We start from the raw sequence: 144,179 nt of genomic DNA on the forward strand, positions 1-144,179 counted from the left end.
TTCGGGGAAATGTGATGCTCAAGCCGGAAGGACAGCGGTCTCAAATGAACACGCAATTGTTAACACGCTCCACAGCTGTCCCTGGACATCCAGCGCATCCCGTCCACCAGACAGCCACATTACACGAAGACACCGTCGCGTAAAAGCCTGTTGAGGCCACATCTTTGTGGTGAGAAGGCCTACTAACGTGATTTCAGCTGTCCACCCTTAAACTGAAAGGGTTACGCCTACGTTTATACCGAGGGAGCTGTGAATGATTTTAGGGAGATACATTGGAAAATAAATTCAAACAAACAACGTTTTACGACACATGTTTTGTTCTTAGACATATTGTTATGTTTAGTGAAATGTTGCGTATTGTGAAACGTTCTTGTGTTTTGACCCTCAGGGCCACCATTGTTTCGGGTATATACTCTGTTTTGTAACTCTTTTGATTTTCTTAGCTGTGTGGCATATAACGATTTTTTTTATTTTCCGTTTTTTGATGTTATATGACAGTGTCTCGCTCTTGCCGTCAGATGGCGCTGGTGCACAACACATCTTTCGCCCCCCGTTGGATTTCTAGTAACTCTAATGGGGCAAAGCGGGGGGGGGGCTGTGTTGGTGCAAGATTTGCCCCGCATGTTTGGTTCAGCGCGGGTTTACGGGTGAGACTGAACGCACCATCCGGCGTTTCATTCAACCGCAAAGCGCCGCTCAACGCAGGTCGCCGAGGGGCTTCCGTCCCACCGTTGGATGAGTTTACGGAACGTCGCCGACGCGCTGCTACCTGTAGGATTCGCACGTTCGTCGAAAGCCGCGGTGGAAAACAGGGCGTCTGTCTGGGCGGCGTTGACGCTAATTCCTATGGATCGGAAAGCTCCTCTCGACCGAGTCAAAGATTGCGCAGGACAAACACGGAGGGATCACTCTTGCCTGGTTTTTCGTGGTGGCTTTATCTGACACCAAGTGATATCCAGGGCCACAATCACCATAAGTGACACTGACACTGTATTATTCACTATACTGTCATGTTGGGGAGAGCCTGGATACATGACTTTGGAGTTCACTGCATCTTTTATAGGCTACTTCTACTACCTTTTCATTACCACTGCCGGGCATTTCTTTTCTTTTTTTTTTTTTTTACCATTCATTGTAATCTACTTATAAGGTGCATCGTAAAACGCAACACAATTTTTGATGTCATAAAAATGTTTGTGGTATTAGAAGCAGAATAGAGGCAAAAAACACGCACACAATAAAACGTGTTAATGTGCACAGAACCTGGTCTAATGTCAGACGGATCCATTTCAACCTATTGATGCTATTATCGATAGTAAAAAAGCAACAAAAAACAACCCACAACCAAGTAGTGGGGCCGTTGATACTTGAGGTATTGACGGTTTTTTGATTAATTTCAGTCAAGTAAATTAGCAAACAGGCATAAAGTTTTTATTAATCAAATGAAATAATTTGTGGTTCAGAGCAGATGAAGTGAAGTTACGGCAATTTTATTTATGCAGCAAAAAATTACAAATAAAAAATTTCCCCCAAAGGGCTTTACAATCTGCACAGCCTCATACTTAGATATTGGATTCGAATAAACAAAAAACTCCCCCCACAGGAGGTTGGCCAGATTCTTTTTCACATGTGGATAAAAAGCGTAGAAGCATAAAGAAAGATTATAGTTTTATAATATATATGATATAGAGAGTCTTACCCCACAAAGTTTGCCTTTGAACACATCAAGCCTCATGTTGGGTTTGTCCCAGAAACCAAAACAAAAAGGACTAAATTTATTTTTAATTGCATTTCTTATGTTATTTTATGTATTCAGTTAAATGTTCAGTGACTCAGACTTTAACGTAAAACATAATACCATACAAATACTTAACAAAAATATGTTAACATACGAGAACATACACTAAAGTCCACCTCAAAAGCTCACATAAAGCAACGTAGCCCACATCAGTGATAAAACCCTGAGTACGTCCAGCAGTCAGCATCAAATCCAGTCATCAGTGCTTCAAACAACATCACCATCCTCATAAACTTTTGGGAAAGACTAAACACCAAAACGTATATATTCATCTAAAAGTATATTTAAAAGTAGGATATCTGGACCAAGATCAATTTGGTCAGCTTAATAACATTTAGCATTTACAGCTGATGGTCTAGAGAAACCCCTTTACCCTTTTTTAAAGATTTACTAACTGCAGACTTGATGGATTAGAGAAGTCTAGTCTAATGAATTTAAATGCTAGTAAAGTGTTATACTAGAGGATGATTTTCCTCGACCTGGCAACCCAAAAGTTTTTGTCATTAATGGCTTAGAGCTGATCTGTAAAGCATTAGTATGGAATAATGATAGTAATATTAATAATAATCATTTATAAAGCCATTAATTAGAGCTTATAAAGCCTTAATAAATGACGCCTTATCAGAAGTTTTTTTGTCTCCCAGAGCACTTCATTAAAACATGTATTGCAGGTATAGGACTAACTAAATAACCGAGGGACTAACATAGTGAAAGAAGAGAAAGAAAAATAAATAGCATAAAAACCCTGTAAAGCTTACACGTGTTCTATGTTTTCGTTACTACATTCAGCTACAGATGAAATGTATTGTTTGACACAGACGCTCAGCGCAGAGACATTTGGCTTTTTGCCGGTAAATTTCGATTTTAGGAACATAAAACTTGGACATAAGAAAAAAAAATGAATTAAATAAAAATAAAAGGAAGAATTCCAGTGTCATAATCAGGTAAACAAAACCATACATTTTTCCATAGTAATGTAAATGGAGTATGTCTATGTTGTTAATAAATCGTGAGCCTTATCAGAAGATGATAAGACAAAACTTTTTTTTTTTTTTAACTGGTTTCGTAAATGACTCATCATTTCCACAAGCTCGCAGAACCGGGGCAGGATGCGCTCTGGACGGTGATCCCTCCTCCCGGTATAGACGATCTCTGTATCTGTAGTGCGTGCGGCGAAGGAAAAAAAGCTCCACTCTCCCACTGGCTGCTATGACCTAACCAGCAACCGGACGACCCTCTCTCGTTTTCGCCGCTGACCGCCGCGTCCGAAATAGTTTGCCCAGTGCGTCCCTGGCACTCACACATTCAGCATTACGGTCGTTTATGGTTGCACCGCCGCGACTTTTTACTCGTAGCTGCTGGCCCCTCGGAGGCTAGCTGGCTAGCAGTGCGGTGACAGAGTGGAGCCAGCTGGTCGGACTGAGGCAACCGCAACGTTAGCAAACAAGCTAATTAGCCAGAAGGACTCAGCCTGGATTATTGTCTTTAATAGGAGAGAGAGCGACACAGAGACAGAGACAGAGACAGAGAGAAGAGAGAGAGAGAGAGATAGAGAGCAAGTGCAAGTCTGCGGGGCCACTCACTGCGGCAAAATGAAGATAACTGTGGATTTCGAGGAGTGTTTGAAGGACTCCCCACGGTTCAGGTGAGTGCTGACAGCCAGGCTTTTGTCCCCCTTTAGTGGTTATTCGTTTATCATCGGGGGGTCCAGCTAGCTGCTTTAGGCTAATCAGCAGTAACTAGCTAGCTGTTTGCCGCCTGCTACTTTTCTATATTTGTAAGAAAGCTGGGGCCAGCAGGGGAGGCTGCCTGATGGGGGGGCAAGGAAAACAAACATTAACCCGCTGACCGGTGTGGTGGGCACGTATGTGCGGTGTCAGGCTGTTCCGGTGCCTGTGTTCTGTTTATAAATTATGTAAGGATGGAAATATGTTAAATATGAAAGCGGGAAGTCACGGCTTGTGCCAGTAGCCTTCACTGGCCGTTGTTTAAAATTTCAAGCATACAGAGGGACACTCATGGACAATTTACGCCCTGGTCCAGTGGCTCCGTCATCACGTCCGCAGTGTTTTCAAACTCTCCTGCTTTAATTCTTATAGTGTTTCATACACCAACCTACAATATACTTGCTTAAATAACTGGAATTATGGAGTCTTGTAGGTATTTCTATTGACAACACAGGGAACTCACTTCTCTCCCACCAGCCACAGTAGCTGTCAAAATAAAATTGTGAAGTGACCTATAGAGTAAGTATGTCACCTACCAGCATTCATTCAGATGAGGGGAGCACCTCTCAGGACTACAGCGAGCTATTATTTTCATGTCGATGAATCTGTCAGTTATTCTCTGATTTAACCGATTGATTGTTTGGGCTGTAAAATGGTTAATAATGGCCATCGTAATTTCCCAAAGCACAAGTTGACATTTTCAAATTGTTCTTATTGCCCGAGAGGGCTACAACTAACGATTATTTTCATTATCGATTAGCCTGCCGATTAATTTTTCGATCAACTGTCAAAAATGGTTTTAAAAAATGGCCATCACAACCTTGCGGAACGTGGCATCTTCAAATGTCATATTTCATACGCTCAAAAATCCAATTACCCAAAGATACTCATTTTAGGGGCTGGAATCAGAGAATATTTGTTTAGAGTTTTGTTTAATATTACTTAAGACGAACAAAACTCCTAGCCTTTTAAATGTGAAAGTTATTCTCGCTGAAGAAGCTGAAACCAATGAACAGTGGGTATTATTGGTTTGATGATTAGTTGATTATCAAAATAGTTGCTGATTAATTTTTTGTCGATCGACTGATTGTCTGATTGTTTCAGCTTTGCAGGGACCAGCCACAGTAGGTAGTACGTCCGAAAATGAAAACTTTCTATTCTCATAATTTCATTAGTAGTGTTTAGTAAGTATTTAGCTGCTGGTAGGACCTCTGAGTAATGGCTGGATCCACTCCAAAGTGAAAATGAGCTCTTCAGCAGTTCGGTCAGGTGGTGGCTGCTCTTGCAATGCATTCCAGGCAGCAGTGTCACTTCACAACATTTTTTTCTTCTGCCACTTCTTCAAGCTGTAGAAGCTGTGTAAAATGGGATGTTTGCTCTCAACTTCCTCCTCACTCAGTTTGCGTTTTCCAGAGATATGAGAAAGCGCCTCCCTCCTTCCTCCCTCAGCCCACGCTCCCTCTGCTGCTGCAACATCCTCTCTCACAAAAACGAGGAACAGATGTTAGAAAGTTGTTTGCAGAAGAATGAAACCTTTTTTTCTTTCTTTTTTTTTTTTTTTTTTTTTTTTTTTAAAGCCGAGCATTTCCTTTAGGACCACAGTCAGGGGTTTGAATAAAGGAAAACTTCTCAGTCAGCTGTATTACTTGAAGTTGGCTGGTTCAACACTCTGGTGATAAACACCCTTGTGTATTACCAGGATGACTGGGGTATGAGGACCTCAGCAGTTATATCACCGTTATAAAATGTGTACATTTAGCTGAACAATCTAATTGGTCTATTACTTATAAGTATTTCTTAAAAGCATGGCAGCTGACTGGTACACTTGCTGCTGTTTCAACTAGGGCTGCAACTAACGATTATTTTCACTATTGTATTAATCGCTGGGCGTATGAAATGTCAATAATAGTGCAAAAAAACCCAAGGTGACTGAGGTGACCTATTCAAATGTCTTCTTTTGTTCAACAGACAGTCCAAAACCCAAAGATATTCAGATTAGAAAGAAAGGCAGTAAATCTTGCCATTTGGGTACTAAGAACGGGAGATTATTTCGCATTTTGTCATGGTTTGTGCTTGAAAAATTAAAGAAGTTATTAATCAATTATCAAAATAGCTGCAGATTTTATTTTATTATTTTGTGGATCAATTAATCAATTAATGGACTAATCATTTCAGCTATAGTTGCAGCGTTATACGCAGTCTTTGAAGTTTGTGGTGAACAGACATTGTCTGTCTGAAAATGACACGTTTAGCCAGTGACTTTCGCTCCATAAATAATACCACTTTCCCATAGACTTCGAATGATACCTCTCCCCTGTTGATAGTCGGTCATTTATGTATGAAGTTTCATCCCTGATTATTAATAAATAAATAAATGGTAAATCAACAATGGCCAGCTCCAAAGTCTTTATTGAATTCAGGAAACTTCCAAACATCAACACCAGCATTTTAGGCTGGATGGCTCAGTGAGCTATTTGATTTCTGCAACAATACCGCAACACTGTTAAGAGGCCCTGCTTTACGCACAGAGCTGTTTTCACTTATTTTGCCTAATCAGACCTCTTCTGAGGACTCTGGCTGTGTACAAACAATGCTTGATTTACATTTCCCTGACCTTCCTGTAACTTCAATGCACCTGTTATTGGTCGAGAAGTTACACCTTCATCATTGTTATTGGCTCATAAAGTTTGTTGACCTGGCATAACTCCAGCATAGCTCCACCAATTCAACCCAGGCAGAGGATCTAGGTAGCTTCAATAAATAAAGACAGTACATGTAAAAACACACTTATGAAACATATTCGTCAGAATATTGTAAACAACTTGGAGCTAAAATGATTGGACGATTTATCACTTCAGTAATTTTACAAGCAAAAATCCCAAACATCATCTAGTTCCAGCTTCTAAACTGTGAGGATTTGATGCTTTTCTTTGTCTGGCGTGATATTAAACTGAATATCTTTGGGTTTTGAACTGTTGACAAAAAAGCAAATTGAAGACGTCACTTAAAATTTAAGGAGATTGTCATTGGTATATTTTCACTATTTTCTGACATGTATAGATTAGCGATTTATTGATTAATGGGAAAATAATCTGCAGATTAATCCATAATGAAAGTAATCCTTAATTGCAACCCGAAAGCAAATTATACAGTAGCTCACCTTTTGTTTCTGTAAAAGTAAAACCTCTGCCTCTCCTTTCTGTTCTTACTGTCTACCAATGTCACCCATCAAATATTGTCTGCACTGTTGTAAGATTTGAAAATTAATGAGACAAAAATACTGCTAACCGAGTCAACATTTGCTGTCTCATCACATGTATTCTGGTATACATGGTCAGTTCAAACTTTTCCGCCATAGCATGCCTAAAGTTTTACTACTCTCCAGCAGAAATATACAGTATATGTCAAAGGTGCTATATTTATAACTGAATTTTCCTCAGAAACCTTTTCCTTGGAGGTAGACGATTTTCTTATCAAGCTGTTTTTGTGCTGTACAGTATGTCGAACTTACTGTACATATCAAGTTGTATGTGAGAGAAACATGTAATTTGATTCAGTTCTGGGCAAACAATACTGGTGTGTGTTATTTTTGTCACTGTTTTGCTCTGTGCCTGTGTAGTTTTATGGACAACAAACATTAGATTTTTGCACCACATGAATATCAACATTATGAACACTCTCCGATCTCCTTTTAATCACTTTAGTCTAATTGGAAGCTGCTTCCCATGATCCTCTGCAGTAAGGTGTCAAAGCTAAACACATAGCCCCATCTCTATCCATATTATTATTGACCTTTGTCCTTCGGGAGAGTCATCTGTCAATGTTTCCTGACTTTTAAGTCTGCTGTGGGTTCATCCTGACGGGTTGGGACGGATTTGAGATTTTCACAGCACAGTTTTCCACTTTGACCACCATCGTTTTACTGTCATTTTTCCAACCCCCACTGGTTATGTTTAGCCAGAGAGGAGCGGGAGAGAAAGAGAGGCTGGATGAAAACATGGAATATACACCAGCGTGGAGCAGCTCTTAGTCGCTCAACATCTGTTTCCATTTTGGTGTTTGCTTTCAAGTATGTGCCAGAGAATATGGAGCCCCCAAATGTGGAGAGGGTTGTTTTCAAGTGGTAATTTGGCACACCCGTTTTTTTTATTTTTTTTAAACCCTCTCTCATCCTCATTTTAGTTGAGAAGCTGTCTTTGGTCATAAACCATGCTTTCAGCCCCGAGGAGAGATGCACTAGTGCAGAAATTATGTATTTTTGGCAGTAAACACTAGTAGCCTAGTTTTCCACTTGAGAGTAGACATTAGACTATTCTCGAGAGCTTTACTGGCTCCTCTTCAACTATGAGAGTTGAAAATTCCCTTCACAGGACTGTGGTTTTTCTCCCCACATGTACCATATATAAGAACAAATGCTGTTTGCTAATATCTGCTGTATATTTTTAATATTAAAAGTAGCAAATGTGATGTTTGTATTGCTAGTTTTAAAAACAATAATAATGACAATTTGTTTGGCCTAATTTCTGTCCAGTTGACGAAAAGTTTGAACATCTGTGGAGCTTAGATGTTATGATATTCTATTCTAAATAGGCCGTGCAAGAAAGCATAACATCAAGAGACTAAAAAATAAAACGACACAAAAGATAATGTTTAATACCTAGTAGAAATGAACTGCCCAGAAGTGAGCATATTTATGTGATTAGGAGCAACATTCCTGTCTTAATTCTCATCTTCATCTTTATTACATGATTGCTCGCTCCTGATTGGTTTTGCTGATTGTGAGCTTGGCTGAGCACCATGATGTGACGTCATTGGTCGAACACCCCCGGCTACAGTTTACCCTGAGTCACTTACAGCAGCTGTAGAGCCAGCAGATTACTGACAGTCTCTGCTAATACAGAACCCAGGGCCTGCTGAGGAGTGCTCTTACTGCGATACACCCTGATTAGTTTCCCATGGGAGTCCTGCTGCAGGCTTTTTAGCATGCTGGGGTTTGTTGCAGTTTGATTTAATTGAGCTGCAGTCAATTTCCTTTTAATGGTTATTTATAAAGGAAATAAACAGCTAATGAAATGTGAGGACTAACACTGGCCCATTTGAAATGCTACTGTGGGACACAGTTGTATTTCAGTTAGTGTATGGCAGCGCAGTTTAAAATAAATTAAAATAAATTAAAACGTGTATCAATATTTTATCAGAGCTGTGGCATCTCAAAGAAACTGTAATTTATTTTCCTGTTGAAGTTGTTCAAAGCAGAACTGAAACACCTAGTCGATTATAGTTGATTAGTTGACTGACAGAAAATGAATCATAAACTATTTTGATGATATGTTAATCACGTAAGTTATTTTTCAAGCAAATACAATCTTTGATTCGGCTTCTCAAATATGAGGAATTTTCTGTTTTTATCTTTTTAATAGGATTGTAAATTAATTATATTTAAGTTTTAAACTGTTGGTCAGACAAAACACGACATTTGAAGGTGTCCTCTTGAACCCCTGGAAATTGTGAGGGGAGTTTTTCACCAATTTATGAAATTTATAGCCAAACGATGAATCAATTAATTGAGGAAATATTCGGCAGATTAATCAGCAATGAAAATGATTGTTATTTCCAGTTGTCAGAGTATTTACTCCTGTTTAACACTGTCAATAATGTGTAAAGTTTTCTGTCATGCAGAAAAAAAATTGTTAACACATTAACCTGTTAGCCTGTTGCTCACAATCACTCCTCGGTTTTTACTGCAGATATCGAAAAATAGTTGTGACCCCCACCCTCTCCTCAGTTTGTGTTTCCTTCCTACAGCTTGTGTATGACGTAGGGAGGCTGAGGATGTACACTAAGTGCCAAATTGATGTTAATGTTCATTCATTACAACACCAGGCAGAATTTCCCAAAGCCCGTGTAAGTGTTTATCTTTAAGAAATGACCTCATCTTGTTGATGTTGTTGAAGCTTGTGCGTCTAATGGTGGGTTTTACCACAGTGGGACCCCCACCCCACTCCCCTCCCTATCACCCCTGCTCTGTTCTCTAACAATTACAGGATCTACGTCACAGCACTGAAGCTCACCCCATTCTTCATGTTTCCATCCACAGTAACAGATTCAAAGTGTTCAATTGTTTGCAACGACCACCGCTGTCATTTCAGCACAGTTGAATAAAGCTGCTTAATTTCTGATGTTAAGCTTTCATGGCAGGCTTTAGACTGTAAATTAAAAACTTCAAAGCAAACACCATCACCTTCCTAAGTATCGGGACATTACTGACAGTAAAAGCACAGGAGGGAAGAATAAATGACAAAACACTGCTGGACACTATTCAAAATCTAATTAGAAAACATTAAAGGAAAGTTATACAGCAGAGCCATTTAGCTGTCAGGCATCTAAACTGGATTAGTTATATTCATTTTGAGGTAAGCCTGCTTTGGGCAGAGTTTGGAGTTTGAAGCTGTATTATACAGGAAAATATAAATATGGGAATGGTATCAGTTCCAACAGATACTCAACATGAATCAGTTTGGGGCTGGGAAAAACAAACTGGATTATGACATAATGGCTGCAACAATTATTTTCATTACTAATTAATCTTCCAGTTATTTTCTTGATGATTTGATGAATCATTTTATTTCTCAAATGACACAATGTTGTGAAAAATGACCATTAAAATTTCCTCAAGCCCAACATGACGTCCGGACAACCCTTCATAACCCAAAGATATTGAGTTAAGCATCATGTAAAACAAATAAAAACAGCACTATTAAGGGGTTGTGACTAGATTATGTTAGGCATTTTTGCTTGAAAAAAGCAGATTAGCTTTCTGTCTGATCCACCGATCAATTAATTGACTAATCATTACAGCCCTATATGAGATTCCTCATAGATAGCAGTTCAGATAATGTACAGTGGAAACAGATTTCCATTCATACCAGCCAATGCAGAACATCTGTATTAGAAAACATCTTCCATTGAGGAGGAAAGTGAAAATATGTAAGGAGCAAGTGGTCTTTGAGTGTGGGCATATGTCTTTGAAGTGCTAAGGTCTGTGCCACATGCCCTACAGAAGACCGTATTGTGTTGGCAGCGTGAATGACAGACGTGCTCAACTACTTCACTCCTGCATGCAGAGTACACAGAGCCAGCTGGCCTGCTGCCAACAGCCACAAGGAGCCAGAGAGGTCGTAGTCTTTGTTTTGGATTATGGTCCGTGAATCACTGCAAAAGAATTAGGTGTCTCAGTTTTTATAGAAGACATTACTCTATAGTCATGGCTCTGACTAACAGCTGGGGGGCAACAAGCGCAGAAAAAATCCAGAGCTTTGTCCGTTTCTGTTGTTAATGATGGGTGGTTTGTTGGCAGTTTAAGAATATTAGTCCCCCACTGTGAAAATAACACAATTTTTTTATGCGGATGTTTACTCAAGGTAACTACAATAACACACGTTTTCATTTCTGTGAATTTAATCAGTAATTTTTTTTGATCAGTTAAGTTATTCATCAAGCAAAAAAGGCAAAACATTTGCAAATGTTTGAATTTGCTGCTTGCTGCCCCATTGTAAACAGAATATTTTGGAGTTTTTGACTGTTGGTTGAACATAAAAAGTTATTTCAGGATGCCATCTTGGACTCTGAGAAATTGTGAAGGTCATTTTTCACTAATTTTGTGATGTTTAAAATAATATTATTTTATATTATTATATAATTACATAAAAAATAAACACATAAATCTATAATGAAAACAAACATTATTTGGAGTTCTAATTTTTACTACATTGAATCATGGTGGATTCAAATATATCTATTTTTAAAAAAAAATACACATTCAAATAAAATCTCTACAAATGGACCTAAATTAAGGCAACACTAGCAGGTTGACTCCAACTTGCACTGCATTTTGCGAGTGATGGGAACAGTGTGTCATTCCCTATGGACTGTCTAGAGATGATTGGAAGCTAAGTCAGACACCCAAAGTCAATAGATTTCAAAGTAGAAAATTTCAGTGGAAAAGTTTCAGTGTGGCAGTTAGTTTGTTTAGCTTATCTTGTGGCTGTTGACAGATTGCTAGCTTACAGGTATAACTAGAATGACTGCCTCGCAGTTGTAAGCCTCCATCAACCAGTCAAGTTGCAGGAAATATGATCATAATCTCCCCTTACGTTCCTGAGCTATAGTGTTAAATAGTGGCCAGAAAAGTGTATTTGCAGAACGATATGATGTCACATTGAAGTTGACCTTTGACCTTTTGAATATACCTTTGACCACCAAATTCTAATCAGTTCATCCTTTAGTCCAAGTGAAATTTTGTGCCTGATGTAATGAAACTCCCTCCCAGCGTTCCTGATAAATCGCATTCACAGGCATGGGACGGACGTGAGGTCACAGTGACCGTGATCTTTGACCACAAAACATGTTTTTGGCCATAACTCAAGAATTCATACGCTAATTATAATAAAAAAGCACTTAATAGCTTTTTATTAAAGTCCCTCCAAGTCTTCACTACATATATTACGTCAGTCTGTACAGACATGGATGTAAACTGCAACTTAATTCTCGTAATTATTTCTAGTGTTATTTGCCAGACCAGTATAATCCAAGCAGGTGACTGTGCTCTCAGACATTCAGTACTTTTGACCTCTGTCTGGCATATACTGTCGATCAGTGTCCCTTTGCGTGATGTTGGTCGACTGAAAGAGAACTAGGACCCAGACTTTCCCTCAGTGATGCTGAGTTAGCCTCTTTCTCACTGATGTGGTTCACAAGTCAGGCTTTTTTTTTCTTCTTCTTCATGGGTTGTAGTCTGGTTCATACCACACATCTCTATTTATTTAGGACCAGTTTCACCCTCACACCCAAATAGCACTCAAAACATTATGTTTTAGTTTCCTAATTTATATGGTTCCGTGTAGTGAAAAAGCTAGTAATCACATGTTTCTGTTTTCTTTTACTTTTCTGCTGGAATTGACTCCAACCAGCCCAGCTTTGTCCCAGAGAGTCCTCTGTTAGCTGTAAAGGTCAACAAATGAGGTTGGATATGATTTCTCTTTGGTGTTGAATGACTAAAACCAAAAACTGTCTAGTCACAGCAAATGTACTTGGAGCTGCTCACACGAAGTCTGGAGCATTTACTTCTTTAATACAGTTTTCTTTGACAGTTACTTTGTTAGGAGCTGGAATAGAATGAACCCCAAAAAGCAAGGTTTAATGACACATATATGAGATTAAGGCTGAACCAATTAGTTGACTAAATCAACAAAAAAAAAGGTCAACAACTATTCTGATAATTAGTTTGTTTTTTTTAAGCAATAATGCCAAAAGTCCGTTAGCACTGATTTTAAATTTTAAATGTGAATATTTGCTGGTTTCATTACTCCTCTTTTATAGTAAATTGAGTATTTTTGAGACTCGGACTGCTGCATGGACAAAAGAAGCTATTTGAAGTAGGGCTGCAACTAACAAATATTTTTATTATTGATTAATCTTCCAAATATTTTCTTGATTAAACATTTAGTCTAGAAAATATTAAAAACTGTGAACAAATGGCAGTCACAGTTTCTCAGAGATTTGCTTGTTTTGTCTGACCAAAATTCCAAAAACTGAAAATATTCAATTAACTTTTATATATGACAAAGAAAAGCAGTAAATCCTCTCATTTGAGAAGCTGTAACCAAAGAATGTTTGGCTTTAAAAAAAAAAAAAAAAAAACTGAAACAATTAATACATTCTTAAAAATTATCCAATTAATTAATTGATTAATCACTGCAGCACAAAACTGAACAGCCTAAATTAATGAAATACAAAATCCTCAAAGAGAGTGAACTAAACTATAAGATGTGTGTGTTTATTACACCTTAATCCTGCCGGGGTTCGGGGCTCCATTCCATGCTGCAGTAATGATGCTGTTTAAAAACACCTGAAATGAAAGGGGGGCAGAAATGGCGTATCGTGACTGTTGTTTGGTCTAATGGACGGGAGTTCAGTGTGACGAGATTGTCCACGGACTACATCACGTCCGATGTTCGGCCAGAATCCCCTTATTCACAGAGCAGAATATCTGCATCATCCCGGATGTATGCTTATCATCTAGTCTATGTTATCGCATCACGTGGGCTGTTTAGAGATTGACGCCATAATGCAGTGTTTCGATGACATTGTATCACTATATTGAGGGTGTGTGAGGATGTGTGTGAAGTATTTCTGAGTGTTGTAGGAAAACATGAGCCCTCCTATTCACCGTTCGCTTTGTTAAGTGGAAGTAGAAGAAAATGGTTGCCTTAAAGTTTGGAGAAATATACGTCGGCTAAGCTTCTTATTTTCTAGTTTTCAGTTTTCTGGGAGTGTTCAGATAATCTCTGCCCTCACTGACAAAGAGCATGAGAACGATTTCTCATGGCCATCAGCACACGCTTTGATTTCTTCACACTAAAAAGATTCAGTGACTTAATGCTCAGCTCTTACTCTAGTTTTCTACACTGTTGACCAAAAACCCACTTCACTATGTTGTATCAACATAGATATAAACTGTATCTCCACGGATTATGTAGGTGAAGTATCTTGTGCTCAAATCTATACAACATAAACCATTTCTTCGCAACCTTCTTGAAAGCTCCTTATAAACTGACAACAAACCTCCGTTCTATAGCTTACACTCTTCATTATCATGTTTTGAAAACTTAGGATAAAGAGCTTTAAATGTTGTTTATCTCAAAGTTCGCGTAAACCATGTGATTTCCTTTTACATGAGCTCCATTGTGCAACGACTGAAGGACCTTGCAGTGTAAATACTGATGCAAGAGCACTCTTGTTTGACCTGCAGAATCCCAACGAGCTCAGTTGGTAGTTTAACTTTTTCATCAAGAGTGAAGATAAACAGTCAGCAGACAGCTATGGAAAGAGTGTTGGTTCAGCAGCGGTTTATCAATATCAGTTGAATTGCCAGTTTGAGTACTGCCAGTGTTTCTCCTATGTTCCCTCTCTTTTTTTTCTATTTGCAATGTATTTTTGTCTTGTATTAGTGCCATGTATGCATCACCACATATTTTCCTGTGAAAAAGAGTAATGTGTGACTGTTTCTCTCATTCTCTCATTCTCTCCCGCTTTCCTCTTCTGCTCATTATCTAGACTCAGGCAGGCTGGACATGCTCCAAGGTCAGAGCTGTGAGGCAATGGCCCAGATTTTCATTTTGCCAGGGCCCCTCCTTTTCTTATCCTCTGTCAGCACTTTCACAAGTTCACTCTGCAGCCTCAGATTTCGAGATTAGAGGGAAATAGTCATGATCATGTGGTTGCTTAAAAAGCCTGAGAGTGACTGACTGACTGACAAAGAATTCAGTTAAGCTTCCAAGGCTAATTTTTCGAAAACCATTTAATTTTTCGGGGAAAGCTGGCTGGAAGTGCCTGACCTTTTCTCGACCATCTGAGAGCTGCAACCACAGCAGGTGTTCTGCTGTTTGCTCCCGAGCAGCTACACTGATTCAGGTTGGGTAGGGTGCTTTTATCAAGGACAGAGCGACAGGTGTTTTTGAGTGTATGAAAAATACTTCCCGTGGATTGCTTCCCTCTCGTACAAACTTTAACCCAGTAGTGTGGAAAACAAGTGAGGAAGCCAGTGTGTACCTAGATGATCCCGCAGATCTGGTTACAGCGTGTATTTCAAATAATTAGATGATATTCATAGAAGAATTAGCGTGCCCCATGCTCCACTTGCTCTATCGGACAGCTTTTATTTGATTGATTTGCTATTATTTAGTTGCCGTTTGTGCAGGTTATCTGATGTCAATGTAAATACCCAATCCCTTTATTTTTTTTGGCTGAGCCAGTAATTTGGGGTTTGTACTCACCAGTGTTGTAGTCACTGCACTTATACCAGCCAAATGTCCAGTGTATGAATGTAGAAAAAAACAACAACAGGCCAAATCCTCTTGAAGTCAGAAGCTAGGACCTTTCAGCAAAACAGTCATGATCATGGGGGATTAATCAAAGAAATGGAGTTGCCTGTAGCAACTGACAAAGGCAAACTGGGCTTGTAACATGCTCTTCCACTTTTGACCAGGCTTAATGTCTGTGTGAGAGAATCAGGCTCTTACTCTTTATCCTGCTTCTGCCCTCCTTGTCTACTTAAGTCCTCAGTTCATTCTGCTGTGTTTGGGTTGCTAACAAAATCTCATAAAAACGAACAATACAGTGTTTCAACTCTGTGACACTGTTCCCATGTTGCAAGCCTTTCTCTTTCTCTCTTCTCTGTTTTTGAATTATAGAGTACAGAACATATAGAAAAATCAGTGAAGTTGATGCCAGTACACGCTCTTCAAGTTTAGGTTCATATGTATTAATCAAAACTCACAAAATGAGTAAAGTTACCTTTGCCATACAACACATCATTTAGGCAGTGTGGGTTTAGCCCCTTAGGCTGGCACCCGACATATTTGGCTAAATTAGGCTCATGTTAGTTTCTGCAGGCTCAACAGTGTGGTTTTGGCATCCACACAATTCAACCTGCTGAATGATGGAGTTGCTGCCTGTGCATTCTTTTCTGGTTAATTACACTTAGCTGCAACACCAGGTTATTTAATTCTCCTGGTAGCATAGCCAGCAACTGAACATCATAGATACATTTCATCCATGGCAAAAACTAACCAGCCCAGCTAGCTTTGAGCTCCGCTTCAGCAGTGGAGCACCACTCCCGAAGATAGCGACGACTTTGTGACTCAGTCACGCACTTAAGGAGGGCAGATTCTTGGCAGCACTGGGGCTGTCATGCAGCCAGACGGTTTGTCCCCAATTTGCATTCTGCTACTTGAGATTTCGGTACAAATATTGCAGTTCCTAAGAATAGAATACCTATAGTACCTCTAACTCAGTTAATCACTTATTTTCTGTTGCAGGAGTAATTTAAAGGTGTACAGGTTGCGTTTAGGTCAGCGTTGTATCTTGCTGATGAAGCACGACTGTAAAAGCTTATGTAAATAAGACAAATGCAATTGAACATGTAGATTTCATCAGATTACAGAGTAGAAGAATTTGTTAGTCTAAAACTACCGACCACAGACAGTACTTTACAATACAACCCTCTTCACATAAAATCCAACACATCTCAAGCTGTCCTCGACTCTCAAGGAATGTGTTCATAAAATAAACAAAATTATTTAGGTGTGTTTACTGTAGGTGGAGTAAGAACAGAACTCAGATCAAATTTTATGATCGAAGCTTTTAGTCTTGTGCATTTTGTTAAATGAATGTAGGTGACATCATAATATTATTTCTGTTGCTTAGTATACAATAAAATAAATAATAAAGTCATAGTATACTAACAGATAGTAAGTAAATAAGACTAAGAAATTGACAAAACACTTTTGATGCTCAATTTTAAGGACATAGTTTGCAAAGTACTTGAAACAGACTGGGTTTTTAGAGAGTAGACATAACCATGTTCTATAAATCTCTTCTCTATATGCAGTAAAAGCTTTCTCTACATGTATGTGGCAATTCCTCATTCCGACATCCATTATTGAAAGTGCACATCTAGTTCAATCAGCCTCCTGTTTTTCCCTGACAGTGACCAGATGTTGGCAGCTGTCAGTGTGATACCATACTCAAGAAGAAACAGCTGTAGGGGATCGGGTGAATGCCATCCACTGCTACTGCGGGCTGTCTGCCTTAATCCCTTTGCTCTATAAAGACACATGACACACACGCTGCCACACTCACAGTTCTGCATGATATCTTGTCAGTTTTCCCTTGACTGGAAATAGTGACATTTACGTTCAGGCTTTAAACTAATGTTCTTATCTTCAGTGATTTACACTGAGGGCAACAGCATAACAAGCCTAAAATCTGGATGATCAGTTTTACCAGAAACAAACAGAAAGGGAGTGCTCCAGCTGCACCACTAGATGTAAACCTTTCCAATGTTCCCATTGTGTAAACTTGCATTTCTACAAATTATTACGGCTAAACTGTTTTAAATGTGGAACACGCATCAGCTTAGAGCCACAAGTAGCTGTATGATAAAACTGTGTGACACAGCACTGCTTTTCTCTGCTCTTTACTGTTGTATCTTCAGTCATTTTTTATAATATATGAAGTCCAACAAACATTTTCTTTCCTGGCTCTGTCCTCCACTGTTCATCTCCAAATGGTGTCTTTTGCTGCTGTTTTTCACAAATAGGACATGATCAGTGCTTACACAGCAAAACATCAGCTCAGAGAAGAAGAAATACCTCCATATAACATTATTAGTAGTGGTTGCATTTGTCTTATTTATTGCCTTTTTGCTCCCTTAAATGTTAGGTGTCTTATGAAAATCTTTCTAATACTCTATCTACCTTTCCTAGATTGAAGTAAGGCCACAGTAACCTGTTAAAACGGTACAATTTATTACAAAGATGAGTGGAGATTAGTTCACCAAGCCAGCACTGGGATCAGGTGTTTGAGCTTCTTCTTCTCCTGTCGTGGCACTGTGAAGCTCGTAGGCTGTTGATCCTGTGGAGAACCAAGCTGTGCTTTGTCACGTTTTAAAGGGCACAATGCCAGACCTGACTCCAGCCCTGTGCCATTACCCAAAATGGCAGCTCTCAGTTGGGCTGCGTCTAATGGAGCTTTTGACAGTACTTCACAAATACACTGATCAGCCACAACATTAAAACCAGTCACCGGTTTTAATGTTGTGGCTGAATGGTGAACATATGTGTGTGTGTCTGCGTATATATAAACATAAATAATATGCACCATTCTGATCGGTGTATATACTATCATGTATCAGAAAGAGGCTATAATGTAGAATATCGGCATGTCGTGGAGCAGAATTGTTACGCTTCACTTGAAGTAACTCCTGTATTTAAAAATGGTCAAGATGTTGATTTAGATGTGACAGTTGGGCAAATAGGAGTCCCATAATCATAGAGCATGATCAAAAAAATCTGGTAAAATAATCAAGATAATGTCAGTAATAACTGTGCTGCTCTTATACTATACAGTATATGCATACACTGCTTATTGCTTCTTTTCTACTTAAGGTCAAAATAGTGATTGTCTTAGAGTAATTGTCTTAGCTAGTGCAGGAAGTGTAATATAGAGTAAGCAGATATATTTTCGATTTATTTTAAACATTCTTATCTGATTAGTCAGTAACTGGTGGACACGGGACACGCAGGACAGATGGTAAAAAGGGAAATGGTTATAAATTGACAAAGATTATAAACCATATTGGCACAGAGGGAGTACATGTTATTTACATAATGATTCCCCTGCGTTGTGTCTTTTATCTCTGTTTTTCATGTCGCATATGAACGCCTCTCAGTGTCGGTGAAGTTGACAGTATTGAGTCATGGTTACACTTGATTTCAATTGGTTTTTTTTTTTTTTCTATCCCCACAGAGCCACCATAGAGGAAGTGGAGGGGGATGTGTGTGAGTTGGAATCCAAGCTCGACAAAGTGAGTACCACCCTTGAAAAACATTGGTTAATTGTTCATTTGTTCTGCTGTGTGAACTGGCAGCTACAGGCCATCCTGTGAATGGAAAGTTGCAGGTTTGTCTCTGACCTTGTCCCCATTATATCCTCTGGCTGATTGCCTTTGAGTAAGACTTTAATATAGACACTGTGCATCTGGCTCACACTTTGATTAAATATGTGGGTGTGTATGTGTTTCAAAAGTACTGTACATGAAGAAAAATCCATTACACTGTAATTTGTACTGTAATCGGACAGTTTACCTCTATAATCCCTAGAAGTCATGAATCACTACAGTGTTTAACAAGGTTAGACAGATTCTAGTCCTTGTAACTTACAGTAAGCTAAAACTGATTTTTTTTGTTTTTTTGTTTTGTTTTTTGTTTTTTTGTCATAGTTTGCTGTATCTTAGTGTGATTTTCATTTTACTCAAATGAACTAGATCAAAGCAGTAAACCAACCACACAATCTAGTGTTAACCAATAGCAGTACCCTGCTTTGACTGCAAACAAATTCCTCCGAACAATAGTTGTTCACTGGCTGAGGACAAGGCCTCGAGCTTGGAAGATCCCAGGTCATTGTTCCTGGACTCACAGTCTTACAGAGTCCCACCCTCCTCCTCGCCCCACCTCTGGCACTCAGCTCCGGCCCCACTTTTCCTTTTGCTCCATAGAAGACTGATCTGCTGAAGAATGGTTGTGTTTGTGTGCATGAGTATGGCTGTTATATTGTGTGTGTGTGAGTGTGTGAGTGTGTGAGTGTGTGAGTGAGTGAGTGAGTGAGTGAGTGAGTGAGAACCGTGTCAATATTAAATCTGCTCTTAAAGAGGATATTTTCCTAAGAGGGTTTGTAAACAGACTGGAGACTGTAACATTGGCTCTCTGGTGTGTTATGGCTGTGTTAAGAATTCCTCGCCCGGTATTCATGCTAGCTTCTATTTTGAAAATTTTCTAATTTCTGGACTACATTTTAATAAGAAATTATGTAATCAAAGAAGCAAAATTATAGAAATATCAACAAGCTTATGCTAAAATATGATATACTATAAATAAATCTGCATGCATTAGAGTAATGGTGTAGTGGAGAAAAGTACTGACTTGCATAGTCTAAACTAAAAGTTTATAAAAATGTGTTGCTGCATACTATACTAACAAGCAAACAAAATGTGGTGCTCCAACAACAGAATGTGTGTGACCACAAGTGTTGCAGGAACAGAAACAAAAATAAAAATATTTTATGCAAATGAAATCACAGAGGAAATGCAGATTATGATGGTGTGTGGGTGTTTACATGTGCCAGGGTATTCGAATAAAGGGTCATCATCCACCTTGTCTTGTAAGACCCGCTCATATGTATTAATGATTTACATAAAGACAAAAACACGAAGGGTCACTTTTAAAGTTACCTTTTACCTTTTAAACCTTAGCTACTAAGACAGTTATATATTTGAGACTAAATTCATTTTTTTTTTTAAATATGAAAAATTGATATTATATAACAAGTATTATTTACATGAACATATCACTTGTTAATTTGACTTTTTAGTTTTTCAGTTTTTATTTATTAATTGAATGTTCATCATTTACTAATCAGTTAAGGAAATTGCTTAAAATGAACATTTTTAGTTGAGTATATAGCTGCTTTTACTGTAGAGGCACATGACGCTGTCTCATCTCCTGTGTGGGAGTGGATGGAGAACGGCCAGAGTTTGTTGTGAGTTTACGTAACCTGGAATCATTTTTGCCCCCGATGAGTCAGAAGGGAAAGAAGGGCCTGTTGTTAATTACAAAGAAGCTGTCTAAGCATCTTGTTTTTCAATGTTATTCTTATGTTCTGCAGATCCACCGACGACCACGACTCCTGAATCTATTTGTAGCAGGAAACTTCAAGTGTTTTTGATAAGAATGAATGCCCTGAAGAAACGACCAGCACTGTTTTCAGTTTCTCTTCCCTCAAGTGTTATCATCTTATCTCCGCTTCTGTCTATTATTGCATTTCTACATTTCTCTCTCTTTTTGCCCACCTAAGTATTTGCCTCTTTGTCTTTTTCTCTCTAGTTGGTGAAGCTGTGCATTGGGATGATTGATGCTGGGAAAGCCTACAACGCAGCCAACAAGCAGTTCGTTAATGGGATCCGGGAGTTAGCCCTGCAGTCCACCAGAGATGAGGTCATCGAGGTAAACAGAAAAACAATCTGGCTTGATCTCAGATAGAAAGTCGCCAGCATTAGTGCTATTGCAGTGTGGGGGTTTTTTCTTATTTTCTTTTTATTTTTTTGGATGGGAGGACGCCCCTTTTTAAATTTTATATAATGGTGAAATATTTAATATCATTTTAAGTTATTAAACAATAGTAAAATTTAAAAAAAACATCAGTTTGAATCAGTACAGTGTAAAACCATAACTGACTTCCTCCTAGTTCCCAGATGTGAAGAGGCCTGCACTTCCTCTCCATTTACATGCACTACCTTAATTTCTCTCTTGAGTAATGTGTTTTCATCCTTGATGACATTACCAGATTAAATCTAAATTTTAAAAAATGAGGCCTGATAAAATCCTGTACTGTCCACTGGGTCTTGCCGGGGTCAGATGTTTTGTTTTGTTTTGTTTTGTTCTCTAACATGAATTTTGCATGGCAAGGCAAGCACTTCCTCTCTGTCTTTGTGTACTTCTTTCAATGCCTCTCCCTTGGGTTTGAACTTCAGCCATTTCATGTATTTGGAGAGAGTAACTTAGCCAAAAGAATTTTTTCCCAAGTTCTCATTTGTCTCCGAAAAGACCATGGTTTCCATGTAGCCATACCTGTCTGACAGAAGAGTTTGTGTCTGTGCAGGCGTGTCTGTGGTGCAGCACTCGGCAGAAATTTGTATTTCATCCCGTTTATTATTTGTGCAGCCTTGTTTTCATACAGGCCTACTTTTTATTGTTTGCCCTGTGCAGTTATTTCTGTTTTATTGTTATATTCTTAAACGTCATGGGCTAAGAATATATGGTGACATTCTCCCTCTGCCTCTTTCATGGATGTCCTTCTTTTCTCTCTACAGTCCAGTCTCACAAAGTTTGCTGAGAGCCTGCAGGAGATGATCAACTATCACACGGTATGCTGTCACTGTCATGTGAAACCGGATGTATTATTATCATTTTTTTCCCCCCTGGCAGCTGGGTGATTTAAAAAAAAAAAAAAAAAAAATGCTGGGCTGACAGTCTGGAAGAGCTCTTTAACTGTCAGAGTTTTATTTACCGCTGGGAAGGACAGAAGAAGACTACGAAACGGAGAAAATTGGTCTGTGAATGTAGGGCCACTGATTTGAGGAAGGGAAGCAGAAAGTGTCCAAGAGCCACTCTTTAAAGGATTAGCAATACATTTAGCCTTCGGCTGCTTTCGTGGGGCTATGCCGAAGTACAAAAACTTGGCTATAACAATCAGCCTCCTGGTGGGATTTCATATTACTGTAAAAATGCGAAGCAGGGTGTTGCTCAAAATGTGTGTGTATGAACAGCAAACACTGCCCGCCATAAAAAGTGGTTGAAATAAAGCCCTTTGGGTCAGATGAAACAAAACAAAACAAAACAGAACACATTTTTTCTTTAACCTTGACTCAGATATCAAAATAGCTTTGTGAATTTTTTTTGTCACTTAAGAAAAAAAACCCCAAACCTACTTCCCCCATCATGTAAAGTCAGTGTCTCCTAAAATCTATGCCTCCCATAGTGTGTTTATCTACTGAAAAAAAATAATGCATTACAAAAGTAAACATGGTCGTGTTCAACGTTTTATAATGTGGTTGTCATCTTGAAGAAAGCTGAAATACAAGAAAAAATATTTGAGGCTTCAATCAGAGTAATATAGGTATCCTGCTGGCCTATGGGTTTTATTGCTTGGTCTTCGAATGCATGCAACTTCCAGCCACTAAATCTTGAACAATAAATAAACATGAGACCTTATCCCTGACCCCCCCCCACACCAAACTCTCTAGGAGGCTAGTAGGAGAGATCTGATTATTTGGCTCTTCTTTCCCAGAATCCCCTTGTTAGTCTAATCAGTTGTCAGTCTCGGGCATGACATTGACATTTAAAAATGGAGACACGACTCTTCTCTGTTTGTCCTCTCATTAAGACAACCTTAAACAAAGATAGGAGGCACGGAGTGAGCTGGAGGCGCCTACACCACACTGAAAATTTTTCTCTTGATCTCCCTTGTCATGTCTTGTTTTCATTTGCTCTGCATAACATGTTCAGAGGGAGTTTTCCAGCCAGCCTCAAACTATCTGACATATATGTAAGAGTAACGTAAGTCTTGCTCTACCTACTTGACCCTAAAATGATCTGTTTAGATCATGAACTTAAACTTGATGGTGAATGATAATCAGGCAACCAGTGATTTAATAGGCTTTATATACGGAAGATGTGCAGTAAGTAATAACATTAATGAAGCCACTGTTCCATTTAAGTGTCCCAAAAGGCACAACACAAGGTACCTGTTACTGGCACAGCTACATTGGACATTATTGTTACCAATTACACCTGTAGTTTTACACCTGTAAAAAGACCTGTTCTGTACATCTGTAAATGATATTACTACCACTTTAGTGGAGCAAGAAAAAATATGTTGAAGACACTTTTATTCAGGTTTATTTAATTTATTCATCAATTAGTAGATTAGTATATTTGATTAATCGGCTGCTATTTTGATAATTAATTAGTGGATTGATTAGTATTTTTTTTAAGCAAAATGCCAAATATAGTTATGAAAAATGTCACCTTGGACTCAATTTTCAGATGTCTTATAGACTAAGCAATTCATTGATTAATTAAAACAAAAGGAAAAAAGACCACAAAAAAAAGCAGATTACTTAATAATTAAAACAATTGTTAGTTGCTGTCCTAATTATTTTATTCATACTTTTCTCATGAACTTAATGTTTTAAAAGTGCTAAATTTAGCATTATTAATTTAGCTGTTTAAGCTGAGTGCAGCATTAAGCTTCTTCCTTGAGACAGGCAGTTTATACTGACTCATGGCAGAGTCTTTCTTCACCAAGTCCTCTTATCAGCTACCTTGACTAGTCCCCTAAAAGCCTTGAGGAGCTACAGTGACTGGGACTGTGACTCAACAACGGAGACTCTGGTCATGTCAGCTGACTATCCGCTAGGTTTTTGCCACTCAGCGATCTTTGAGCACATGATCCACTCAAATACAGTGCTCAATCTGTTAGTCACTGGTAGCTTCTTCCAGCCACACTGCTCATATTGTCTTGTCAAACCATGAAATGGCACTGACGCCCTGTTTAGAGAGAAGCGTTTGTCCGGCCTTTTGCCTGGTATCTAATTTTTAAGGAAGCATGCAGGTTAATGAGGATATGACTCGCAGCCAAGAGTAAACAAATCACGTCATTTCTCGTGTTTATTTCTTTATGAGGGGAGTTTACAAAGTCAGCTTGTTTGTGTAAATGTAGTTGCTTAATTGCACCCTGTAATGTTAACACAAATCCTCCTAAACAGAGTTGCTGAATGCTGACTTGCTAAACATTGTGTGGTCTAGAAAGAGAATACACTTATTAGCTTTTTTGTTGTTTTCATAGAGAAGTGATGTTTAATCCCTGAATTATTCAGATAACTATAGAGAATTTTTTTTTCTTCCAAAAACAGAAAGGAGCATTTACACTTTTCTTTCCTTCTTCACAGATATTATTCGATCAGGCCCAGAGATCAATCAAGACCCAGCTTCAAACATTTGTCAAAGAGTGAGTATTAATTGAAGACGCTGAAAAAAGCTGGTTATTTCTCTAAGCAGTCAGAGCTTTTGAAGAATGACCTAAATTTACAAGGCACAGTACATAAAAATTTAGGGATTGGACAAATTTGAGGCAAAATTATGTACCTCCACTTAGAAAAATCATGTTGGCCGAATTGTGTGATTAGATGTGGAACAGAGAAAGGCTTCTTGTGAAATAATGAATATGCAGAAGAGGCTAGAGGGATGTCTCATATCTGATGTGCACAGGATCTGGACAGGGCATGTTATTATATTACATCACTAAATTATAAAATTATATTACTATATATAATAATATCTTCACATCTACTGTAGACCTCATTTCGCCTCCTAATACAGCACTGAATTCCAGACTGCTTGTATAAGTGCAGGAAGCAGTGGAGGCTTCTCTTTTATTTCATTATAAGGATTAGCAGTTTTTGCCCCTGGCAGAGCAGGGCTAAACACCCACATCAGCAGCACACTTCCTTCCCGCACAAATATTCATGAGCTTGCACCACTATGTGAATTAATCTCACTCAGGCAAAACATAACAAAGAATTAATTTGGGACACACAGTTTAAGGACTTGTATTTTGTCCTCTTCCTCAAAAGTCACTTGCACACACACAGCAGCTTTGCATTCACAGGAGCCAGGTCAAGTAGTTTCACCAAATAATTTTGATTTGTTTTAACCTTCTTGGATTTCCAGCTGACCAAGATTAGGGAAATCACCATTGACCTTGGTTATGTTGCTTCATATTCAGAGATAACTTCCTGTAACACTTCACCTTTCCCCTTATAAGATTTTGAAAAACGAAGGGAAATGTCTTATTTCACCTTGGTCATAGAGTTTGTGAAAACCCATGAAAGTTTACCCCTAAATTATGTAAAAATTTCATTGTACTCCTGTATGTATTTTGGCATTATTCTAGGTTAGTTCCACCCAACTCAGGTAACAGGATTAGAACAAGTTGTACTGAAATCAACTGTTACTGAACAAACTGAATTTATAAAACCTTTATCCTCACACCCTACTGAATAAACTTCTAACTTAATTTCCCATTTACACTCCCATGCAATTAAAAATGTTACTAATATACCTCTTTTCCTTTTTGCCAGTGACCTCCGTAAGTTTAAAGAGGCCAAGAAGCAATTTGATAAAGTGAGTGAGGAGAAGGACGCAGCACTGATCAAGAACGCCCAGGCACCCCGCAACAAGCAACATGAGGTGGAGGAGGCCACCAACATCCTCACTGCCACACGCAAGTGCTTCCGACACATCGTCCTCGACTACGTCTTACAGGTAGAGCAGGGCAATGTGGCCAAAAATCTTAACATAATGTCTTCTTTTTTTTCCCGTATTGATCAATATCGATCAATAATGTATTTATTATATTAATTTAATATTAATTAATACTATTAATGAGGAATGAAACACATTCAACACATTTGTTAGACCTCTCGGATACACGCAGTGTGTTTCGGTGAGTAAAACTGAATGTAAACATAACTTTGTTTACAAGGAATCTCTACAGGTTACCTTGATTTGTAAAGTTCAAGGGGTATATTCAGATTAGGGTTTAATCCTGAATAAATCAGATACATTTTTTATGGTTCTCAGTTATGATTTATTTTTGAGATAGTAACTTGATCTCTCTCAGTACATGCAGTCTTCATGAAATTCCTTTTAAAGTAGAGCCTCATTTAAGTCCATTTCTTGCAGCCCAACAAACAATACATTGCATTCTCTAAAGTGATACAAATTTTATAATGGGTCTATATTTAGCAATAGATTGCTGACATGCAGTTTTTAACATAGAAACTTTAAAAAGCTGAGCTACACACTTCCGCAGATAATATTTCTGTGTGCACCCTAGCCAACATGGATTTGGATATAAAACTTAATATGCTGAGTCAGGTAAAAGATGCTGATGTGGCACAGACAAGGATGAGCAACAGCTGCAGTTTGATTCTTTTACATACGAAAGGAAATGCCCAAGCTCATCCACCTGTCATGGTCCGCAAATCAGATTGGATTTAGCTCAAAAACATGGCAGCAGTAGCTTCAACAGGACACAGAGAGTAGCAGTTGCTTTAGTTTCAGTTGTGTCAGCAGGACTAGTATTAGTAAAAGTAGGTAGAAGTAGTTTTTGATTTTTCCTTGGAAAAAGTAACAATGACATGATAATAAATAGTGACATACTACATCTGTATGCACTTGCATAGATAGATTTGTAAACACACAGCCCATTAATAGTGTATATAAATGGATTAAATGCTGCGGTCTTCTCATATTTAGAACTAAACCTTTTAAAAAGTTCCTCTTAATTTTCACATTAGGATTCAAATTTTAATAAGATCATTTGAGAACAAGCAGCAGAAGAAGAAAACAGAGAGAGAATAGCTGAAAAGTTTTTATTATTATTCATTATAAAAAAAATTATAAAAAAAGTTAAGATTTATCATTTCATTAATGAGATACCGTAACATATTTGGTTGCAAAACAGTTGCTTTTTTTGAGGTTGAATAATCTATACAGTGGGAAATGACTTTCAGGTGACAAAATCAAATATCGCACATATCTTTTTGCATAAATATGTTCCTCCTTCTTGTACTCTTTGTCAGTCTGCTTAGATCTGTTGGAGCTTTTTCTGTCAAAGCTGCAAAGATGTCTTTCGCAATGAAAAGTGCTCATGTATCATTGAACACATCAGCTGAGCCCTCAGTCTCTCCTCTTAGCCACAGCAGCACTGATGAATGCTTCGTGCTTTCTTATCTTATAAAGCAGCTGCCAGCCCTGTTATTGAATCTCCCTCCAAAGAACAGACAATGCTGCATGTGCACAGTTAGCTCCAAAATTAGATGGTGAAAAGAAACCCAAAAGCAGGTTTCAAAATAGGTTTGGCAGTGTACTCCAGCGGCCCACTACGTAATCACTGACTCATAAAATGAAGCCTCGCTTACAGAAATTAGTTGCCTGTTAGTGGTGTTATAGGAAATCTATAGGCCTACATGCTAGCACAGCTGATTTAAATGGGTCTCCTTTAAATTTTCACATTTGTGTAGTGTTGTCATCACTTCTAAAATGCAGCTAACTTCTGCAATTTAGAGGATACATTTGAAATAGATTTCAGCTTCATTTTTTTTGTGTTTTTTTTGTTCTTTTTAGATTGTTTTTGTGGCATTTTTGCATAATTACACAGTGCACAGTTTACAGTGACATGCAAGATGGTAGAGGGAGAGGAAAATATATGACAGGGGTTTTAAGCCAGGCTTGCATTCATGACATTTTAAGAATGGAGCATGTCTCTTTTTTTTCTTCTGTGCCACGTAGAGCTAGATCGTGAAATGCTAAAATTTGAACTTTGGAGTTGTTATCAAGCCTAAAAAAAAAACGGATGTAAAGATAATGAGATGAACGGGTAATACAACCATCTGATTTCACCCTGAAAAATGTGTGATCACCACTGACATACAAACTAGTGCCTAAAATTTAAATACAAACAATGCAGGAAGAGCAGAAGCACAGTTACTAAATATAAACAGGTGTTGTATGTCTACAAAACTTAAAAAACCTGAAATTTCCCACGCCTTAATAGGGACTAGTTCAAGCCTAAATTTTACCCAAACATTGTGTCTTCATAGTCCTACAAATAGGGAATTACCGCAATTTACCAACCAATTACCAATCAAATGCTCATAACTTTTGCCTGTGGCTGTTGTGTTTGTTGACACCATATGGCACTTTGCCAGTTTAACAACCATCGTTTACAGATGCTGCTCCAGTCAAAACTACTAATTGACTGTAATCAAGAGAAGTAGGGGGCTTGTAAAAGTTGTGATGCATCAGACACTGTGGCTAGCAGATGGAAAAATAAGGTTCCTTCCCTGAGTGGGTGTTTCATCTCTGTATAAACACAAATGTGGTTAGTGTTGCTAGGGAAAAGGGCCTTACAACCTCCAGACAAACAAAAAGTAAGGTTGTGAACTTTTATTCAGTGGATCAAAGTGTTTTGTCCCTGATTTACCAAACACTTTTTTGTGTTTGGTAAATCAGGGACAAAACACTTCGAAACCAATGGGCCCATGTTAACCCACAGGCATGAGGCATAGTGATAAATTCATTCAGAAGCTGCCCTGCTTTTCATAGTAGCCATATGCATCTACCACTGCCCAGTCAGTGACTCTGCTACTGTAATTAGTTCCTGTCTGTCAAAATAAAGTCAGCTAGCATGAGTCTGCATTCACAACCAGCCATAAGTTATCCCTAGTGTGCAACATTAGCCTAAGATAACCTTAAGCAGCACAATGGTGAGAAGCTCTGGAGGAGAAGCCACACACACACACACACACACACACACACACACACACACACACACACACACACACACACACAAAAGGGGGGGGGGTGCAGGACATTGATGATAGGTGAGAAGGGCTACAGTAGCATAGTTGGGTCAAACATGAGACGTAGGGCTCCCCCTGGTGCCAGCTTCCTTTAGGACTACTGTCCAGTACTGCTTGGGGTGATGGTGTCATTATTCAACTTCCGTACGACTCATTTCACGCTTGTATGCTTTCTTTCATTTGCCTTTTTCTTAAGAGGTACTTTTTTTCTTTTAATCTCTCAGTATCTTACCTCATTTCCCCTTTTCTTCCCCTCACTTTCTCTCTGTGCATCTGTCCCTCAGATGTGATATTGTCACTGTAGATTTTCTTTATTGTAAATCTGTAAAAAAAAAAATTTTTTAATCTTATCAACATGCAGAGTATGATCAAGCAGCATCAAAGGTAAAAAATCCCCCCCTCACTCTTTTATTTTTGTTCATTACAGATCAATGTGCTACAATCCAAGAGAAGATCAGAAATCCTGAAATCGGTAAGTATACTTCTATACCACATCGAATGACCTATACATCATTCCTTTTTACTCTTTGAGTAATTGCTATCTTCTCTACAGATGCTGTCCTTCATGTACGCCCACTTGACCTTCTTTCATCAAGGATATGACCTCTTCAGTGAACTACAACCTCTTATGAAACAGCTTGGAGGACAGGTGCAGGCTGCAGCATAAACACATGCACAAACATGCCAGTCACTTAAACCCACAGCCTCAGCAGCTGTCCTCAGAAAGGACACAAAAAAAAAAAAAAAAATATATATATATATTTGAACATTGGGTTTGAAATCTTAATGACATTATGTCCCTGGCCTGAATGCAAATATTTGGTTTTGACTGAAGTCCCAGATATCCCAGTATACACACACAGAGATGAACAAAAGCAACCAGCCAAATTTAAATTCTTTGCGCTGTATGCATAAATAGCTGTATCCCCACTCAAAATGCAATATGTCAAACTTGTTATATAGTTAGTATTACTTCATAAGGGTTATGTCATATTTTTTGATTTATGTTATAATACTGATGATGTAAAAGTTACATTTTTCTTATTCATACAAGTTATTCCTTAACCAGCACTGTTAAAAAAAACTAAAATCACTGCAATGTAATGCAATGTAATTGAGTTAAAATATCATGTTATCATATCATATATAGTAAAACTGATTTTATTACATTACACAACTCTACCGAGAGATGTTATACAGTTTGTCAAGGTATTAGAAAAATTTGCTTTCACGTTCAGTTGTTGTCAGAAGTTGATGAAATTGTCCCCTGGGAAAGTAATTCAGTTGGCTTAAAATTCAAGTGTCACTTCCTCCTTTTAGTTTTAATGCTTCTTGTAAAAATACACACTACACTGGTCCCGGACAGCATGTGCAACGTTGTAACAAACATACAGCATAAACTCACGCAACATAAGCAAACATCAAGCTATTTTTAGTAGTGTAGCAGAATAACTGTTTGCTATGTTTACATACCAGTGCAATGTCATATGTAAACAAATTTTATTTATTATGTTGGCAAGGAAAATATTATTTAAGCGTTTCTGTTCAGAGCCTCATCTAAAGTTAGAGGAATTGTTGCAGGTGAGACCCCTATTTACAGCTGCAGCATTAAGGAAAAGTACAATTGCACTTTGACCTTTAGCCTCTTGACAACCTCTCTCTTGTTTGTGTGTTCCTGCCTTTTGTGTGTGTGTGTGTGTGTGTGTGTGTGTGTGTGTGTGTGTGTGTGTGTGTGTGTGTGTGTGTGTGCGTGTGTGCGTGTGTGCGTGTGTGTGTGCGTGTGTGTGTGCGTGTGTGCGTGCGTGCGTGCGTGCGTGTGTGTGTGTGTGTGTGTGTGCTTGTGTGTGTGTGGACTGCTATGTTTTCATCAACTGATGTTTAAGCCCTGTGTGTGTCTGTGTGCATCCTCTGATAAACCTTCCCTCTGAACCAGAGGGTGGGCCAAATGTGACTTTAAGATGATTATCACAGAGGAGCTGCTGTTACAGTGAGACGGAATGAGGAAGAAAGCGGGCCAGGGGGCTGGAAATGGGTTTTCCCGCAGTCAGACGCACAGGGCTGACAGTCAGCTGAGCCAACAGCAAAGAAACCAGGGTTTCATACTGAAGGTTGTGGAATATAAACTGGTGGCGCTGAAGCTGGAGCAGTAGTAGCCCAATGAGAAGATGGCATTTCTTAAAAGTGGGTGCAAGACCAAGGAAGGAAGTCCAGCTACACAGTGAGGAGTCAAGGAGGAGCTTAGTGTAGCTCGTAAACATGTTTTTATGATGTTTGAACCAACAACAAAAAAAGACAAAAAGGAACTAATAAGTGTTTTTTATTTGAGAAAGAGTAAAATGGACCACTTTGGAAGCCAGATCTGAAGACTCGAGACAGTGGTCCTCTAAATTGGATTAAAGAAAGGAGTGTGGTTTCTAACCCTCATGCTCTGAAGTTGGAACCATCAGACGTTGACACTATCAAGAAATTGACAGAAAGAACCAAAGAGTGCCAGGAACAAAGAAGGGGGAAGACAGGACCCACATCAAAAAGCAGATTTTAGGAAGCAATAAGAGGCATAATGTAATCTTTTCAAAGCAAAAAGTGATTGAAGTAGAATGGAAAGGCATGGACTCTAAGTCTGAGGCTTCAACACTCAAAAGACTGAAGAAAAGAAAAGCAAGGATTGTGTGACGAAAAAGGAAGAAAAGTGAAAAAGACCCTGAAGACGGGGGGAGAGGGAGATAGAGGGTTGGTTTTAAGCCTGATGAGTAACTAGAGTATAACTGCAGTGTGTGAATTGTAAGCTTGTCGCATTGAATTTGGAGCAGTACGAAACCAAAAGGAAAGGAGGAACAGAAACTGAACTGTTGGAAGCAGCGACAAGAAGATTCTGGATTATTTCTTTTCTCCATCATGAAGTTGAAGAAGGTGGAGAGGCTATGCAGGGAGGTGTGGAGGAGCTGTCAACAGGTCTGATAATATGACTTGATGCCTCTAACCAATGAGGAAGTGATCAAGGGTGGGAAAACTAGCCACCAACAGTAAAGTAGTACATGTTCTCCTAAACCAAGTCAGGAAAAATGTGGCATCCAAAGTATAAAAGTGATGTGTGCTGTTGCTTCCTATGAAAATGCTAGTACATTCTGGTCTATATCTATTGTATAATTTGGGGTTGGTTACAAGAAATGATAGAAGTGGGAGGTAGATGAATAGAGCTGGTTTCTTACCCTGGCCTGGAGTAAAAAAGATGTACAGTGAAGAGCACAGGGGTGTCAGTTGGTCTTGCACGATAATGTCAGCAGTGCGGTTGGTTTTGCTCGGGAACAGAAGACAGAACATTAAAATTTCCCAGCAACCTCTAGAAACATAAATGATGAAGAAAAAAAGAAAAAAAAGGGTGGTCAGAAAAAAACAGGAACTTGGGTTATACTCAGTAGATGCAGAAAACCAGCGACTTTTACGATACTGTTTCTGTGGTTGTTTGAGAATGAGTTACTGAGCTAGTATGTAGCTGCAGCTGTAACTGATACAGAAAGTCACAGCAGGGCTGACGGCAAGTCACTTAAACAGGGAAATATTATCAAATGTTTTGTAAAACCACAATCAACCAAGATAAGCTGAGATTTCTGAAATTCCATTTTGAATGTATTTGCACGAATTATGATTCATGTCAAATATGCTACTTTTTCCATCCTTGCTGTTGGAAACAGCTAGACTGCTACTAAATATAAAATACTCTGCTGAATGCATCTTTCCATGACACAGAGCCTCAGGGCTGAGCACGTGTTGAATGAATATATTCATTCAGCGGGATGTTTTGTATCTTGACCATGAATCACGATGCTTGTCATCATAGTTACGTGTCGAGACAGATCTGAGCGGAAGGCCGAGTGATTGACTGAAAGGCTTCACTGTGGTGCTGTGGTCTGTAGGTGACAAACTGAGGCAGAAATGAAACATTTGAGACGATTTTCTATGCTGACGATGCCAGCGGTGGCTGCACAGTAAGATAGATAAGATGTTAAAGGTAAGGTGAGTCACTGACACAAAATATGTGAAGAGCTACACACAAACACAATCCTGCCTTTACAGATACAGATAGAAGCAGATAGACGGCACGGACTGGACTGGACTAGTTCTTATGGTGCGACAAGGCAAAACATTTCCCATCTGATGTTATCGGCCTGCCTCTTTGCCGTCCACCCATTTCCTCTAAACAAAACAAAAGACCCGGGTCCCTCCAATGCTGTCTTCTCTGAATATATCAGATAGCAGCATTTTCATGTTCATATTTATTTTGTGAAAGAGAGCACAGTGTCTTTGATGTTCAAAAAAGCAGAATGTAATTTTGCTAAAAATCTTGGCTGTTAAAAGCTACAATGCAAAACGTTCTGCGCCATCAGAAAGGAAGTAAAATGCTGGTTCCGCCCTCCTCTGTGTCACTTTGTACTGTGGCTTTTCTGTTACCCATTAGTATGAATTGCCCTCTAGCTTGAAACTGTGGTTACTGGTGCCTGTAAAGCCACCACAACATATGTTAATAAAAAAAGCATATGATGAATACAGCTAATCCTTAGAAAATGTGCAACCCTCATGTTTAATAAGCCTTTACTGTCACTTTTTTTTTTTTTTTTTGGTACTGATTTCCTTTTCTTTCATTTTTGTCGTTTCTATAAATTCCCTGTACGTGATCGCCCCAAGTTACAGGGGGCAATGCTCATTCTGCAGAAACCCACATCAAATGTTTGTGGACAGACAGCTAATACTACGCATGCCAATTTTTTTTTTTTAGTCATTGATTTCGAGGTATGTCTTGCCTACACAGGATCGCAAAGAGACTGATAATGATTGTAGCTTAAAGTTGCATTGGAGTCCTAGGTTGGTTCAGTGACAACTACCGGTCTTCTTATTTTCTTGAAAAATCTCTTATCAAGCTACATTGCCTTAAATGAAGTGTAATGAAAAGAAACTGGTTGATCATATTTGATTTGTGGGCGGCTGGTAAAGCATCAGTTCCTGGCAGATAAATCTGTTACATACTCCAAAGTACAGCACTTAACAGTAGCTTCTAGCTACAGTTTGCTGACTGAAATTTTGAACCCCACTCATCCCTTATTCACGTGTAATTCTACATTCCCCCCTCAATCACTGACCTATAATCAGATACTGATCCTTTTGTGTTTGAAGCTCCAGACACGCTGATTTAGGTCACACTGCAGCAACAGACTATCAAGAGGCACAGAGTAGAATTTAACTGCTCTGAGGCAAACTGGCACATTTTCTGCATCCCCCTTTATCCTCCACAACCTCACTGAAATCCTTTTTTTTTTTTTTTTTTTTTTTAAATTGCTGCTTTCCTCTCTTCTCAAAAGACCCTTTGTCTTCCTCTCTGCACGCAGTCGTTACTCCTGGAGACGAGGAGAATCGATCACCCCCCATCCAATTTTACACATGATGAAGCCTCTGTAGCTCAGTCCATTTTTTTTTAAAGGAGAAAGTGTGTCTTGTCTTGATGTGGCCTGTGGAAAAGGTGTTTAATTGGCGGAATCATTTTTGCTCTCAAGATTGGAAAGGGAATAAGAAGCATCAGTGCACACACACTTAAGTATACTATCAAATTCAGTTGAAGAGAAACCTTTGATTTAAATGGACCATCATTAGATTGTGTTACTTACATCACTCTCTTCTCATCACCTTTTTCTGCAATTGTATGGTGAGATAAATCAACATAAAGAATCTGATGAGTACATATTTTGCCTTGAATAAGAGCTTAAATGTTTGTGTGTGCTGTTTCTGAATGAAATGTGTGTGACCAGGTGGTTTGGTAAGCTTGACTAATCGGTTGTTCTGTCTCTTGCAGTTGGACCAGCTGGTGGTGGATGCTGCCAAAGAGAAGAGAGACATGGAGCAGAAACACTCCACCATCCAGCAAAAGGTGCACACACACACTCACGCAATATGGTCCCATCTTCCCTCAGTTTTAAACACAAATGTACAAAACACATCAAACAAACTAATGTAGAATTAACCTCATTATTTTAGTACTTGTCTTCGCTTCTGCCCAGCAACCTGAAAAACACAGAAACATAAACACTTACTCAGTGTGTGTTTAGTAACTATATGGCAGTTACATCCTCTTGCCTTTGGCCACAAAGCCTTTCTTATTACACTCGGGCCTCCTCCCATTACAACTGAACCCCAGCAGAGTGCTGTGGGTTCTCGCAGGGGTCCCGTGGGTTCTTGCAGGACTTACCTTTTACCCCACAGCCACGTGCTCTTAGCCCCCTGATCACAACCTCCCTCACAACCACCACTGCTCACCTTCACTGAACTTTCTCCGGATGCTAAAATGCTCCATGCTAAAATATTACAAGCTTGTGCTATAAAGCACAAGCACTTGTAATCTTTATTTGTTAGTATGTTTAAATACTAAGGTCAACAAATCAATTATGTCCAATTGACACAATATTGCATAAAAAATAATATGCTCAAGGGAGTATTCATATACTAAAGCTACTGATTCCAGCAATTTAATATACATTTGTCATTTGAGGGAATGGAGGTAGTTCTCCGCTATCAGGTGTAAGGAACACCAGCTAACCATAATATCCCTAATGAGTTATACTTTTTAAAAAACACCTGCCACAAGGGTACACCAGAAGTTTTGGCAAGAAAAAACAAACAGACAATACAAGAAATAGGAAACCCAAAACTGTCAGAGCATTTTTGCCCCTACAGTTTTTTAATTTCGCTGACATTTCCTAGTTATTTGTTTGTTTGTTTTTGTCATAAGCGTCTTTTAATTTTGGAAACTGATCTCTTTGTAGCTTTATGATACCACAACAGTAAAGAGTTAAGAAGGATATGGACTGTTATGTTACAATATGTAGTGGTGGTGAATTGCCCTTACCTTTAATTGTACATCACACAACATCATTAACTTTAGACAACATCTGCCGGAAGCCCAGCTGTGGTCTGCTGGACGTCTGTTAATCTGTCTGCCTTGTCAGTGACGTTCAGTTCAGTCTCTAACTGTGTGCAAGTAGTACTTCTTCTGACGTGACTTTCTTTTTATGGACCGTCTGTCCTTTCTCTAAATTTTTTATCCCCATCTCATTCCCCTATATATTTCTTTTGCCCTTTCCTCTTTCTCTCTCTTCCCCTTTGCTCGGTCGGTGATGTTGCGTGTGCCAACTTCCGCTTGTCCTTGAGCACCTGTCCTCCACCTCCCCTCCCTCAATTTATTTTGATGCTATTTTTATGTCTCGCTCCCTCTGCTCTCTCGTCTAGCTGTTTGTACAAAGACACTCCTAACCAACTGCCTCTTCTTTTCATTCAATTCTGCTCTTTTTTTCCCCGTCGTCTTCTTCTGCTCACTTCAGGCTGCTCTGCGGGTAAGCTGTGTTACTCTTCCTTTTGTCCTCCCTCACTGTCGTTCCTGTGTCATGTCTGCATGGTTGGCTAGAAACTGTCCTCTTTGCTGTCTGCTCAGACTCCACTTCCCCAGCTCTCAACATTTGTAGGAAGACGAGCGAGCTGGTTTATCACAAGATTAAACTGGCATCATGCATGATATCATGCCATTTAACAGATTTCAGTTATCACACGCGTCCTTGTGCCTTTAGCAGTTTGTGTATGCTTAAATCACCTTCAGTTTGATTAATCAAATTAAGAAAGATTTGATGCCATTATGCCTTATTGCACATGACTTCCCACACTATACTCACTGTGCTTGTTTTGTGCACAATTGGGTTCAGTTAATCACAAATGTTAAACCAACTAAAGTATATTTGGCACTGGCTTACTTATGGCAAGAAGGAAGGCCTTTAAATACTTTTTATTTTATTTTAGTAATATCGCGAAGTTTCTAGTTGAATGAAGTCAAGCATGCCTTGTAGTAGTCAGTATAGGTCCAAGTGCAGTGGAAAGGCAATGCATTGTGCTGGTATATTTACCTTGGAAAAAGGCAAAAGCAACATTTTTTTTGTAAAGATGATTTGGTAACACATTACAATTATAACCCGTGCTGTACAGCACAACAGTGGCTTATTACTTATCCCAAACATTAACATTTCCCTAATATTGCAGAACAAAGTGGACAAATATTATTTAATGTGATAAAAGGCTCACAGTCTTCCCCATGCTGACCTAAAGTGAGCTGAGGTTTGGCATCTTTTTCAAAGACACTTCAGCAGGTTGCACGTATGTATGTAGACATCTGTGGGAGTATAAAGACAGGTTCTGTAACCCATCACACTGATTTCCCACTTTGCAATATAACCTACAATGCTACTTTATTAAACTATATTCAGTATAAACTGATTTTATGATCTGAATCTGCGTCAGTGACTAGGGTCATTTGCACTAACATTAACATAGCACACTTCTACACATGTCTCTGATACCTCCTCTTGCCTTCGTAGTTTCACTGGTGGTGTAGGTTGTATATTTTTGGAGCTGTCCTCATCACTTTCTAGTGTTGTGAAACTCCACTGGGTAGAGAATGTTTCTTTTACACTTCAGTATGAGCCAGAATGTGAGTTTTGAAAGCCATAAGGCTTGTAGAGGAATTAGTGAGTTGTTGGTGTTGATTGAGTGACCATATCAGGCCAACATCATTTTATGTGTCATTATGTGTTGTATACCATTTGGCTTTAAAACCTTTACTGACTGCACCCTTTAGGCTAGTTCTATTTTTTTGTGTCTTTTCATTCCTGTGCATACTGTCCACTTTATTTGTGCTTGCACATAAACCCTTCCCATTATCATTGTATTGATGAAACCTCCCATCCTCCTGGGAGTTGAAGTGGGTCCTGAGGTTGTGTTTAGTATGCTTCCTGTCTGCCTGTGTGCATTATTCAGCAGCAGCACTGTGACCACTAAACATGACAGTGTCACATTGGTGCTACAGGAGAGAGAGATGAGCTGCTGACTGAAAGATTTTTCTGTCTTATCTCGTAAAACACAAGTCATTGGTTTTGAAACTGCTGTGGGTTTAAAATTTTTTTCTGTGAGAATAAGCCGGAGTCCCTTAACAGGCATACATACTAAAGGCTTTTTTAATGTTAAAGGGTGAAAGTTAGACATTCAGCATGGTTAAAGGATTGGCTACTTACGTAACACACACACACACACACACACACACACACACACACACACACACACACACACACACACACATACGAGGGAGATAAGAGAGTGAGAGGAAAGCTGAGTGCACGTCTGTTAAACTGAAGTCAGTATAAATGTTTGATGTATGACCTCCTTTGCACAGTCCACTTGATTATTCTTACCCAACAGTCACACGAGTAACACTCACACACACACACACACACACACACACACACACAGGTGACCTTCGCTTAGAGCATGAGGCCTCAGGAGGAGGAGCAGCAGAGCACGTGACGAAAGTTTTGATAGACACACACAGAGCAACGGCAGAGGAGGCAAGAGACAAGTGACGCTGCCTATAGTGCCCACCTTTCACTGAGATGCTACACAGGTAGACTTTGAGCTTTTGTAATAGCAAAGATTCATCGGCCTCACGGGGAAAACATTCACACATACACAAAGTGGCACACACTCCATAAAATCACTGAAAAATGAAGATTTTCAGCCGTTTCCACTACGTTTGGTATCTGGTGAGTGCAACTAAGAGGGACTGAGTAAGAATATATGTGTGTCCATGCACGTGAAAGTGTCTCTGTACTCATCGCTATTTATAGTAACAGTCTGTGTTTATGTTTGTGCTTCTTTAGCCTGAGTGTGTCTCTTGTGTGGTCGCCATTTTTTATTTTGGCATATCCGTGATATCTAAAATTCCTCTGTGTTAGTGTGAGGACATACGTATTTATTTTTCTCTGTGTCGTTCTCTTGCTGTGTGTAACGTTTTAGGAGGTGACAGAGCTCGACTCTTTACCCGACTACCGCAACTTTTGTGCTTGGAGGTCGACCTCTGTACGTAGAGTCACCGCATCAATTTCCATCTGACTTCCGTTTTGTAACCGTACCTGCCCCTGTGTTTCGTCTCCTCGCCTTTCCTTTCCTGCTCATGCTAAGAGACTGCATTGCAGTGTTTGTGTTGATGTTTGCACCTTCCCCCGTTTCTTCATTTGAGAGTGTTACACATGCATTAAGTCTTGATGTGTCTTGATTGTGCGGCATGCATTCTTTTGATGCCTCATCGCTGGTCCCAGTGTCCACGACAGTGAACTCAGTTTGCTGGTTTAATGTTAGTGTGTGGGTTGTTGCTTTGCAGTAAAATAGTCATTTTTTGACTGTTTGGATAATAAATGAATATACCTCTGTTGTCAGACGAAAACCTTGCGTCTCTGAAATGTTTCAGGAACTAAGAACAGCAGCCTTGGCCACTACCTGTTTTTAAATATATGTAACAGGGTTGAAAATTATTCCTCAGGCCTAAGTGGTCACAGGAATTTCTCAACCGCTAGTTAAAACGAGAGAATAAGAAAAGTTTTCACATCACAGCATCAGCGCTGCTCTATATGTGTCTCATTTCCTGGCCTCAGGCTTAATTAGGGATTGTTGGTCATATAGCGTTTGCTTGTGTGTGCGTGTGTGTACATGTGTGAGTTAATGCACACATAGATCAAAGTGCTCATTGTCAGTGTCATGATTTCCCTGGCCTAAGCTGAATTTAGGGGCAGTTATTTTCCTACTCATTGTAGTAATTTTGTCCAACTTCTAGGAAATGATTTGTTGAATGCTTGAAATGGTATCCATCTTTCCATCATCTTCCTCTTCAGAAGCTTAATATAAATACATTTTGTTCCCCTTGTGCACCCAAAATAACCTCACTTGTCCCAGTGTGTGTCATGCAGGAAATGTGTATTTACCTCTGTGTGTGCCTCATAGGGCAGAGGGGTTTAATTTGTTAAGCTTTGGCTCAGGTTACTTTTACAGATCAAGGCAATGAGAGTGGGCGTGCATGCACAAACACACAACGTGCAGTCAGGCACTATCATCCATCAATCAATCAAGCGATCATTTGTATAGCACCTTTTTGTAGAGGTTCAAGCAATTCAAAGTTATTTACAGATGACTGACAAGCCGATAATAAGACCGAACAAATGTGACAGTAAAAACAATTTGAAAACAATTTGACACTAATGCAAAAAAGGGGATGTGATGAATATGAGATAATAAATAAATATGAAGCATAACATACCACATACCAGTAGAAGTAAATACAGACGGTGGGAAGAGATGATGAAGCACACGGTGATCACACTCCTATATCAAACATACAGGCAGTATACAGTATAAATGCGACATGTAGACTTGAAGTTGTTGTGGTTATTAAATCTCATTTGTTCTTAAAGGTGGTTGCCAATCATAAAGCTTGTAGAGCATACATGTACAGTCCAGACTAGTAGACATGCTTGAGTACACTTTATTACAGAGTTAGGAAATCTGATTTGCAGGAAGGGTTGAAAACAAAGCCTCTTACATTGTCATGTCATAAAGAGAAATATCTAGAATGAAGACAGGAGCAGGGAGAGTCAAAATATAAGCAGTGTAAAAACTTCGTCCCTTTTATAGCTTCCTCCACTGAGAAGGAGAATATATAGAATCCTGACTGTACATCTGATTTGTCGCCTCTTTATGTGCATGTTTAACATGGCTGCTTTCCAGGAAGTAAAGGGGAGACAGTATTCACTGCCTGCAGAATGTCGGAGGTCATTTCCATTCAGCACTCAGGATTATCAATGTTGACATATTTTACTTGCTGAGTTTGCTGCACTGGGGTTTGTCTGTGGTACAATTTTGTTTATCGGGAGTCATTAAGGTGTTTGGGTCACAACCTAGAAGTTTTTTGCATTTTCACAAGTACTTTGAATCCGTCAGGTATTTGTTGCCTTAAAGAATGCTTTATGGTAACCTAAGGAGTAGTTGATTTTACTGTATAATTAGTGAACATTTTGATGTTCTTCATAAACTTATATCTAAAAACGGATAAAAAGATGGTCAGTACATATGATTGATGTGAAGAGGCAGGCGGAGGAATGTTAAACGTTCACTGTGTAATTGCTGCTCCAAAGGTTTGGTTTGTTTTCATTTAATTCTTGAGGTTTTACAACCTTTTTGATCAGAGCGCTAACTCTTGTTGGTTTCATAATGAGATTCAAGATGAATCAGTCCAGCCTGAGTCAGAAATGAACTCGAGATGGCTCCAGAAGGACGACAGAGAAGATGAATCCCCAGCCCGTCACAGTAAAACACCTAGTTATCAAGCTGTAATTGGTTATGGGGACGATGACAATCGGTGTAAATTGACTCCACAAGGACACACACACATGCATTCAAGCATCATGGTGTTCAATGTCACTTGAAACTGAGAAAGCTGGGACGGTGTTATGAAAGTGTGGCAGCAGCTCACGTAGTTAAAGTTAGACTGGCCATATGGACAGGCCCATGACAACACAGCAGATTGCGTTATAGCAGAGGCAGAGTCAGTGAGAGAATGGATGCATGAAAACTCAGCCTGGCAGCTTTACTTCCTGGAGGACAATAACTAACTCTCAAACTATCTAGCAGAATACCTACAAGATATTTTAATATAGCCTCTTAATTTTAAAGATTGTTTGTTTGTTTTTGTGCAAGTATAGCAATAATGGGAACGGAATGGGACGTGGTGGGTCTTGGCAAAGCACTGATCTTATACACTGACTAAGTGACATTAGACTTTAAGCATTTACTTTATTTACTTGATTGTTTTCTTTCTTGCACACAAACAAAAACAATGTTGTATGTACTTGTTGCTGGCTATGTATTTTCTGGTCATTGCCCGCGTTTATTATGTTCCTTTACCTGTCAAATCTTCACTTCAGACACAGAGGGGGGATGTGAATTAAGCAGAGTGGATAAAGTATAACAGTTTGAAGCCTTGAGGCAAATCTCAAAGAAGTGGGCCTTAACTCCACATTAGACGTCTTCCAGTATTTTTTTAGCTATACAATATGTTTAACCTTCTCTCAAAGGGAAAATATTGGTTGTAATACATTATTTGTCTTTAAGCATCACGCCTTTGTTTCTGTCTTTTCTGGTTCATGGTGTGAAACATCATTCTGGTCAGTGGGAGCAGTGGCTGTGCTTCACTGTACAAGGTCACTGATTTTGGAAAAAGTATAGGGTCACTCCTCACCCTAGAGAAAATCATAACCACCAAAGGATTTAAAAGGATAATGTGCAAAAAGAAAAAAAGAAAAATTAACACCGTCATTGCTTGCTTTCTTTTCCTTCCTTTGCATCTTTTTTACAGGATTTCTCGAATGACGACACCAAGCTGGAGTACAATGTGGACGCAGACAATGGCATCGCCATGGAGGGTTATCTGTTCAAGAGGGCCAGCAATGCCTTCAAGACATGGAATAGGTACAGCAGAAACACTTTAATTAGCAATTTTATGAATACATTCAATTCGACTTAATGATTAAGAATAGCTGTTTTGGGCTGATTATGGATTTAAGAAGAAAAGTACTCATCAGAATTTAGCATAAGAGATATGAAAGGTGCTTTACATTTTAATGCCTCAGAAAGTGCTTTAAAATATGTTTTGATAAGGATTTTTTATCATGGCTACAGGAGTATAATTGGGTAAGAGTAAGAAGGAAGAGGTAATGCATTACTGGACAAATTGAGTTAAAATTTTAATACATTTCCTGTAAGTAAGTTCACACTGTCACCTCTGTCTTTTCATGTTGACCCATATAACTCAGGTTGTATTCATATCCATACATAAACATATTGATGTTCCTAGCATAATTTTATTCAAAAGAAATTAAGGAATTATGGCACTGTTATTCTCAAAAAGGCATATATATAGGTTTTTAGAATACCATTGTTTACTGTGTTTGAATACACTCTGTTCTAACATGAGCTGACATATAGTCCCTCTTGAATCAGTCTATCTACCCATCAGCTCTCTCTCTAGGTCTTTCCATCGCCGTCATCCAGACGAAAGGGATGTCAAAGTGTTTTATTTCAAGAGCAACACTGGCAACTGCACATTACTTTGTTTTTTTTTGTGTTTTTAACAAACTCATGATGTCCTTTCAGGCGTTGGTTCTCCATCCAAAACAATCAGCTAGTTTACCAGAAAAAATTTAAGGTATGTCAAGTGACTCCCTGAACACCAACCAGCACACATATGGCCCCATGTATTTCAAACAGGATGCTGTAGCCTCACTTTAGAGCAGTAGTAGCTAATTCAAAATTGACTACAAACTGCAGCTGTATGTGGGGGAAAAAAACGTGTTCCTGTGTATAACTGTTTAGTAAAATGTATATATTGAATAGCTCAAGTCTATGCTCTATTTCAAAACTTTTTAGTTTTCATACATTTAACATACATGTAAAGATGTACAAAGTTCTTTGCATTGTATAACATTGAAGATGTTGATATTTTGTGTAGTATTTTATTACGTAAGCCAAATATTATTTTTGCTACATTTTAAGAGCAGTTGGACAAAAACAGCTTGTGGCTTTGTTAGAAACTCTCTGCTCTGGCAACAAAGCAACGTATGGAAATATTATATTTCACAGCAAACTGTTAGTAGTGACATCTTTCATAAGACAGACATGTAAACACACTTAGGTATTAGCAATGCCTCTTTTTCTCACGGTGGGAAAGCCAGGCTATGCTGTGATAAATAGCTACTGTTGCAAAAGACGTAAGCAAGAACTTTATCATGTTGTTTGGAAAATCTTTTGAGCTCCAGTGGTGTTTGTGCATTGTGTTTAACCAAAGCTGCTGTGCTGTCCCCTCAGGACAACCCTACAGTGGTGGTAGAGGACCTTAGGCTATGTACAGTCAAACACTGTGAAGACATAGAGCGTCGCTTCTGTTTCGAAGTGGTATCACCCACCAAGTAAGTTTGAGTCACTGAAATATCCCTCTCCATCAGTCTAATGAGCACAGCAATATGTTAAAAAACAAAAAAACAAAAAAAGGGGTTGGAAGGTGGTGTAGCAGTGTACCCACCTCCTACCACATACATACACACACACACACACACACACACATTAGCCAGGCAGCAGTGGTGTGATGTCTCTCTGTCCCAACAGGAGCTGTATGATGCAGGCAGACTCAGAGAAGCTGCGACAGGCCTGGATCAAAGCCGTCCAGAACAGCATCGCCACCGCCTTCCGCGACAAGGGAGATGAGGGCGAGGTGAAAACCAAACACAGTCAGACTATTCAGATGGTTGAAATGATTCATATAGACAAGGAATTTACATAAGAGCTAAATACAAAGTAAGACGAAAAGTCATTGAAGCCTTAAACAAATCTATACACCAACAACAGTGCTAGTAAAATTTAGAGAGAAATATTCCACACAAGAGAAGCTCATGGAAAACAAAGGAAATAAGGGAACAACAAGTCCAACTGTCTTTAAAAATGCAAACCAGAAAGAATTAGTGTTTTGAGCATATTAATAAGGCTCTTCTGTAGTCCATGCATTTACCCTTTTATTTCTGTTTTATGATTTATTTACATTCCTTTGTCGGATAAGCTAGTATTGAAACACTCTAATATATATTTATATAACACTGACTTGCTATACTCTTGTTAACATTAATATTTTCTGTTTAGTTGTTTTCCCTTTAGCATCCTCTAAATGTTTGCTTCTCACAATTACCCCACAAGGATCAAGTTTCATTTCATCCCATCCAATCTTAATAAACCGTCACTTCTTCTACTGGATGAATGTGTACATCTCCCATCCCTCTCATTTTAGAAGCTGGACAGGAAGTCGTCCACGTCGACAGGGAGTCTGGACTCTGGCGGGGAGCCCAAGGAGAGATCGCTGAAAGGAGAGAGTGCCTTGCAGAAGGTCTTGGCCATCCCCGGCAACGCCTGTTGCTGCGACTGCGGCCAGCCAGACCCTCGCTGGGCCAGCATCAATCTGGGCATCACCCTCTGTATACAGTGCTCTGGCATTCACAGGTAAAGTACTGTGTTTTAGTGAGCAAATTCTTATTATAGGTCTTTTCATACTGATGTCACAAATGACCAGGCACATAAAAATGGCAGCAAAAGCAGGATCTGTTGAATATCACTAAAAAGAAAAGGGAAATCACAAAGGAAGACACGAGGTCAATCAGTTCTTAAATGATCAACTTATACATGGAAGTGTTAGGAAAGTTTAGAGACATATATTTCTGGAAAGGAGAAACGTGGAGTAACTCATAAACTCAACGAACTTATATGAGCACAGTTTATTTATTTATCACTTTGCAGGAATACAGTACATGTTGAGTTCGTTTTGGTTTCCTCAGTTATGGGAAAACCTTTCCATCAGACCCATGGTGTGAGTATCATGTACAAAATGTTCTGGTCTTATGGGATTTTTGAAATGTAAACACGCTGATATGACCACCCAGTTTGCTTGGGATGTTTTGACAACCTTTAAGTACTTGGCAGGGTAAAATATTTAATTCTTATTCAGGCCAAATTTTGACGCCATCTTTTCCATTTAAAGGAGTAATCAAAGGATTTGTACTGTGATTTCCTAACCAGAATGGGTTCAGAAATTTAAAGGATTTGATTTAAGGAATTATATTATAGAAATTATAAACCCTTAAATGACTTTATTTGTGATTTCTGTTATATTCTTTATAATTTTAAGATACATATATATTAAACAGACAGAGGCATAGTGCTGGCCATTTATCTAAGAACTATTTTAATATTCAATTCTGCTAAATCTGTAAATATGCTGACCCCCACCTTGTGGCTAAAATCTAAACTACACTTGTGAGATGAAAAGTAGTGACTTTAAAGCATTTAGCCTTTTAGCCCACTAACAAATTTTAAAAAAGATTCTTTGTGTGGTTTTTTGTTCTGTTTTGTTTTGTTTTGTTTATTTTTTTTATTTATTTACTGTGTATGCCTCCTTCATCCGCAGAAGTCTTGGAGTGCATTTCTCAAAGGTTCGGTCTCTGACTTTGGATACATGGGAACCAGAACTACTTAAGGTTAGTGAGGGAAAGCTGATGCATGTGAGCAATGTACCTGAAATGTCCAGTTCAAATTGAAAATCTTTGTTTTATCAAGTGCTATCTTCCTAACTTTTAATTTCTCTTATTGCACACGTTAAATTCTGTTTATCTGTTTTCTGATATGCTGGACAGTCACTGCGTGATCCATTTAGCAGGTGTAACTGTGGCTCCTACTGCCCGGTTGAGTATCCTCCTGTGTTAACCAATTTCATCTCTGTTTCTTTCGCAGTTGATGTGTGAACTGGGGAACAGAGTGATCAACCAGATATATGAGGCTCGGCGAGAGGAGCTAGGAGCCAGAAAACCACAGCCAGGAGACCCGAGGTACAGTACTAGTAGAGAGCATATTGGCATTTTCAGACCAAAAGAAAATATGTTCTTCCGGAAAATAAGTAAGGGCTTGTTTTCTTCTCTTGATTAATTTCTCACTGGATTTATTCCTTGGTATTCAGAGCTTTTTGTATTTCTGACATTGTGAAGTTCGTGAGGTTATTAAAACAAATTAAAAAGACTATTCTCGCAATCTTTTTTCCTGTTTTTAAAAAAGACTGCGAGAAAAGAATGTAGGCATTATTGTGTTAATGTATAGAAATTTGACTTTTGTCTCATTGTGATAAATTAAACACCCACTCTGCTGCTAGTGAATACCTTCATTGCCCGGTCTGAGTAGACAAATGATGGTAAAAATTTACCAGTGGAAGGCTGAAGGCTGGTTTAAATTTCTCATCTTACTCACAAACAAAACCCTACGCTTCTTGTTCCTGCCAGACACGAGGTAGAGGCCTACATCAAAGCCAAATATGTGGACCGCCGGTTTGTACGCCGGCCGTCAGACGAGGAGCTTCGCACCAAAGTGGTTTCCCTTAGCAAACAGGAGAAGAGGCTGAGCAGCAGCTCTGAGCATCTGCCCCCAAGACCGCCTCCGCCAACCCCCAAACTCCGACCTGGTTCAAACGTCTCGGGACAGACAGGTCAGTACAAAAAAAAAAAATGTAAAACACAGCTTTGACCTAATAGTTTGTGTTTTCTGTAACCTTTTCCCTCATCTCTGAACCTTATGCATAACAAACAATTTACAGGATCAAGTTGGCAACAAACTTGTCCGAGTGCACGGCAGGGAATCAAATGATTACAACCAGATAGTGTACTGGATTTTAGCTGGATGGGTTTAAGATCACCAACTCCAACAAGCTGTAACGTTTAAAAATCAGCATTAGTAGTAGTCTGGGACACGTGGAGTTACATTTTGAGACATTGAGACATTAAAAATCCGTTGATGGTGGCTTGGGTATTGGGCTAGTTTTTGCCTCTTGGGTTGAGCTCAAATTTTCCCTAATCTTCCAAAACACAACGATTGGCTACTTGGATTTCTCATGTATAGATGACGAGTAGTATTTTATAAACTTCCAATCTTAAGTTGTAAACTAATAACTCTTTTTTACAAAATGCTCTTTAATTCCTTATAAATTTCAAACTTCCTCCAATCCAAATGTCCTGGTAACTAAATGAATACAATAGGATTTTCAGTTTGAATGTTTCCATTGCACAACCCTAGAAACAGAACTTTTAGTGCCTCTTCAGAAACAAAATTACAATGCATCAAGAGGGGAAAAGGCAGTGTCATTTGTGATTGTGGCCGCCTTTTCTATTGTATGCTCTGTGATTTTTGCACTGCTGCCAGGAAGTGTCCACCCATCGGCATATTGTATGTTCTTTGTGAACAGCATATGTCTAAGCCTTCTTTGCCTCCCATTGCTTCTCGTAGTCCGTCTCTTTCAGTGTCAGCCGAGCTGGTAGTATAACTATCTGTGCTTTCATCCTGCTCTCCTCTCTCTCCTCCTCCTCGATTTGTCTTCTTTCACACTCTCTCTTTTCTTTCCTGTCCTGGCTGTTTTGTGCTTCTGGACTAACCCCTGCTCTGACCGCCTACCCCAACCCCCTCTCCCAATCCCACTCTGATGCTCAATTTACACCCTTCACCCTGCAATTTCCAAACTCCCATCATCCCTTGCGTAGCTGTGGCCAGTGGCTTGGAGGCCCGCCGCGACTCTCTCTTCTGTCCTGACGAGCTTGACTCGCTCTTCTCCTACTTTGACACCTCCTCCAAGCTCAGGAGCAGTAAGTACTAAATGCTCAGTGTTTCGCTTGCTTCTCCACCCCCTCTGTCCATTCATGTTCACTGCTTTGGGGCCGTGGACTAACAACCTTCCATCTACTCCTCTGTTCCTCCCCCATCCAGACCTTCCTAATGGACCATCCCGTCATGTTAAGAGCATTGCAGAGTGCACCATGTTTTCTTTTTCCCAGGGGGTTGGGGAGTGTTTCTGTCACACATGGTTTTGGTCAGTGTCTGGTATTTTGCATTTGTATCTGTCTCGTCATAGTTTTGGTATTTAGGGACTTGAAACATAAGGTGATGGTGAGGCTCTGTCATTCTGTTGATTTCAGCTGGGGACCACCTGCTGTTTCTGGTAATGGGAGTGGGAAAAAATTAGCAAATGTCAAAATCCCGTAGATTTGAAATTTTGTTTTAGGTACAGAAAAACAACTGCCTTTATCCAAAGCCTTACCCAAAACTTTCCACCACCAAAACAACCATCAAGAACATATTTCTTTTATTTAATACACACAGTGAATGACATCTGTATGTTGTTCCACAAAAAACTGATCCACACTCTTTGCTTTACAGTAAAAAGTGCAGACAGTGGCATCCAAAACAGCGCTGATGGAAGCAGGGAAATGCTGGCCACCACCCCTTCCAATAACAGCCTGGCAGATGCAGGTGAGACACACAAAAACACACATACAAACCTCTGTCAGCCTATTGACATCCACGGCTATCTAAATCGAAAACGACCGCAGTAATGTCAGAGTTTAAACAGCATCTAGCACAAGCATTATCGAGACAAAGTGATTATTTGACATTTGACAATTGCTGCCACTTGGAGACAACTGCTGATGAGCTAACACACACCCCCAGTTACTTTTAAAAGAGAAAAATGTGCTTGCAGAAAAAAAGAGGAATAACGCAACACACAATCATTCAATAAAAAGTGTTGTTTTTTTTTTTTCCTGTAATGTAGCACAATGTTAGAGACAAATGGAAAGATCTGGGTTATATAACAGCTAATGAAGTCTCTCATTTTCCCAGTTTCCCATTTTGTTTTCTCTAGTAATTTCAAGCAAAAATCCATAAAACCTGATTAAAAGAATATAATCATTATCTCGCCCTGGAAAAGTTTTGAATTTGTGCAAATAGTTTGAAAATCTATTGGGCGGAAAACCAATGCATTATAATACACTTGTTTTTATTTCATCTACTTGTGAACGCATTCCATTTAACACACCATACTTTGTTTACTGTTGTGAAAAAATTCTCTTTGGTGTAAAGTTGAAAGTCGTTAGTATTTTTCTGCAATTTACTGCAATTCTTGCTTTAGAAAAAATAAACTTTCATGGAAAAAAACTGCATCTCTACTGCTAGACTGCCAGGGGTTTCCACCCTCTTAAGACACACATCTGTCCTCCCATTTCTCAGATGCTGCTGAGTCTCTGCCCATGCCCATGCCCGCCACGCTGCCTCCTCCGTCGCCCTGTAAGGAGATGGTTTTCTACGAGCCCAAGGAGTACAGCCCAGGTCTGCAGCTCTACTGGGCTTCATGTGCCCGCAGCCTTCCAGACATGGCGGAGGCACTGGCCCACGGAGCCGAGGTCAATTGGGTCAACACTGAGGACGACAAGAGGACGCCGCTTATCATGGCGGTGCAGGGGGTATGGCTACAGATTATCCAGTCATTTTGGTACCATTTACTGTCTTGAGTAGATAGTTTGCAAGACCAGTAAGGAAATTAATTAATTTTATCTTAGGCAATTTAAAACCCTTTCACTAATTTAATAATACACAGACAATATATTTAATGTAGTTGGATTTTTTTGGTACTGAAAAGTCATTTAAGTGTTGCGTATCTAGGATGTAAAGCCATAACAGCGTTGGGATGAAGTTTCAGCCAAATAATTTTCATTTTAACATAACAAAAAGTCTCGAGATGATAACACTGAGTATGATTAACCTGTCGGCATTGTCAAGCGTATTATTACTAAAAGTGCAGTGATGGATGACATGAAGACCTGCGTGAACGGTGTATATTGCTTGTGTGTACATTTTAAAAAATCCAAATGATCCTCTATTGTTAATGTGTTTTGTCACTTGACGGTAATCCAATGTGTCGTATCACCATTTAATTTCAGGGTTCACTGGTCACCTGTGAGTTTTTGCTTCAAAATGCAGCAAATGTGAACCAGCAGGACGCTCAGGGTCGGGGACCCCTCCACCATGCCACCATGCTGGGACACACAGGGTTTGTTTCCACATCTCTCTACCGTCATTACTACACTAACCTGAGAATAATGATAGAGCACTTTGAGGCCTGCTATGCAACTCTGATTAAGTTTGATCTCTGTTTCAGGCAAGTATGTTTGTTCTTAAAAAGAGGAGCAAATCAAAATGCTGCAGACATTGATGAGAAAACACCCCTGACCATAGCGGTGGAGGCGGCCAACGCAGACATTGTCACACTGTAAGTGTCATCCCTGTTATCATGATTATGAGTTATATTTGTCTCTGTTTAATGCTGGGAGAGCTGGAGAGTTTTCTTAGCTTCCACACTGTTAAACACAGCCAACCAGTAAATTTTAACGCTCCTACAAGTGGTTTGGAAATTACCGCTAATGAAATACTGAAAAAAAAAGTTTGGTAAATTCAACAGCCAGTTATCTTAACTTCTAGGCGAGGGTTAATTGACAGTGAACTGGTCATTGTCATTAAATATATCCTGACAAGATAAAGCAAGACCCAGATGCAGAGCAGACATGACCAACAATGACTAACTCCCTTTACATTATCACAGCTTTACACAGCTGTTTACGAAATGCATTAATCATTTGGTTTTATTACAAGATGACAGAACTGAGAAGCTTCTGTTGAAACCTAGCTCATCATGGCTGCAATAACCATGGAGTGACATCTTTTTGGCCACAAGATGTCACCACTTAATCAGAATAGAGGTAGAAAAAAAATCGGAGCACCTCTTCTACTTGTAACGGTGGCCTGTTATTAAGAAATAAAATAACGGGCTTTGTGTCTGATAAATTGGATTTAGGAAAGGAAAAATACGACTGAAACCATGCGAATAATGTAAGAGTTTGATCACTGACACTTCAAATTCCCACTGTATTTCTGTTGATCTTTGACGTCCTGTTTCTTTGTTTGCTCTCCAGGCTGCGACTGGCGAAGATGAACGAGGAGATGCGAGAGGCCGAGGGGCCCTACAGCCAGTCAGGTCAATATAACACCAACAGCCCCACCGAAATGCAGTACAGGAAGTGCATGCAGGAGTTTATTAGCCTGCAGCTGGACGAAACTTAATAACTGTCCACTCTAATCCAAACACAGGAGCAGCATACTGTAAAACCAGGCTCACCAGAGGAATTGTAAAGCCCAGGTTTCAGAGTTGGGATCAGTTGACTTAATTACAGCAAATTAACAAGATAATGGATTAGTTACCCAGACAATTCATTCTCAGTGGTTTGATTACAAATTGGATGCAACTTTTTTAATAAGAGACCCTGAGGTTGGATGAAAGTTGATCCACTGACTGTGATGATCTGAACTGAGTCCAACTCTTGTCTTCCTCAGTTGTGCTCCTGTGTCCTGTTGAACTCAGAGTGCGTCCTCTATTTCAACCTGCCAGCTCCCGCCTAGTGCTGGGCAAACTGCACCTAGGTGTGGTACAGTGTCAGTTGTTAGACTGTGTTGATGTGACGGGGTTAAAGCCATCGACTCTGGACATTACCGAAGAGTTCTGTTCCAAAGTGGAAGATCCACCTTTTCAGTTAAACGACTGTTACTGATACAGAATGATTAATAGCACAAAACTAAAAGAAAGTGTCACTTTTTACTAGAAAGTCTGTACTTCCTCCCTTTAAGTTTAAATGGTACTACTTTTTTTTTGATTCCCTCTGTTTAAGAGGTGTTTAGTGATTTATAGTAAATAATTAGAAATGTGTTTTTTGGGCTAATATACTTGTGTCTCTGCTATCAGTCACAGTATCTTTGCAAAAAAAAAAAAAAAGAAATAGCTACCCAGAAACTGCCACCAGTACTCAGACCTCAAAGTGAAGGCAGTTTTTGCTATCTGGCAATAATTGTGACTTTTGAATGACATTTTGTATCATCTGACCAGTCTGGAGAGGCATATTATGTGTCTATAAACCGCCAAGTTTCATTTTAAATTGACTTGTCAGAAGTAATTTATGCACATTCCTGTTAATGGTTATGCAACTACTGTACCTTTTCCTGTGACTGTAAGGTTCCCATCTGAAGTCTTAACAATTTTAAAGGCCTGTTTACGTATTTGAAGTATTTGTTGTCCAAACATGATGCATCTTGTTATTGTGACATGCCTGGTCAGAAGAGAGAAGTCTATTTTACAACAGTTTTCTTTTATAAAGATAATTCTAGGAACCGTATAATAGGTATACATACCGTACATGTTGTAAATGATGTGCATACATACATTTCTTTATAGTCTGGCAGAATAGGCAGAGTTGAGAGTGACTCTGGTTGCACAGCGGTGATTGCCATGAGGGACACATCCTTGCTTTTCTTGTTTTGATTGTGATGTATTTACTTCCTGTTATGACGATATTGTGTCTTGGTTATTAGTCGGTTAAACCTGCTTGCTCATTGACCGCAACCAGGGGGAAATCAAGAATTGTAAGACGAAAGGCCTTTTAGTGCCATCGCATTGATCGTCTCGAATGTTAGTGGATTTTTACTCAAATACAGAGAAACTATCTGAGGAGGCTATATCGTCAAGCAACAAGTGCAATAGTCTAGAAAAATATCCACATGTAACCATGTATAGCTTTTTGTCACCTGCTAGTACTAGCTTTTATTTATCTTAAATATATGTGAGCTTTACAAAAAAAAGTAGATATTCACAAAGAATGTGGCAAGAGATGAGCTTGAAGCTCACTTGAGTTTTACTGATAGTGAAGGGGGAAAAAAAAAAAAAAAATCCAAACATACCCCAGTTTCATCCCACACCTCCGCTCCAGGCAGCCCCAAATCCTTGAAGAGCACCACAGCACTTTGAATAAACGGTCACTTCTGCTGATTCGCGTTGACGCAGCAGCGCCCCCTGCTGCTGGCAGAACAATATTAATGTCTTGAATTGTTGACTTGTCTGGAGAAGCGTTCAATACTTAGAATAGGTATTACTGATTGTGTTGTGATTGCTTTTACAAGCAAAGTTTTTTTTGTGTCCTTTAGAGTAGATACCGAGGGGTTTCTACCATGTTCTTGGATCGTAGGGAAAAGAGACTTGTGCATTTATGTGTGCTGATGACATGAGGATAGGGATATACTCAGCATTGTCGTCCATTTGTCCAAAAATAATAAAGCATGTTAGATTGAGGGCTAGATGTGCTGCTGTACGTAGCTGGACTGTTATTAGCCTGAATGTTGCTTTTTTTTTTTCTGAAAAACTGGAATATTCATTTTTCACTTTTTAAAAATAAGACAGGATTGTTTTGGACCTATGACAAGAAATTCTTCTTATTTTTTTTTTAGCATGTGCAATGGTTGTTGACAGAGAATGATACAGAAGCTATTGCTGGTGGTCGTTGTCCTAAGGGTCAACAGCAGACACACCCGCAATGATCATGAGGGGAACAGAGGGAGGTTTGACTTTAGCAGAGTAGAGTCTGAAGTACGTGCTTCCAGTCACTGAATGACCCTCACGTCGTTTTGCTTTGCGAGAGGATTCACCTCGTGCCGGCATCAGCTCACCGTCCTCTTTGATACCCAAGGCCCTCTTCATCAGCGTCTCCAATCAGCTGATGAATGATGGGACTGATGAGGGATATTCAAGGGTAATGAAAGGGATTGAGAACTAACCTCATCAATGCTCCCTCTCCCTGTTTTTTTTTTTTTTTTTTAAATATAAATAACGGTTCCCTCGACTCAAGCGTTCCTACCTGATTGAGCGTGTAGAGGCTGTGCAGAGAAGTGGCTCTCAGCCTGGGGGTTGCTATGTGGGCATTTAAACATTGACCTATGAAATCGTTGGGGGAAATAAAATATATTTTTTTAAAACATAATGATAATTATTTTATTATTTTTGTAAAAATATTTTTCTTTAATCGATATTTGTCTCCTGTAGACTTCTAAAAATTGATCAAAAACCCAAAAAGGGGAATTTGAACACCTGAACAGGCTGAGAACTGCTACACTCTCTCATCTACGTCCCTCTGTAAATTCACTCTCTCGGTTCTGTATTTTGATTTTCTTTTCTCGCTCTCCTCCCCAGAGTTTGTGCCTTTCTTCTGTTCTTCTGTTTTCTTTGGGGTGCTGAGGCCAACACAACTGTATTTTTGTACATAAACTCCTGCACTTTAAACACAATACAGTTGTTGACAAACTAATCTCTGTGGGCTTGTCTTTTCTTTCTGACTCAGTCTCCAGTTGCTAATGAAAAGGCTGTCTGGCTGTTTTCACAAACATTGGCCTTTTGCCTCTTCTGTTCTTTCCCATCTTTTCTCTGCCTCTGTGTTGATCTGTTTCATATTTCGAGCCACGCCGACACTCTGACAGGTATGGCTGACTTTTTTCTTTTTTCATTCTTGTTCTGATGACACTGTCACTGTGCATAAACCCTTCACTCTGCAAAACTCTGTGGATACTTTATCCTGCTCTGCCCCTGCATGACGAGGCTTTAAATGACTTCCCACGGTATTATTTGGTCAATCTTGTGGTCACAGGTGTGTTTAGTTTTGATGACTCTTGTAATATGTTATTGCCCTTATTTGCAGCAGGGCGGTGTAGTGAGTAGACAGATGGGCTCAGGTTCTGGGTAGAGAGCACCCACCCTGCTGAGGTGCCCTTGTCCAAAACATTGAATTGTACTGGGTTGTGGACGAGGGAGTTTCACTATTTTCAGTATTATATCAGCATCTTGCATTTTCTTAGCAACATTGTTATTTTATTTTACACAGGAAATTAAAATCACAACATGAAGGTGTGCTGATTTACAGACAAATGAATCAACACTAATTTCCACGTTTTATTGTTACTGTTGTAAATCATGTAGTGCTAATCTCTTTCTTAGTGATTCCCAACCTTTCCGGCTTGGGACCCCTCATCACAGGTCTTAGTGTGAACATAAGCTGTGAGCAGTCCTGTAAAACAGTCATTTTTCCTTCCTCGATTTGAAGGAGTTTCACAGGCCTGAAAAAGTAAAAGAAGTTAGTGATTCATAAGCAAAGAAAAAAAAAAAGCAAAAATGAGCGGTCAGAAAAAAGTAATTTTTTGTATCAAACGTTGGGAGCCACTGCTCTGTCAGCCCTCTTTGTATTTTAGTTGTCGCTCATGTCTTGTGTCCTTGTCGTTCTCGCAGGAGATGAAACCTACCAGGACATTTTCCAGGACTTCACCCTCATGGCCTCCAATGACCCGGACAAGCTGAACCGCTACCAGCAGTACGACCCGCAGCGGCCCTGACACTGCAGGAACGCCGTCCACTAGCACTTAGGAGAGGACACCGTCTACTTGACCTGAGGGAGACAAAGTAACGTCCTCCTGCACCTGGAAAGTCGCCTGGTCATTTTTTCCTCCAACATCATTCAGAAACATCTGCATTAAAGGCGGTTAGTGCCACCACAGCTGGAAACATGTAAACCATCGTTGAAAAGTACAAGCACTTCACTGAAGTGAAGGGGAACTTCTGTGAACGGAAAACCTCACTTTTTAACTTTTTTTTTTTTTTACAATAGTGCTTCTCAGTAGGACCTATTACAACAAGTGAATGGTACAATGTTAATGCCTTTAAAGGATTTGCAGAGTAATAGAAAAATCTAATGATAATTGAACTCGGTCTGAATGTAGAGCTGCTGACAAAGCTTTCAGTTATTTTGACTGAGTTTAATCTTTCATGTCACACTTCCTGACAAAAGACAATTTCTTTTTGTTTTTTGTTTTTGTGATATTTAAAAAAAGAAGTGTGCCGCATCTGTTGTAAAGAGAGGTAAGTGCATGACAGACTGTTAAATACTCCATTTCAAGTTTTAAGTGTTTCCTCTTTTCCATAGGATTCTTTTTATGAGCATAGGCATCTTTTTTGTATCAAAGTTTTGTGTTACGAACTCTGAGCATCGTACACATGGCAATATGCTTTCACTTATTTGCACAAATCCCTTTGTCTTATATCGCCACTGATGTTTACCAGTTTTGATGGTAAGACTTTGACGTGTTCACCAATGTACAGTGATTATGGAAGTAAACACTGATGCGCTTTTTTTTTTCCTTTTTTTTTTTTTAAATGCTTGTTATTTTTAAACATTTCCCTCTGAAGGATTTTAATTTCCCATGTAGTCACCATGTCAGTACCTGTGGCAGTCACCCCTTCAGCTCCCTGATTTTGTGAAAATAGAACGGCTTCAGTCGTCTGAGGTGATTATTCATTTGTAGATTCAGTCTCATGCTGACATAAGATTAAAACGTTAAGATGGGGAGCTAAGAACTGTACGTCAGTCTGGACCTATAGTATAGTATATGTTGACATTTTATTCCCGTTGATTTCAGAATTGTCTACAACACTTAATTTATTTTTACAGGTTCATAATTTTGTAATAATTTCCACAGAGGTTTCCTGGAAGAATCTGTGTCATTTGGTAATAATTATAGGGAATGAAGGATTTTCCTTGAAAGAACAGCTCCATCTAAACCCAAGTAAACGTTCATTTAATACTGGAAGCTTAAAGTTTCAATCCTAAAGATTTCAGTCCTGTTTGATTTGGCCACACCTGTGCTTAGCTTGGTAACGAAAAGTGCAGTTAAATATATACAGCAACTCTTCATCTAACAGCTCACTTTGGCTGTTCCTGCTCATTTCATTACCCCCCCACTGCTGAAGTTAAAAAAATGATCCATTGACGAAAAAATGCTGAGAATGACTCTGTTTTTTTTTTAAGATGCATTTTTGAGAGACGCAAACGTCAGTGACAAATACATGTTGTTTCCTGTGACTGCTTCACAATAAAAGCCAACCTGTATTTGCCCAGTTGAACACTTCTGATACGAAGCGTCAGCAGTAGGAAATGTTTGGGAGAGTTCAGTGAGGCTGATATCAGTGAGATGAAATTACAAACGGTAACGCTTGATTACATGCTGCATCATTTCCTGTGAATCCCCTGTGAAAAGCCAGGCAGTTTGAAACCAGGAGGGGAACGGTGGACCCCGTCGCTGACAATGCAGACTGCTATACATAGAGATAATTACTGAATATAAATACATTTAATGGCTATTGATGAAGAAATAACGACCATAAATAGCATCAAAAACTAAGCCTGATTTCATGATAATCATAATGATTATAATGTTAACTCCTCATAAATGTTGAATTCTGATAAATCAACTGACCTGCTGTACACTGACTAAGAGACTCTACATTATCCAGACAGATATTTGGAATGAATGACTCAACACTGAACACTGTCCCTCTTCATCTATAATTAGTAGCAAATTACACAGTTCTTTCAGGGGAGCTTACCAAAAAATTTCCAAGAATTATCAGGAAATTATGGACCTGTAACATTACGTAAAGCAAAACCAAAATACCATGCATAGTCTTACTTTTTTTTTCCAGATAAAATCACTCGCTCTTAATGACCTGGTTTAGAAACTATCAGGCGCTTTCACCGGAATGTTTAAACTCAGAAATGAATTCTGCAAATTTCATAATAGAAGTTATGCACTGTACTTTAGGGTCTGTTGTTTTCTTCCTCTTATTAAAATGTAAAATCTTCGCTTGTCTTTAACATTTATAGTATATAGCAAGATATGATATAGGTTTCAGAGGAAACCTTTGGCCACTGTCACATGGGATACAATTCTTGTACATTTTGTACAGATGCTTTTGAATTGTCCAGAGAACTGAAGTATAAAGTTAGAGGTACTTGAATCATTAAATAAGCTTTTGTAAATGCTGTTCTTTGTATCCTTCGGTAATTTTAGCCCATTTTATATTGCCTGTCTGTATACCACTATACATGTACTGTATATTCTACCTGTAATATGCAAGGACTTCAATACATATGAACTGAGGATTCATCACTGAATGCTGTTTCTTTTTTTGGTTTGCTTTGTGTCAAGATTTAATGTGAATCCATGTGCGTCATCTGGTTTTTCTTTAAAGCCATTACAGTAATGTGTTTGTCGGAATGAACTTGGTGTCAACCAAGTGAACAATATGGAGCTAGACTCACAGCTATCCTGCCTCACAAGTTGCTCGCATAGAGTCATTTCTTTTTCTTTTTTGAGTACTTTGTCATAGGGATATAAAAAATATTTATCGATTTTGTTTTCAAACTTTCATCAAAAATCCTAAAGTTATATGTTCACAGTCCCCGGTCTATGTGTGCTTACATTTCAGATTCTGTAAGGATATAGAAAATTATATTAAAGAAGGAATAAAGAAAATAAAATTGTTAAAACACACAAATATAACAAGTAAGGGCAAAAAAAAAGCTGGTACAAATTTCTCCCCCTTTCGGAAAGACCATAAAAGAGTCCCCCATCCTCTCATAGGCAGAGCATTTCCTCTTAATCACAAATGAGTTTTCCAAGAGCAAAGCAAAGCAGTAGTTCATTAGGTCAGCCATTGTACACTTGGTCTATTAACAGACCTCCAGAGTATTTTTTGCTTTTTATAAACAAGACTAGTTTCCAATCTGAGGTTCCAAGGTTACAATCTGATGAAAAGAGTCTAAAAATTCCACCTCTCCAAATTCCCACATTTCAGCCCCATTCCACCTTTAATAATTATTTTGTGTTTATTTCTGCAGTTGTTTAAATGAGAGGCATGCAGTAGTGCCTACCACTTCAGATGAGTTATATTCGTCTGTGTCTGTGTACAGTAGGCCACCGTCTATGTTTAGTCTGCCGCAAACTAATGTTCCGGAAAACACATCACTTTTTCAACAATGATAGCACCATCATCATTCACCTCAATACTCCTGCACACGCTCATGTCAAACATACAGTGCACCTTCTGAAATACTGAGTGTCAGTTTAAAAAAAAAAAAAAACACAGACGTCAGTGCTCCTTTGGTTATGCAGCTTCTAAATTACCATCGGCATTTGGCATATGTGCAAATACCTGCAATAAGCCAGTGCTCGCCCATTCATTGGTCTCGCTCTAATATGAAACATTACTGTCGACTGCTGGACACAAGATGCCTCCTCCTTCACCGAAAAGTCCACTCTCAACGTGTGTGCGCTGGAGGTTTCAGGTTTCCACATCACACTTGTGTAAGTCGCCCGTTGGGCCAACGATTGGCTCCAAGCTAGTGGTGATGTCACAAAACGGGGCTCGTCCGCACGTTGAACCGAAATTTAAGGTGGACACAGAAACTTTCCTCCTTCAGCCGATGACTGTGAAAACGGCCTTCCAGTGTCAGACTCTGCACGGTGAGGCTCTGATGCTCAAGTGAAGGAACAAAAGGCAAAACCCGTTTCTGAGTGCGGGGCTCTTTAAGTTTTAGTATTTGTGTTACAGCCGTTTTCCGCAGTCTCCGCAGGGCAGCGCAAATCAACTGCTGCAATCAAGTCAAGAGATCCTAGTTGTTCTGTTAAGTAGTATTTTAATATGCAAGTTTTTGCGATTCATGTTTATAGGGTTTTGTAGCTTATAACAAAAGGTAATGTGGATCAGTAGAAAATCGAGCATTGGTCTGCTTTGGTACAGCGTCGTTTCAGCCATGAATTCTCCCCAAAACAGGGTGTCCCGTTCTAATGTTTGTTCAAACTCTGTGCAGTGGTGCAGTAAGAAAATAAATCGGTACGTCCAGGTACACGGCTTCCATAGTGCACACGCCAATTCTAAGTGAAAGAAACACTAATGAATAGAGAAACAGAAGAGCAAGATTCCTTCTAGTATGTTAGAAAACTGTTATTCTTAGAGATTCTTAGAACCATGCATTCTTGCTACAGAGCCTTCTCGAGATACTTTAACCATCTATTTATGCCACTTTAGAAGGGTGATCTGACTTTTTTATACCATCTGAGTTCAAAGGTCATCTGCTGCCTGCTGGCCTGTACAGTCCGGCCGCCGTGCCCGGCTCATGGGCTTTGCGCTGTGTGTCAGCCACCAGGCCTTTTCCAGGAAGTCTGCGGTCTGCCCGCCTGTGGAGAAATGAAGGGCCGCCGCTGGAGACGTTTCCCTCCATAAAAACACCATGTGAACAAACGCTGAGAGGGCCAAGCCCCATTAATGCTGCTCAGACTGCCAGGGACCAAACTACAGAACATATTCATTTTAACAAGTGACCGAGTCCAGTGGTGACTGAAGTCTTATTTTCTTCAAACAAATAAAAAACGCCAGTCAGATGAGATCATTTCACTTACTTCCAATGCAAATCCTAGTCTAATTTTCTGGGAAATACGCGATGAGTTTTGATTTGCATCACTTCAGCGTATTGAAGTTTTTGTTAAAGGAAAATTTTAATAGTTAACGCTGGAAGTTAATTCACAATTTATTTGACTAACGTTCAGACTTCTCAGAGCTATTTTTGCAGGGCTCCTGTCCAGACCTGATGATGGAGGCTCCTTCATTCTGCCTGATCACTGGTGTTCGACCAAGATGCTGAAGTGAGAAATGGTGATGGTAATGAATTATACCCAATTGTATTGATACAAAGTATCTTTAAGAAGCAGATGAACATTGATGTGAAGTTATGATCATGTTGATTTTTCTAGAAGATGCTACCAAAACCAGCTGTCACATTGAAAGGTCATAAGTCCTTTCAGATAGACAGAAGAGTGTGTGAGCTGTTTTAACGGACCACATGAGCAGGATATTACATTGGCAAAAACATAATGCCCAACAATAATGTGTTGATCTTGCGGTGCGTGCAAGCTTCAGCTCTGCCTCTTGAGAAAAGCTTCCCAAACTCCAGTCTGCAAACGAAAAAAGCCTTCATCCTGGCAGAAATAAAATCGCAAACAGTCATGGCCTCCAAATCCTCAGCCGTAAGCGCTGGTGTTCGCTCCGCCCGCGTTCACACGGAACAGAAAAGGTTCAGGTTTCATATTTTGAAACAGCCTTGTGCTGGGAACCCAAACAGTCCTGCCTGTATTCTCTGAATGCTAATGATGAATGGTCAGAGGGCATGAATAGGCACAGTGTTATAAGCACACTTCCATATCCTCCACCACTCTCGCGCTAAACAGGGAGGGTGGTGGTGGTGGCGGCTGGGGAGTTAGACAACGTGCAGTAACGTGTCGTACCATGCACCACCTTCATCACCCGGCAGATCTACGCTTCATTCGCCAGAAGTAGTGCTTGTTTACTTTATCTCTCCGCAGCCTGCATTCCCAGCATGGTCAGACCCAGCTGCCTCCACTCTTTTTTTTTTTTTTCTTCCTCCATTATGTGGAGATTTTTTGTTTCTGATTAAAGCCTCCCCAGAGAGCTGCGCTCCACACCGCAGTGAGCAGTCAGCCGTCAGCCTTTCCGACAGGTCTCCCCAGCTGGGGGGGGGGGGCTGCCGCTGCTCCTCCACCACCAGGTCTGGTGTCCAGCTGTTCTCACAGCGAGAGGACGGAAACCTCCTCTTAGCCAGCTGCAGGGAACTCAGACTGGAGGAGCATTCAGCCAGTGGTCCTCTTATCCTAACAAACATTTGTACAATAGAAGACTAATGTAACTGGACAAGTGCTGATCAAAATATACTCGTCTGCCTGAAACACTACTGGTGAGGCACTTAAAGGATAAGTCTCGCCTGGTAATAATTCTGTCCTTTTCTTACTGTCGACAAATCCCATCAAAATAACCTGAACCAACAATCAATTGATGCGACTATCAAATATTGTCTGTTTATCCAAAGGCCGATATAGTTTTGTTTTCAAAAAGCTATTAAAAAGATATAAAGTAGAAGACAATTGCACTTAGGGCTGCAAATAACTATTAATCCTTTGGTGGCCTGTTACAATTCCACAAAACCTGGCTTGACGTATTCAAATTGCTTGTTTTATCTGAGCAACAGTCCAAAGATATTAAGCTTACTATCGCAGAAGACTGAGAAAAACAGCAATTATTCTCATTTGAGAAACTGCAACCAGTGAATTTTTTTGGCTTTTCCGCTTAAAAATATCACACAATTGTCTCATCGTTGAAATCGGCGCAGAAGAATCTTCTGACAGCGGAGCAAACGATTAATCGAGCAACGGTTTCAGCTCTGGTTGTACTGGGCAGCTTTACAGCAAAATCTGAATCTCTGATCCCCTTATTTTTGAATAGTCAAGGGATTTACAATGGCAATATTACTTTTAATGCTCAAGTATTTTAACCGAATGAAGCAATAAATGTTCATTTTCATCTTAAATGCATTCTTTTGTACCAGGTTTTTATACTCTCCTACAGTATGTCCGCCTCTCTGACATCACTGCAGTTTTTTCTTCTCTACGCAGTGTTTGTTGTTTCTGGGGGAATCCCATCTCTGAACCCTTGTCCCCCTCAGGGTGGTTTCTCCAACCCCCGAGTCCATGTCAACAGCCCGGCGAGTGCCAGAGAGAACCCCGCCCCTGTAGATCAGCGGTCAGCCGGTGCTTATACTCGCCACCTGTCCTGTCCAGCTGCTGCCGACAGATACCAGCAACGACGGAGAGCATTATGTAACTCTTCAGACTGTTTTGACACCGGTCACGCTATCTGGGTTCAGAGGGTCCGAGTGAATGTCAACACGGTAAACTTTAGACGCTGGGGCAGGGCAGGGTCTGAGTAAACAGGCAGCCGTGTAGCAAAGAGACCGGGAACCAGTTATACTTCCTGAAGCTGCTCATTAAAAAGGCAAGTACCAGCCTCTGGTGGCGCGTCGCTAACTCCTCGGTGCTACTGAAGCCACTGAACCTAATCATTGCAATCAGACGATCCACAGCCGTGCAACCTTACACCAACTGCACTTGTTGCACAGTATTTTCTCTTAAAATTTGGCACACATTTGGTTGAACTTTACACATATTCGAGCTGCAACAAAGTTATTTGCACGATTGATTAATTGGTTGATGATTTTGCTTCTATCAATTGCTGCATCTATAATATGTCAGAAAACAGTGAAATTGCCCATCAGAACTTCCCAGAGCCCAAGTCGCCAACTTCAGATTGCTTGTTTTGTCCAACCAAACAGTCCAAAACCCAAAATGAGCTGACTAACTGATTAACAGATTGACAGAAAATGTATTAATTTGATAACCAAGTAATGTTTTCAAGTTAAAAAAAAAAAGAATCCCTATGGTTCCACCTTCTTGAATGTGATGATTTGCTACATCTTTCTGTTTTGTGTCCCCGTAAATTGAATAATTTTGTGTTATAGGACAAAACAAGCAATCTGCGGTCACCATCTTCAGCTCTGGGAAACTGTCGTGGGCATTTACACTATTTTATGACGTTCTATGGACTAAATTTTAAATCAGCGATTTGAGAAATGAATATACAGATTAACTGATACTGGAAAAAAAATCATTAGGCGAGGCAGGTTTATTTGTATGGCACCTTTCAACAACAAGGCAAATCAAAGTGCTTTCAGTACGACATAAAAGAAACACAAGGCAATAAAAGAGACATGTAAACAGGATAGGTTTTAAAAATAGTTTTAGCCCTAATTCAATTTAAAATGATAGTAAACAGAAAACATCAGCATATCTAGCATATCAAAAATATATATCAGTATCGGCATATACGGTGTGTTGGTCAATAAATAATAAGAAATTGCAGTACAGCAAGCCAAAGATATGTTTGAGGTCATTTAGAAACCTTTATTTTTTAACTGTAAGATGCTCAGTACATAGCTTCTTTTAAAATTCATTTTAAAGGCGTCCTTTTCAAAAATGTTTGTTAGGTGTAAGCGTTAAAAAAACAAATATTGACCTATATTTCGTTATCTGATTTTTTTAAACTCTCAAACGTAGAGGTACTGGCCTCAAAAATCTAGTACCAGTCGAGGTCTAATCCTCACATTTGTGAAGCTGGAAACAATGAATATGTTAATGAATTGTCACAGCACCAGTTCAGCGTCCTGTCCAGGAACAGCAACTGGGCTGCACAGGGCTCAGTGATGATTTCCAACTTTTTTGGACAAAGATGAGACAGAGTGAGAGTTCAAACTGACGTGAACCTGCGGCGTAAGAAGGAATAAGTAAGCACAAGGCAAAAAACACTGAATGTGTGTATAAAATTCAGCTCGGATTACTGTCAAGGGACCAGTTTGATTCAACTCTCCTCCAAGCTGCCTCAAACTCGGCTGCTTCCTTGCAGGACATCCATCCTTTCATCGTCAGACATAGAGGGAAATTTACGAGCTGCAGGTTGCCGGGGCCAAAATCCACCGCATCCTGAGTTTGTTCAGCGTGAACCTCCATCCAGAGGAGGCAGAACAGTCTGCCTCGTCCAGCGCTCCATCATGGACCACCGGCGCATCACTCGCTGGTCCTCGAGTCCAGCCAGAAACTCTCTGGGACCTCGATCCTGTCCGCAGGCCACACACTCGCTGACCTGACCAGTGAGCTCTCTGGTGGGTCCGCCTGTTTGCTTTAACAGACAGCTGACACTCCATGCTTTCATCGACGCCGTCCCCATCACTGCATCCACAGACGGTGACTACATGCTCCATCCCCCTTCTCCTCGTCCTCGGCCTTCCTTGATGTTTGCTTTGTCAGGCTACTGACAGACGTTGGTTGCTGCTGGTCCACTGCCTGCCTCCACCTCCCTCTCCACAGCTTGGCCTGCACGACTGGTCGCAACCAGGGGATCCTTTTGCCTTGTATGGTGTTTTGCACTTGTACTCGCTGGGGAATCTGCAGCTACAATCATTCTTTCAGACTTCCTAAAAAGCAGACGTCCAAGCTCAGAGGTTAGAGTCACGGATTTGTAAGCACAGGGTCACAGGTTTGATCCCTTCCAAGGCCAGTTTCTTAAATTCAGTGGCAACATAAAAGACACTGACCAATGCACTCATCAGAAATCATAAATCTGTCTGGATGAGAGCACCGTCTAAACGCCTAATGATTCAACATCGATGCACCGCAAGCCAGTTTCCATTCTTTCTGCCGGCTGATGTGGCTTTTGCAGTGGCAGTTCATGGTGTAGGCGGCATAGAGAACTGCACGGGGCACTAATGCGTGGGGGGAGCACGGAGAAGGGGAAAAACATTAGGTGCTCATGAGAGCCCATTAACCCTTTGAATCAAACTGATGCAAATTTGCATCTTCGCAGTCATAGGTCTCTGTTTCCTTTGCAGCTAAAGGTCTCTACTTCACTTAGAAATCTCAGAAAAAAAAATACAAAGCCATTTTTAGGCCCTTTCTTCTGTATCTAAAATGGTTACAGTGCCAACGGAGACTTAGCGTGTGTTGTAGCATGACTTTTTATGGTGGAGATTGAACAAAATGTGAAGAAATACAGACTAACGAGACTAAACAATATACCTGTCAAGAGTTTATCTGTAGATTATCGATATTAAAACAAGAGTAAGAGTCCGCAGCCATGCTAGCAGCTCTGTGATGCTGCACATGGGCACAGCGATTGTGTTCTGGGCTAAGCGCTAATGTCAGCAGGCTAACAGGATGATGCTAAGCAGGTATGTGTTTACCTGGCTCACCGCCTTAGTTTAGTGTGCTAGCATGCTAACATTTGCTGATTGGCACTAAACACAAAGCGCAGCTGAGGCCGATGGGAAAGTCTTTCGTTTTACACTTATTTGGTCACAAACCAAAGCATTGGACGAATTAAAAAATTTGACCCGATGATGGTGCGAGATAAAAAAGTTAAGGAATCACTAAAGCGACTAAAATTCTTCATGCTGAGGGGGACATTAATGTCTGTTGAGATGTTTAGATCAAAACCAATTAAAAAAAAAGTCAAACTCATGGTGGCATTAGAGGGAAAATGGGGGGGGGGGTCAACAAAATCATTAGGGTTCATCATCTGGGGACCAGGGACATCCGACATCTGTCCAATACGCGTTGCGATATTTGGACCAAAGTGGCGGACCGGCCCATAGACAGAGACACGCGGCTGGCAGGGCTTGAAACCGTGTGGACGAGCAGGACGTCCAAAGAATTGCAAATTGCTTACATTGTTTGAAAAGTAAAAACTGCTGGGGGGCTTTGAATAAGAGTTGAATAAGAGAGCGCCAAAACGTCCAGGACCTCCCACTTCTGGGCCTTCATCTAAAAGGACACTGGCATCAGTACAGGGGGCAGAAACTTCTGGAAATGATGGAAACCTTTGCCAGGGTCATTTGGTGAATCGCTGCTTCTTAACACCTGTTTTGTTTGTGTGGGGTTTGTTGTTGTTGTTTTTCAGTCGGAGAAACGGATGGATGACGAGGAAATCCGCTCCATCACAGAAGAAAAACAAAACAAAAACAAAAAACGTGAGTGTGCAGGTCGGGAGTAGGACGCGTGGCTATGTAGAGAGGCAGATTTTCCGCACCGGGACTGACAAACCTAGATCCCACCCGGGGCTTCGCCGGCAGACCTCGCCTCATCTTAGCTGGAGACGAGCACGGAGGAGAAGGGAGGGCGCGCAGTCTGACTAAACATCCTCCTCCCATGGGGAGGATGTTACCGCATCCTCGGGAATGCGATCCTGTAATAGAAAGTTAATCCCCTCGCGCGGGAACTCGGCCGCGTCTAATACCCGGGACCCGGCGAGTCGGGCGTGCGCCGGGCCGGGCCGGGCCGGGTCGGGCTCTGTGACGACGGCGATACGGCTTCCATCGAAGCCGAGCGCGTGTGTCGCTCCCCCGCGGTCAGGACGAGGAAAACGCCGGGAAGACCGCGAAGTTGTTCAAACGTCCTCCATGAGCAAGCGCCTGGGAATGCGAAAGGAAGGACGGATTAGTCTACGCGTCGGGCCAAAATGTACATAGGCTGGTTTTCTCTGACGGGAAGCGACGACCGCTCGGCCTCGCGGCAGAGACGGGTTTTTTCCACCAGTCTTACGCACCAAAAAAAAAAAAAAAAAAATCCGACGAGCGCCGTTCCAACACATTTCATGCAGAAAACAGCTGCCCGTGTTATCGTGTCCCGGCCGCCTCCCAAACCCCCATTTTCCACACGAAGCGTCATTTACCAAATACAATCATACTTAGGTTGGAGGAAACGGGCCACTTGAAGACGGTGAACCAGATCCCGGGTTAAAGACCGAAAACCGCAAGAAAATCAAAATACATTCTTCTGCAGTCTTGAGTCTATTCTGCAAGGTGGACGTTTTTTTTTTTTTTTACTGATGATGGATTGTTGGATGTCTAACACCCACACTAACACTTCATCTTAGGTTTCTATTGAGCCTCTGTTCTCTTATGAAGGACATAGTGACAACAAGACCACACGACCTCAGCTGCAAAGAAACAAGAGTTAAATATTAGGTTCACAAAAAAAAAAAAAAATCAGTGGCAGGAAAGAGAGAGAGAGAGAAAAAGCTGGTGCTTCCAGCTGGGAAAGCCAGTTTAATGAAGACACTATTAACATTACATTACAAAACAAAACCCAGACTGAAAAGGGAAACGCTGGCATTAAAAGGCTTGAATTGAAAAAATACGTACTGGCACCAAAAAAAAAGCTGCACTGAAAAATAAAACACAGGTGTCAAAAAAAAAAAAAAAATCCATGACCATGCTCCCACAATCTTATTTTATTTTGATTTTATTTGTTTATTTTATTTCTTTTTAAGTGTTTTTCAATTACAATCTTCAGATTTTTTTTCCCTCTAAGATAATAAAACTATTATCTGAACTGTAATAAAATAAGATTGTGAAGTGCGGGGCCGAAAACGTGTGTTAAAATCATTTCTTGTTTTATTGGAAGCTCGGAAGTTTCTTTAACGCCTGTGTTTTATTATTTTAAGTGTTTCAATGCCAGTGTGTCCTTCTTCAGTTGAGGTCTCATTTTTCAATGCCAGACTCTGAAGTCCTGATTTCCTCAGGACAGTATTATTATTATAATATATAGAATTATTTTGTATGGACTTTTCTGGTGCATGTGTTCTGTTTTTACTGGTGATCATACACTGTTTGATATGTAAAATACTTCCTTACTGGTCTGGGTTATATGAGAGACAGCGTGCAAAGTAGCTGCTGACCACTGGAATGACAGAGTGACAGTATAACAATTAATCCCTCAATTTGATGATATATTAATAATTGCCATTTATGGTCTTAGATGCTATTGCTTTACTCTCTAATCTCTACAGTCCAGATCTGTTACTTTTATATTACATTACATATAAACTAATATTAGAGACACGGTGTTACAGCAGTGATCAGACTGGAGTCAGTAATGTTATTTTCACCTCAAGTCACTGCGCTTTTTACATCTTTTATGATAGAAAATGACTCTGTGGCCATTGTTCACATGGTAAAGTCTTTATACTAAAACCTGAGCTGGTTTTAAACACTAAGCTCCTTAATTTGAAATTAAAATTGTATTGTTTTTGAGGGTTTTAAAACATTAAACTGAAGCATTTTGAATCCTGTCTGTAATTGGAACTGAGTACATCTCTGTTTGTCTGTGCTGCGCTTGTTTATTCTTGTGCACAGGTCTCTCTTGACGGAGATCTTGATCTGAAGGGGACAAGTTGTTTAAAATAAAGATTTAACATGTGAACAAATGACTGATAATCTGCAGTGCTGATAGTCCAGACGGTGCGCCATTAATATCATGTCTCATTGGAAGAGTTTACCAGACTTCCCAGAAGCCTCTTGGCTGCGTGAGGAAATGATTTTTCAAAAGATACCGCTCTTGAAAAACAAGCAAAAACAAAATGAATCGGATCTTATGTTGTTCAAGTTGAGAGTATCATGGAGTATCCTGTGGAAACGGGACGACTCATGGACAGGTTACGAGACAATGGGGCCGTGGGCACAGGTGTAGAAAGTGTATGCTGTGTTTATTTAGGGCAACAAACTCACATGATAAACGTTGTATTCTTGGAAATAGAACTACATAAAGTAATTCTTTTTTTCTCAGTGGACATAAAGTCACATAGCATAACTATCACCGGATCAATCTGAAGTGGAAGTAAACAAGAAAAGACGAAGTTACTGTTCAAACAGAGAAACTGAAACAAGTTTTTCTTCATTTCCGGCTGGAATGGATTTTATACATTTTAGCAGCACTTAGGAGCAATTTTTTTCAGACTTCCCCTTTTCTTTACTTTTGACCTTCAAGAGACCCAGAGCATCATTCTCCTGGAGGCACCACCCCCCAGTGTTGTGGATTATTTATATTTATACAGTAGACTCGGCGCACTGTACAGAGACAGACTGCTGGGTGGACTGAAGCAGCTGCTGCTGAGTGCAGCAAATGTAAACCAGTCTAAATGTGTGGGGTTGGAGAGATCCCCTCAAAACATGCCCGGTGAAATATCCACTCAAATAAACACACCCTCTCCAGTCTCCAATATATATCATTTTTATTATACGGACAGAAAATTATACAATTTGAGAATGTAAAACATTCCCTGTCTAGCAAACGAGGAGCCAGAACAGGAAAGAAACGTGTAAAAGAGGAAGCGAAGCAGGGGGTGTGGATGGAGAGATGGATGCACAGAGGGGAGACGATGGACCGACATGCCGAGATCTCACTTCTTCTGATGCCTGCGGAGAGGGAAAAAAAACATGCCAGTTAGAGGTGAGTTACCCTATTTGAATAATAAAAACCCCAGAAAAGAAGTACTCAAATACCAGGAAATATATCAAGCAGAAGTCCGATTATTAAGGACGATCAATTAAAGAAAGGTAATGTTGCATCTGCTGTTGTGAATTGAAGCACTTGGTCAACAAACTTAAGATGGGAGAATCTCAGAGTTGATCCAAATATTAAAATGCTCATCTCAGTCGCCTTCAGTTAGTACTGCTTCACAGTTTTTAAGCGTTACACGGAGCAGTGAGTTATTTTGACCTTTGTTTTAGCCCTGGATTTTGCCTTTCAGGCACCATACAAGCTGCCCTTCCTTTTTAGTGGAGGTTGTTGGGTCTGTATGCAGCTTGTGAGGAAGACTGCAGACACTACTCAGGACTAAAAAAAGTCTCCAATTTCCAGGTAAATAGAACTGATCTTCAAAGATAATGCAGTAAAAGACAGTGTCTGAATGTACTGTAGATGCAACAAAGCTAACAGGAGAGTCAAGGCTGTACAAACAAAAACCATCCAGATCAGGAAGATTAAGTTAAAACACCTGTGTGAGTGGACCATGACTGCGTTGGGGCTTCAGAACCACAAAACATACAGTCAGTACAAACTAATTTGTTCAAGGGAACTGTGACTGGAGATATGTGTGTGTGTTCTGGGCATCAAACCTGTGACCTTCCAATAATGACTCAGTCACTCTAACCACTTGGCCCGCTGTGCTGCCTAAAATATAAAGTCAGCCTGACAGCGATCTCTGCAGTGTTTAATCTGTCTCACAGTTCTTGGACCTCATAAAGAGATGACATAGTATGCTCAGAGGCCCTAATTTGGTCAGTGACACCTCATCGGTCACATCCCAGGCCACAGCGCGCTCCTACATGGGAGGCACGCCGCAGCCATTCCAACACAAACACGATAAGCAGCCAGGAATCATTAAGCCTCCAGCTCCTCTGGCGAGTGCAGTGGGAAGGTTTGCCCTGCGAGCTGGCGCTTAGAGATGGCAGTGATGTTTACATTCCCCGGTCAGTGACGGGTGAAACTGGGTTAGGCTTGGAAACAACAGCACAGACCGGCATTATGCGTTAGCGCATAGCATTACTTCCTATGCAAGCGGCCCGGCAGCTATGTGGGAGCACGTTCAAGCCAGAGAGGGGTCCGGAGATCAGCGACACAGTATTATACGTAACCTTCACTTTACTTTCACAGTGTGAGCAGCCACGTTACCGAACTTCTGTCCAGTTTGTTTGATTCGCTATTTGTGAAACTAATGCTGTTGTGGCCTTGGTGTCTGCTCGTTTCACCTTTGATGTATGACTTTTAAAGACGTGCTAGAAAGAAATGAATAAATAAATTGAAAATTTGGGCAGATTCAGGTCAATCTAAATCAGCCGACATTTAACAGTGACAGCAAGCAGTCTCTTAAAAAACTAATTTAAGAAATTAAATGTTATTTGTGACTGTGCGAAAGAGCTGTAAAGACCCTCAGTTTTGATCAAATGATTTCAAATGAAATATTTAAGACATTTTGGAATGTTTTTAAAGATTGTCCAGACACACTGAAGCAACAAGTGGGACAAAAAAACGTGAAGACAAAAGCGGTGTGGTGAACATCAGCAGACACTTCGTGTCGCTTCAGTTATGAATGAACATCACGGCTCAGGAATGATTTCTGGGAACATACCTTCGCTGCGAGAACATTTCTACTCGTCAATGTACTCGAAGGACTCGGGGGGCTCTGGCTCCTGCTCTTCCTCCTCAATTTTGGGGCCGTGAGCCGAGACGGGCTCCACCAGCTCCTCCTCCTCCTCACTGGTGTCTTTCATGATGATGATCCCACCTGTATGGAGCTGGCGACAGACAGGGAAATTTACCAATGAGTGTGGAGCAAAAAGGTTGAATTCTACCAGATAGGCTGTTATACTATATTGATATTTATGTTTAAGGTATCCTCGCTCAAAGTCAGGAGAAAAAGCTTCACTGTAATTGCTTACATCTCATTCTTCGCTGTTGGTAAGGAACTCAATGCTTATGTAAAAGCTGCGAAGGAAAAATACAATGACTAAGCAGAAAGCCGGCGATGCAGCACACTAAAGGGTAAAGCGGAGAAATTCAAATGTCACAACCACAACAATTTCCTCTGTAAAATTGGACATTGTTTAGTACCCAGGGCCAGATTAATCTTCCCGGGGGGACAGGGAAAAAATGAGCGGTGAACTACTGTAACAAGAAATGTAATGATGCACAATCCACAGTATATACAATATTTCATTTGATATAATGGCACAACCATAAAGCAAGTAAACAAGTGTGGAAAAATAGGGGAGGGTAACTTATTCAAAAGTAAAGGTCGTGTATATGTCCACTGTGTGGTTTTGATGGCAGTTTGTTCTGAACAAAAACATTCAGCTCCAGTGACGAATCAAAGACAGGAAACATCATATTTATTTAAGCTGAATCACATTATAGGCTTTCAATAAACCTGACATTGACCAGATTTCAAGATAAGTTTGTAAAACCTCTTCACTTCCTAAACCCGTAGATGTAGAAACAAAGCCTTAAAAGGACAGCAGCATTACAAAACTTTAGTCAGGCAAAGACACCATTTTGACACTTGATAGAATACGTCGTACTATGTAATACTCCAAACATAGCTTGCTGGACACAAAATCAAACAGTATTTCCTCTTTACAGGACTGGGGTGAGCGCTTATTGGGTGACTGCTTGTCATCCTGCCATTTACTGCGGAAAACTGTCAACATTTACAGCAGGTCTGGTTTATAGGCTTGAAGAGAGGGGAGTTTCTGGACTCGAAGATACTTGACATAGGCCAAAACCAACCAACAGGCTGGATCCTGATCTGAATGATTTATTTTAAAGGGAAAACTCCTCTCTGACATGATTTTTTATTGTTAAATATCATTAAATAACATGTTAAGTACATTCCAGATCTTAATGTGAGTAAATGTTGTAATTCAGGTGCCTCCCCGGAATTCCCACATGTAATGGTGCTTTAAATAATAATAAAAAATGTAGAAAAAGTAGGTAGTAAGAAGAAGAATAAGTACATTTAGCATCTTATTTGGGAAGTGTGATGACTGCGGTACACTCACATTCTCAAGAGAAAGCCTCGGTATTGTACTTTAATCTATTCTGGCTACCAGTGTTTGAAAAGTTCTGTGACGATTTCACCGTCGATGATTTCTTTATGTCATTGTTACATGGTGATTCTTGTAAGAAGCATTTTCTCTTGGATATAGAAAGACTAACATCAAAATTTGACATTTCAGCTGTACCTGTCTTGACATTATACTTTAAAAAAAAAAAAAAAAAAACAAAAACCCAAATGGACCCAGATATTAAGGAGACAATTAAACGGCAAGTGCTTTCACAGCCAACTTGTTTGGTGCTGTTTGAACCCCCTCTGGTATGTTTGACCTTTTGGTTCAGTTTGTTTAGGACGGTTTGTAAGTTGTCAGTCGCACTCTGGTGTGGACTTAACAACCGGTCTGAAATGGTGGCTCCTGGTCCGCTTCTAAGTGAATACTGGTTGGGTTTGTGGTTTGTAAGCGAAACCGACTGACCACTGAATTTTATGATCATAGATATGTGATTTCTTTTTAGCAAAACTTCAAAAGCTAATTTGCTATTGTCTTTTAATGCTGATTCTTCATAAACATTGTAATTTGCACATGCAAAAATAATTTGGTAACCGTGGTAACGTGTCTCTGGGATTTTCCCTTCCCTACGTCTTTGTTTAACTATTGGCAAAATGCATCACCATAAGTCATTCTGATGAAGTGCTGAAATGTTCTCTTTTGAATCACGCTTAGTGAGAGACTTTTGCTAAGGCCTGTTACGTTATTTTAGCTGGAAACACGAGCACATTGACAAACACAGAGGGGTGTTGTTACCGGTTTGAAGGGCTGATATCGGCAGGTCTCTGGCATCGTGAGGACTTTGAGCTGAGCTGGCATCACTCTGGCCGGATTCTCCAAGAGCTGGAAGTTTGGCTCTGCCTCTTTCTTCTTCTCTTTCTCCTTCTCTTCATCCTTTTTCTCCTTCTCACCCTCCTGGACCTCCTGTGACAGAAAATCAGCATTTTCTGCATCAGGGCTGCTGAGCGTACTTGTTCACATGTACTTTTTATTTGAGCTTTTTTCATATTTGTACTGTTCTAGTCCCTGTTGACTCTGTTGTTTGTTTCCATGGTTTCCAAGTTTGTATTTTATCTATTTCTCTCCTTTTCTCTCTGACTGTATTTACAGAAAAGAAAAAAAATATTCAGATATTTTTTAAGACAAATTGCTGATCATGCCCTACAATAATGGGTTTAACCCACCATACTTGCACCACAATGAGAATCTATTTTTCTATTACAAATTTGACATTTTTTGACAGTTTTCAGGAGTTATGAGTAATACATTCTGGTTTAACTTCTTTCTTGCACCCTTGATAGCTGGTGATTTGTTGAGTTGGCCAACACTGGAAACCCATAAACAAGACAATGAAGGAGAGAAGGTGCCAAGAAAGCTGGTAATTAAAAAAAAGGTTTTGTATTTCAAGACCAAACTACATCATCTCCTGCAGATGTTCTGAGACACTGAGACTGTCTTTTCTCCTCTGACTCAGTTTCTAATTGGAGGCTTTAGACTGTTGGACCACATAAAGCCACAGCAAGTGTCCTGATTAAATCTGTGTTTCAACATGTCTGTTCAGCTCTTTATTATCACCACCACCAGCAGTGTGTTACCGGATCACTTATTTTATTTTAATATTCTGATCCTCAGACAAGTACGTGTTACACGTATGCATACAAATTGTACTTTTTTTTCCCTATTTCAAAATGAATGTATAATATTTAATTTAGTCATACTGTATATAGCATTTATTTGTCAGTACCCTAATTTTTTCTTTCCCTGTCCATTTCAATTTTTATCCCAACCATTCCACTGAATATATTTTAGTGTTGACATAGCAGTGTAGTAATAAAAGAAGAAACAAAAGAAAAATGCAGGGATAAAAGTCAGCTCTATCCAGAAAATGAGAACCAGTGAATTCTGAACCCGTCTGACCCCAGTTTGAGTGGATACCTCCCCTTCAGCTGCCTTTTCAATAAGTTAAGCCAAATAAAATCAAAAGCTTGAGATGTGAGCAGGTCGGACATTTCCAGGCTCGTCTCTCAGCACCAGAGCTGAGATGTAGCGTGGCAGAGTAGATCAAACTCACTGCTAACGCCCAGAGAAAATCCCAATGAAAGTTACTGGCTCTGGACTGACAGAGAATGTCTGAACGCTGGGCATGGGAGAGTGAAAAGATTGAGACAGACTTTTAGAAAAGAAATAAGATAGGTGTGTGCATGCTGTCAAAGAGCAAAAGAGTGACTCAGTGCATTGATCTGCCTCAGATACCCTATTAAGCATCCAGGTAATTGTGATTTTATCTGCGTACCAGGAGGTACGGAATGGTTTTCTGCAGTCAAGAAAAGGCATGTGGTGAGGCATGCGACGCTTAAATGAAAAACACCACTTTCAGGACACAAACAAACAAAATAAAATAATGACTTTGAAATGTAAACATGCTCACTTGAGTCCAGAATCTTTTTAAAATGTAACGAGAGAAAGTAAATAAGGAAGTAAAATAGGATTATTAGTTCTAAAGAGAGGAGAGGGTTTTGAGTGTTGGGCATTCCCTCTCACCACTTCCATCTTCTCCTCCTCCCTTTCTTTCTTTTCCTTTTCCTTTTTCTTGGCTTTGGCTGTGATGGAGAGAACAGCAGTGGATACCTGCCATGCAGAGAGAGAATAGAGACATTTCCACAATGTAAGACAATACCATAGACACTCAGACCTTCTTCAAACATGGCTTCAAAACTTACAAAACTAGTCAACCACAAAATAAACACTGCTTGGTCTTTCATTACTTTCCTCAAGTGCATCTAGGATTGTGAAATGTAGCAACTGAGAAAAATAGGCCAGAGATGCTAAAAAAATAAACATAATGGCCAAGAAAATGATGAGTATAACAAAGAGGTTTGAAATTATTCACAAATCAATATGAAGCAAGATCAACTTTCCTCAACTAATAATTTCAGTAAAGGGAAAGCAAAACAAGCAGATCTGTTGTGGCGCCTGAGTTGTCACCTTCTCCTTCTCTTTCTCCTTGGGAACCTCCAGAGCTGGTGGGTAAGCGAAGGTGGAAGGCTTACAGTTGGAGCGGTACTGCACCTTTGGCATCTGAGCAGGAAGACAAAAAGATGTTCACTGTTTTGATAGATATTTTGTAAATTTACACAAGCTGGCTATAATCGCTGTCAGATCCACTTAAGAGTGGGACAGACCTCTAACACCCTTTCAGAGAGTGAACTCATATCACTTCTGTGATTTTTTTTTTTTTTTTTTTAAACCACATCAGCAGCACAACTTAACACTTTGGTCATAAGTGAAATATCTCCGCAACTATCGGATGGATTTCCATGAAATTTTGTATACATCTTTACAGTATGTTCACCAGGAAATGAATTCTGATGACTTTGGAAATCCCCTACTTTTTAATCTGGTGCCTGCATGAGATTGACAGTTGTGGTTTGAAGTGAAATTTCTAAACTAGGATGGTGAACAGGGTGAAAAGTATACCTGCTAAACATCAACGTGTAAACTAGGGATGAAACTAAGGATGATTTTCATTATCAATTAATATGCAGATTTTTTTACCCATTAATTGTTAAAAAAGTGAAAATTGCCCATCACAAAGATGATGTCTTCAAAAACGTTCAGTGTACTGTCACATAAGACAGAGAAAAGCAACAAGTCCTTATAATTGAAAACCGATTAATAGACTAATGGTTTCAGCTCTAATGTTAACATCGTTATTTCATCGGACAAGGAGTTCAAGTTTTCACCTTTGACTATTTGTTGGTTTGTCAGCAAAACGTACATAACTGATTTTCCCCAAACTTGGTGAAGGGATCAGGCATGGCCCAGGGAAGACCCATGGAAAGACCCATGGGACCCATTAAATTTTGGGGCAGATCTAGATCATTTACTATGAATTTGAATTTTTTTCTCTGAAGTCTGGTGTATGTTGTTTGACACTGGCCTTGGTGGAGGCATCTACTGAGGGCCATTATCATCGCAGTGTGTTGTCATGCTGATGCTAACATGTAGCTCAAAGCACAATCGCTTTGTCTACAGTAAACAGCCTCACAGAGCTGATAGCATGGCTGCAGACTCTAAGTCTTGTGTGAATTAAAATCAATTCAACATTTTGCTGGAGTCAAATCATCTTTTATTTACGTATTTAAGGTTTTCTTGTTGACCTAATGTTTGAAGGATAGCCTCCATCCGTGTTCACTTGCTAACAAAACCGGGACTGTAGAAAAACACGCTACTGGAGGTAAGAAACTCCACAGGGAAGTTTTATCTAAGACAGATCTGATGATCAGTGCTGTTTAAAAACATTGATGTAAAAAACCTCAGGGACCATTTAGAAGCTTTTAAATGGTCCTTGAGGTTAGACTATTTTGTCAACTGCCGTTTCCAACGTCAAGATTGAACTCTGAAACTCTACCAGAAAGACTTAAGGTTAAAACTTAAGGTTCAAAAAAAGTCGTCAACACACAACTTTAATGAACACAGAAATCAACACATATCTGAAGTATCGCCTCCTCTCCTAGCTAGCTTTATAACCGCTTGCATTTGCACTTTGCATGTTCCATGTTTTCTTCCATATTTAAAATGACAAGATGATAAAATTTCACCAGGCAGGACAATAGGAAACCCCCATTCACTGTGGATATGCGCAGAAAACTCCAGAAACATGTTTCAGAAAGACTGATGAGGGAAATCTTCCAGGAGAACCCCCACTGAGTTCCAGGTGCTACTGGAACACAGCCTAGCTGGGAGAGGGGCCAGGACTTCAGCTGTTAAGGAAGGCAGATTCAGACTAAATAGTGAACTAAAGTGAAATGTGAATTGAGGAAAAAGCACATTGCGAACAGTGATAGAAAGCAGTTCTTTCTGTTTTTGTAGTAGAAAATATTGCATCAAAACCTGCTCTAAAATTTGGCGGCTTAATGTCGTCTCAAATGTCATATTTCAACGCTGATTTGCTGATTATAGCTTTTTCTGGGCCTGCAGTCCATTTGCCATTTTTGTAAAACATTACAAGGAGGCTATCAGTTAAAACGGTATGCTTCTTTCATATTTATTCATATTCACCATCTGTCCAACAAGTTTTTGCTTCAGCTTTACTCAAGAGATTTACCCGTACAACTACATCTGCTGCGGCCCACAGAGAAGGAATAAAAAGATAGGGAATAAAATGTGATAAATATTTTTTATCTTCACATGGAATGTAAAGTGTCAAGTCCAGACAAGATTTGAAACTTGACTTTTCCTGTAACTGCTTCAAAATGAATGCAAGGAAAACTGATTACATCTTTTACTGTGAAATAAGTGCTAAAGGAAGGGTTGAACTTTAGATACCTTGGCTTGGGGTAGTTATGTTTTTAAAATAAATGTACATTTTAACTTGTTAACCAGCTAGGCAAAGGGGAATATTGCTTTTCTTCTACTAGCTGCAACCTTAAGTAAAAATGAAAAAGGGCTATTTCAGCTTTACCTAGACAAATATAAAAGAAGATCTCCACCCACAGCATCACCAGGTGCCCTTCTGTTTAGTGTGAGCCTTCAAATTATAACAGTTCACCGAAACTAAATGATTTAAAGTGTCTCTATGGTCCAACAGAGAAGCACTGCAGACAATGTGTGACCAGGGGTACATCTTATTTTACCACCTCATAACTCAGCTGTTTCACTGCATTATGGAGGCTGAATGGAAATGAAGGAATTTCTCTTGTACAGCAAGAGTCTGGAAGCTAAGGTACATGTTTGTTTCCTAAAAAACAACAACAGGTAAATGACAAGGATGTTCTTTGTCTGGCAGTGACAGGTAAAGTCTGTGAAGTCTGTGTGTGTAGCTAAACAGGGGCTGACGAGCCTTGGCAGGACGCAGCACAAGGTCTGTTAAACCCTGCTGCTCCCCCACCTTCCTTGTGCACTCTATCCCCTGTGTATTCAGTGTATGTGGGGCTCTACACCAAGTATGTTCTCCAGTGCCTAGTTAAGCTGGGAATGCACAATGCACAAAAGTGTGCACATGTCCCTGGTGTCAGGTGCTGCTGATTCAGGTAGCAATGAAGAGATAATTTCCAGCTAATGCAGGTTTAAGACCCCAATATGTCACAGTGATCCCTATCCTCAGTCTGCGAGTGGCAGGGGGCCAGAACAAGCCCACAGTCAGGACGGCTTTGTTATGGATAGGCTGCTGGTGACAGTTGTTACCAAGACAAAAAGCTAAATATTTTCCGCACCAAACACAGTGCCAAATACAATCACATATTATTATGTATTAACTGCTTCTATGTTACAAACATACAGTATATGAAGGATAATCTACTCCAACCTGTGAAGTTTTCTGAAAAATAAAGCACAATGTAGAGGCCTGCCCCTGTTGAGAGCTTGTCATAAACTTATCCTACATAACATACGATCCATGGTCTTTGATACATGAATGAGTATTTACTGTAGTTTATGCAGACATTCCGTGTCACTTTTAGCTTGATATTATGAAGCTCTGATAGTGGAAATGATCTCTTGTGTTGGAAAAAAGGTCAGGTTTTTGGTTGCTCTTACACACGCGCACACACACAAAAAAGAAAAAATTCCTTCTGACACACCTATCAGAACTAGACTAGGTGCTTCAGTACCTTGAGGTCTTTGTTGAGGCCAATTATAGCAGTTGGTGTGAAGGCCAGTGACAGGAAGTGGGAGAGCGGGAACCAGAACCAGAACTGGGTGAAGACCAACAGGCCAACCACTGACGGCATGTGAGTGTGGCCCGTCCTGGACTGCAGAGAGATGGTCACGTTACGTCCACCTGGACGACAGAAGGCAAGAAAGTTAGAGAGGGTTTCAGCATAACAGAACAGACCAACATGATGTTGGTCAATTGCCACATGAAACTGCAATGACCCTAGATTTTTATACTGTCAGACCTCATACATCCCAGGAGGATGTTCTTGTCTGTGTGTCCATAAATAAATATTAAATGAGCTAGAACAGTTTAAACAAAGATGAAACAACTATATAGCACAGAGCTACAGCTTCAGTGAACATTAAGCAAACTTTCATTTTACTTTATCTGCTAAAGTTTTGTCATACACTTGTGTTTGATATTTGCACATTTTTGCTGAAGCATATTCACACCACACCAATGCACACCACTCAAAGCCAATCAATGTGTTTTCATGGCCGCTATCATCCTCCCATTGATTTGGTATACAATCACATGGTCTCTACAATTCCAGCAAGTGCAATGGAAGATTAACAATTTAATCTTTGCAAATCGGTCAAGGCAGACGGCCGCCCATCCCAAGTCCGGTTCTGTCGGATGTTTCTTCCAGTTAAAAGGGAGTTTCTCCTTTCACCAGTCAAAGCGCTTGGTCATGGTAGGAACTGTTGTGTTTCTCTCTTTAATATTGTACGGTCTTGACCTTACTTTGTAAAGTGCTTTGGAATAATGTATGTAATGATTTGATGCTATGTGAACAGAACAGCACAGAACAGAACTGAAGTGAAGTTAGAATATACACAAAATGATGCACGATGGTGGTGTTAAACTAAGATGGTGATCAAAATGGATTCAGCACATTGCAAGATATGAAGAAACCTGACTGGTGATCAGCAAAATCTTTAAACTAATTGTAAAATTTTCTGGCATCCAGTTTATAGAAGCTATGCAGTAGTGTTACCTCTTTGACACAGACTTGCTGCTGCATTACGTACCAACAACTGATGAGAGGGTATTTTGACAAATTGCACGTTTTTGTATAAAATGTGAATCAGGTCAAGGTAGAAATGTGCATGCATGCTCATCAAACCAGGAGAGTGCTAAACAGCAAACCTCAAGCAAGCTGTACGTATCCCTGATATATAAAAGTTAATACATACTGCTCAGTTTAGGCCAATTTCACCATGGGGAGAAAATGTTCTGTTTGGCTTTTGAGTGTGATTATATCTGAGCTGTGGGTGAAATCTTTGCTAGGGTTTACATGATGAGCCCCAGTGGAAATCAAAATCTTAAAAAAAAAAAATTAATGGTTAAAACAGCTTTTTCTTTGATGTGAAACTTATTACTGATTGTGAAACAAACTGTTTGCAACTTGGCACAAGATTCGTGCGATGAGGGATTGGTAGGTTAATGAGAGTGCAGACCAGGATGGTCGCCACCCTGCTAAGGTTGTCTTTTGGCTTCCACCTGTTTGATCTATTGATCCCAAGGCAGGATTTAAATTACACACACATGCTGGCAAGCCAATAAAACCCAGGAATGCATTGTCTACAATATCCTGCATTTAAATTTAAAAAATTGGCTCCATTCATTATCATTAGATTTGAGCTACACAGGAGATTAATAACTGATCTACATCACAAGAGGTGTGTCAGCTGTCCCAAAAATAACAGATGCCTTTCACAGCTGTGGTGAGGCAGTTACAGAATATATAGAGCTATTTTTCCGCTTGATTTTTACCAAAGGTTTTTTTTTCCCCCAAAGGGAGTAAATCTGTTTTTATTTAATTTTTATTTGGACTCTGTGCACCATGGTCAAAAGATGTTCTGTTACCTCCTGCAGAAGAACACTATTCACCACAGGGCACAGTAAACATTGTCCTCGAGGTTAGAACAGCTAAGCATTTCACCGTATTAGGTACGCCTAGCTAAATTTAATGCAGTTTAATTCAACAATCCTTCAGTAAATCCTTCCGTGAAGGTTAGTGTTCAGTTTTTGTTGAAACAGTTTTTGAGAGGTGTTGATTCAACTGTATGGTGATTTTGGAGGCTACAGTTTGTGGTATTGTATTGTGGTATACTGAGAAGCCTTTCTAGTGTTATGACCACTCTGTTTATATCAATGAGAGTAAACTAAATTAGTTTTAGGTGCTCCTAATACACTGCCAACAGCCTGTACTCTCCCTGCAACACAAAGTGAAGAGGAACTTTAAGAAAAAACAGCTTCATTTAAAAACAGCTTGCAGTTATCTCTATTCATTAAAGAAAAATAATATGGTGCCTTTGGGATAACTGCGACAGTGTTTCAGGATACAGATCTTAGATTAGGATTTGGTTAATAACTTTACCAAAGAAGTAAAGGGAAAAAAATATCCTGTAGTGTTAAAGTATTTGTATTTGTGTGAGGGGGTTTCTGTACAACAGTTAACTCCTAAGTTAGGCCACTCATGGTGGAAGCATGTCCTCTACCAAATAAAACCTAGATAAATTTATGTATATCAGCGGAGCTGACTAAAAAGTTGGAAATAGAGAGGGGTCAAGGGTGCACCAGTACAAAACAGTTACAGACCTCCGTTGATCTTTCTGGGACAAACAGAAGGGAGGTACCGCTAAAGGGAAGACAGAGGGAGGAGGAGGAAGAGAAGATACGAGGCAGCTATGATGAATCTGTCTTTTCTATAGGGATGAAAAGAAAAACTTTCCCTTAAAAAGGGTAAGTTACTGGGCAGAAGCCCTTTCAACTAAAAAAAATAAATCAGCCTAAACAATACCAATTTAATCATCTGCAGTTGTCTTGCTTTGCACCCACTCTTTCTGAAATGACCGAGATGATTTAATAATGGTGCCGCATCCTGACATCTGAACCAGTGTTGACACCATTCGAGCTCCAAAAATTCAGTGTTGGCCAGAATGAGTCATGAGGTCTGCTCGCTGGACTACAACTTGGCACTTAAGAGTCTCTTAAAAACTTGAGAAGAGGTTGAGAGCACTTGACTTGCAGGTTCCCCTCACCCACTGTTTTTGCCAACTCTTAGTTTGGTCGGCCAATTTTCATTCCAAGGAGTTGGTGAGGGAGGCGCAGGGATAGCAGTGATTCCTCAAAAGGTGTAGTGTGAATACATCAACTAGCAGCCTGCTTGTTGTTTTAGTTTGAAAAGATGAAACAGCAGGCCATGTTTCATTAAAAGAATGAGAGAGAAACCAGTAATTAAAGCCAATTAATGAATTGCATCAATTAGTGAAGGAAAATATTTAAATGGCTGCTGAACATGTAATGGTGAGAGAGAGAAGCAATACAGAGTGTGAGAGTATGAGCAAAGAGACTGACATTTCCTTGTAATGAGCACCAGAGATCATGAAACTGCACTCTAATGGTTTCCGCCCATCAAATTAAATACAATTACCTCTGCACCTCAAATGCTCCTAACCCCCTACAAGAACCATAATACTAACATTCACACTGCACAAGCTTGAGCATGCCTGACATTCAAACAGGATTGCTTTTTTTTCCTGCTCAAATGTATTAAAACTGGAAGCTATGCACTCAACTGTATTGAAAACATGGGTAAGTACTGAGGGCTGAAGTTTGGCATGGACAGCAGGAAAGAGAGCTAGGGAGTGTGTCTACAGTTTGAAAAATTACACCAGTGGTCAGGGTTTGTCTGGAAGGTCTCACGCAGGGTCATCTTGGCATGTTGGCCTGAGTTTATTGCGGTTAATGTGCTTGATTTAATATATGATTGAAGTCATCAATATGGCTAATTTGCTCAGAAAAAAAATAACCATCAAACAGCGCCGCAGGAGTGACTTAGGAGTGAGTTAATCAAGAGGCAAATTTTATGAGTGATGAAAAACAGTCATGAGTCTCAATGTGTCAAAAACACATATGCTGCACGTATCCCTTCATTAATAGTGCAAATACCTGAGACAGGTATTTGAGAAAAATGTCAGGTGTTGCAACTTACATAAAGTTGCAACACCTGATACTGTATTTACACAGCAGTGTGTAAACAGAGCTGGTTTCTTTCTGTCTTAGCACACAGGGGCTTATGTTGGTGCTAGAAAATGGGTTTCTGCTCCTGCCCACATTGAAGGTTTGTGTATACATGAGAATATGGGTGTGCTCTCAATGTATGTGAGTGTGTAGCCTTCTGGGACCCCCCACACACACAAACACACACTGCATGCTTGTGTCCACAAACACCCGCACAGACACACAAACACAGAGACTATCAGACAAACAGTAATCACCTGGGGGAGACCAACAGGCCATATGGCTGAGAGCTACGCAGAGCTGAGGTAGGACCGCCAGGCGCTAATGCAACTTAGCATGATGTGTTCCAGAGACACAGTGCACGGGTGGTCAGCCAAAAAAGGTTACTCTGTGTTTGTTTGAGGCTAAAGGAACTCAGAGATACACACACTTACTAACAGTTAGAGCAGTTCACTTGTTTTACTGTGTAATTAAGAATTTGGGTCTTTTTTGTATCCTCATGAGGGGTGAAGGCACAGGGGCAGGTGGGACCACATACAAGTCCAATCTCTTGCTCAGAGAAAGATAATGATGAACCCATGCCTACTGAGGAGATCCAACTGGTATCTCTCCAGTTATCAGACCACATTTCCGAGTACCAGTCTGTATAAACAGGTTAATTTGTCTTGTGCACCTCTGTTTGGATACTAACCTGCATCGAGGATTCCCTGGGCCAGGATGGCACCGAACTTTGCCATAACATCATCATGCTTATCGTTGATCACCTTCGCATAAAGCTGTCTGAACTGGTTCACCTAGAATAATAAGGGAAGGGAGAGTGAATTTTTTTTTTTTATATGAAATTAATGTTTAAGAATACCCTCATGCTTTAAAAAAAATAAAAATGCAGAGTGTATGGTTGGTATTTTTTTATGCCAAGTCAGTCTGTGCAAATAAAAAGGGGAAGTTATACATTTAAATATGCAATGCAATTTGTCAAATTTGCACACTATCACGTTCATCACACAGCAACATCACCACTGCCACGCCCATGTTGATGGTTTAGGACGTGTGGGAGTCCCAGCACTGACACCATACCTCAAAAGCCTGTTTGAAACTATGAGTAAACACTGTGCTAGGTAGTTATCAGTCAACTTGGCCAATTTACCACCAGGTGGAAATTACAAAGCCTGGGACTTTGAAATAAACAGTCAGGGATGCAACACCTCCTGATGTTTCACAATTTGAAAAAAAAAGTGTCTCTTGCACAATCCTGCATGCCGCCTTGAGCTTTAAGGACTGTTGCTGTGCAGATGTGGAGCCTTTTAAAAGGTGTCTGGCATATCTTAAACATCTCTGACAAAGTACGAGGTGTTCCAAGGGTGAGTGTGTGCAGTTAATCCTGGTCTAGTCACTCTCAAGTCTTCCATGACACACATCTTCTGTCTTCACAATTCTGATGCTTTCTGCTTCTAGTCAAGCCTTCCCCTTTTCTTTCCCCTCACTTTTTCCTCAAAAAAAGCACTGGTGTCAGTGGTACTAAGCATCATTTTATGAGTCACTGAGGCAGGCTCGTTTATTTTGCAGGTAACCAACAAGTCACAAGACAAAAAAACAGACTGGGTCACATTCAAAAGAAAATTCTTCTGGGGTTCTATTGATATACAGTACACTAAATCTTTGATCGAATCCATTACACCACGGCTGCTAATGTCATTATGATAAGCAATCAAACAAGTCCTAAACAAAATACAAACATTTCGTACGTACCTTGGGACAGGTGACTTCAGTCTGTTGGATCATGATTAGGGCAGATGCAATAAGGGCACCCTGTCTCACATAATTTACTGGGTCATTGGTCATGGGCTCCAGCAGATTGATGGCCTCCTGTGGAGAGAAAGGCATAACAGAAAAGTTGGTTGTGTTACATAAATTTAAGTGTACGGTCAGTAAACGTATTTACAAGCGGCACAGTCCTCATGGGGCTTGTAAATAATCCAAATGTACTTCCAAATTAGGTAGTAATGAATGGCTGATCATATTTAAATAATCTGGAGTGGAAAAAGTTGTTGTTGACACACACACACACACACACACACACACACGCATAGACACACAAAATAACCTAATAATTTAATCAAATGATTTTCCCATTTATGTATTTCAACAAAAGATAAGGCCCAGCTGCTTGAAAGTGCACTGGGGGGGGAGAAGAGAGAAAAAAAAAAAAAAAAAAAAAAAAAATCAAATCAATCTTTCAGGTCTGCTCACAGTACTCTTTGCAATGTTTATTTGGCATCTTTGCTGAAAATTAGGACCAATAAGGGAAAGCGAAAACAAGAGCTGCACATTTGGCACAAGTTTTCAGATTCAAAGACAGACAAGACAGTTTTACAATGGCCACGATCTCACAGGCCAGGTGTACATTAATTCTGAATTTATTTTAGTCAAAGATAATAATTGCAGGCCTCAAGTACCACACTAGAAACAATGGTGGCAAACAGACTCAGATAATCTAAATATAAAAGAAAGCATGTTTTATCAATGGATCATCAGTTGGAAAAACTTCTATGAGATAAATAAGTGAATGATGATCCTCCGGCTATTGTTACAATAAGACATCGTAGGAAATGGCATATAGGGCTGTCTTCTCTAGTTAGCCTGATGGCTCAAGGCCAAACCCCTCCCAGCCCAACAGTAGGTTTCTATAACCGGTTGCCAGCCTAAAAACCATAATTAGGTTGCTACAGTCTAAAGGAAAAATAGCTCCATATTTTTATGTTGTAAATCGGGAGTGATACAAATCCTGTATAATCCGCATATTTAAGTGGTGAAAAGCTGATATAACAAATTGTTAATTTGTTTTTGTCTCTAACAAACACATTTAGGAAGAAATAAAAACTTGTTTAGAAATGGGGCTAAGCTATAAATTCTAACAATGATGGACTGGCTAATAACATTTTTTTAACATGTGTTTGCGAGGTTATTTGTTTACTATACTTTTAGAAAAGATAGAATATTGGTCTATGTTAAATCTGCCGTAGTCTTGTAGTCATTGACAATTTGATGTTTTTTTACTCCTTAAGAATTTTATATTTTGTCACTCCCAAACAGAGCAGATCAGTGCAACTAGGCACTTGTGCTTGGTTAAATACAAGAAAGGGATTATCAACAGTGGCAACGAGCCCATGCAAATTAATGACATTAGTGTCATCCATATCTGGTTGCCTGGGACAACAGTGATAACAGTTATGACAAGCCCTGCCTTCTTCAGTTTCCTCCCATGATTGCTGTGAATGAAGAAGTGAGTGAGGACCACCTACTCTTCTCCCTTATATTTTTGCTCTTTCCTCTATTCTTGCTGAGCAGTAATGGCTGTAACCCACACCACCAGACTCAGAGAGAGGCGTCAGCTCCACCAAGGAAAGAGAAACAAACTAGGATGATGACAGTGGAGGTAAAATAAACCAAGTTTCATCAGTGCTCTTGGCTCAACTGGCTGAGAAAACCGTGTACTGGGATGATAAGTCAGAGAGTAAAGCCGACATCTAGTCGACCACATCCTGTTCCTGATAGGTTGTCAGGAGGTTTAATTGAGGGCATTTACTGTCAAGCCCAATCAGCAGAGCAGGTCGACACAAAATTTGGTTGTTTAAGATCCTCTTAATCCATGTACAGTTGTGGACTGTTTTCTACAGACTTGTGCCTCAACGCGAGTTGAGTCTTTACATAGGTTTCAATTCAGTACTGCTAAAACTGGCTAGAGGCTTCTGTAAATAAATGGAACAGTGCAGAAGACACTTTACTACAACATAATTTCCAATTCAATATATATGTATTGAAACGGTTCTTGTGATTCTGTTTGGTGTTTAAGATTAAATTTACAATTTACCTATTTATTGTTGAACAATGTTTCCATAAACAAACTGACTACAGAAAAAGCCAAAAAAGCTTTGCTGTGGAGTTTTTTTCTTTTAAGTATACACTAGATGAGTAACATCAGTCCAATAAAAATATCCAAAGCCCAAGGTGTATAAATGATGGCGAAGGAATATGCTCCCTCAGAATAGGTGACCCACTTCTCTTGCCACAACATCATTACTCTCACTAAGGACCTAATGTGTTCGAGGTTTTATTCCGGAAAAACCGAGCAGTGGAGTTTTGGAGCTTTGGAGCTGATCAGCTCCATAGCATGCCTCTGTCTGATCTGATCCAAAATATTCACTTTGGTGCTCCAAAGCTGAGGGTGCAATGAGCCATGATTGTACTTGGGCTATGCCACCTGAGACTGATCAGCCCACATAGTTAGACAACTCAGGAACTGGCAGCACCCATAACTTCTGTCTTCTTCAGTCTCCTTTTCTGACTCCAATGAACCCAAACCTGATGACAAGATACAACCACTATATGCCAAATTGGACCATTTTATCAGCAAATGTTTCAAGAACTTTCCACTATTTATGATTTCCTCTTTGCTGACCCCCTATGTGAATTATTGCAAATGTCAATTGATTAAAAGTAAATTACGCGCTTACTTTAAATTGTAGTCACTATATACATTAATCAATATGATGGCTGAAGCACTTAGAGGCAAAGGCTTCAATTAAACTGTGGCAGGATTTGAAATTTCCTTGAGTTAGATCAGCTTCAAAAGCAGATGATAGTCCTTGTAGGATCATCTGGGGATAATTACAACTTGTGTTTGAGCCACAGTCTTACACCCATTTCATGGAAAACATTTTTAAAAAACTTTGATGGCATCATCAAATCTGACAAGAAAAAAGTGGCAACCTTTCTTCAGCTACTCGTGCAGGGGCTACAGAAAGTGAGCCTGTACTCACTCGTCTAAGATAAGCCTCACAGAGTCATCATTAACATGCTGTTTAAGGAAAACCGCAAAATAGGCAATCTTTGTATAAGTGATGCACATATTAAGCCAAAAGACAAAGTAAGCACACAGAATAAATAAGGACGGCAGGGCCAATGCAGTTTTTGTTGGATGAAAAGAATGCTATCTAAGCTATTTCTGGTAGACAGCTTTACGAGGGTATTAATTCTACTTACTTTAATTCTACTGATTCCAACAGGAGTATGCTCTTGCGCAGACATCTCGTTAAATAAGAACTCATTATTTACATCTTGGAACTGATATTACTAGCAAAAACTGACTTGAGTGTATTTGTTTGGTATTGTGATGCAAGGTTTTCTCTATACAGTTCGACCTTGTGCTATTATTATAAAAAGGCCAAAAATTGTTTTTATATCAATATGAAGCTGCTGACCCTTGGCAATACTCAAAAGGTTCCTGTAAGAATTAACATTAAAAGCTCTGCACCAGTTTAGGGGGGAAAAAATCCCTGTGTTTTTATTGTGAGACACTAACACTGATATGCAAGAAAAGGCATCTCAATACTATAACAGAGTAAGGTGGGATGAGGTAACTGCTTTTTAAGTTGAAAAGGAAGGGGGGGGGGGGTTTAAAGAGGAGGTGCTTACCTTGTTGCCTGTCCCAGCGCAGCAGATGCCCAGAGCCATGGCAGCACCACAGCGAACATGAGGATTGTAGCTCTCTGACAGCAAAGACACCACACTGGGACACTGCTCTGGGGTCCTGAAGAGAAGGAGAGAGAGAGAGAGAGAGAGAGAGAAATTAAGGCTTAAGGAATTGAGGAAAGAGGACATGAGCATGGACTTCATCTTACTCATTGTGATCACTATATAAACGTTTAAAAGGAAACCAAGAAAGATACATCCAGCACTGATACCTTGGATTATGATAATAATAATAATAATATTTAAAAAGAATAAAAATAAATAAAAATGCATGTTTGGGCAGTCTTTGAAAAGGCTGAGATTTATATCATTATGGTGCTAATTTGTACAACGTGGCATGGAGGGTCAAAAACTAAACAACATTAAAGCAGTAATTTTAGTGCTACAGCTGCATTCACTCTCGGATCTACAGGCTGACTGTTATTGTCGCTTTATTCAGAGAGTGTCTACCTGTTATCCATGTCAATGAAAAACTTTATGAGATAGAAACTTTTAATTTTCTAACTCTAAGACAGACCTAAACACAGTGTAGAGAAAAGAGAGATAGACAGTGAAAGAGCATGGATATGAAATAAGGGGCTTTGATTTATGTCTCTGAAAATTGTTGAAGTCCTTATGCCTTTTCTTCCAGCAGTGCTGTTGTGGAATAAAGACGACAGAAATCGCTGAGCCAAACCATTTAAGCAAAATCTTTGGCTCAAGATGTAATTGCAAATGCTGTGGCTCCATGCGATTTCTTTCCACCTCTCATACAAACAGTTTTTTTGCTGAATGAAATGAACATTAAGGGATACTAACAAAAACGTGCGAAGAAGGGGTCCATATTTATCTTTATAATTGTTTAAAGAAAAAAAACAAAAAACAAAAAAAACCTTATCAGTCAATTCAAATAGTAAAGATAATGGGATTATAGTAGTAAAAAGAAAAAGCAAAGTGTCATATGCACAAGGCAATTTTGCTTTATGTACAGCTGACTATATAATAATATGACAAAAGTATTACGAGTGAAAGGGTTGGACCACATGCAATTATTAGACACTTAAAGTGAACTTGATGGAGCTAAATGAGAGGACTTAAGAGCAGGGAAAATTCTTCCTCACATTTAAACTGCCTTCTTTCGTGCTCTCCAGTCAAAATGATATACTCTTCAATCAGTAAATGAGATACTGGTACAGCCTGGGTGACTAACACTCAAGCTGAATTTTGTCAGGTTTAAGTCACCAGGTTAAAATTCCAAGCACCCATGAGGTGGTAACTCAATTTCAACAAAAAAATCCACAACATGAATCATTTCAGGATAACCCTCCTACAATGTGTTAAGTTTTACAATTGCTATAACGTTTAACTGTATTGTGGGATGTCTTGCGTTAGACCAACAGAGATATTTAATTTTGAAAGCAAATGAAAAAACAGGTATGTGGTCGAGTAATCCATTTTATACCAAGAACGTTATCTGACAATCTGCTTGAGATAGTTGGTGCTGATAACACCAACACTGGCTCTGCCTAGCAGATGAGATGACTGTTGAGATTACCGAGTGCCTTTGATTTTCACAGAAAGGTTTGATCCGTCTCAAATGACCATTGGGATTGAATCAGTCAGGTTGTCATTGTAAGTTGAGCAAAGAACAAAGGTTACCGATTTATTTTAATTTGTAGGTCCGGTCAAGAAGCCAGCATCATAATCTCTCTGGTTTCCTTTGTCACAATGTCATCAAAATGTCGTCAAAATGTCACCTTGTATGTGACACTGTCACTGCAACTGAAGAGGCAGCCTTTGTTTCTTAAATAGAACTAAAATTTCATTGATCTGATGAAAGAAATAACAAAAGAAGGATAAATTACCTAGCTTCCTTTATATTAGTAAGTTTGAAATCTAGACAATATTTGCCATTTCCTTTGATCTCCCTGCCTTAACAAATCAAAATGTGTATTCTCTGTCTGCACTCATTTTACTTTTAAAAGCAGACGCAAGACATTAAAAGATGTATAAATAAACAATCTCTGGATTTTAAAGTAACCAGATGATGAGTGATTCTCACAAGAGAATGTGAGAAATACAGCCAGTAAAAAAAAAAAAAAAAAAAAAAAAAATCTGAGGTCATCTGTCCAACATCTACTGTCTCTTTTTCATTTCTCTGAATAAGACTCTGATTTCTTGATTTTTATGAGCTGACGGTGCTGCTACAAGTGTGCCTACTTCTGTTCACATCACAACAAATACATACCACGCAGGCACATTTTAATAATGATATCCAATCATGCTGGCTCAGCTTGCAACCTTGTTTGTCAGGATTTACACATTTGGCACAGTCAAACTGCAGTACTGCAATAATCTATTGTTGTGAAATAATAATAATAATAATAATAAAATAATAGTAAAATAACAACAACAACGACGATGATAATATTTTATGTTATTATGTTCTTCTGGATATTTTTAAGGTAAGTAGAGTATGGCACCTCCAATTAAACCTTGTCAAAGCAATACATTTAGTAATATTGTTACCTCTCTTTTTTTTCCACTAATGATCAGTATTCATCATATTCACTACATATATCATATCAGATAATTGTTTAATAATTTTAATTAAAATTTTGCCAATGGCTTATCACTTCAACCCTTCTCCCTTTTATCATTAGCACATTTGTTACTCGCAGCTTTTTTCTTCCCCTTTGCTATACATTGCTTGAGTTTTTTATGGTATTTAAGTGTCAACTATAAAAGCCACACAGCATCTTAAATTTGTCTGACATTAACACTGTCCAGGTGATTTCTTTACTTATTTGGGTGACTGGTTGTAATAGACAGGAAGCAAGCTAATCAGATCTGCTCTCTTACAGTGAGAGTGCATTAATAACTGCCAGAATCACATTTCATGTGGCAAGCTCCATCTGTAATTTGTTCTTAGGGGGGAGTTGCACCTGTGTCAGTCTCTATCACTCACATCATAATAAGTGTGAGGTATGGACATATGGTCATAGAGAGTAAAAGTCTTAGAACATTTGTACAAGGGTCTTTGAGTACAGCAGTACCACTGCACACTGCTGAAGGGTTCACTGTCTCCAGGTCAGGCTGAAGGAGTTTATCCTTTTCCAAAAAAAAACAACCAAACAATCGACTTCAATCCATATAATAGATTCAGAATAGATTCAGTTTGATTCAAATGTCTAAACAGGCTGAATGTGCAAGCCTTTCCTATTGTTGCATTAAACCAGTGTTTTAGAAAAATGTTTTATTTTTTCTCTTCTTATCTCTCTTTTTTACGAACGTATTTTACTTCCTTGAGGTTTTTAAGTCAATAAAACATTGAAAAGATTTGTAAATTTGGCTTGAAATACAGATGTCATTGCTTCACTACTTTTTCAGAATAAACAAATGCTGGATATGGATTTCTTCTTTCTATCTGAGTTCTTCCATTTTGCTGATGGTTATCAAAAGCTCTTAAACGTTTGATGGCCTGATTCATACTTTATCCCTATAATGGATATAGACAGCATGCTGTCCTTTTGCTGCAAAGACAGGGGTTGGAGAATTAACAGTCTCAACTCACAACTTACATGTGGGTCAGTTCAAGTCAGTTTTATTTTTGTTGCTCACAATCACAAATTTGTCTCTGGGGGCTTTACAATCTGGTCAGGATCCAAGTGTGGATTGAAGGGAATCATCAGACTACCAGAATAGAATACACTCTATCCATATGGGTACTGAAATTGAAAGGCAATCTAGATCTCCCAATGATTGCCATTTGTGATCTTGTTAAATCCTCAGTAGTGGTTGAGCCAAGCTTCTAATTCCAAACAGACCGGTGGAGCTTACGCTTTAAGAACATGCAGCTATATCGATTCACAAGTCTAAATGAAAAACACAGGAAAGCTTATACTTAGTTAGACATCATTTACATTACTTTATTGAGGGTACTGGGTATCACTGAAGGTATCAGTGTGTACATTGAGGCAACTGTCCCCGAAGTTGAAAAGTGGGTCCGTGATCCCTAGGGGGTCCCTCAAAGTTATTGCAGGGGGGCTGCCAAATTATTGTTTTACAATATTTTGAGTTTTTTTCCCCCAAAAAATTAAATGCACATTAACATGAATTGAGCATATTATTGTGAAAGAAATAAACATTTAAAAAAAAAAAAAAAAAATGCAGACAAGAACATTGATGAAAGACTACCCATGAATCCTCGTCAAATCAAGTGAGGAAGCTAAACTACGCTAAATCACTGTGCGGCACCTATCCATGAAGGCAAACTAGTTAGCTATGCATTATTGAAACATATTGGCCAGTTAGATGTATTCTTATCCCAAGTTTATGGAGATTATTCTGAGCCCAAAATGGATTGTTTTGTAACTTTGAGCAAGAGACTCTGACATACCCTCCACATCAGAAATAATCAGCTAAAGTGTAAAGGGTGAGGCTAACGCACCAAACATTAACCATGCTACAACCGCTGCTGACTTAGCAGCTACAGATAAATGCAAATGAGAGAAGACTCGAAAATATTAAGAGGATTTTCACAAGTTTGGATTTGAATTGCACTGCTCTGCGGTGCTGTCAAAAGAATCTATGAAGCCATCAAAGGTGCGGCAACACTTGGAGACAGCTCATAGCAACTTGAAAGAAAAATCAGTGGAATATTTCCAAGCTCGTCTCAAATCTCTCAAAGGTGAGCAGACATTGATGAACAATCAGCTATAGTTGGTGAGCTAGCTCTGAAAGCCTCTAATCAAGTTGCTCTTTGGATTGCTAAGATGAAAAAGCCGTACACAATCGGAGAAGATTTAATATTGCTTAAATCAAGTGATGTGTGTCAAACAATGTTTGGGAATGACGAGTAAGTTAATAAACTGAAAACTATTCCGCTGGCCTATTGCTTGCCGTATTGATGACATGGCATCTGATGTGAGGGTGCAACTGATAGAGAACCTGATGTTGGCAGAGGCTTTCGCATTACAGTTTGATGAATCTAAGGACTTGTCAAAGGACGCTCAACTTCTGCATCTGTGCAGTTTTTGAGTCAAATGAAATGCAGGAGCAATTTTTTTTTTGTAAGCAACTTCATGAACGCACTACTAGTTTACGAAATTTTCAAAGTGATTGATGTTTTTTTCAGAGAAAATGACATACACTAGGCAAAATGTGTTGCGCTGTGCACTGATGTTGCAAGACCCATGGCTGGTTTAAAAAGTGGACTAATGGCGCTTCATTTCTTCATGAAGACATATTGCATGCTACACAGGGAGTCACTTGTTGCCCATGTATTGACTGCTGAATTGTCAGATGTTATGGACTCGTGAAAGCTGTCAATTGTGTCAAAAAGAGTGCTTTGCAAACACATCTCTTTTCTACTCTTTCTGCTGCTGCGGGAGAAGAGCATGCTGCTCTACTTTACCATTCTAACGTTTGATTCCTTTCACGCGGAACAGTATTGTCAGATGTGTTGCAGTCACACACGTCTATTCGGGAATTTTTAATTCTCTAAAACCGTGCAGAGCTGTCATTTTCAGTGACGATGTCTGGGTCACGAAACTTGAATATCTTGGAGACGTTCTCTGAGCTGAACAGACTTAACAGTCCTATGCAAGGCTGCAATACACATGCCATCCAGCTGCATGACAGAATGGAAGGCTTTCTCGAAAAGAAAAAAAAAAAAAATTCAGAAGATCGAGGGGGCGAGTCAGGAAGGGAATTTTTTCCATGTTTCCATCAGTGGATGAGTTGGGAGATTGTGCAGTGATCTCACCTCACGTAATGTGCAATTGTTGCGCACTTGAGGGTCAATTTGGGAAATACCTTTCTGAGGCTGACTCCTGGCACAGGGCATGACATGGATACAGTTTCCATTCAAAGCCACTGACAGTACATACAGAAATATATGAAACAATACCACTCATCCAGTCCTGGATCCCTGCCCAGAAAGACTTCCCACAACTGACAGCAAAAGCAATGATGAGCCTTTTGCCTTTTGCAACAATGTATCTTTGCGAAAGTGGATTTTCTACCCTCACCTACCTGAAAAGCAAATACAGGTAAAGACTGCATCCTGAGGATGATACGGCCCCCTGCCTGACAACCTCTGTCGGCCCTGGGATAAAAAAAAGCTGTGTGCTACTCACCATAATCAAAAAGCTCGCTACGGTAAGATTATGTGCCATGCTCAGATTGATAGTTTAAGGATTCACTGTCCCTTCCAGATGTATGCTTCTAATTAAAACATGAAAATATGAATCTGTCAATTATTATTTTAATAGCTTAGTACTGTATGCACAATAACAAGGTATGTTTATACATGGCACTATAGGCTGCCCTACACGTTAATGTAGTCCCAGTTTAATATGCTACACAAATTGTACAATATATGTGCTAGGGGGTCCCTACTCCATCTCTCAATCAGCTAAGGGTTCCTTGGCCTGAAAAACATTGACGACCCCTGCTTTGAGGCACTATTGAGGGGTGAGTACAAGGTAGCTTTAATTCTTACAATAATGCATTTTGTTTTTTCTATTTCCTATACTGTTTGCAGTATTTTTTTTAAAAATCTTTTTATGTGTTTTCAGTTATCTGGTCCGATTCAGTAAAATCCAATAGCAAGCAAAAGCTGGCATTATCATCATCATTAAATTTTTTTTTATTTTATTATTTTTGTCAGTATATACTGTTTTTAGTATTTACTACTAATTTTAGTATTTATATTCTTAATATTATATCACTAGGTAAATACAAACAAAAAAGCTGTTTTGAAAGCTGAAGTCTAAGCACAGTTAGGACTGTATTTAAATGACTTCTGCAGCTTTTAAAACGTTAGCTCATTGAGTACAAAATGGAAAAGGTACTGTTTACAAGCACCTCACCAACACACAGAAGGTTTCTCCACTTACACCACTACTACCTCTCCAACCACTGCTTGTTTTGAATAGAGAAGAGAACAGAAAGTGACAAATATAAACAGTGGGACTGCTGTGTTGAAGGAAATTACCTCCCAGAACCACTGGCATCTTGCCAGCACGAAGACATTCATCTGTTTTGTACAGAGCCTGACTCACGGGCATGACAGAGAGGAGGGAGGGGAGAGTGAGAGCGCGATCAAGACGAGAGAGAGTGCGAGCTGATCACAGGCTGTGAACAAGAGGCAGCGACTGGGAATGGGAGAGACGCATACAAGCCACAACATCTGAAAGTTTTAAACCTGTGATCGCAGTATGTGATGCGAAGCAAGACTGGGGGTTCCTCCAACATGTGGAAGCAAAACAAATTCCACATCATGGACTGCTTCAGACAGAGACAGATTTAGGTTTTGCTGTTGAGGGAGGGAGGGCATTCTCCGTCACGTTCTTTTTTGGGGAGGGTGGAAATATAATGATGAGATAGTTTAATACCTTTTTAACATTGCCCAAGTGGTGCGCAAAGACTGTAAATGCATTGGGTGTTAAGCTGCACTGTTTTCCAGCACAAAATGTTGCTTTCTTTTTATGAAAGTTAAGACAGTTTGGGAAAACACTTCAAGAATTGAATCGTCAAAGACCAACAAACTTTACCTTCAAGAGCAGGTAAGAAACTTTTGCAAATTCACAATAATGCTTATTGACACCGTGTTGTATTTTTTTGGATCAAGTGTGATATTGTGTAATCCATTCAACATGCAAAGGCATGTACATATTTCTAGATTCACAAATTTAGACTGTACAATGAGAAAAATCATGTACCTTTGGTCTTAAACCTAACAGAGGTTTTTAAGTCCTTTAAAAACCAATCCTCTGTTTTAAAACCTTTTATAAATTCGTTTTATAATTAATATAAACTATTGAATACCACAACAGACATGGAAAAAGCTATTATACCCTATATTCCTGCTTGGTAAATTTCTTTGCCATAATGTGGAAACTAACAGTCACCGCACAGGAAAGACCCTCTTCATTTGTAACTATAAACATCTCATTATTATGCCATCATTCACACAAATTAAAGCAAATTGTTAACAAGGTCTCGATGTTCCTTCAACAGACCTGTTTGAGGATGCACTGGATCACTGAGTTTCAAATGCCTGGGAAATTGAGGACCCCTGCTAACATTTCACTGTGGAAGTACTAATCGTGTTGGGATTACTGCCAGCATTGGAGTTTGTAGTGTTAGACTCGTTTTCAGTGGATCCTCTATAGACTGTCAGCTATTCCTTTTGGTTTGTACACTGCACCAAGGGATGACGCACCCTGTTCGCTGACCCTGAGCTGTCCCGCCCTACCCTCTGCCCTTGTCCGCGGGACCCAGTGACCATGCTGACCGAGTGTCCAACACCAGAAAGATCAGACCCCCGACCCACGCTCAGGCCTGCTGTTACCTCTGCAGCACCATGTCTCAGGCAGTTACGGCTCCACTCGAGACTAACAGCTCACGGCCAGGAGAAGAGTCTGGGGTTCAGCTGAAATGGGCTGCCTTGCTTATTGTCATGGTCATCATCCCCACTATAGGAGGCAATATCCTGGTCATTCTGGCTGTGTCCCTTGAGAGGAAGCTGCAGAACGCCACCAACTATTTTCTGATGTCACTTGCTGTGGCTGATCTGCTGGTGGGACTCCTAGTGATGCCCATTGCCCTCGTCACTGTTCTCTACAGTAAGTTTAGCATGGGACCTTGCATTTTAAAATCTGATATTATCTCTTATCTTTGAACTGACCTGTGAAATATAAAAGCAATAAATACATGGCTCTATTGAGAGAAAAATGTCCTTGTTCAATGCCCAGACCAATTTTTTGACACCATTCTGATGAAACGTTAAACCAATGATGAACATTACCCTGATACCTAGCTATGTTCGAACGGTTTTTATCCCCTATTGGCTGATTGGTTTTAAACGGCCATGGATAAAAGGCCTGTAAAACCCAGCAAACCATTACTAACAAATGTTCATGGCAAAAATCTTTTAAAGTGAGTGTAGAAGTGAGTCTGTCTCTCTGGGATGGGGAAATAACCAGCGGTAGATATTTTATGGTTTTCTATTTTCTATCATTAGGAAAATATTAAGCTACCTTAGCCTTAATAATCTACCCAGAAAAACAAGCCAGCATACTTACGGGTAGCAAAGGAGGATAAAAATAGTTTGTGAGCAACACAAGATACAATCACAACTATCTCTAAACAAATTATTCTAGATGAAATATAACGAGAGATAGTGGTCAGCAAACATGCATTTTCCTCTGGCAGTGCTTTGCTAGTAGTTGCACAGCTTGAATCGAACTACTGGTCTAGGGAATCATTACCCAAAGAAAAAAACATGCAAATGAAAACCATTTTATTTTAATTCCAGTGACAGTGCTGTTTAAATACAACTGCATTGTCCTATTGTTTTTGTCTTTATACAACTACAAAATACAGAGCTACGGGCAAGCATTTATTCTCCAGTAATTCAAACGGAGGATAATGAGCCAGATCATGAGAATGTTTAACACACATAAGAGCAGAGTATAGTGTAACACTGGGCTATTTGTAGTCTTCTAAAATTACATGTTTTCTATGAGATCAATGTGTGTCAAACTGGTCACAGGTGCAGCTTGCGACTATCTTATCTTAATGCAAAAGAGACACAAGTAAGAGCCATGCAATTAATCTACTCTATCTGTACTTAGATATACTAAATCTAGTAATAGTCATAAATCTGCCCATCTATACGTTGTCCAATGGTTGCTGTAATAAAAGACCACGGCTGACATTTTGACACAACATAATGAATGTATTTAACCTAAATAATAGCTTATGCAGCAATTCAACTGTTTAGTTTCCTGACTCCTTATAAAAAAAACTCAAACTTCCATGCAGGTCTCATGTGAAGTGTGTTGTACAGACTAAACATTTTTTTTTCCCTTTTAAAGTTGCTTCAGTTGAGGAGGCTGAGTAGGCTGTGAGACGAAAACTTACCCAGTATATCATCAGAAGAAACAGAAAGCTCAAAGAAAAATATGAAAAAAAAAAAAGGTAATACAAAGTCCTGATCCTTAAAGAACCAACACAATGAGGTGTACAAGTATTCATGCATGCCTAAGTGCATCTCTCTGTGAATGAGAAAAGAACAAGAGTGTAGCTCCATATACCAGTTTTATTTTGGGGGTTGGTAGAGTGGCAGCGTGAAATGTCAGAATATCAGTTTGTCAAGTTTTCGACAAATTCGAAAGTTTGAGTTTGAAGGTGATTGTATTCTATAATATGTAATAATTGGAATTAAATAAATAAAAATAAATATATATTCTATACACATATATACATACAGACAGACAAATACATATATATTAGCATTGCTAATAACAATTATTCATGGATGAGTTTTATTACAGCAATAACTGCTAAAATGCTGCATTTTGGAAAACCAAATAATCTTGGATGTATATTCTTCACTTGGTAAATATTTTTTTAGACTTAAGCTGCTGTCATTACTCTCCTTTTTAGGGAGATGTAGCTCACATTACTAAAGGTGAGAAGGGAGAGGTCATAGGGACATAAACACGCACAAACATTGTTTGTGTTAAAGGCTGGTGTGAAGCATAGCAGGGCTATCAACGGTGTGGACCTTCAAAACTGCCAGATGCAGGATCGGTACAAAGCACACAGTAATGCAGTATAGGAGAGGGTATACTATCTACAGTTAAATAGCAGAACATCACTGCTCTAAGGCATCAAACACTCCCAGGTTTCCAAAACTACCATGTGAGGCTGGCAGAGATATGGGTTTACATTAAAATAAATAAATAAATAAAAATAAAAATTATTGCAAGGCCACAAAGCATTCCATATTCATGGAGGCGTATACAAGAAAATGCTTCAATTTAAACTTAGATACACCCGTAAGCACTGCCAATTAATTTCCACATCTGTCACACAGATGAATTCAATACATACAGGCAACACCATAAATAATTTAAGAGATCTTATGTTTAAAATGTGAGCTGTGTAAAATATAACACTGGGTGACAAAAAAATATCAAGAATAATATTTGAAAGGACAAATTAATTGGTTTTCCTCCTAAAGTGTTGTATCTGCAAGGCATCACCTCATAACACATTACACTACCGACTGAGTCAAAGTTTTCACCTCAACTAGCCAATTAACAGAGCAATTAAATAATTATTCTCTCTTTATTATTCTCTATTCGCTTCTCTTTTATTTAAAGAGCTGTGGATCAGAGGATTTTTTTTTTGTACTATGTAACGTGCTAAATGCTTATATGACTGAGTTTTGGTTGATTAAACACAAGCCACAAAAAAAGAAAATTTATCAGAACAAAAATACTACAAAAAGAATACCACCGCATACAGACATTTCCAGAATGATAAGAAGCAGAATATATACATACAGTTTTTTTGCTAATAATAAAATTGAGGCCATTCCTTTAAAAAAAGCCTGCATTATAATTTAATCATTTTGACTTTTATCTTTCTAAACTTGTTTTAAGAGACATATAAAAATGATAAAAGTTAAAGTAATGGCACAGATGATTTTTGTGATTCTTAAACAATCAAAAAAATTTAACAAAAACAATGAAGCAAGAGGAAATCCTATGTATGGTATTGACTGCAGTCTTGTGTAACCAGAAACTGCTTGACACCCATTTCTCCATGAAATCATTTATAAAAAGGGTGGCATTTGGTAGAAGGACATTTTGAAAAGGAAACCATAGAAACAATAACAATAAAACTGTTATTGTTAAATACCTAGTGTTTGTGCTGTATCTTTTCTGCAACATTTACCACACACGGATTTTCTAAGAGTTACGGATATGGATAGAGGGTTTAGTGGTTTGTGACCCTTTGACACTTCACAGAACAGGTACAGTGGGTCCTGTCGGTAGGTACAGTGGGTCATACAGTAGGTACTATGAGTATGAGTGAAGTATTTGTCAATGAATAAGTCTACCAGAAGAAACCTAATCAAATGACTTAAAAATTCCACCAAGTGTGACAAGAAAGAGGTGCAAGGAAAAGAAGGGAGGGTGGCATAACAAAAGAAAATTATGTAAAGGAATATTTCCAACAAAAGTCTTTTGCAATGTTAATGGGTGACGGGATAAAAGCCAGAACAATTACTTGCCAATTTCATGCCTGGAACAGAAAATAAACACTACTGTTGAGCATAGTCTCCAGCACATCTACATAAAGAGCTTTTAGCTCCATAAACAATCAGTGAACCCTCCTTTTTCCAGTAAAGTCATTCCTCACAGGGATAAACAAACACCAATCCTTTGCATGAGTGGTTACTTCTAATGTCTTGCCATTGTGGCACATCTCCCATAACTGGCAGTGTGGAAAACCCAAGTTCTTTATGGGATGAAAATGGGTTATACAATGTAGTTATACATTATAGGAGTTTTTAATTGTAGAGACACTACCATATACAAACAGATAAACAAATTATTTCTAAAAAAAACAACTGCAAGACAACAATTTAATGTCTTACTGGATTAATTTCCTTCTAATCTTCCCTTTAGACTCTGGCTGGCCTCTTCCGGAATTCCTCTGCCCCATTTGGCTCTTCCTCGATGTGCTGTTTTCTACCGCATCCATCATGCACCTATGCGCCATTTCACTGGATCGCTACATTGCCATCAAGAAGCCAATCCAACACAGCCAGTACAAATCCAGAGCCAAAGCGATTGTGAAGATTGCACTGGTGTGGCTCATATCCATTGGTAAGCACATCGATTCAGATTTCCTTAACTGTTCTTAATACACATTATACAGTGCTCTGAGATAGTCCTTACTTTGATAAAGTTATTTCTGAGGAAAAGTCTGATTTCTTGACATAAAATCCATGGGCAGCCCTGGTTTACAGATTCAGAAATATTCGCTCGATGCAATAAAAGGAGTTACTATATAAACAGCAACCTTTCAGCTACAATGTATATGGGAATGAAATGGGGTGATTGAAGGGCATCGGTCACAGTGAACCTTAGAGATGTTAATGATAATGTCCTAAGGGGACAACCCAGTCAATTTTCATGAGAGACTGGGGTTTGTCCAAAGGCCAATGTAGCTATTGCATTCAACGTAAGCTAAACTAAGGGTAAGGGTAATTAGGTGTAAGAATTAACGCACCAACACGAAACAGTTTGTTACCAATCAGATCAATATTGTTAGAACCTGACAAAATACCTCGTAAGTAAGAAGCTCAATAGCAACAGCTAAAATGTTTGGCTGATTTTTATTTCTGGCTCTATCTGAGTGGCCTAAAAAACTGTGGAAATTGGGTTGTTTCGACAGAAGAGGGAAACTTTTTTTCATATATAAGCTCATGTAGACCAAAGCTGTAAAACAGAGATGGTACGGAGTGTAAAGATTAGAAGGCTACAAGCTTTCTCAGATAATAAAATGCATCCCTTTACGGTTTCGAGAATGGAAGGTTTGACAATAGAGAGAATTCAAAGAAGGATTGGATTCCAGCTTGCTAGTCCCCTTGATGAAAAATCATATTGAGTTGTCGGTTTCAAGAAGCACCTTTCTGCATTTATCGTCCATAGCTCTTATGTGAGTGCTGAGGTTCATTATTCAAGATCGGCTAATCATTTTAGCTTTCCAGTAAGAAAGTAAAGCATAAAAATTTAGACAATTTCACTGATGCATTACTGCTCAGTACTCTTTGCCCAGTCCTCAGACCAGTAAAAGCACAGCCCGTTTGGTTTCATTTGAACCTCATTTCATGAGCAAAACCAGAGGGTTAGATGGAATGAAAGGAGCTGCACTAAACACCGTTGACAGCAGAAGAGTTTTTACCCGGACTGTATACTGTTGCTCGGTTTAAGAGGCATTATGGCAGGCAATGGATGATTACTTTACTTGATTTTAAAAACTAAAAGCAACCAGATCCTGCCTTGTTATTCCACTATCTTTCCGCTAAACATGAGTCTTTTTCCAGTTGCTGCTACTACCATACTTATGAAATTAAACACAGGAATGTATTTCCCTGAGATGAAAAACAAACAATACTGTAGCTGGTGTTGAAAACATCAAAAGCAAAATAGTTCCACTGTTCATCTCGTCAGAAGTTCATCATTATTATGAAAAAATCTTCAGTGTCAATGTTTGCCAATACTAACTGCTGTTGTCATTTTCCAGGTATCGCAATCCCGATTCCAATTAAGGGGCTTAAGAACTACCATTTTCCCAACAACATCACCTTCAACAGTAACCACATATGCCTGCTGAAAACAGACACCTTCCGGGAGTTTATCATGTTTGGCTCCTTGGCTGCATTCTTCATCCCTTTGACCATCATGATGGTCATCTACCTGCTTACAGTCCAGGTCTTGCGTAAAAAGGTTTATTTGCTCAGGTCAAAGGTGACTCAGCGCTTTAGCTACCCGACAGTCTCCACAGTTTTTCAAAGGGAACAGGGTGTGACCTCCCCTCAAGCTGAGGAACTGAACATGCTAGACAGCAGACTTCCAAGGATTCAAGAAAAACCAAATGCAGGAACAATAAACTCTGCTACAGGAGAACAAATGTCCTTTCGCAGAATGTCGACAATGGGCAAGAAGTCAATGCAGACTCTAAGCAATGAGCAGCGTGCCTCAAAGGTGCTAGGCATCGTCTTCCTTCTGTTCGTAGTGATGTGGTGCCCTTTCTTCATTACTAATATCACATCTGTGCTATGCACCAGCTGTGATGTTAATGTAATCGCCCGCCTAATGGAGATCTTTGTTTGGGTTGGTTATGTGTCATCAGGTATCAACCCACTGGTCTACACCCTATTCAACAAAACTTTCAGGCAGGCGTTCACACGTTATATCACCTGTAATTACAAAAACATTGCTAATCATGGGTCAGAAAGGCACTCAAGGGCCTCAAATGCAGATCGGACCCTTACACGGATTTCATTCAGGTCTTCCATGGCTGAAAACTCTAAATTGTTCATGAAACGGGGAATGAAAAATGGCATTGGAGCAGTGAGCTGCCAAAGTCCACTAAGGTGCCGACAAGCACCTGTACAGTCATCCAGTGGTGTTGTGTTAGACACAATTCTTCTGACTGAAAATGAAGCTGGTAAGCAGGGGGAACATGTTAGCTGCGTGTAGAGCTACTTGAAAAAAAATTATCCAATTAAAAAAGGGAGCACTTTAATGGGGATTAATGGGGCAAAGTTTTTGTCTCTTTAAAGACAAAATTGCTAACCTGCTGTTGCTCTCAATTTGATCAACAAATCATTTAAGGCCAGGACTTCCTGTACATTACATAACAACAGAATGTAGCCTGTTGGTTTTTGATGCTGTTGATGTATGTTTACATCAGTAATGTTTTTATAACAAAAGAAAAACAGGGCAATATATACAAGTATGCCATCTCGGAAAAACACACAAAAGGCTACTTTTCATTCATAAGTCAAACTCCTCCATATATATATGTATGAGTAATATTTTGACCAAAAATATTACTCTGGGCGTTTAAAAATAGGCCACATTGACACTGTGAATTCTCAAAGACAGCAAGACAGTTCATAGCGCACACAAAGTCATAGAGTTTGAGTTTTCAAAACTAGAAATATCCTGTAACAGGATTTAAAAAAATCAAAAAAAATAAATAAATAAATAATACGTAAGGATGTCCTCTATGAATGGTCAAAAGTCAACAAAGTTCAAGCTATCAGAGAGGAATGAAGAAATTATGACAACCTGGAAACTCCATGAATGCAGTATACAATATATTCCTATGCTGATTCTTTAAACTTGGGCTATCTTAATATGCTGTAAACCATCTCAGACCACATGCTTATGTTTTAAGACAACCACAACTCTACCTTTCAAATCTCTTCTGCAACAGACACATAGAATGCATTGCACTCTTGAAATTCTACTTATTGTATTTGCTGGAACTTTGAGAAGCGCTCTTTTATGTGTATTGCAGCCTGATGTTTTCACATGTTAAAAGCGTTCCAAATAAAAGTCTGTATATAAAGAAAGAACAAAATCCAGAATACATGGAAACCTAATTGTGTTTAATAAAATATTTTCTGTGTTGCTGAACTTAAAGAAAACTGTACCAGTTCTGAGTATCTGTGTTCTTTCACTGTCGATGTCGACACTCCTATACTACTTTAAATTAATCAGCAAGTAAAAACGCCTCTTTCATGAACCATCGTTGAACAAAGCACATCAGGACACAACCATACTGTAAACCAAGATCTGACTTAGCAGATCAGCAAATACTGTTACTTAAAAGTGACTCAATGCACTTGGATTATATTTTTTTACTATAAAACACCATCAGAGGTTATTAAATAGAAATAGAAGAATTATTGTAACAAATCCAAGAGCCTGTAGATTTAAAATGGGCAAGTAAGAAAACTGGAGGACTGTGTATTCATCACCAATTGTTTATGCTTAATAATAATATCAGATAGTAACATTTTTTAAGCAAGAACACTGCAGGCATCCAAATACATATTAATTCAAAGCGCCTAAATTCAACTTAGCTAACGAAATATAAAATGTTTGATCTATGGTGCCAGAAATTAGATTTGGATAGGGATCCCTGAGCTTGCTGTGTGACTTTTATTTTTTGTTAGACCAAGCTTGTCTCATTGTTAACAAACAGGAACTCTTTATTTAGTAAGAAAAGCAGAAACGTAAGACATTTAAACTTGAAGGTGTCCTCTTGTGCAAGTGTACATGTTGGGAGAGTGGAGGGAGTTATCTTTGAGCCATTAGGATGGGAAGTGGGAGAAGAGGCGGCCAACTGAATTTTTCTAGTTCAGGAGTCTTTCTAAACACAGCGAAGATTTACACAAGGTTTATCTAGCGGCCAATTGATCACACAGAATATCACATAGCCTTTTTTGGGCTTAAAAATGTAAACCAAGATATTTGTGCACTGGCTAGGCTCTCTGTTTAACACTGCTATGCTCTCTGATGGCTAAATCCCTATAAACAGCCAGGAAAGAAAATGAGTGAGTGACAATGACAAGAACGTTCAGCCTCCTTGGACAGAGGTCTAACTTCCATGAAGGTTAGGAAGGTTAGTCTAAGGCCTCTGGTGGATGTGAAGAAATTAAACAGATTGTTCATAGGTCAAGTATTTCTGCAGTCTGGATCTTACCTGAACAAGATGAAGCCGATGGACTCGACAGCAGCCCTTCTGACGTCATCATTCACGTCACTTACCTTCAATTAGGATAAGCAAAGCAGTCAAATAACCAAAGGTTATACTAAGGCTCATCAAATCCTGCAATTAACTTTAATAACGTAGCTCCCTTGAGGCTCACAGAATGAGGCACATGCTCCACTATCACACCATCTACTAGCTTTAGCTTGTATAAGGCACCACCTACAGGACAACATGTTGAACTGTTCAAACCTCTCAAGCATGTTGTGTTTGCTAATGTAGCCACTGAAAGCACACTGAACGACATATACATGCATCCTCAAATTACAGTGTCATCATTTTAAACCGCTGTGTAGTAAAACATTTCTTTTCTTTGTTTGAATAAAGTGTTTCAATGTTAGCCCCAACACTAAATTCTGGTAGTTTTAACAATTAGCGCTGTTTTCATAAAAGCTTTCTGGACTTAATGGATTCAGAACTTAATCACAGATTCATAAAAGATTAGGAGCAACACTGATGTCTTCTGTTAAAGCTGAATGCTTTAATCATCTAATCATTTTAGGATAATCAAATTTTTTACTCCCAATAGAAATTAGTATCATTTTTTTTAACAAACATAATTCACAGTCTTAAAATAAGTAATATTAAGTTTGGTGCCAGCTACAGTTACACAGGCCTGGCCCTTGGCATCTGCTTCACTACTAGAATGATAAACTTGTTTTCCATTCAGTTAAATACTGTGTTGTGAAGAAGACCAAACAGGAAACACTCACAGCAACATGTAACAAGCGTCGAATGGCCTTGTTGTTCCCGGAGCCGCAGTAGGCCATTCCAACAGTGTACATACCAGAGCGCCTCAGGATGGGGTCCTATCATAGACAGTGAAAGGAAGCAGAGCTTTAGACTTTGTGTCTGGATACACAACTAAGATCAACATAAGTTGAATCATTTCCCACATCCAGCTCTTATATAAAGGTTTCTGGCACAAAGTACAGAGGAAGAGCCACCCATATGATGTGAAATACACACACAACCTCAATGCATCAAACATCAGAACTTGAAACTGCAAGGTTTATGGAGTGCAATGACCTTTTAAGACACACTGAGTTATTTTTAAATACCCTCCCATCTTTCTTTTCTCTTTGAATTCATTGCGCTTGTGTCATTCCATATGTACTGTGTTATTATATACATAATCTGCACCAATACCACAAAAACAAAAGGTTTATTGCAAGGTTTATTGTTGCTGGAAAATAAATCTGACCTGATCTAGTGCTGAACATGATTTGCTCTGAGTGCATTTCAGCCTTACCTTGTCTCTGCAAAGGCTTTCAATGAGGGCATCAGCCTCCTCCATACGTCCATACATGACCAAGGCGATTCCGACTGCCAGGCCACGCAAGATCTTCTCGTGCTGGGTCTCCTGAGCATAGCCTACCATGTCCTCAATGGCCTGGGCTGACTTGGAGCCCAGCATGACCAGGCCCAGAGCCAGGCCTGCAGCTTCACCTGGGAGGTTACATGATATTGTCAGCACTGCTCCTTTTGGCTTTTTAAATCAACGGATTGAAATTTATATTTGAGACGTGGCAAAATCACTACCCGTACCATAGAGTAGACACCTTTTTTATATATTTGTTTGATGACACATCATTCTTTCACAAACACAGTTTTAATACTGGTTCATTTCATCATTCAGTTCTTAGATCATGGCAAGCAGGAAGTAAAAATACTAATGATAGATTTTTTGGTAATTTTTGTTAAATGGTTATTTTGAGTAAGAAGAATAGTGAGGACCAAAAAACTGGTTAGCCACCCTGCTATTCAGAAAACCTTTCTGTTTAGGGAATAGGGCAATTGCCTACGCACCGGTGACAGCATCATCCTGGTACAGGTTGGACTTCAGGAGGTCGTAAACATCCTGTCTGGCTGTGCCCAACGCAGCCAAACCAAGGCCAAGGGCACCACCATGACGGACAATCTGTGCAACAGAAGAAGAAAACAGACCATGAGAGATGGAACACACAATAAAGCAGCCAAGTGACAAAGTGACTAGCTGCTGGTCTCACACACTTCTAGCTGAGGCTTTTAAGTCTAAAGACCTAAACCTTTTGTAGACATAAATTATCTTAATTATTACTCAGTTCAAATCAAAGTATTCCCCTTTTAGCTACCATTCTCTTCCTTTATCAATCAAGTATATACAGTATCTGACAGTAAGCCAGCATTCAAAGTAAACATCAAAAAACTCACATCATTGCTGGCGTTCTTGAGCTGACTGAGCAGGTAGTCAATAATGTCCCCACCATGGTTGGCATGAATGAGTCCCAAAGCATACAGACCTCCCCCCTCCTGGTAGGCTGAGCCAGGGGAAGTGTCTTTGGGCAAGTAGGTGGCCATTAACTGGAGAGCCTCTTTCTCATGGCCCTGAAAAACACAGCATGTTATGTTCAGAATTAGATAGACAATCTGGAATAAACTTAGTTATTTTATTTTATTTTTTTAATTTGCATTATATTATCATCATAGTGACATAAATTTACCTTGTGGATGACACCCAGACTTGCTGTGGCTGTGAACTTTGCCCAGTTGGTGGCTCTTGCCAGCCATTCCAAATTTTCTCTACAAAAAATAAAAACAAAAACTTTAGTCTAAATGTCACTTGGAGTAAGTATGTTTATCGCTCTCTACGCAATCTATAAAATAGGTTGTTTTGTATTGACAATAGAGTTACCTGAGAAACTGGTCACTTGTGGTCCCTGTGTGCATGAAAGAGTTTGCTATTACTGTGGCTGTATGGCACACCGAATTTCGGACTGCATCCTAGAGTGACAGAGGGGGAAAGAAGCTCAGGAGGAAGCTGTAACAGCACATTCAGTGACATAATCTGCAGTTGTTGCTAGCCTACATTACCTTTGTATTTTTGAGGATCATTAAATCTGTGTTGTTATTTCGGATAAGGAACTGTAGGTGCAGCTCAATTGCCATCTCTCCGCTAAGGATTTTGATCATCTTGGCGTTCTGGTCTTTGGGCTCCTCTTTCTGTAAAAACACAGAGAAGCAATATGATGATCTGTCAACTGAATCCAATTTGCTCTGTTTAGACACAGAAAAATGACAAGCACCTGGTATCACAAAAGTGCTGCAGTACAAAACAGTCTAAAAATCTTACTGTTTCTGCTGGCTTTCCAGCAGGTGAGCTGCCAGCCTTGTCATCTGTCTCCATTGCATCACTGTAACACACAAAAAACAACTTTCATCGGTGTCGAATCACCTAATTTCAAGTGGCTATCTTGATGCCTAAAATAAACCCATGTAGGGTTTCACTTAGTACCTCATATCTCCCATATATTTCCTATATTTGACCTAATGGTTCATTTAGATTCATTTCAGCAGTTATAACTCAATGCTATACAAAAACGGATGCACACCAAAGAACAGAGCTTGTAAGGCTAAATATTCTGACTCCGAATTATCTGAACTTGTACTGAACTACTACTGGTATGCTCAAGCATGCTCATGTTCTGCATAGTGCCTGAGGACTTACAGAGTTTTTGGTTACCTTCTTAGTGTCCTGATATACTGTCTTCAGTTTTGTTACTCATTACGGGCAACCATGTAGGTTTTAATATTAGCAGTGAAAAAGCCTTAAGCCCTTTTGAACATGAACCACAGACACAGTGCTTCAACCTAGGTATTAGTGAGTTCTTGTTATCTTCCCCTGCCCACCTGTCTTTGTCGGGTGTGGGCACAGTTCCTGTATTTGTAGAGCCAGGGACTGCGGGAATAGGCGTTCCAACAGTCCGCAGGTTCTGGATAACAGAGGAGAGGAACTGCTGGCTGGCACTCTCATACAGGTCAAAGCAGATCTGATAAGCCATCAGCAGGTTGTCCTCCTTAACTAATTTCTCCAGGATGTCACTCACAGCCTGGGGGTCATCCAGGAATATCAGACACTAGAGAGGTGAGGACAAAAAAAAAAAAAAAAAAAGATTGGAGAGGCATTTTGGATTCCCAGCTTTTTGAAAACTGATTTTTCTGAAAGTAGTTCACTACACATGATCACTATACAGCAGTACCTATAACTGTTAGATAATGCATGAAATACATGAACAGCTGTTGGTATGATCAGGGCTAATGTAGCTTTAGCTAACAAATGAGAAAACATAATTTATATGTTGAGTGTAAAGCTGGTTATCTAATGCAAATTACATTATAGCAGCATCAGTACAATATTAAACTTACTTTAATAATACTTCAAGTAATCAAAGAATTAAGTAAATTATAAAGTAAAAAGTATAAAAGTATGTTAAAAATCCCAGACAACCAATGATTAGTTGAAAAAGCACCAAATATCAGAATAGTTATAATTACAATAATTTTAATGAGAGTTTTCTGAGTATCTGATGTTTACCTGGCAGACGTTGATGAAATCAGGCTTTTCCAAGTTCATATAGAGTTTGACCAGCACCCGCAACACCTCGTTACGGAATTTCTTGTTCTGCATCAGGGACATGCACACCTTCAGGCTGTAGGCAAGGAGGCCACTCAGATCATTCTGCATAAGAACATAAAGAAAAAAGTAACAGTTGTTAACATGTTTCATGACACAATAACTGGGGACAGTCAGCAGCAGTAATCAAAATCTGGACTTTGAGAATTATGCTTGTAACAGTGATGCAATGTGAAGTTAGTCAAGGTCATCATGACAAATTCTAGGCCACTTACTGTATTAGAATAAACTGATTCTTGTAAAGTGTGTCAAAGTTCTGAGGCATTATCATGCAAAGTATGCTAGAGTCTGGTACAAGACTTAGGTCTATTCTGTTCAGTATTAAAACCAGCAGTAGATATTCCAAACTAATGCCGAGTCAGCTACAATAGCTGCTGACCGATTCTAAGATGGTCCTCTCAAACATGTCAAGGCGCCTGGTCTCCAGGGCGATGCCGATGGCCTGCTTGTACTTGTGATCGTCAAGGCAACGCAGGAACATCTTGTTGACAATGCCCTCCAGGCGGGGATCAATGCTCTTCTTCTCCTCGTCCTCTGGCAGTTCGGCATTCTCCACTCGTAGCTTGGTGTAGTGGTCGATACATTTGGCTAGAGGACACAAAAAAAAAGGATGAAAAGAGGGCCTTCATTTCACTCCTGGATTCAAAGACTTAGTTCAAGTCAGTATCTTGTTCCATGTGTCATTCACTGGCTTTCTCTACCAGAAGGCTCTGCCACTTTTGTAAGCTGAGGTATGTTTTTTTTCCCCATTTAAGTTGTGTACTTCAAACTGGCAGGTGTATCAGGTAGACAGCAGTCTCCAAACAACAGAAAATGTCACATGATCACTAAAAAAAGCAGGTCAGTAAAGTAAATGAGGTCAAATGGTTTTGTTTGATCACTCACCAATGATGGTCTCAACATATTCTGAGTCATCTGTGACATTGAAGAGATCTCCAGCACCAAGAGCATAGTTCAGAGATTCCTCAAAGGCTCCGAGGTGGTAGAAAACCTTAGAGGCCACCAGGGCAGCAAATTCTCTGCTCCGAAACGTCTCATCCTCATACAATACCTCACTGTGAGTAGACAATGAATGATTACATAAGATTGAAAACTTGCACTAACGAGATATTTTGTATTACTATTGAATGTATATGTATTACCAAATCTACATAAACTGTGTTTTCTATGACCCACAGAGCCCTTTGTGCCATAGAGCAGCAACCTCTGATACTAGGAAGGAGTCAGAGATTTGCTTAAGAACCTTCTCAATCATACCTGATGCGAGGATATTCAGTACTCTGCTTGTGAAAATGAGGCACATTGCAAACTGCACTGCCCTGCTTAATTTCATCTGCATCTGCTGTAATGTGCCAATATTGTTTTGAATGTCTTACCACTTATTAGATAGGTGATTTTGTCAAACACCTTTTTTTTTTTTTAGCTTTGAGTTAAAGTAAATCTTTCTCCCTACTTCAAGCAAAGAAATAAATGAGTAGGAGTCTAACTTGATGTTGCCTAACTTAACATTTTTAAGTCCGTTATAGTTTCCAAACTTATAGAAGTCATACTTACATTTTATCTACTGATCCTGAAATCTCAGCCCAGAAGTCATTCACGATGGAGTCTAGCTTGTGCAGAGCAAACTCCTGCAAATAAAACAAGGGATACTACATTCAGATCATTTACATTTTAACTTTTGTCAGACTGAAATTGTGTCATTACTTAACATCCAGCTCCACGAGGGACCAATGTCCTACAACTTGTGTGCTTTTACCAGTAAATAAAAACATCTACATGTACTCGCTACACTTCTGAAGAGCATTTTACATGACATGATTTTATATTCTCTCTGTATGAAAGTCTGCCATCTTCAAGCACCTGGTCCACTACTCAGCAACCAGTTCTTACCTTGAGCTGTGGCTCCTCCTCGTCAAGGAGTGAAATAATACCAGCTAAATAAAGAAAAACAAAACTGATTAAGTGGTTGCTTGATTCAAAAAGTTCATATACCTTCTTTTTCATCAATATATAGATTTTAAATATCAAGTTTTTAAAACATAAAATAAGCCACTTGAGCCACACATTATATTGAAAAGCGGTCTAGTAAATTACAAAATATTAACAAATAACACTTAAAGGGTATAGTGCTTTTCCTCTTCAAACATTCACGTTCAAATACAGTATCTGTCCATAATCGTTTCTTAATTAACCCCATCAGCCCCAGTGGTATGCCAGTGTGTAGACTACTGTTTAAATGAGGATTGCACACAAACCAATTGGTCTATCTCACTGTCAATCAACATATCACCCCCCCAGTCTTTTAGGCAAAATGATCTATTATACTTGCTTTTAAAACTTCTTTGTGTGTCATTAAGGCAATCCAATCAACAATTGAGCGTCAATGTTAGGTTCTGTCCCATTCAATGTAATGGGGAAAGATGCTGTAGAGACTCCACTGAATAGTTACCTCTGTTAGTCAGTGGTTAATGATGTTTTTATAAACAAACATTCTTGTTGCTGACCCTTGACCCTATGAAGTCAGAATGGTTAGGGACACAGTATGATTTGAGTGAAACCTGAGTATAAGTTATTTTGTGTATATTTTTGTTGCTTCACTTTATCAATTTTTGCCTAGTTTATTTATGGTTATGAAGCTTTTGTGAAACTCAGTTTCTGTCAGTTTCACTAAAAACCTTAAAGATGTCACTGGTAGTTGGATTACTGTTGTGTATATCATATCTGATCATATGTAGTATATGATATTTGACAACTTCAGAGTTTTGATAAAATGCATTTTATAACATTTTTTTCTGGGTGAAACTAAATTCTATGTTTATATAATCCATCAAAAATCTTGAATGCAACTATTCACATTGAATAATTATCCTTTTTAGAATACTCCTGCTCATTCTGAAAAAAAATGATGTGAAATAAATTCATAGTTGAAACTAATGAGACTTTGAGTGGCTGATAAATGTAGAGTTGCAACGAACTATTATTTTCATTGTCAATTAATCTGTAGATTATTTTTTCAATTTATCGGTTATTAGTTAAATCTATGAAATGTCAAAAGTCTGTCAAAAAATGCAAACCAAAAATCTGCAGAGCGGAAAATATATGACAAAGCAGCATGAAAAGCAGGAAATCTGATTTGAGAAGATGGAATTTAGACACTATTTGGCATTGTTTTACTATATTTGTTTGAAAAAGGCCTGAAATGATTAAACGATTACCAGTGATGAAGTGATTAGTTTTATTTTATTTTTAAGTTTTAAGTTTTAATTTTATTTTTGGGCTGATCGACTAATCAAGTGATCGTCTCGCAAGTAGCACAAAAAGTTTCTTGGGCCTGGGGCTCAAAGGGTTACAGAGGTTAGATGGCAGGTGCATTTCTTTAAAAGTTTACATTTTCAGTAAAAAAAAAAAAAAAAAAAATCAAAGTAGGAATATTCAAATACCGGGACACCAGTTATATTTAAAGAAAACAACTCCAAAACTAATAAGAAATTCAGACGATAAAACATATTGTACCGTAGCAAAAAGAACTACTTAAATTTAAACTTGTTTTGCAAAACTACAGAGACAGTAGGATGTATTAAATGGACAAAATAATATATAACACCTGTTTCTTGGGAAATCGTTGCCAAGCTGAAAACCATTTTTATGCTGTCGTAAACAATTAAATTGAATAACTTATCTGAACAGCAGAGATCCTCTACAACACTGTTAGCATTAATGTTGCCACAACTTATTATGAATTCCTAATCCTTTAATAAAATTGCATTGGCTAAAATTTTCTCCACGTTACAGCAAACACACACTGCAAATGTGTGTTTGGAAATGTGAAAGATGTTACTGTTACCGGCGAAAGGATGACTGACTACTGTTACATTAGCTGTGTGACTCAGCTAATTCAATGGCAGCTAGCTAAAGCCACGGCTACCAAAATAAAAACACTTTCTACGACTTACCGGCAGATGTTATCATGACTGGCTCTTTATTCCCTCCTCAGCTCCAAGATCCTGGTTCGACGGCGGAATTCCGTACGGTTTTGGAGGGGGTAGATAAAGAAGATAAAAGCGTTGTAGTATCTGACACAGAGGAACCAAACGTAGCCGCTGCTAACTTCTTTTTGTCCAACACCGTAGGTCCCCTTCTACAGGACCTCCGCTTTGCACGGCCTCATTTGCGCCTGCCTAAAAAGACACAACGAACTATTAAACTATCCACTATATCCTCGTCCGTCGGACCAACCCGTGTTTTCTTGATAAAATGAAATATTGTACAGCTTCTTGTCGAGCGTAAAAGGGATTATGGAAGTATAGTAGAGGAACTTATTTATGGACCGGCATTTCTGTGTACCATACATCTATGCTGTGTACCCAGCTGACTCCTCGTTGGGGTCAAAATGTCTTTCTAAAGCTTTCTCTTTTATTTAGTAAATAGCAAGTGGTATATTTATGTGTTTTGGTGTTGCTATTTAAACATGAGCCTTCCATGTAAAACCTATGTAGCCCACTCCCGGGCTAGTTTATTTTGCTGTTTTTTTGTATAATTGTAGTTTTACTGGTATCATAGGCTCTTGACCTTTTACTGTCTGGTGTTACACACTTATGTGCGCTTTTTATGAGTTTCTTAATAACGACTAGTGAATAAAAAGAAAAAAAATATCCCTTCTGTGCACAGCTCACTTAGGAACTATTCATATTTGTCTGTTCTGCTGCTCATATTGTGGAATTTGACAGTTCAATAAAAAAAATAAATATTGGTGAAAGGCTTACCAAGCAAATTAAGTTGATTAAAATCAGTGGAACAATGTGGCTGTCATGCTGGCAAAGGTAATACATGACAGTATAGTGTTGACTGAAGGACCTTTCCACTTACACCAGCTGCCAATATCTGAATTTTAGTCTGGTCAAAGAATAGGTAGAAAATATCCGTTTTTACTGGAGATACACATACGTTTAAATGTGTTTATTTATATGAATAGACAGACTAGTTTGTACATTAAAACATAAAAAGTGAAAAGAAGACTGCTCCATTTCTGTTCAAGATTGTTATTGTCAAAGGAGCTCATCTAAGGCACAATATCCTGATAAATGAAAGTGAAAACAATTAAAATATCACATTGCTGGACCACAGCCAGAAAAAAATTAAAAGAGCTGAGCCCCTTACAAATCCCAGTTAGTCCTGTTCTCTGTGCAGTGAGTACAGTTTTTCTACGCCAGGATACCACCTGGCCCCAGACTAGTTGTGTGATAATTTAATACAATAATATAGGAAATTGCCAAATATATATACTCAGTTACCACTTTATTAGGAATAGCATACTAATACTCGGTAGGGCCTCCCTTCACTCTCAAAAAAGCCTCAATTCTTCGAGACGTGGATTCCCAACATGATGGATACATTCCTGGGGGATTCTGGTCCATGTTGATATGACTGCATCACATCATTTTTGCAGATTTGTCAGCTGCCCATCCCAAAGATGTTCTGTTGGATTCAGATCTGGTCACTGAGGAGGCCCCTGAAGTACACTCAACTCATTGTCATGTTCCTGGAACCAGTCTGAGGTTACTTTTGCTTTGTGACATGGTGCATTATCATGTTGGAAGTAGTCATTAGAAGAGGGTAAACTGTGGCCTTAAAGGGATGCACGCGGTTCAGCAACAATCCTCCATACTATGTGGTCTGAGTTGCTGTTCTGCTCACCACAGTTTTAAAGATTGGTTTTCTGAGTCACTGAAGCCTTTCTGTCAGCTCGAACCAGTCTGGCCATTCTCCTCCGACCTTTCTCATCAACAAAGTGTTTCAGTCTGCGGAAATGCTGCTCACGGGATGTTTTTAGCTTTTGCCACCATTCTACGTAAACTCTAGAGAATATTGTGTACGAAGATCCCAGGAGATCAGCAGTTTCAGAAATACTCTGACATCAAAAAATATGCCAAGGTCAAAGTCACTGAGATCACATATTTCCCCATACTGATAAAGTGCTCAGTGAGTGCATGTTAAACTAGCATAATATGGGTTTTCAAACTAAATGTTGACACAGGGACCCTTTATAAATATAGGGCTTCACAGTCAGGTACATTAATAAAGAACAACCCACCTTAAGGCCCTTATTGTGTCAGATGATATTGTGCTTTAATGGTGTATATTCCAAAATAATGTTTGATTTAATTGGTTCAAGCCAGCTGACACACAGTAAGCCTGGAGTTTTGGGGGCCCACGGAGCAGTTGCCCTCTTTGTCCAGTCGCTAATCTCGTCCTGTGTTTCACCATGTATCGCGATAAAGGAGTACTTGTGCTGTAAAATGACTAGCGTCACCATTCTGCAGTCCCAACCTGTCATAAGGTAACGTACATGTGTCCAGCTAAAGGTCTCTGCCAAAAAAACTGTGGCGTTAATGTGATACAGCTGGTGTGACTAACTGATCTGCACATACACAATAAAACCCGTCTTGATCAAAGACAATGTGTACATTTGACTATAACAACGTATTGCTATAGGACAAGAATCACGTTGGCTCAGCAGTGGGGATATTGAGTACCATGAAGAAACACTATAAGACGTTATAAGGCTCTGTAGCACCATGGGGCCAACTTTTCTCTTAACGGTAAAACCAGAGTTGTCCATAGTGATAGGCCTGCAGCCAAAGGTCACATGTCCTGCCATCAGCTGTCCCCTCCAGCTGGTTCTCCATTCACATGACGTCCAGCAGTCATGGAATTGGTTTTCAGAGGGATGCCTTCCTCTACACTTCCAGCGTCACCTGAAAAACAATTACAATACAGTTACTTACGGTGGGGTTGACCTTAACCCTTGACCTGTGTGCTTCCTACATGCAGTGCTGTAGCCTTTGCAACGTTGTGTCAAGCATGGCTAAATGGTCAATTTAACATTAAAGTGCTGTAACACTGTTGTGTATAGATTCAATCTGATGATCAGTCCATCAAGGATGTAATTTTGTTTTGTTTCAATTTACTTTTTGTTTCATCCATTTTATTTCAACCTGCCTTATTTCCTTCAGCTTCAGTCAGTGAATTTCAGAGTTTTTCCAAACTGTACTTCACCACTTGAACATGGAAAGGCATTGATAAAAAGGGCAAAAGATTTATTTAAATTTCTTGTTTTTTCTTGTTTTACCAAGATGCAAAATATTTGGCAACATTGCACTCTGGTATATTGAGGCTGGCAACCTTTATCCATGCCTTTTGCTCATATAGTGCAATCTGGGGTAGGCTCCTGGCCCAGAAGAACTATGAACAGGACTAAGCTGGTGAATAAAATGGATGTAGAAAAGAATAGAAAAGAAAAGAAAACAAAAGAAAAGAAAAGAAAAGATGTGAGAGTGGAAACTCCTGTCAGACTGAATTTGGACAATGCAGCTACCTCTTTGCCTGCTGGTTGTAGAGCTGTTTGCCTGACCTCCTGCTCCTCTTCTCTGAGGCCAGAACAAACATCGGAATGGCCAGAAAAGCGGGTTCCTTCTATTTCTGGTATTATCTAAAAGGCAATAATAAAGCATTTAACAATTTGGCAGCTTATCTAAGGACCTGATTGTTTCATGAATGCTCCTTTTGTTCCTGGGCCTTTGCAGCCATGCCTGGGAAGAAAAAATGGGGGCAGAAATGTGCGGTCTTGTGAATGTCATGGATTGACCTACATAATGGGCCACTCTAACACAAATCACTGCCGTGTTTGCCAGATATTTCATTGGGTTTACAAATATCCTATCATAAGCAAAGGTATTCTATCTTCCAAGAACTTTGAGCGATTTTATGGTTTTCTAAATGTATGGTCAACTTATTTCTTTTCCTGAGGCATCATCATTTCCCGGCGTGTAATAATTACATGCTGTATGAGTTGTGGGATTGCGTGATATCTGTCCAATAGGCCCACCATTTCAAGTGTTTTTGATGGTGTCAGAATGTGTAGCAGTTTTTCATTTTTGGCTGTCAAATATTTAATGAATCATCAAAGGTGCTCTAGTCAAAGACACCAGGGTTCAAACTTCATGTTAACAAGCATCAAAAAAATCTCCATGTGTTAAGGCCAACATTAGATTTCACAAGTTTTGCATTATATTACAATAATTACAAACTACTTAAAGAACATGGGTATTGTATGTTATTAAACCTGCAGTTTGAGATGAGTATATAACTTTGCAGGCGTTTTTCTTGATGCTGAGCATTTTGGCCTCCGTCTTCGGGATGAAACAGCCGACCCATATTGTCTCTGGTGGATGTCTGTTGAACACTGAGCGGATCCGACACTCCAGGAGTTGCGCACACCGTTGCGTCTCGGCGCTCTCCAGCCCGGTGCGTATTAATCCAATCAGAGCTGGTTGGGCGATTCTGGCACGTTTCGTTCGCGCCTTTACGTCCTTCAGGATCTCCTTTAAGCACACCCCGTTGGAATCCTTGCCGACGAATGTCTCCCTGAAGAGGAAGATGATGACAGAGGACTCTATCGCTCGCTTTAGGCTGCAAACGTTCGCGGTCCTCGTTGCTGTTCTCTGAGCGTTGCCGTTGCGCGTCTGCCGCCTCCCCTCCTCCATGTCCTCTCCCTCCGGACAGGTTCTCAGATCCAGATCCCCGGGCCGCACCGTCAGAGGTATCTCAGTGCATTTAGCTGCCTCAGTCTTGCTGCAGGTGAGGTTTTCACCCGCCGCGTCGTCCTGGTTGCCCGGGTTGGAGGAGTGGGGCTGTCCGTTGCTGGTCGCACGGTCGCCGCTGTGAAACATGTCACGCATGAACTCCTGCAATGTCCCTCCGTCGCCCCCGTCCACCTCTTTACTTTGACAGGCGTCGCTGACCAAATAAATCCTCTCTTTACCACCGATCAGAGCTATGGTGTTCTGAAACTCCCTCTCCTCCGCGGGCAGAACGTCCTCCAGGGAGTCCGGGTCTGCCATCCTTGCGCAACTACGGCTACGTGGATCCGCTTGGTTTTTGCGGTGAACCCCCTCACGCCATTCACTGCCACCTTGCTGTCCGGTGAAGTGCTGGAAAAAAAAACTTAACGCTCGTCGCGAACACGAGTCGGAGGGAGGGAGTAAGTGCTCAGCGTCTGCTGCTATTGGCTGGTCCATTTCACGGGCGGGGTCAACTGTCAGTCGCTGCGCGCAACGCGGTCTCGTCCGAGGGTAATTAAGTTAATCTTTGATGGCTAATTAAACACAGAATATCGATTCGATAATAAAAATTAATTAATTTCATCAAGAAGGTCATGTAACGGCGGCAACGTGGTCTTCGAAAGGAAAAGAGTGTTTTTTTTTTCACGAGTCTCTCAGCGATAATGCGAGAGATCCGGGGTTGGACCGCGGATGATGAAATCTCAGGGTGCGGAGGTGGCTTCCCTCAGGCCCGCTGTTCTCCTGGAAGAGAGTGCTGCCTTCCCTCCAATGCGGCAGATTCCCGACTTCCCGAAGGAAAGAGGGGAACAAGGAGTCACAAGCGCCAACTTCGACACAAGAGCTTCAATTGACGCACCTGCTTCGTCCACACAATTGTCAAAAATATTTTCTGTGAGGCTGGACTTCTTGAATACCTTTCACCCTCCACTACATCAGCAGACTGCTGCGCTCCCAAGACTCTAATCCTTTAATCCGCACATGACCGTTCTTTAATTAAAAGGCGCTGTCCGTCTGGATCGAGACACGCATTACATAATTTTGGCTGCAGAGTCCGTGCGGGGATTGCCTCATTGTTTGCCGATGAATAAATGATATACCAAGTCCGACCAAAAACAAGGCAGAGGCCTCTGCCTTTGACCTTTAGACATGGTGAACATTGATTGGTTGGGTGGTGAGTTTGTTGTCTGGCTCCTCTTCAAACAAAACCTCCATTACATACCAAATGATGAAGTTACTGCTTCTTTTGGTATTAGGTTTATATCTTATATATATGTATAAAAAAAACCCTGTTGATATTAATTTGATCTTTTCTCCCCCGCCAATAATGATTATAATTTTGTAGATGAACACATCTACAATCCCTCCCTACTACATGCACCTCATTTCTTCCCTGAGCAGACACCCCAAGGGAAAGCTATACTGTACAGTATGCCTTTCAAATTATTTAGGGGCCCTGTTTGATCTACTTACTTCTTTGTTCAGGGAGGGGAGGAGCTGAGGGTCAAGAAGTTCACCTGGACCACTGAGAGATTCGCAGAGACCTAAGGGAAGTTCTCATCGGTATTACACTATAAAAATGTCACAAGCAATACAAAGGGGTAAACAATTGTTGCACGACGGGTTATATGGAACAGATTTTGGCCTTTTATTAAATATCAGATATCAACCAGTCATTTTTTTGGTCCCTGGTATGAGGGAGTTTTCATTCTGCCTTATGGAGTCAAGTCAGACCACATTTCATACAGACAGTGACACATTATCTTTTCTTGAAAGAATAAATCATTGAAACGTGACAAAAGGGACACACGAGCTAATTTATCTGGTTTTAGCGAGGATATTTAATCTCCTATGATGGAAATGGGCGGATGTGATAAACAATGGCTGACTATACACTCTGCTTCCTTCTCTTGCTTTCCCTTGTAGGTGGTAGTTTCTATTTTTAGGTTTATGTCCCTTGGACAGAAAAACACCTGTTCAACAACATTTCACTTTCTCCCTGATTGGTTTAAAAAGAAAAAAAAAATCACTCCACCAACAACTTTTTATTTCCTCCTGTTGACTTCTCCCCCGTTTGACTCAGTGCAAGCACAGTACGAAGATGGGCCCGTTCATGTGAAACAATATTATTGCTGTTCAGTCTTTTCCACCCAGTTGGAACACAGCCTTGTAGGAAACAGTGAATTCTCTCAGGAGCTTTGGCATAAAAGTAGTCACATTTTAAAAAGCAGCACCCAAGCTGCAGTTCGTTCTTTTGCTGCCAACTTGTGGTTGAAGATTTTACCTGAGTGGAGGGTCTGTCCCTACCACCGAAGTTCATGCAGCGTACAGAGTTTCAACCGCTAGAGTGGAGTCTAACAATGCGTTTGACTCAATGTGTTGTTGCTCTGGTACTTTTTAAAACGCTAAATTAATGCTGACAGTTTTGCCTTGTGTCCATCCAACGTGAGAGCAGAGTGAATCAAACAACAAAAATGTAGTAGTTGTTCCAGGTCAGCTTATCCTCGGTTCAGATAGCTTTTTTTTTTTTTTTTTTCAGTTCATCATGCTGTGATGTGTTGAGTAAAAAACGTCTGGAGAAGTTTCAAAACCTATAATTTTCTGTCTGACACCAGATCTCTGAGAGAAGAGAGATGAGAGGTGGTCAGAATATTTGGAATTTAGTTATGATCTTTTGATTTTACCACTGTTAAAAATGTAGAATAACTATGCTGCTGGAGTATGCTGCACTAATATTGACTTGGCCTGGTTTCCTCTTCAGGCGAGTGCAGAGAAGCATTGCTAACCTGTAGTGAAGGAATGCTGCAGGAGTGGTTGTTCGTCCAATGACCTGGAGGCAGTTCCTCTCCACGGCCCAGATTACCCCGAAGAACCTGAGACATTTTGTTTTGTGAACGTCAAACCAACAGAATACAGAAAGAAAAAACTAATCTCTCTCTGATATTGTATATGGTTTGTCACTGTAAGAAACATGAGTGATTTCAATTTTTGAACTTCAGACCAAAAAGCATCACAATGATGAGCTGAACAAATGCGTTTATACCGAAGATATTTGTTTTCATAGAGTAAATTTGATGTTAAATCCATCTTAAGGTTACAGTAATCCACTTTATTTAAGGACAAAAATCCCCCCAACAATACACTCACACTGTTAAATTCCATGATGTGACATTAGCTGGATTTGCATTGCATTTCACATTTGTGTTCCCACTTTTCCTCAGGGTGCTCCCCCTTTATTTTGTGGTCTCCTTTTCCCAGAATGACCTTAAACAACTTACAGAGGAGGGATGCTCACTTGTTCCATATCAGTCAAAGCTGGGTTTAGATAGCTAACAGGTTGGTGATAATTGGGATGTGTTGATCATTGCTATCATTCTGCCTTTCTCAATACACAACCTGTCCCGTTTTACCCAGAAATGGAAGATATGTTACAAGTTTCAAATTACAAAGTTCATTATTTTTCGGGTGAATTTTCTCTTCAACACTTAATGGTCATCATCACACCTTTATAAACTCTTGATTACCTTTTTGGCAAACAGAAAACGACAATGCAAATCGCACTTCTGTAATAGATATTTTTGTGCTTAAGAGCAATCTCTGTATTAGTGTTACAATATCACAAAATGTCAATAAAGTACAGTGATGTGTGGAATACAGCGCTATGAAACAAAGAAATGTAACAGTTTTTTTTATGGATATTTTTTTAAATCTTAAAGTATAAATTGCTTACCAACAAATACACCTTTGTATTTGCAAGAAGCTCCAAGAAGCAGCAAGAAAAGCAATCGACCACAACCAATGATGGTCCAGCTTCTTAGCCACAGAGCCACAAAACAAGCTGTTCTCATTGTCATAGTGAGCAGAGAAGCAAATCCAGCTCTGGAGGACGTGTTTCTACGAAGAAACATTATAATGCCCCAGTTTTGAACTATACACAGTAGACCAGACCCGGAATAATCGGTATCATATTTCAGCCAGGTTTTGTCTCTTCACAAAGGTTGTGAGGTGACGGAGTGGTGGTCCCATGTGGGGGAAAATATTTAAATACTATATAATTTATCTGGCATACTTGATAGTGAAACACAAACTTCTGTTGAAAATTAAGAGTAGGACTGTTTGTGATTTCAGATCGATATTAAAACGAAAAATAAATAAAAAAGAAAATAGAGCACAAGGTACAGTAAAAACAAACAACAAACACTGAAAATATTTTTAAAAAGTTCATTTAACATCTGAAATGAAAAACAAAAATCTGTTTTTGTCACACTGAATATTTTACATTCATCAAACATGTGGTGGAATAATAGAACTTACATGTACAGTAAAGCAACAAGACTTATATGAGTGAATTATTATCACACAGACAAAATAATATAAAGCACATAAATCATGAATATGGAGGCAAAGTCTCATTAATCACCCCCGTGTATGGGTAAACATGAAGGATTTATGGAGGACATGTATAAAATCTACACAGACCTTCAGATTTATATGTATTATTTCCTTGAGTCTTTGAATATAAAATCATTAAATCATATATTTCAAGATTAACAATCAGTCGTCTGGTGGAGCAGCTTGTTGGAGTAATACTGAAGTGCTGTTCATTAGGGCGGCTGAGGTAAGCATTCATGTGCCTTTGTAAACCGAGGCAAGCTTATTAACCGGACGGCAGAACAGAACAGAACAGAACAGAACACTTCTAAACTGTGAAATCCTTGAAAATAAAAACACCAAGCAGTAGGTACTGAGACGTGTGCCTTTTTTTTTCATGAGATGCTGATGTGGCTGTTACCAGAGATTCTTACAAAACTCATGACATTATTCACATTTCTTAGTATAATCTTGCTAATCCTTTGACTGATCTATAATTGCAATTATGTTCCGCAAAAGCAGTGTATTTGCTTATAGACAGAGAAGCTGTGCGGTGGATGGGTGATGGAAAACTGGGGAAAAAAACGATAGCTCTGGCACTTTACAGGTCTCCTAAATTTGTAATTACTTGGCAGTATGGCCAACAGAGCAAATCTCTGCCTGTACCATGTAAAATGAAAATTGCCAGCAGCATTGCCGGCAAGGAAACATAGTGGCAACCGCATTCGAGACCTTGACTCTCTTCTTTGATTAAGCTGAGGGGGATCCTAATAAATAAAATGAAATGATGTTGTATACTGGATATATTGTTTAAACTGAGGATAATGGTTACTGCCACAAATAGCCTGCACTAGACTCCTACGTCTCATTGTAGGTACTCTATGTGGATGTGGTCTATGTTTACAAACACGTGTAGTTGTGGAGGTCTTCCACAAGAGGGCCCACCAGCAAAAGCAGACGAAGAATTCTGGAGAGACCTATTGTATTCCTGGAAACTTTGCTAGAACCTTTTGGCAGTGACGAAACTGTTGCAGGAACTTTGATAAACTACTATATCCTGAACTCTACTCCTCCCAGTGATGGAAACCTTTCATTGTTCTCTCTTAGTGTTATATCTCAGTGACATAAAATAAACTCAAGTCTTTAGTTATATGTAATTTGTTCATTAGAATAAAGTGCATCTGTTATAATGCAGCTACTGGTTTTGAGGAGGTGCGAAGGGGGTAAAGCTACCTTCAGCCACTGACAGTGGAATAAAGGGGCACTTCAATATGTGTTGTACATTACCAAGCTCGATATAATTACTGACTTTTACAGTTTAGTCTAATGATGTCACCGCACTGCAGTTACACCCGTGCACTGAAGATCCTAATTCTTGAAAAGCTCAGGACCACCTCACTGATTAAAATAAAATATTAATTGTAAAATATTTTGGAAATACGAATGTTAATACATTAGAATGGGTTAGAACTGTGCCTGACAGAAGGTTGATGTGTACGACTGTAAATCTAAAACCACAACTATTCTCTAAAATTATGTTAAAGATTGAACATGCCTTAGACATCCCTTGTATCCCTATCACCAAACTAAATGTGCCAGTTTTCGTTTCCTTTTTAATGTTATATATTTGCACATATTATATTCGTATATTTAAACGGTTAGAAATACCTTAAACCCAGTTATGCCACAGTTTTTCCTTCCTATATGGCATTTCTACTCAGTTATCCAGTAACTTTAATACCCCATAACATGTCTTTGATTTATTTCTATTTTAAAATGTGGTTTTCATTACTTCATCAATTACAAAATACTGTTGTGTAATTTAACGCCTTGTTCCTAAACAGACAGATTGATCACTGTGCCATGTAGATCTCCAAGTCAAATATTCCCCAGCCAAACAGTAGTCGCTCCTTCAGTTGTATCTGTGTCACAAGCGATTAAAGAGTTAACCTTTAGATGGCAGGATTGTATAATAATTTGGGATTATTTCTTGGTCACTGTTCTGCAGTAAAAGCTGTGCAGACTTTCACCCACTAGATGGCAGCTTTTCCCTACTAAGATTGAGATTCTTGCCTGATCTTAAACTCGGAGCCCAACCGGGTCCTTGGTGCCGCCACCCAAGGAGCATCATGTGCTGTATCTTACTGAACACATCACCGATACCGCAACGCACCATAAGACTCAATGAATGCCAACGAGGAACAACATATTCCCTCACTATCAGCAAGACATGAAAAAATATGAGGAAATTGGATGCAGTCTCAGTGTTAGGGCCAATTCCTCTTGTGTGCGGTGTCATTACTACAGGATGACACATCCCTCACAGAAATGTGCCGGGTGTGTGTGAACACTGCAGCACCATCTGTTAAGGCTGTGGGACATGGTTTATCTGGTTAAGCGACTGATTTGTACACTGATCGTCAGAAATGATTCAAACCACACAGACGTCACTGATGCCCCATCAAAAGATGTTTTTCAATTTAACGGTTTACCTCGATTGTCAGTCACACGTCAGCAGGCTGACACGGGGGAATGCCGTGGCTGTTTGGGGAGACTTGAGGCATCCAAATGGTTGGAAAATAGATGAGCGTGGTGGATTTTTCACTTGTACATTCTCTGGCATGGGTGCTGGTCAAAAGTCAAGGGCCTTTGACAGGATCATCTTTCATCAGGTGCACTGCCTGATGCATCAGTACAATCACCTTGCCGTCCAGAGAGGCTCCGTGCTAACCTGCACACACTGGAAACACTCCAGTGGTGGAAAGTAAGTACATTTACTTTAGTACTATACCTAAGTACATGTCACTTCTGCTTGAGTACTTCAATTATATGCTACTTTATACTTTATACAGAAATATTGAACGTTTTAGCTCCACTAACATTATTCTGCCTGCTGTACTAGTACTACTTAGTTTGTAGATTAAGATTTACGATGCAAAACATTTGATCAGTTTATGAATTTTATAGATCAAAGTAGTTCAAAATAGCAACTCTTCAACCAGCTACAAGGTTTATATGCCTCTTAAACATGAATGCATCAAAAATAACTGCAATAATATAATAGTCTGAAAGAGCCTCTCTGCTTAACAAGTACTTTTTACTTTTTATACTTTAGAGTACATTTTGGTGTTAATACTTCTCTTTTATTTGAGTACAATTTTTAATTCAGGATTTTTACATGAAATTGAGTATTTTTATAGTGTGATATTGATAAGTGTGAGATCTGAATACTTCTCCCGCTACTGACACTTCGTGATACATAGACCTGACAAGATGGATCCATGTCAAAGCTGTATTCCCCTGACCGATTATACCTCTTCAGTCCACTTCACATTTTAAAATGCATTTCAGGTGTCAAATCAAACGTTGATGATATCCATAAGTCATCTTTAAAAGAAATTTAAATGCCAGTCAAAGGGTTACAGGCTCCTCTGTGGGTTCAGAAAATTCTACCGCATATGGGTTTCTGTAGCATATTTAAAACCCATTAGATTACTTCAATATGCGTAGTTGTTTTTCTTAGTTTGTAGTTTTAATACAATGCTTCAGTGCAACATTTGCTGCTTCTGTAACTGCACATTAACTGTTTGCAAAGAATTTTTATAATTAAATATAAATATATATGTTACATATTATTTCCATAGGCAGTACTGATCCGGCTTAAGTTTTTTCTTACGTGGTCCAAAATGTAACTAAAGCATGAAAATGTATGGTTTTAGATTCTTATGAATTCATGTTTAATGTTTAATATATATTCATTTATTTGTTGTAATGAAATATATACAGTGGCATGGAGTATCCCTGGTCAAAATTTCTGTTACTGTGACTAGTTAAGCGTGTAGAAGATACACTGATCTCCAAAAGGTATAAAGTTAAAGATGAAACTTTTTCGACATTTTAAGCAAGATTTGTTTTGTAGAAGTTTAGTGAGTGAGTGAAAAAAAAGGAAAGTAGCACCAGACAAAAGTTTTTGCACCCCAAGAGAATCGACCACCCAGATAACTTTAATCAAGCTCTGAGACCTTAATTAGCCTGTTGGGGCTACGGCTTGTTCAAAATCACCATTAGGAAAGGCCAAGTGATGCAAATTTCAAAGCTTTATACATTGACTCCTCAAAGCTTGTTCCAACCATCAGTAGCCATGGGCTCCTCTAAGCGGCTGTGTAGCACTCTGAAAATTACAATAACTGATGCCAACAAAGCAGGAAAAGGCTGTAAGAAGATAGCAAAACTTTTCCAGGTAGCCGTTTCCTCAGTATTGTAATGAAGAAATGGCAGTTAAGAGAAATGGTGGAGGTCAAGTTGAGGTCTGGAAGACCAAGAAAACTTTCAGAGAGAACTGCTCGTAGGGTTGCTAGAAAGGCAAATCAAAACCCTTGTTGACTGTAAAAGACCCTCAGGAAGATTAAGCAGACTCTGGAGAGGTGGTGCACAGTTGTACTGTGCAGCGACACCTGCACAGATATGAACTTCATGGAAGAGTCATCAGAAACAAACCTTTCCTGGGTCCTCACCACTTAATTCAATGTCAGAAATTTGCAAAGGAACATCTAAACAAGCCTGTTGCATTTTGGAAACAAGTCCTGTGAACTGATGAAGGTAAAATAGAACTTTTTGGGAACAATGAGCAAAGGTATGTTTGGATAAAAAAGGACGCAGATTTTCATGAAAAGAACACCTCTCCAACTGTTAAGCGGGGTGGATCGATCATGCTTTGGCCTTGTGTTGCAGCCAGTGAACAGGGAAAATATCACTGGTGAAGGGATTCAATTAAATACCAGCAAATTCTGGTAGCAAACATCACATCATCTGTAAAAAAGCTGCAGATGAAAAAAGGATGGCTTCTACAACAGGATAATGATCCTAAACACACCTCAAAATCCATAATGGATTCGCTCAAGAGGCGCAAGCTGGAGGTTTTGCCATGGACCTCACAGTCCCCTGACCTAAACATGATGGAAAATCTGTGGCTAGACCTCAAAAGAGCGCTGCGTGCAAGACAGCCCAAGAATCTCAGAACTACACGCCTTTTGCGGGAAGAATGGACGAAAAATCCCTAAAAAAAGAACTGAAAGACTCTCAGCTGCTACAAAAAGCATTTACACGCTGTGATACTTGCCAAAGGGGGTGTTACTGGCCATGCAGGGTGCCAAAATTTTTGTTTCAGGCCCTTTTTTTTTTGTTATTTTGAAACTGTAAACGATGGAAATAAAAAGGTGATCTTGCTTAAAATTACTTTACTTCGTGCCTTTTGGAAATCAGGTCATCTTTTAATTGCTTAGCTATTCACAGTAACAAAATTTTGACCAGGGGTACCAAAACTTTTTCATGCCACTGTATATATAACATTTATTTGTTGTAAGGAAAAACATCTTTTTGATACAATTACACTTTCTGACCACCATGGGTCTTTCTGATGTGAAATATATCGGTTGCTTGAGGGCTAACAGTTCACACACACACACACACACACACACACACACACACACACACACACACACACACACACACACACACACACACACACACACACACACACACGTAAAGTTTGGAAACAGCTATTCTTCTGTTTAGATACACATAGAGTCAGAGGTCACTGGGTTACAAGTTAACTCCTAGGTGCAGAGAACCACAGCCCTCTGGAGCACTGTTAACCAAAAAGGAAAAAGAATGAAAAAGCACAACACAAGTGTCCTCCAGGAGCCCTGCTACTCCTCTGTGCATCCTTTCTCCAGGGCTGAGACATTTACAAAGCCAAACAAACAGTCCACTGTAAGCAACTTTTCCAGCCCAGTGGGCCTGGACATAGACGACTTGTCCATGGATAGAGATGAGGGGTGGGGTGTGTGGGGGCACGGCACAGATGGTAACACCTTGAATACGTCAGACTAAACCCACACTGCATGACAGGTCAGAGGTCACCGGAGTTGACAAGCTCCAAAGACACGAGTGGAGGATGAGGCAAGGTAAATAACGAGCTTGGAAATAGCCTGTAAGATCTATCTAGACTCAACAACAGCGACTGCTTCAGAACCGCAAAACACAGACGACTCCAAAATAATTTACCAGAAGAAGAGGACGAAACAATCACAAATCTTAGTAGATTACTGTACATAATACATTTACTAGATTTCTGGAAAGAATGACTTGACCGAGGCTTGTACTCTTCTTTGACAACTTCTTATTTAAAGAGCATCATCTGTCAAACTTCATGTAATAATGAGAAATTAAATTTCCGAACTTCGTAGTTTCATATTTAGTTGTAGTTTAACTAGAGTGATCATCAAGATATCTTGCATCTTGAGTAAAAGAAACTGAAGTTTGGCTGAATTAACTAGAACATATAAATAAAATATCTCTGTTCTTTTTTCTCTGATTGTACTCTGGGAACAGCACATGAAAACCATGGCCAAAGTGACTTTTATGTTACAATAGGGCAACCTTTCATTTTCCAAATGTGAAATTTTAGCAGCTGTATAACTGAGAAACATCCTTCATGTTTCCACTAGATCTTTGAAGTAGAATTAATCGCTTGAAAACATTCACTGAGGTAACACATTTAGACATCTAAAATCTTGAACAGACTCTGCCCTTGTATTTTGTGACGAGCTGACATTGTACAGTTATGAAACATTTCCATGAGCAAAAAATGGGGATATCTTGTTGTTGAGGTTACAGCCTTGTCTGAAAGGGAATTTTTATTTCATTTTGCCATCTTAACATTTTAAAGTCAAAAAATGTTAGAGGACCTTCAGCTGTGTGAGTTTTATGATGCAAATCCTTCAGACAAAAAGGCCAGGTTTTGAAGTGCAGGCCTTGGCTACATTAATTGAATTATCTCTTCTGAACTACAGGCCCGGAGCCACATAAAGAATGGCGTCAGTGAGAAATAAGAAAAGGCATTTACCATGGCCAAACTTCCCTTCAGCAACAAAATATCTGGGCAGAGGTGCACAGAGGAAGAAATGATGCCACAAAATGCAAAGAAGGGAAAGTGCTGAGGCAGAACAACTGACTAAATAAGGTGCTGATCGCACAAGTTCTCAGCTGCTTGGCTTCTAGTCCATCCACAACCCATAGAAAGTGAGAAGGAAGCAGAGAATACATGTAGCAACACTGCTAATTCACCAATTACTGCCACTAATTGCTGCCTCCTGAGGAGAGGTTAAGGAGACGAGTCGGGGCCTCCCTGGGTGCTGCTGACTGGCCCTCTTCCAAAATGTCATCCATCCTGGAGCCTAATCGAGTTATCATATCAACAAATCTCCCATCAGGGGCCCCACAGTTGACACTCCCAAAAAGACACCCGGAGGGAGACAACAAATTTCTAGCAGCAGGGCACTAGGGGAAGGAGCCGGCCTGCCGGGCGGCCATGAAAGCTACCTGCAGCTCCTGGTCAAGCTCCCCTCTGGAGATGACCCTTAAATTGGACTCTACAGCTCCACCCCTGCAGCCCTGGACATTCCCTGCAAGTAAGCATGAGAACTAAGGGACGTAGAATGCACATTATTTAGCGAAGGAAACAATAGTCTAGGGGGGAATCTTGCAGAGTTTGGAGGGGAGAGTGCTGACTGCGGACCCCCTGTGGTGGTGTGAGCGGACAGGGGGTCAGGGTTTAAGAGACACGCCGGCCCCGACTACGGAGAGGGTTAGTGTACTGTTAATCTGAAGTCAGAGATGTCCCTTCACACTCATACATCACCACTGACAGAACCAATCAGTGATGACTACCGGCACCAATCCTCCCTCTCATAAACACTGCACATTGGTGCTATATAACGAAATGACTCTCTTTATCCAGAAAAGAGCAATTTCTCCGTTTTGCAGCTTCCCTCGTCCGGCTGAATCACTCAAATGTGTTAGCAGCTGATAAAACCAAACAAAACAAAAACCTGAACTGCTGAGACAAAATGGAGTAAATAAACCTTCCGTTCAAGTGGATTTGATTCACATGAGACTTGTGAAGGCATTATACCGCTTTTAAAAAATGATAACAGGAAAGTAAGCTGTCATAAAACTTTAATATGATCCCCGGTTAAATGGAAAGAGGTTTTTCTTGTATTTCATGAGTTAAATAGGTATATGAATAGGTAAATTAATATATGACATAAATAACAGCCTATACATGGCAAGTGAATAGCTGTTACTTAAGACTGTATTCTCCAGGATAAGGGTCGCACTGCGGAGCAGTTTTATACTGCCAGTGTCACTGCCAACTGGCAAACAGGGCAGACAGGGTAAAAAAACCAAACAAGAACAGAAATTATTTTGTCTGTGTTTCGTTGCGGTTACTTACTAACTTCTAAAAAAATACAGACAGAGATTTCAGCATCACTTATGCAGTGGCCTCCCACATATTTCATGTACTGCTGGATGCTGACAGGTGGTACTGACAGACCGGTTACCTCACAACTAATGGCCCAGTTTACTTTAAGTATATATTGGTATTTTGTTGTGGTGGGAGTGACAAGGAGTAATGAAGGCACAATCTAGCAAAGACGAACTGTGCCAAGATCAAAGTAACTACCCCAAAATAACCGATAGCCTATTAAGCAATTATAATTCACCCTTTTTTTTCTGAAATCACATGCAGTAATTTCCTTGCAGCACACTCACGAACCTCTCCTAAACAGTGATACAAAGTGCTTTACATTAAAATAGGGTTACAACCGGCTAAGAGCGTCAACAAGATTTCCTTGTCATTAACTCCAATTACATATTCCACAGTTGGTCGGCACTCAGCAGGGCTGTCTAGCAGGCAGAGCTGTATGTTTGTGTTCCAAGTGCTGACGGGGCATGGAGGCATGAGAGCAAGCATTCCCTGGATGCACAGGGGTGTCAAGATAAGGCAATAGGGGTGGGATCTGGCTCAGCAGAGATCCAAATGTTTGACATGCTCTTTCACCATCCTGTTGTCTCCAAAAGCATACTTACATATCCACACATGCACAGCCACACAGAGCCTTGTACACACACATGTACTCACAACACCTTATGACTCACGCCCGTGTCAACAATGCTGATAGCTGAGATGTCCTCAAAAGGTTTTTGTTTTGAGTCTGCGATAAGATTTTTATCCTGCTGAAGTGCTGAGACGTGGCCTTGTAAATTGCAGAGGAGCCTGTGACCTGCCTTGCTCGTTACTTCCTTTGATGGTCCCATTAATTGAATTATCTATTCATCGAAAAAGTGGAGAGTGCACTGAATTAGTCCCTCCGCTCTGCTACCTCTCAATCTTAAGAGTCTCCTTAGTAGCAAGTTGACTGGTTTCCATTGTATGCAGCTGTGTCTCCCTGGGCTTGTGAGAGTGGAAGGGGGAGACAGGGCAGGGCAGGTATGGAGCAGCCTGCAGGGGGGCTAACCTTTGACCTCGCTCTGGAGAGGGACTTGGGTCTATCCGGCAACACAATACTTCCAGCATACAGCCCTCGGTGGCTGCCTGCTGCTACCCACAATGAAGTCCTTTGCTGGGGTCTCTCTGGGCAGAAAGGCCCCCTGGTGCGCTGACTGCTATCCGGAGGTCTTTCACCGCTTTTTCCCCTCTCTACCTCCGGACCTCGCCTAGAAAGAGAGGAAAAACTCAATAACAGAGAAGATACAAGGGGAACAATGGTCTTTAGAGGGCATCTTAACCCGCAACAAACAGTGTCAACATCTGTGGGGAGCGGATAGATAGATAGACACTGTGTCCGCCACGGACAGAAAGGGCCCTTTCCTTGTGGGCAGTCACACTGAAAAGGCTACAGTGTTGTTTTGTTGTGTATGAGAAGGATTTGGTCCCCGTCCCTTTTCAGCTGCAGTTGAACCACACTGTGGTGCCGGCGAAGCGATTTTGTCTCGCTGGAGAGCCAGGGCAAAAGATGAAGCAAAGCCTCGAGAGCAGGGCCTTTCTTCCCATGGCCCGCTCTTTTGGAGGGGTGAAAAAGATTACTGTCGTACACATCGAGTAAAAAACGCATCAAAGTCGGCGGGGAGTGTGGCCCGGATTGAGAGAGCGAAGGGTTGATGTTACGAGGCGGGGATAAACATGGACACATGTGGCGTGTAGCATGTGTGTGTGTGTGTGTGTGTGTGGTGGCCACACACAAGCCCAGACGCGTGGGAGTGTATTGGATTCTCATGGGCTGTCTGGGAAAGACACTGTCCCTCTCTCCCTTTTTCTATCTCATTCTCTCTCAAGCGTGTGGTCTCCTCTCATGTGAACACAGTGCCCGAATAAAGGATCTCTTCATCTCTCTCTTTCAGCTCTCTTTTGCATTCTGATGTGAAAAGAGTTCATTCACTTGGCCCTGCAGTCTAACTCCCACTCATCTCAATTTATCAGTTACCGCCAATTGGGCCTAACTGGGAGCTTGTGGGAATCCAGGTGCTTATCATTAATGCTGTTTCATTGCGGTTAGTGAGGATACGCGGAAGGAACTATGTGTCATGTTCTTGCATGTCTGCAAGGGCTTTGCCAAACCTTGCTTCCCGTCTATATACTGCATCCAGACACACACGCCCACACATGCAGTTACATATAGGGAGACACGCCTGTCGTGGAGCTTCTGCAGACTGTCTTTTGTCATGCCATCATGTACAGTAGCACATAACTTTAAGCATCTACGTACTACAATGCATGCTGATCCACCAGTCTCATACTTCTGTTTCCTCACTGACATGTGTTTTTGGTCAGTTTATCATAATATTGTGATATCATTAACTGCTTTCAACTAGTATATAGTTTCACGTCTGAATGCAAAAACACATAGCATTCGAAGGCCATCAAAGGAAAGGGGCTAATGACAAACAAAGACAGTCTCTGGCTAACTGTATCATGTGTGATCTAAATCCTCAAGAAAAACCACATCCCGAAAACTCAGTCTCAACAAATGTATAACCTTGGTTTGACTTCATGTCAGACGTTTTGGAAGTGACACATATAGACATATTCATGCAGAGATCAAAAGTTCTGTGGGTGTCTGAGCAGACAGAGAGCTTATGTTGGGTTTGTATGGTCAGAATCAGAGGTAATGGATGACTTTTAACATCCTAAATCATTTAAAAAAGCATTGCTTCACGTACATATGACATATTTCACTGATGTCTGTGTCTCAGTCATTATTTTTCTTAAATTAGAAAATATGTCAAAAATTGTGTATCATTATGGTGACAGTGATTATCCTTCTGAACAGAGGAATCCTGTATGTTACCACTCAAAACAGAAGTAGGCAGCTGGACTCAGCTGGCCTCTCCACAACGTGCCTGTTAGTGATCTCATTCATTGTGTGTGTGAGTGTAGCCCAACACTCACACACACACACACACACACACACACACACACACACACACACACACACACACACACACACACACACACACACACACACACACAGACACACGTGTGCACACGCACACAATGACAGATTAACACAATCATAGCGGGACATCCCATTTCCTGTTACATGGGTGATAAGCGGATGGACATTCCAAAAAGTGAAAGGCCTGTAAAAGAAAACACTTTCTTTGAGGGTCGTCGTCCTCCTGAGAAACCACTGGGGGGGAATGAATGCCAGCGGTGAGTATCTTTAGCTTCTCAGTGAACCAGCCTGTAATGTTCATTAGCAGACATGAATGGAGGATACACCTTTGTTTCGTAACCCTGTGCCAGGAGAGGTCCAGTAACATTAGATATGGCTGACCTGAGGTGAATGTTGGCCTCGGTGAGGGAAAGAGAGTGCCATAGCGGGGGGCGAGGAGAGGAGGAGAAGCTGTGCCCTCCAACCTGATAATCTCTTGTATTCCTTCCCCCATGGTGCTCCTTATTTCCAGCACCCCGCCCCATTTTCCTTCCTCTTGTTGGTTAAGCTACTTATTGCCAAATTACAGTTATTGCATGTGGAGGTCTCTCCCACAGCACACACACACTCACACACAGATACACACTTCATACCATCATAGGGTCATGTTGGAAAGAGTCTGCAGATGAGGTGCCCCTAATGCATACCTAATCAGTTTTTCATGCAACTGCATCAACTGTGTTTGCTTAAAGTGACTCACTGGGGTTTTTTCCTTGTCTAGTTGGGGGAATTAAGAAATTACAAAAAAATGGAAAAAAGAAAAAATCCTTTTTTTTTGCATGCCACAGCATCAATACCGTCCCACTTTAATTATCCAGGGAATTTAGGGTGTGGATGGCCATGTACTTCAGCATGTGATCAGCACCCCATAGTAAAAACATGGTCCATGCTTATGCTAATGAAATACACCCAGGTTTAGGAAGAAAAGGAGAAAAAAAAGACTGCAGTAAAAGGTCACTTACACAACAACACAAATTTGGCGGTCATGATGACTGTAAACTTCGGACTGTAAAACTCTGTCTAGCATTGGGAAGAGAAACTATAAAAAAACGTGTGTTGTTTTGGGGGGGTTTTTATACCACACACACAAAAAATTTGAAATGCTGAGCATGACAACCAACCCAATCTCTGCCTCCATTCCTCTCTACCTCCCCTTCCAGGCAAGCAGCTAGCAGTTTAACGTGTGTTCACACAGGCTGAAAATACACACTTGCGTCAGACTCAGTTCTGACCGCAAAGAGCCCTCCTGTTAGGCCCGACCTTAATGAGGCAGGCAGTGTGTATGTGCATGTGTCTTTGTGCTCAGGCAGTGGCTAACACCTGGACCAGCTGCTTGCTAGCAAGCACTGTCAGACTATTAAACTATTAAAGCACGCAGCGCAGCTTTTCTTCTTTCTTTCCCTTCCAGCTCAGGCCTCTAAAAAAAAATCACCTTAACATCCATCCATTAATTGGGCCTTTACCTCCAACAGGCTTAGAGTGGGGGAAAACATTTGTATGTACGCATGTACATTCAGAACAGCAGAATGCTCTCACACTCGCATTAAGACACAAACACACACAGCCTCAGGTGAGTCAAACACCGCAAACACAGATCCCCTTTTTTTCCGTATTTGGTTTCTCACACCAGAAGAAGGCAGCGGGCAACAGGACCAAATGTGTGTGTGTGTGTGTGTGTGTGTGTGTGTAAGAGCGAGAGAGAGACAGTGTGAGGAAGAGTATAGAGCAGGCTTATCTGGCTCAGCATCAGCACTGGGACTATTTGCTCGAAGTCAGCGTTGTGTGGGTGCAGAGAGAACGCCTTTGTCCACCTGGCAGAGCGCAGGCTGGGATCCTGCCTCAACAGCCACCGTCACAGTCATTTATTTACCAGGTAGTAGAGGAATTTATTTTGATTGTGTTTATGCAGAGGCATGCAGACAACTAATGGTGCACTGTCATTCTCTTCTTTTTAGGATTGGTTACATCACTCATGAAGACCTATGAACTTACAGTAGATGCACCACTATCATTGAATGGCTCACCAAAGACAATGTGCCAAAATGATGGAAAATGTGGGAAGCAAAAATGTCTCCAACAGTGCCACCAAAGTGCCTCTGTTTTCACAAGACGGCATGTCATTATAAAATCCTCTTTATGAACATTCATAATCACAACCGTTTAACAGGTTGCAGCTGAACGGTGGAAACAACAGGGAGAACAACATTGTGCACGTAATTTTTGGAGCCAGAGCAGCATATAGTCAAAAAATGAGAGCAATTCAACCTTTTTTATAGAAGTGCTCGAAAGGTGCAACACTTTATGTAAGCTTCAAAGGATAGGTGGAGTTTCATGCTATACTGGCAGCTGTCAGTTTCTAACAACAAGCAAAATTTAGCTGGACCTCAAAGCATAAATCCAGTAGATGATGAAGAATGATGAAGACTCACACTGGGCAATGCTGTGGGAATTTTAGGCCCAACAACAGTTGGACATCTTTACTGGGCATTATTGAAGGGTGTATACATTTTTTAATGGTAAAAAGACAAATAAGTTCAGGGAGTGATTATTCCAAAATAAAGCAAAATACTGTACATAGCCTAGTACATCTCATAATAAATGTTATAGGAACAGCAGGACCTCATAAACAATGAAAGTGTAGATTCGAATCTGTAGCATACTGTATGTGAATACTTGCTATGGTTTATTTTAGTATATTCAGGTGCCAGACATGTTGCGTTTACAGCACAGGGCAATTAGCAATTTTAGGGGAACGCGGGAAATAACGTGAAAATACAGACAAAATATTTTTCTGTTGCCGTCTAACACTTGACCTTATTTGAAATGTAGTAAACCCTGTACACCTGGCTCTCCATTACGGAAAAGCAAACACTGAGAATTATTTACAAATGTCATCTGACTCTGATCTGCTCAGCAGCTCAGCTGGGTGTACGCCATCCACAAGTACATGTCAGCATGAGGAAGATTTACTGCCCCTGAGCCAGGGGCCCGTTTAGCCTGGAAGTGAGAGGCTGATTGACTGAGTATGTGTTGGAATGGAGAGTGTGTATGTGGGTGTATGTGTGCATGTGTACATGTGCGTATGTGACATTGAACATGCGTATGAGGGAGTGCGCGTGAGAGAGTGTGTCTGTGGGTGACGTGACGTCTACATGTGCACTACTAGCTGAAAAATTTCTTTCTCAACAAACATATGCAGTCCATTGTGTACACAGTATGTGTGTGTGGGTGTGAGATTGTATATGTTTGTACTGTCTTGGAAGCCAGGCAGCAGGGGTTACTGTGGTGCTTTGGGCTGGAGCAGAGTTAACAGCTCATTAACACCAATTCATTACAGGCCACTTCTCCATCCCTCACGGTGCTCTGCATTAAGACACAGCCAGCCGGCCGCTTTCACACACAGTGTAAATCACTGAAAACTAACTCACAGGCACAGAGGGGGAGCCAAGCCAGCTACAGTCTCCCGGTGAGAAGTACTACCTGTATGTTTGTGTTTTTCAAGTGCGAGTGCGTGTACACATGCAGGGATGCTGCTAAAAAAATTCTGGGCCTCCAGACAGCAGCAAGATTGAGGGCTAGATGTTGGTTTAAGTACAAGACTGAAAGGTACAAGACTAGAGATGGTTGGGGTTTGGTAAGGGTTTAGTGTACGTGAGTGTGTCGGTAAGTATGCGCATATGTACTGTACAGAATGCTATACAAAACAATGCTAGGTCGTCTGGGAGAAACGTTGAACCAGGTTCACGATGGCAAATCGAATACATCAAGGTGCACATTAAGTGTAGATTTTTTGTAATGTGAGCATATTTATGCTCTGTACCTCAAGAACTGCCATGATAACTTCCCAGAGCTGTAAAATCCTGTTTGTGAGTATTACAAACCATTTTGCAGTGCTTCGATGTCTGATAAGCCTTTAAACGCATTCATCTGTTACTCAAGATGCCTCACCGGTACCTTAAACAACAAGCCCACATCCAAGCAGCCCCCTGTGCTGTTTTAACACAGGTCTGACTCCCCGCTTAAGGTGTGTCGGAGCAGATTTTCCTCCCCATACATTTCAAACAGGGACAGGATGAAACTTCTGGTCACAAATTTACTGCGTCTTATTTGCCCTGCATATTCAAAATTTGTTTTTCTTGGCAAAATCTTGTCTGACCGCACCATCGGTCATCTCTAAAGAATAACTGAAGGGACGTTTATTTATCTCCCTGTTTTTATCCGCAGAACTGATCATTTCATGATGATTAGATTACTTTAAATTTCTCCTCTGCAAGTTTCAGATTTTTAGATGGATTTTTCTTCATATAAGTTAGACTGCATATACTACATATTTAGGCATTAGTTGCCCTTAATCAGTAGTCTTTTGTGATATAATGTCTATCACAATGGCCGCATTTCCACTGAACATATTCCATGAAAGTAATTACGTTTCCAGTCGAAACATAATTGGCAAAAAAAATAAGTATTATAAAAACATTATGTCTAGGAGATAGGGTTGCTCAGTGAATAAAAAATAAGGCAACATCTGCCACATAGATTATAAATTCAATCATATATTGAAATTTTCAACAAGTTTTTGTCCACTTACATTATTTTGTGCATTCAAAAAATGGAATAATCACAGGATCCAACAAGCCCATGTTTGTCATTGCCAAAAATACAAAACAAAAAGTGATTTAAATAGATGTGAAAACCCTGAAATAAAGATAACATGGAAAATTCTCCACTGAACAATCATGATGTTGAGAGGTTTTGTGACACAGCTGCAGTCTCTACTGGCAAGCTCTCAGAGGATGAGTGACGGCCCTGAAACGCAGCTGCTGGAGGTGTGGAGAAGCGCTGAAGGAGTATCTCTATGTGTTTGTATGTCAGCAGTCTGGCCCTTGATATTTTGACCCTCTCAGCACCATCATTTGTAACACAAGACAGGCCCATACAGCGAAGGAGCAGAGAATGGAGATCAAAGGGGTAAAGGGGAATATCAGATGCAAAGATACATATAGACTAAAAATCGTGAACAGCCTGCAGGACTTTGACCCCTAACTTTAATAGCTCTATACTTTGACATGTTAAATAAAGACCCAAAAAATTTGAGCACAGTGTCTCAACCAAGATTACTTTTAATCAGTAATCTTGGTTTATTTAAATCTTCAACCATCATTTGTCACAACCATTGCTGTGTGGGAGCATGTCAGGAATAGAGTTCAAAGGTCAGGCTTCAATACCCCCAGGGGGAACAGCCACTTGCAGAGTAACCACATGTGCACACTTCTTACCCACAATGCACAGGGGGCCTTGTATCACTGTCGTCGGTCCTAAATTTTGGGACATCTCTCGGGTTACTACAATGGCAGCCGATGCCACTCTTGAGGACTCCAGCTATCATCTGCTCTCGCTTCAAAAGCTGCCCATTGTGGAGAGAGTGAAGAAGAAAGAGACACAATCCTCTTATTATCAGGCAAATAAATAGATCAATATGGACTTGTCGCTCCAAATCCTTTCCTAGCTGCTTTATAATGGGCTGTGGGCACAATTTCAGTGCAAAACGTATTTAGACTTTAGCAGAGGGGTTGATGAGTTGAGGGATCGTTACCTCCTCAGGATTTTCTTTTGAAGGCTCCATTTCTCTGACCTCTGAAAATGGGAGAAAAGAAAAGCCATAAAAACCTATTTTTCCGTTACGTCTCTTTAAAGTGATGCCCACAACAGAAGGGATGGAAGGACAGAGAGAGAAAGAAGAACTGGCTTCTTGATACCGTTTACATCACTCACATGTCAATGCAAATAAGGTGATCTGGCCACTCAGCACTTCGTTTGCCCCCAAACACAGAATAACAACAAAGTTCTTTGTATCTTAGATGGTCCGGTGAATGTGTTTTTGCCCATATATCTCTTCTCCCTCTTAATTACAATAAGTTGGTGCCATAATAGGATTGTCAACTACCAAGGAGTGACAGCTTAAAAGAAACGCTTTCCAGTTGAAATGTGCCTTTGAGGGCCGATTTTCCAGAGCTTTCTTGCTTCACTTTAAAGCTCCATCCAATTCAGCAGCCCTTTCAGTGTAGCCGGGATACAAATCCATGCCACTGCAGCTATCACAGGCCCAGAATGAGCATAAAAAAGCTGCATTACATCTTGCTTCGTTTTTAAAGGTTCTCTTTGGCTTCCCATGTGCAGGAGCCCTCTATAGCGCAAAGTGGTCCACTTTGGTCTGCCAAGTGCCTGTGTTACTGGGATTCGTCATAGGGAAGTCAAAGAATCGCTACAAGACAATGCAAGCAGCCACCATTTCATTGTAGCTCACCCTCTCTATCTTATTGCAGAAACACCATTGTCATGCTCTTGCCTGCCAAAATCAAAATGTGAACCCTAGGCCAGTTACCAATCAGCGGTCTGCAGGGGTGATTTTTTTCAGTTAGCCATTGTGCTTTCAAGGTTCTTTACTATTACTCCATCTCTCCCTCTTATTTATTTTCCTGTTGCAGCTGACAGTTTGACAGATTCCAGGAGTGCTGGTGTTTTAGCCAGCGTGTCTTGGAGGCAGTGGCAGTGGATGCAAGTGATAACCATCCCCAGCCAACGGCTGCTGCTTCGCCTTGAATCCCTTTGTGGGTGATTTCAAAGCACGCTCACGCCATCCCGCATCATCCACCCTCCTAAAGCCTCTTCACAAAAAGGACACATTTTGCAACCTTCTCCTCAAATGTTCCTACACTTTTGTTACAGAAGAGGTAAAAGAATCACGCTTTGGTGCCTCTTAAAACAAACCTGCTGATGATATTCAGGTTTAGAGTTAGATTGGGTCAAAGCAGAGACAGATGTAGGGAAGGAGAAGGAATAGGGCATACTACAGCAGCCCTGTGGTCCTTCCATGTGCTGACCACATAAATACAAATCCTAGAGGATATATTTTCAAATTCTCTTGGACGGAGGTACTTTTCATATGTATGATATCTTTGACTCTTCTGCAACATTAGAAGCAACCTAGCTAGAACAAAAAGTTGGGGGGTTAGAGGACAACATTCACTGCAGTTACTTTCTGCAATAACTAACTGTTATTTCTATTGACCAAGGCAAATTCCAGGAGGCTCAACAGTGACCTAGACCATCCCAGTACTCATTTCACCATGTTTACTCATTACAATAACAATGAAACAAACGATTTCTATTTGTAATATTTTCTTGAAATCAAAAGTCATGGATGTAAAACAATGAACATCTACTAACTGAAGTTTACCCTACTACTGAAAAGGAGGACGTGGCCCTCTTACTACAAGAGGCTACTAAGTCAAATGCTGTTTGAGAGACTTTACCATCCTGGCAAAAATAAAATTCAGGAAGACAACATTGCTGTGGGCATAATCTACAAGATGCAGACTGAACCAAATCCCATATGACATATGTTTCAGATTAAGTCTTTCTACCTAGTTCCTGCATAAACACAAAAAGGATTTGGGAGAGAAAGTTCCCAGCACCTCATTCGCCTTTCCTCACCTCTCGCTCCCCTCTTTCCTCTCCATCCACAGCTCTGATAAAGGAGGGGGGCCCACTGGCGGAACTGCTCTCCTCAACGAGCCAGACCTGGGAATGAGAGGGGAACTCATAAAAGATAATCACGCTTTACGAGGGCCCCTCAAGAGGTCTGCTGAGGGAAAGGCCATTTTTGCCTTGCAGTTTAGCTCCAGTCTGATGGGGAACAGGAGACTAGAGTGCTCAGGCTATCAGAGATCACAGTCCAGCTATACAGGGGACACCAGGGACAGGGTATTCCCCATAAACAACCTGAGTATTCCCAATTTCGTCACTCTGCCTGTGTTGTTTTCCACAAATAGTGTCTGAAGCTGTGAGGAGAGGAACTAAGAGATGCATCTGTGCAGCTTTTTCAGAAAATATTGATAGAACATAATTAAGGTTTTAGGAATATGACAAAAATATGCCCCTCCAATTTATCTGACCTGTGCATTTCCAACAGTCAATTACTGAACCATTTTGTTTTGATCATTGTAAATTATGTGGTTATGTGTCTGTTTTTGCCACACTCCTTGATATGAACATAATCTTCAATATTAAGGATTTTGTTCTTTAGTTTATATAAACAGAAACAGGTTCCTTGGAATTAAGGTATCCATATGCTATGAGGTAGAGAGGTAGTTTTTGTTTTAAAATATATTTTTTAACAAAACTACGTTTCACACAGAGTTATGTCTCTGGTTTACCTGATGTTTGCTGTTAAAATATATACCGAACAAACTTTTTGAGGAACAAATGTCAAGTCCCTTGAAATAATCCAATCCAACAAAATTACTGGAAATTAAATTTATTTTACTTCACAGCAAATTTTACAGTACATAAAATGAACTTCCCTTGCAAATCAGATAGGAGACAAATTCTGTCTGCTTTTTGGTAAAGTTTATATATTTCTTTATGGGCAAACTTCAGAGACCCTCATAAAGACTGCAAAAAAGGATTTAAAATGGACGAAACTTTCCTTTGATCAAATTGCTGTGGGCAGCACATAACTTGTATCAATCCAAGCGGCACCATTTGCATTTGAAATGGACCTTATACACGCCCAATCACAAACGATAAAGAGAGACAAAGGATAAAACAGACAGGAGGGCAAAAATGAAAGGCAAGAAGCTGAAAGAAAAGATGAGCAAACAGAGATGAGGTAGAAGGGAGAAGTACGTGAGGGAGCAGTAAACAAAGAGACCGGCCAAAAAAGAGAAAGAGAAAAAAATTGACTGCATGAGTGAGTTGGTGGTGCTGGAGAGGAGCCAAACCCCGCGGCCCTCACCACAGCCACATCTTCATAAGCTGCAGCGCCTCCCTTTACCCAGTCCAGCCTCTGGCCCTGCAATAAATACATTTTCAATTACAAGCACAGGGGAACAAAAAGGAAGAGGAGGAGGAGAGGAAGGAGGAGGGAGGAGGGCCCTCAAGGAGTCTGAGTGAATCCCCTGGATGACACCTCTGGCCACAAGGCTCAGATGTGCTAG

General features: G+C 39.9%; 4 protein-coding genes across 7 annotated transcripts; 2 read left to right on the forward strand and 2 right to left on the reverse strand.

The window, feature by feature from the left end:
• The first annotated feature begins 2,968 nt into the window (after nt 1–2,968).
• Nucleotides 2,969–58,306, forward strand: LOC120790560 (arf-GAP with coiled-coil, ANK repeat and PH domain-containing protein 2-like). 3 transcript variants are annotated; one of them, XM_040128220.1, is made up of 24 exons: nt 2,969–3,443; nt 18,895–18,952; nt 21,027–21,146; nt 22,013–22,066; nt 24,653–24,711; nt 25,844–26,027; nt 29,559–29,603; nt 29,685–29,780; nt 34,974–35,048; nt 36,496–36,507; nt 42,396–42,508; nt 43,193–43,244; nt 43,904–44,004; nt 44,201–44,306; nt 44,874–45,082; nt 46,044–46,113; nt 46,367–46,461; nt 46,906–47,108; nt 48,827–48,919; nt 49,676–49,908; nt 50,386–50,495; nt 50,604–50,714; nt 51,415–51,476; nt 55,596–58,306. In XM_040128220.1, exons 1-24 carry the CDS (start codon nt 3,391–3,393, stop codon nt 55,697–55,699), a joined length of 2,418 nt encoding a protein of 805 aa, XP_039984154.1. In that variant the 5' UTR covers nt 2,969–3,390; the 3' UTR covers nt 55,700–58,306. The 3 variants fall into 3 exon arrangements, with proteins under 3 accessions (XP_039984154.1, XP_039984156.1, XP_039984155.1); XM_040128222.1 differs by lacking the exon at nt 36,496–36,507 and adding an exon at nt 48,154–48,255; XM_040128221.1 differs by lacking the exon at nt 36,496–36,507.
• An 11,345-nt stretch (nt 58,307–69,651) lies between these two features.
• On the reverse strand, nt 69,652–115,014 carry psmd1 (proteasome 26S subunit, non-ATPase 1). The gene is made up of 25 exons (XM_040128620.1): nt 114,806–115,014; nt 112,743–112,786; nt 112,407–112,480; nt 111,738–111,907; nt 111,232–111,440; nt 110,754–110,897; nt 110,069–110,295; nt 109,512–109,572; nt 109,253–109,381; nt 109,074–109,162; nt 108,883–108,961; nt 108,593–108,766; nt 108,209–108,320; nt 107,652–107,848; nt 107,113–107,208; nt 106,334–106,398; nt 89,204–89,318; nt 85,478–85,594; nt 84,420–84,522; nt 79,653–79,822; nt 76,027–76,119; nt 75,583–75,669; nt 73,798–73,965; nt 71,568–71,733; nt 69,652–69,852 (listed from the first exon to the last, which is right to left on the reverse strand). The coding sequence occupies exons 1-24, from the start codon at nt 114,819–114,821 to the stop codon at nt 71,587–71,589; spliced, it is 2,886 nt and encodes a 961-aa protein (XP_039984554.1). The 5' UTR covers nt 114,822–115,014; the 3' UTR covers nt 69,652–69,852; nt 71,568–71,586.
• On the forward strand, nt 96,593–104,713 carry htr2b (5-hydroxytryptamine (serotonin) receptor 2B, G protein-coupled). The gene is made up of 4 exons (XM_040128621.1): nt 96,593–96,810; nt 97,265–97,872; nt 101,734–101,934; nt 103,358–104,713. Exons 2-4 carry the CDS (start codon nt 97,611–97,613, stop codon nt 104,314–104,316), a joined length of 1,422 nt encoding a protein of 473 aa, XP_039984555.1. The 5' UTR covers nt 96,593–96,810; nt 97,265–97,610; the 3' UTR covers nt 104,317–104,713.
• Nucleotides 115,015–116,133: 1,119 nt separating the features above from the next.
• LOC120791345 lies at nt 116,134–120,542 on the reverse strand. 2 transcript variants are annotated; one of them, XM_040129745.1, is made up of 3 exons: nt 118,975–120,542; nt 118,228–118,341; nt 116,134–117,607 (listed from the first exon to the last, which is right to left on the reverse strand). In XM_040129745.1, exons 1-3 carry the CDS (start codon nt 119,927–119,929, stop codon nt 117,510–117,512), a joined length of 1,167 nt encoding a protein of 388 aa, XP_039985679.1. In that variant the 5' UTR covers nt 119,930–120,542; the 3' UTR covers nt 116,134–117,509. The 2 variants fall into 2 exon arrangements, with proteins under 2 accessions (XP_039985679.1, XP_039985680.1); XM_040129746.1 differs by lacking the exon at nt 118,228–118,341.
• Between the last annotated feature and the right edge of the window lie 23,637 nt (nt 120,543–144,179).

Source organism: Xiphias gladius, chromosome 6 (genome assembly GCF_016859285.1).
Source record: "Xiphias gladius isolate SHS-SW01 ecotype Sanya breed wild chromosome 6, ASM1685928v1, whole genome shotgun sequence".
Classification (NCBI taxonomy): domain Eukaryota; kingdom Metazoa; phylum Chordata; class Actinopteri; order Istiophoriformes; family Xiphiidae; genus Xiphias; species Xiphias gladius.

Excerpts from the sequence above, each read along its gene's own strand:
- LOC120791345 (XM_040129745.1), bottom strand. The coding sequence starts at position 119,929 with ATGGACCAGCCAATAGCAGCAGACGCTGAGCACTTACTCCCTCCCTCC. Across the intron at positions 118,342-118,974 it reads ATACTCATCTCAAACTGCAG|ATAATACCAGAAATAGAAGG; the intron begins GTTTAATAACAT and ends ATTGCCTTTTAG. Across the intron at positions 117,608-118,227 it reads TACAACCAGCAGGCAAAGAG|GTGACGCTGGAAGTGTAGAG; the intron begins GTAGCTGCATTG and ends ATTGTTTTTCAG.
- htr2b (XM_040128621.1), top strand. The coding sequence starts at position 97,611 with ATGTCTCAGGCAGTTACGGCTCCACTCGAGACTAACAGCTCACGGCCA. Across the intron at positions 97,873-101,733 it reads CCTCGTCACTGTTCTCTACA|ACTCTGGCTGGCCTCTTCCG; the intron begins GTAAGTTTAGCA and ends TCTTCCCTTTAG. Across the intron at positions 101,935-103,357 it reads GGTGTGGCTCATATCCATTG|GTATCGCAATCCCGATTCCA; the intron begins GTAAGCACATCG and ends GTCATTTTCCAG.
- LOC120790560 (XM_040128222.1), top strand. The coding sequence starts at position 3,391 with ATGAAGATAACTGTGGATTTCGAGGAGTGTTTGAAGGACTCCCCACGG. Across the intron at positions 29,604-29,684 it reads GATCAGAAATCCTGAAATCG|ATGCTGTCCTTCATGTACGC; the intron begins GTAAGTATACTT and ends TCTTCTCTACAG. Across the intron at positions 47,109-48,153 it reads AAACGTCTCGGGACAGACAG|CTGTGGCCAGTGGCTTGGAG; the intron begins GTCAGTACAAAA and ends TCCCTTGCGTAG.
- psmd1 (XM_040128620.1), bottom strand. Across the intron at positions 89,319-106,333 it reads ATCGGCTTCATCTTGTTCAG|GACCCCAGAGCAGTGTCCCA; the intron begins GTAAGATCCAGA and ends CCTTCTCTTCAG. Across the intron at positions 85,595-89,203 it reads GCGCTGGGACAGGCAACAAG|GAGGCCATCAATCTGCTGGA; the intron begins GTAAGCACCTCC and ends TTCTCTCCACAG.